The following is a 116,962-nucleotide window of genomic DNA, read 5'->3' as shown; positions in this document are numbered from 1 at the left end:
GAGGTAGAGTCTCCTGGAATTCAGGCTTTCAGTTAACAGCTGTGCTGAACTCATCAAGAGTTAATTACTTGAATTTCTTGTCTCTTAATAAAGTGTTTGAGAGCATCAGTTAAAGTAAAGTAGTGAAGAGGTAGAGTTACAGGTATACAGTGAATAATGAATATTTGAGTAATGTTCGAATCCAGATTATGAGAAGAAACAACTACTCGACTAAATAAAGAAAATTATAAATATATTTAAATATATTTAAAGAAGATTTTCAAGAATTTTAAAAGTACATTTGTAGTTGAATCCTAAAGCAATAAAATATTTATTGCATCATATATTTTGATTTATTTAACATTACTTTGTAAATGTTTTATTTAGTTTGCCATTAAAGCCATTTTTGTCTTATATTCTATTTCTAAAAGCATACAGGCCTCAGAAATCTTGTTCAGATCTTGTCGTGTCATAGTGAAAAGGAAGAAGATACCAAGGCTGATAAACTGAGAATAAGCATTCACTCACAAAATGTTCTCGTCTGTTTTTCCTGGTCAGTGTTGCTGTGGTTCCTGATTTAACCCTAAAATCATTAAGAATAAGGCAGAAGCAGAGCCTGTGAGCCAGTATTAAAGTAGGGTAAGTATAATTTATTGATCCCACAGCAAGGAAATGTGCAATATTTCATCAAAACAAAAGTGTCATTACTAAAAAATATTAAACTAAATATACTAAGATTAGAGGAAACATGATTACACAGAATGTATGTTTTGGAATATATTCACTGTATAGAGCTATTTACTGTATACCAGCTCTACCTCTTCACAACTTGTTACAACTGATAATAACTGTGATATATTCAAAAACATCAATTGAAACATAAAGATAAAAATAAAAAAATAAAACACAAACCAAAAAGGAAACATAAAAATGTAAATCAATACATAATCAAAACTATATTAAGCTTTTTTTATTTGTATGAATTATTATCATCATTATTATCATTATGCAGAAATCCCAATATCTCCAAAATTTCAACTTATCTCCTAACTCAGAATGGAATTCACTGTAATTTATTTAAAGATCAAAACCCACAATATTGTTTTATTCTTGAATTGACGTCTGATTCCAACTTAAGATGAGCATGAACTCTTTCCACAGTGTTTCCAACCTGATGTATAAACAGAACCGCGAGAACAGGGAGGAGCAGTTCCTCTGTTTTTGGCAGCAGTGTGGTTATCCACAGAGACTCTGCACAACAAACACTGAAGAGTTGATAAATAACTCAATAAACTTTCAGACCTCAAATAATGCAAAGAAAACAAGTTCAGAAATCAATATTTGGTGGAATAACCCATTTGTGGTTTTTAAGCACAGTTTTTTTTTTCATGCATCTTGGCATCATGTTCTCCTCCTCCACCAGTCTTACACACTGCTTTTGGATAACTTTATGCTGCTTTACTCCTGGTGCAAAAATTCAAGCAGTTCAGTTTGGTGGTTTGATGGTTTGTGATCATCCATCTTACTCTTGATTATATTCCAGAGGTTTTTAATTTGATAAAATCAAAGAAACTCATCATTTTTAAGTAATACCTTATTTTTTTCAGAGCTGCATTTAAAACAACATTTTGTACTTACTTCGTTATTGAATAAATACTACCTATATTGAATATATCTTATTATTGTCTCCCGACATAATTTGTTTGCATTATGGGTTTCCCACCAGCCCTAAATCACCATCAGTGTGTAGTCTTGGTCACCAGGAGTAACTTCTTTTGGTTATTGTGTTGTAGGCCATGAGAACAAGTTACAATTTCATTTACTGTGTACTAAGAGTAACTATGTGCTGGATTAGTTGGTCTTACAATAGGAAAATAGGCTGGCAAATGAGAAGCAGGTGGGATAAATATTGTTTTTATATTTGTATATGTTCTGTAAGTCGGTTCTTAAACAAAAAAGTCTAAAACATTTATTAGAACACAAGGTTAATGGTTTTAAAGACGATTATTTCAGTCGTTTATGCATTTTTTGCATATCTAAGATACAGGGACTAAAATAAAACTAAAACATGACACTTACAATTAACATTTACAAAAGATGTTTAAGGTAAAATACACTCAGCATTTTTATATGTTTTGTAAGTCATTGCCTTAACAAAAAAGTCTAAAGCATTGATTAGAAATTAAGGTTTTAATGGTTTTTGCATATTTTGCTTATTTGTCTCATCAAAGATACGGTGACTAAAATAAAACTAAAACACAATACTTAAAATTAACATTAACAAAAGATGTTTACGGTAAAAAACCACTGAGAATTCTCAGTAATGCTTGAATAGATGACCTGTTAAAGTGAAGTACTTGCGGTTTCACAGAGGTTTAACTGGTACAATAGGCGGTGTGTGCGGATGTGGGTGCAGCTCTGTAACTGTGTAACACCCTGTGTATATATGTGACAGGTTTTACCGGATATATGTGAGAGGATTTGCCAAGTGGAAGATAAAATATTTGCCATAGATCATTGTGTGCCACAACAACAAATCACTCTGCAGTCTATATTCACTCCTTCCTCCTGCCTGGTTTAAACAGCAGCAGAGCTTCTGAATATATCTACACTGATGGGCGTGGTGTTCTGGAAATGAGGTGTGTTCAGGTACATTTCTGGTGTATTGCTATCTGTATTGGTAACAGAAAACAAGGTGGACTTTTCCTGTCATTATGATAGCAAAGACACACTGACACCTTTGAAGGTGTCCTGAATATATCTGCTGCTACAGACTCTGTAGTCCAGAACTCGAACCTTTCTGATCCTGTCTTGTCCGAGACTACAGTCCCCAGCATGCCTCTGCCAGTGTCAACTAATCCCATCTCTCTTATGTTCATTATCCCCGGAGTTCTACATTGTTTTCAGCTGCTACTCTTTATCACCGTGTGTATAAACTTGTTTGTTATGTTTGTTGCAAAGTATTTTTCCCTGTTGTAGAGTGTTTTCCTTGTGTTTCTTTGCGTTTTTCCATGAATGACTCTCTTTAGACCTATCTGGACGGGATTATTTTCTCAGGGGGTTCTGGGTAATTTTCTCTTTTATGGGGGTTTTTATCCTCTGTGATTTTATTCTAATTATCTACTGTTTTTCTCTGAACTCCGTGCTCCTCCGGTAATTTTAGTCCCGTCCGGACGCACATCTCTGAGTTTTGTCTCCTCACCTTTATTAAATAAAAAAATAGATATTTGTCCACTGCTGCGCACCGTGATTACACTTTGGGCTTGCCAGGGTTTCCACGGAGATCCACGTAAAAAACACAACAGCGAGTGGAAATGGAGGAGCTACTGAACTCCGCGATGATGTCTTGTGACCGAGAAAAAAGCCTAAAAACTCACTGATCCTCCTGTTTTTTCAATTGCAGTCTGCGTGCAGGAGTTTTTCAGCGTTCATCAGTTTATTACATGATTACTGTAATAAAAAGCATAAGTGTTGATGTGATGTGATGTGCCAGACATTCAACATTCCCATTAACTGGTGCTGTAAGTGTATTTTTAACCCCTTAAAATGCATTGTCCTGTATACAAGCTACGGGTGTAGGTGATATAGAACCCATATATTTCTGCAGTAAAATAATTTATTTACACTGTATAAATTGGAGGGTTTGAAATCTCATATAATCTCATCTAATAATTCCAGATCAGTAACAATCAAAATCAGAAATCAAACCCAAAATCTCCAGGTTTGAAAATAAAGATGTAAAAACTAGATACACAAAACGAAACTAAAGGTTTGGAGGAGATAAACTGTTTGATTTGTATTCAGGAAAATACTGATTTTAAAATGAACTTTTAAGACAAAAGATTTAAGAAGATTTTATTAATTATATTTTGACATTAACCAATTTACTTGAAAAATTAAATATTTTTCAATATGTTCTATAACAATTACAAATATGGTTTTCAGTAGAAACGTTCCTTATCAAACATGAACGTTTTTTTGTGTAATGCTTAAATAAAAATCCTCAAGATTTAGTGCTGTAAAAAGTAAAGTTCAATTTTCATCTCAGATCATTTGAAAAGCAAATGCTGACACTAAACTTTGCTAATTGTCCATGATTTGGTCTGAAGCTCATTATGTGAGAATCAAATGGAAATAAAGGTATTTGTTCTTGGAAAGTATTTGAATTTCAAATATAACTTTAAGCTTTTGGGAAAATCTACATTTACCAGCTTGTCACTCTGATGCAAATATCTCACCTCTCTGTTTCTAACCACAGCTCTCCTGAGTATCCTGCTCACAAATAGAAACTATGAAATTGTGTTCTGAAAATTCAGTGATGCATAACTTTACTGGCTCTACATTTTCATTTGTGATGAGAACAGGGTTATACAGGTCAAAGCTATTTACTTATTTACTAAAATAAAATCTATTTTAAGTCTTAAAAGTTCAGATTACTTGTTTCCAAACTGAATCAGGCCTGTTTAGATTAGCTTTTGTGTTTTAAAGAAGCAGGAGAAAAGGGTACCAACACTAAATATTCTTGCAGGTTTTTTTGCAGTAAAACTGTTTTTTGTTTTTACCTTCGCTCAAAACTAACCCTCCTCCTTTTCACTACCAGAAATTAAGAAAGAGGCGACGTAAAAATATGAATTGTCATATTGCAATGCTGTTGGACAGGAATATAGAGCTACTGTTAACCCAGACGCTGTTTGAACTCAAATTATTTTTGAAGTCTGTTTTATATAAAATTAGATATTTCTAATCAATACTCAACTATTGTGAGTTAGTTGAACTCAGATTTGTGAGCACATATACTGTACTATTCAAACTGAGATCTGAACTGAGTTGAACCAACTTATATAATAACTGAGTTTAGTCTGTTTTGCCATTAACAGCTTCTTTTCTATTGGCTTCTGTCACAATCTATTTGCATACTGGGCGTGTCCAACTGTGTTTCGGACAAACACTCACCATCAGTGTGTAGTGATTCCCCCTGAGCTACCTTATAAATAAATCAACTTCCCCTTTAGTTGTAAAAACTTGATGTTCTAAGTTATGCTAACTTAAGTTTTCATCACGCATTACTTAACTTTTTTAAGGCAACCGGTTTCCTCAATTTTTTTTTATTTTAAAGTAAATCTAACAGTGAGGGTCTATAGAATAGCATGAGTTTTTTAAGGCAAGCTCTTCCAGGTATAGGTCTGCAGGATTTTAACCCTCCTGTTCTGTTCTGGGTCAAATTGACCTGTTTTAAATTTGAAGATCTAGAAAAAATAGTTAAAAGTTTTTTCAGTATGAAACTTCTTCTGCTTCTCTTAATTACTGTAATCAACATATAATATGAAAATGGTTTATCCCCTGCAAAACAAAAACTGAATATAAAACTATTTTTTTTTTAGTTTTATGTAAAACTATTGTGTTTTATATTTTGGTCTTTCAAAAGTAAAAAAAAGTAATAAAGTAGTGAAACATTAAAAAAGGTTGAACATGTGTTTTTTTATGAAAAACAAGTTAATTTAAACTAATTGAAGCATTACCTGTTAGAGATTAGGAAAACCACGACACTAAATATTGATAGAATAATTAGTAATGGAGTTATTAATGAAATATTAACACTGCTTGTTAGGATTTTTTTTTTTACATATTTTGGATAATTAAATAATATATTATATATTATATATAAAATAAAATATAAAATTATATATGCATATAATTTTTTATTTAATTTAATTAAATTCTATATATTTTTCATTCCTGAATAATCCCTTCATCCAGTGTACAGGCCTAAATTAAAAATATAAATATACAGTAAATATAATATAAATATAAATAATATAATTTTATATGGGCTGGTTTTGTAAAAAAAAAAAAAAGGTTCAGGGCTGAATTTGGTTCCCAGTCCAGCCCTGGATGTTTTTACGAGCAGCTTCCTGAGGAAACACTTCATGATGAATTGCAACCTGCCGTCCCGTCACTTCTGGTCTATCAGTGAACAAACATCTTCTGAATGTTTGATAGGGTTCACTTACACTGTTGACGTGCATATATATATCTGTTTGCGTGCTCATCAGGCCATCCAGCCCAGTCATGTGTGTCAGTGTGTGTGTGTGTGTGTGTGTGTGTGTGTGTGTGTGTGTGTAAACATAAAGCCTGTATTGTTTGTTTTTGAAGAGTCATGTCTTGTCATTAACAGTCAAACCGGTATCTTGTCTGTCTTGTCTTTGATCTGCTGAAGATAAAAGTCTTTGGTTTCTTTATTTCTTCCTTCTAGTTTTTCGGTCATGTGAGGTGAAAACAGGCCGCTATCAGAGAAAATCAGATCATTTAAACAAGTAAAATCTTAATTTAGCTCAGCCTTAAGGGCCAAGATAGGAAATTAAATACACTGAAAAAAATGATGCATAACATTTATTTAAAAAAAAAGTTTAGCATCTTTCTGCATTTGCATTTTTAAAGTAAATTTAATTTCAGATAAATTTAAGTTACTTTAACACTGTTTCAAGACTTAAATGTTACACAGAGTAAATAAGTGAACTGAACTTCAGTTAATCCTTTCTTTTAGTAAACTTTACTTCATTTCTGCATAAAATATTACCTAATTACAATTACCTAATTACTTAATAACTCCTTCCTCCTGCCTGGTTTAAACAGCAGCAGATCTTCTGAATATATCTACACTGATGGGCGTGGTGTTCTGGAAATGAGGTGTGTTCAGGTACATTTCTGGAGTTTTATCTTGTTTATCTTGGTAACAGAAAACACAGGAGCTCCACTGACTGAATACAACCTAGACAGACACCAAAAAAAGTCAGACGTTCATCGCTATCTCGGTAACACAGGCACTGTGCCGTGCCGAGCGTACACCCCCACTTATTACACACACATGAACACACAGCAGCACAAACCCAACTTTTACATCAACAATAAACAGAATAGTAAATAAAATAACATTGCTGTTCCCGTAAATGAGCTGCTGGAGCTCCTTCACAGCGTCAACCAGCAGCTCAGTTTGTTGGACACGTCCAGGTAGCTGCACTGTTAAAATAGCAAAAGCTCACCTGATCTACTCTTAAAGAGAATGATGAGTGACTGAGAGACACTCTGGTTTATTATTTCACGTTACGCCCAAAATTATAATTAACCACACCCATGATTAATTAAGAGAATTAGTACAAGCCTTGTGTACTTTTCCCGTTGTTACGATAGCAAAGACATACTGACCTATGTCTTAAATCCAGCTGCACAATGGCAATGGCTTTATTTTTTCCCCTTACATTACTTTTATATTATACTTATACTTATATGTCATTTTCGAACCAGTGATATTACCATTTTAATTCCACTGTACCTCAAACTGCATACTCAAAATGCTATTATATTATTAGTAGTAATCAGGACACACCCTGGTTGTGGTTGATGGATGTAATTTTTTAAATCCGGCCCCTGAAGCTGAAGAGTTCGTGTGTTTTAGTGTTTTAGTGACTCAGTGATGAGTAATGACTGAAATATTCACTCACATTTCCTACAACATCTTCAACTAGACCGGCTTAGACTGAGTTTTAGTGTTTGACTGTAGATTAGAGCCCAGTTTCACCTTAAATATTAAAGATTAATATTAGATTAAAGTGGTTTGCAAAACTATTCATACCTCTTGAACGTTTTCACATTTCGTCACCTTGCTTACCAATCGCAGACTTACTGAAAATGTATTTTATTGAGATTTTAAGTGAAAGAACCACAACATAAGTAATATGTTAGCACAACATAGTAGCACATAATTGTAAAGTGGAATAAAAAATATACATGGTTTTCAAAAAAATATATATAAAAACAGAGCGGTGTGCAAAAGTACTCAGCCCCCTTTACTCTAAAAAACCATAAATAAAATCCAGTGCAATCAATTGCCATCAGAATTCATTTAATTAAATAGGTAATAGAGTTAATCCAGCTGTTTTTAATTCAGTAACTCAGTATAACTGCAATACTACACCTCTTCTACAGCTGGTAAATAGTTTCGGAAATAAACTGAGCTTTTGGAAATGGATTTTAAAAAATCATCAGTTTGCAAACTTAATTGGTAGTAAAGCTGTAACTCTACTGCAACACATTTACACTCTTTCACACTTTCAACATCATCATAATAACTGAAAAAAGACCCAGATAAAACACAGAGAACTCTGTAACTGTTAAAAGTAGAAGTTCTTTCTTTTCTTTAGAGAAATTACAGATGAAGTCAGAGAGCGGTGAGTACTGTTTCCTACACCTTCAAATAAAGACTCTTAGAAACTGGAGAAAAAAAACTGCTACAGGAAGACGTCTGGCTGACCCACATGGAAACAGCAGCTTTAGCCTTTAGCTCAGATTAACATGATTAAGGATTAAACTGTGTCTCAGTTTCAGCAGAAGAAAAGTCAATCAGAATTAGAGTTAATCTGACAGGAGAAGGCATTAATAAGATAAAGATAAAGATAAAATTAAAGAACAGAAAGTGACTTGTTCGTGTGTCTGTTCTGCACCTCAATTTTATATTAAATAATTGTTTTAATCAGTGTGACTCCCTATAACTGAATGTGTATATTATATTACTCATTCTGTATGTTTATTAAAACTGTAGGTATAATATATGTAATATATATATATAGATGATCCAACGCTGCACCAGGATATATAACACAAATTTAACAAACTCCATAAGATGGAGAGCATGTTGGAGGAAGGTGTGTTAGTGATTGTGATGATTGTGATTGTGCCCTGTGATAAACAGAGCTCTGACTGGTTGATTTGCATTGTGTTTGAACGATGATAAAGTTGATGCGTGAAAAAGTATGTGAGCGTGTTGAGCCACAGCCGTCATGCATTCCTGCTCTATATTGAATTTCTCAAGTTTTACAACAATAAGTGATGATGGTGCAGCGGCTGACAGACTGGTGTACAGTCAACAACCTTCACCTGAATGTGGACAAGACAAAGGAAATGGTTGTTGACTTCAGGAGAGCACAACACACCCACTCTCCACTCAACATCGACGGGTCCTCTGTGGAGATTGTTAAGAGCACCAAGTTCCTTGGTGTCCACTTAGCAGATAACCTCACCTGGACCCTGAACACCAGCTCTACAGCCAAGAAAGCCCAGCAGCGTCTCTACTTCCTCCGGAAGCTGAGAAAGGCCCGTCTCCCTCCACCCATCCTCACACTCTTCTATAGAGGGACCATTGAGAGCATCCTGAGCAGCTGCATCACTGCCTGGTTTGGGACCTGCACCGTCTCTGACCGCAAGACCCTCCAGCGTATTGTGAGGACAGCTGAGAGGATCATCGGCGTCTCTCTCCCCTCCATCACGGACATTTACACCACCCGCAGCATCCGCAAAGCAACCAGCATTGTGAATGACCCCACCCATCCCTCACACGAACTGTTCTCCCTCCTGCCTTCGGGAAGAAGGTACCGCAGCATCCGGTCCAGCACGACCAGATTCTGCAACAGCTTCTACCCCCAAGCCATCAGACTCCTCAACTGCAGAGACTGAACTGATGGTTTTTCTGTACATGCACACACACTCTTACCCCACTTACCCCAGAAAATGGAAAGCACTAAAAACCCTACTACCTCACTGGACTCTATTGCACACTGTGTAATAGAGGTAATTACTACCTCACTGGTCTTTTTTGCACACTTTTTGCACACTGCATAATTTGCACACTGTCTTGTTATTTATTATTCTTTGTCTGTATTGTGTTGTATTGTCTGTCTGCACTTTTGTACTGTTGCACTATTGTTCTGTATATACTGTGTTTATGTGCACCATGGTCCTTGGAGGAACGTTGTTTCGTTTCACTGTGTACTCTGTGTATAGCTGAAATGACAATAAAAACCACTTTGACTTTGACTTTGACTTTGACATAAAACGCACAAAGGCATTTACTAATTCTCTCAATTAATCATGGGTGTGGTTCATTGATTTTGGGCGTAACGTGAAATAAACCAATCAGAGTGTCACTTGCTCATCATTCCCTTTAAGAGTCAGGTAATCTCTGACTTTTTGCAGGATTGCTATTTTAACAGTCAAATCAGTAAAATCACTGAATGAACTTGTTCTCTGGTTCTGCTCTAAAATATTATCTCTTAAAAAGCCTTCATGCATTAAGCAGATGTTCAGAAGATGTTCGATTGTAAGAAATTTATAAAGAAAGATTCTGTGGGGAAAAAGGGATAAAAACAAGTACAGCAGGTCAACGAGTGCAAACATCTAAACTCTGTACACAAGCCCAGACCCAGCACTGCGTTCTTATCTCGGGAAAATACCACATCTTCTGTGGGGCATGATGGAGGTAATGTTTCGGCACGGGCATGAACAGCTCCCAGCGGCGCTGCTGTTAACTGATGATGTAACTGTTGATATCTGTTGGTATGTTCACAGAAAAAATATGTTATTAAATAACATTTTAAAGACTTTTCTCTGTACCACTTTAAAATAAGGCTCCTTCATAAGATAGTTCATATAGACAAAGGTTTTAAAAGGAGTTTATTAATGGTTATTAATGAGGTTATAAACCATTAATAAGCAGTTATAACACATAAATAATTGGTAAGGGCAACAGACATGATACTGTAGTGAACCAAATAGTGAGATCACATTAGTTTATACTGTTAATCCTCTGATCTTACTACTAGATGCTTATTTTACTTTGTATTTGCAGTATCAGTCATCATCATCAACTTAATTTATATTAATATAAGAGATCACTTAAAAATGATGAGTTTCTTTAATTTTATTAGATTAAAAACCTCTGCAATATAATCAAGAGGAAGATGGATGATCACAAACCATCAAACCACCAAACTGAACTGCTTAAATTTTTGCACCAGGAGTAAAGCAGCATAAAGTTATCCAAAAGCAGTGTGTAAGACTGGTGGAAGAGAACATGCCAAAAAAACAAAATCAGTTTCTAAATCAGTTTCTCTGATTTTACTATTTATAGGTTTATGTTTGAGTAAAATGAACATTGTTGTTTTATAAACTACAGACAACATTTCTCCCAAATTCCAAATAAAAATATTCTCATTTAGAGCATTTATTTACAGAAAATGAGAAATGACTGAAATAACAAAAAAGATGCAGAACTTTCAGACCTCAAATAATACAAAGAAAACAAGTTCATATTCATAAAGTTTTAAGAGTTCAGAAATCAATATTTGGTGGAATAACCCTGGTTTTTAATCACAGTTTTTTTCATGCATCTTGTCATCATGTTCTCCTCCACCAGTCTTACACACTGCTTTTGGATAACTTTATGCTGCTTTACTCCTGGTGCCAAAATTCAAGCAGTTCAGTTTGGTGGTTTGATGGTTTGTGATCATCCATCTTCCTCTTGATTATATTCCAGAGGTTTTTAATTTAATAAAATCAAAGAAACTCATCATTTTTGTTTGTGTACGTTGTGTCATATTGTATTTATAAAGTCCTGAAACCGTAAACAAGCTGATGTAATCCTGGGAGTTCCCTGAATCTTTTTAATCTGATGCACTATAGAGCTGCAAATCCCTTCCAAGAACAAGCTTCAACATGTGCTGAAGAAAAGCTGTAAAACATGAAGATCAGGTATTTAATCCTGAGGGAAGACCCACCCACAGGTAGATCTACAGGTAGACCTGTGCTCAGATCACACTCTGACACCATACTGCCACCTACTGACTGTGTGCAGAATGTACAGCTGTTTAAACTGCAATAAACACAATTATAAGTCACATTAAATATCTGTATTATTGCATGGATGTGTTTTATTATGTTTTAATCACACTGATTTATCGTTTATTGGTTCGTTTAGGTACAGCAACGACCTCTGAAGGTCTGTTCATGGATATGTAGATACACCCGGGTAGCAACTCAAGCTCAAGTCCATTTCTTTCTCTGATGTCTGTAGAGAAAGTCCTGCAGCATCTCTTGAAGAGGAAGATATGAGCCACATGATACAGTCTGAAAAGAAAAGGGCGTGTGGAGTTTATTAGGGCCTGACTGATATACTGATTATATACTAGTGCATCTAAAAAAAAAAATAGAATATCATTGAAAAGTTGCTTTAGTTTAGTAATTCAATTTTAAAAATGTGAAACTCATATATATATATTATATAGATGTATTAAACACAGAGTGATCTATTTTAAGCCTTTATTTCTTTTATCGTTGATGATTATGGATTACAGCCAATGAAAAAAACATTGAATTGGTACTTTTGGTAAGCAGTGTGGGCAGTGTGCCAAGTCCTGCTGGAAAATGAAATCTGCATCTCTATAAAAGTTGTTATCAGCAGAGGGAAGCTGTAAGATATGAAGTGCTGTAAGATTTTGTGGGAAAACAAAACTGCACTGACTTTAGACTTGATAATAAAACACAGTGGATCAACACCAGCAGATGACAGACATGACTCTACAAACAAACCACCACTGCGGATTTCATTTTCCAGCAGGATTTTTGGGTTTTCATTGGCTGTAAGATTCATAATCATCAACAATAAAAGAAATAAACGCTTAAAATAGATCACTCTGTGTTTAATACATCTATATAATATATGAGTTTCACATTTTTAAAAACTGAATTACTGAAGATTTGAAGCTTAAAATAATTCAATAAATAAACATGTTTTTAACCTCTCGAGACCGTAGATGATGCTGATTTTTGTATCTATATGACCCTTTGGCCTCATATGGAGACACTGTCTGTACCATCTAGTGGTCACATGACCAAATTACAATCAATTGATTGAAAACAGTATGGTGGGAATCCCATTCAGAAGTTTCTACAGCCAGTCCAGATAAAAACAAGGGCCAGGGAGAAATTTTCATTCAAATTTATGATGGAATCTAGTTTATTTTTTGCACTATAACATATCTACTAATAATAGGAAGCTGTAATAATAATAAAAATATATATAAAATAATTAAATTAACTGCCTCGCCCATTTAAGGACATAGTTTTTTGCAAAAATGACTTCTTATGAAAAGATTTGTTTGTATTCATGTTGGTTCCTACTAGTCCCCTAAATAGGAGCTTAGAAATATTAAAAATGCACATTAAGCAAAATTCTGGGTCTCAGGAGGTTAAAACTTGTGTTAAAAGAGGTTTTTCCACTTACTTTACAGCTTCTATGCTCAATTATTTCTTTCTTTCTTTTCTTTCTTTTTGGTAAATCTTTATTATAGTGATGTATTTTAACTGGTTCCAGTAAAGCAATTTAATTTTAACCATAATAAAAACAATTTTATGCTTATATTATATTCTATAAATGTTTATATCAGTCAGGCCCCCGACGCCACAGCCGGTTACATTCAAACAGATTAAGCAACAGATTATTGCAGTATAATAATTATTATTATTTAAAAACAAAACACAAACAAACAAAACAAGAATAAACAAAAATAAACAGATAAACACGATCATTCCTCAAAACCTCAAAGTCACTGATGTTTTTTTAAGCTGGTGTTAAATAATCCAGGTTTCTGATCGTTCCGCTGAATCTTCAGCAGACGATTGGCTGTCCCGTCACCTCTATAAAACATCTTCTGACATCTGTATTCATCACATTTACACATATATACACACTTTCACACGCAAAATTATACAAAATAACAGAGAGGCCCTTCATTAAACACCCTAAAGATACGTGTATTTTACACACAATCATACAAAGTGTGCAACAGAAGTTTGGTCAAATGCATGAGGTCCTGTCTCCTGCTCTGCGCCACTGGAATGGATGGAAGATGTGGAGATACGTGCTTTTAGGCCTGTCACAATAAATCATTTTCCTTTCAGAAATGTAGTTGTAACTGATAAATTATGCTATTATATTATATTATCATTGAATCAGTAGAATAAAATTGATATTCTAGTCTTAAAATGACAATTATATAATATATATTGCAATAAATTCTGTATAGGGATGCAGCAATACCAATACCAATACTCCAACTGAGTATGAGTATATGTATTTTTATACTCACCTATAACGATATATACTCTCAATTAAGTAATCAAAAGCATTATGAAACAGTGTAATTGTTCATTGTAAATGTTTCCCTCTGCTGACGACTTTTATAGAGATGAGGATTTCATTTTCCAGCAGGATTTGTGGCACACTGCCCACACTGCCAAAAGTACCAATTGGTCTTATAATATAATATTCTAATTTTCTGAAACACTGATTTTTGGGTTTTCATTGGTTGTAAGCTTCATAATCATCAACAATAAAATAAATAAACGCTTAAAAAATAATATATTTAGTTTCACTTTTTAAACTGAATTATTGAAATTAAGTAAGTATTCAATTATATTATTTCTTCATTTTTTAATTTACAAAAAAGCATTTTTTTTTAAGAAACGAAGAAATTATGCTTAGCTAAAAATATTAATAAAATATTTTAGATTTAGTTTTACTCTATGGATGTATGTTAATTCCCCCAGTGTCATAATATGACATCAGGACCATGTAAGCCAATCAGATGAGACTTTCAGGTATTAAACATTAGAAACATAAATATAATGGAGAGGAGGGAAAGGTTTGTTCGAGCAGCTTTTAAAATTAAAATTATTATTATTTATTTATTTTTTTATCGGGAACTTTAACTCGATACAGATACCAGTATTGATATTCATGCATCCCTAATTCTGACACAATATATTTTATATATTTCAGTCTAAAATAGTGTAAATAATGAGTTATGGTGACAGACCTACTTCCTGTTCTGAATCCTGATTAGCAGCTCGTCTGTTTTTCGCTGCTTTAGCCCTTCGATTCTGTTCTGCTGCAGTAAAGGAATGATGTGAATGATATGTATTTATACACTTAAGACATTTCAGAAGTTCTTTAATAAAACTAATAATCTGATGCAGAGCCCAAATTATTATAGTTCATATAATAATAATAATAATATTGTGCACTTTCTGCACTTTAGTAAACGCATTAGAAGTAGTAGGCACTACTTTAATGCAAACTAAATATAGTAATAATAATAATATTAATATTAATAACACACTTGTGCATCTTATCTTAGAGACACCTGATGGATAAATGAATTAATGAATAAAGAGACTAAAAGTCAGGCTTAAGATGAAGGTACGAGTTAGATTAAGACGTAAATCAGACACAGATTGACGCATCCGTGCTCCGCCCACAAATGTGTTCTTTTATAGCCGCTGAACAAGCTTTATATAAAACCAAAAAATTAAAAATTAAAAATAAAATAAGCTAAATATATGCCATTCTAATGAACCTAATGTCGGTTTGTAAAAATATGCCAATTTAGAGAGCACTATTTATTTTAAATGATTATTATAACATGTTTATCTTCATATTTGTACATTTTTTAAAGCACATTTGCCAATAATCAATTTAAATAACCCTTTATTCAAATCATTTTTTAATCAGCCATTTATAGGACTCTTATTATGGCATTAATGCATTTTTCTCTATTTAAATATTGTGATATATCTTTCCTGTCCTGTAAAAATTTACAGTAGCTGTTTTTCACTTTTTGACATAATATAAATTGACCTTTATTTGAGTTATTTTTAACAAAAATGTGATATAATAATAAATCAACAAACAGAAATGCTCCAGAATGACTTGGATCTAAGTATTTTTACATGAACTTTCATAAATTAAGATAATGCATAATTATTCCCTACATAATTATAGTACTTTTTTATTTTCCTGTAAAGGTTAGTTACAGTCATACTGAACATAATTTAACATAAAATACTCTTAAAGTATCAAAATGTGGAATTTTTGCTGGTCAATAAACCTCATCATATATTTTTTCATCATCTATTATTTTTTTCCAGAGCAGTATATATCTGTATTCATTAAATAAATACTGCACAAGCTGCAATCCAGGTTTAAGTAGCTAAAATATATTGTTAATTATAAATATATATATTTATAATTAACATATATATATACCAGACTGCAGTAGAGCACTGATGCCCTCTACTGGTTATCTGCTGAACACACTTAGTTCCTAGAAAGTTTCTTTATGCTAAAGGAGATTTCTCTTAATCACTATAAAGATTTATCAGCTTCATGTAGAATCTCTTACTATAGAGGAACACATATGAGGTTTGAGCACGGATACGTCAACTGAACACAGTCCAGAGTCATATATATTTAATAGCATATAAACACAGCACAAGAAGTAAGGAAGTTGGTGTGTTTGGTAGATTTGTTTTTGTATTTCTTTGATGCTTCTCAGAAATAAATCTTATACACTTGAAAAGCTAATTTAATTTTTCTTTTTTTAATTAAAGTATGGAGTATGGAGTAACATGTATTTGTGGGAGGAGTGAGTGGCGATTAAAGTTTTTAGTTGATTCTAAAAGATAGTCAGAAAAACTTAAATCAGGCAAAGATAAGTTAATTTATAATACATATGAAAAAGTATTTATCTGGGCTAAATATTTCTAGTTTGCACAACTGGTGGTGGTTTCATTCAAAACTTAATACAATTAGTTGGACTCAAAATTCAAACATCTAGTGTAGTTAGCTGCTTGAAATTTTGGGTTTTCCCAACTTTTTCATTTTAAAAGTGCACGCTTTTCAACATTATAAGTTTTTTTTTATAAGAAATAATTTATTTTAAAAGAAATACCTAAACAAATATCTAACAAACACAAATTTCCTTATTTTGTGTGCTGTGTTTTTATATATATATATATATATATATATATATATATATATATATATATATATATATATATATATTATGGCAAGCCAAACAGGAAATATATAATAAAAGCTGATATATATATAATGAAAGCCGATATATATATAATGAAAGCCGATATATATATAATGAAAGCGATATATATATAATGAAAGCCGATATATATATAATGAAAGCCGATATATATATAATGAAAGCCGATATATATATAATGAAAGCGATATATATATAATGAAAGCCGATATATATATAATGAAAGCGATATATATATAATGAAAGCCGATATATATATAATGAAAGCTGATATATATATAATGAAAGCGATATATATATAATGAAAGCCGATATATATATAATGAAAGCCGATATATATATATATAATGAAAGCCGATATATATATAATGAAAGCGATATATATATAATGAAAGCCGATATATATATAATGAAAGCCGATATATATATAATGAAAGCGATATATATATAATGAAAGCCGATATATATATAATGAAAGCTGATATATATATAATGAAAGCGATATATATATAATGAAAGCCGATATATATATAATGAAAGCCGATATATATATATATAATGAAAGCCGATATATATATAATGAAAGCGATATATATATAATGAAAGCCGATATATATATAATGAAAGCCGATATATATATAATGAAAGCGATATATATATAATGAAAGCCGATATATATATAATGAAAGCTGATATATATATAATGAAAGCTGATATATATATAATGAAAGCTGATATATATATATATATATATATATATATATATATAACGAAAGCTGTTAAGACCCTTTAAGAGGTAAACGGGTGGTCCGCACAGTCAGCCTGAGAGACTGAAGGTGGCGTTGTGGTTCAGCCGGCCGCAGCTCCTCGCGCAGGGGAGGCCGACCACCGGCAGGCAGCGCGGCGCATTCTCTCCACGGAGGTGCAGCGCGACCGGCCTCGGACTGGCTTTAAAGTGTCAGGGGGCGAAGGTGGCAAAAAAGCACCGGCCCGCTAGCTGCTTTCACTTTCCCCGAGCCGGGGACGGTCTACCAGCGTTCATTATATATATATATATCAGCTTTCATTATATATATATCAGCTTTCATTATATATATATCGCTTTTATTATATATATATCAGCTTTCATTATATATATATCAGCTTTCATTATATATATATCAGCTTTCATTATATATATATCACTTTCATTATATATATATATCGCTTTTATTATATATATATCGCTTTCATTATATATATATATCAGCTTTCATTATATATATATCAGCTTTCATTATATATATATCGCTTTCATTATATATATATCAGAGTTTATTATATATATATCAGCGTTCATTATATATATATCAGAGTTCATTATATATATATCAGTGCTATCCTTACTTCCTTTTCCTGATGATTTAATTTCCTGTTCCTATTTTTCCCCCCAAGCTAGCTGCTGTTGTTAAAAAAAACTTATGGAGTGTTATTTGTAACAATATCATATAAATAAATGAATAAAGAAATAATTGCTTAAAATGTTAAATAAATATTTAAAATGAGATTTAATTAATTAAAAAATAATTAATAATTAGTTTCCCAAATCCCTATATTTCCCTATATATATACGGAAAAAATAATTAATAATTAGTTTCCCAAATCCCTATATTTCCCTATATATACATATATAGGGAAATATAGGGATTTGGGAAACTAATTATTAATTATTTTTTCCGTATATATATAGGGAATTATAGGGATTTGGGAAACTAATTATTAATTATTTTTTAATTCCTATATGTATATATAGGGAAATATAGGGATTTGGGAAACTAATTATTAATTATTTTTTCCGTATATATATATATATATATATATATATATATATATAGGGAAATATAGGGATTTGGGAAACTAATTATTAATTATTTTTAATTAATTAAATCTCATTTTAAATATTTATTTAACATTTTAAGCAATTATTTCTTTATTCATTTATTTATATGATATTGTTACAAATAACACTCCATAAGTTTTTTTAACAACAGCAGCTAGCTTGGGGGGAAAAATGGGAACAGGAAATTAAATCATCAGGAAAAGGAAGTAAGGATAGCACTGATATATATATAATGAACTCTGATATATATATAATGAACGCTGATATATATATATAATAAACTCTGATATATATATATAATGAAAGCGATATATATATATATAATAAAAGCGATATATATATAATGAAAGCTGATATATATATAATGAAAGCTGATATATATATAATGAAAGCGATATATATATAATAAAAGCGATATATATATAATGAAAGTGATATATATATATACACTGTAAAAAATGATTTTTTGACTTTGTAAATACAACAAGGACAATTAAAGTAATTTCTACATGAAAACATCAATTCTGAGAATTACTCAAAAATGTAATGTATAATTCAGTGTAATACTTGGAGTTTCTGCGTAATTGTGTGTCTTCCCATTTAGTTAAATACATTCAGTAAATTTAACTGTAGTAACTGTAGTAAAAATTACTGAAATGTTGTCATCATTACATTAACTAAAGAAATTCAAGTAAAATGTTGCCAAAAGAACGCTCGTGTGACGTCAGACGTTAGACACGCCCCAACTTAATGCGGGGCGCTAGAGTGTGGCTCTGGGATAACAGGTACTGCCTGTCAGATGATTGCTGAACGCGTCTTTCTTCATCCTTTTATCCAGGTGGGAAATAAGTAAATGTTGAAGTGTATAATGTGATATGGGTATAAGAGTGTTGATATGGGTATAAGTGTGTTGTGTGTAATATGAGCCGCCCCGGTATCGTGTTAGCGTTAGCTACCGCGGCTAATTAACTCGGCGCCTGGCCACCGCTATTGTTTGCTAATTTCTCCGGATAGCATTTAGCTAACCCCCCAGCTTTATGACAAAGTGCCCTAGTCTATTCTCCCGCTAGCATTAGCTACCTCCTCTCAGTTACCATGAGGCTAGCCATGTTTACTGTGTATTATATGACTCCCGTTAGCATTTGCTAACTCCTCAGTTACCACGAGGCTAGCCGAGCTTACTGTGTAGTCTATGGCCCTCACTAGCATTAACTGCTTGCCTCAGTTACCACGAGGCTAGCCGAGCTTACTGTGTAGTCTATGGCCCTCACTAGAATTAGCTACTTGGCTCAGTTACCACGAGGCTAGCCGAGCTAGTATATGGCCCTCACTAGCATTAGCTACTTGGCTCAGTTACCACGAGGCTAGCCGAGCTTACTGTGTAGTATATGGCCCTCACTAGCATTAACTGCTTGCCTCAGTTACCACGAGGCTAGCCGAGCTTACTGTGTAGTATATTGTTGTATATTGTTGAATATTGTCTCGTGAGATGTTTGAGTTCATTTTATATCATTCTGTGATCAATTGTTTCTGGATTACTTCTCTTAATTGTATAGAGCAAGAGCTAAGCTAAATTGGGATAGAAGATAAAACTAAGACAGGTCAAGTGGACATTTGTTAAGCAGTTAACCAGTTAAGCAGTACTCTTACAAAATGCCCATAATTTTTCTGTGTGTTTTGTTTAAAAATAAAATTATATTTTGTGGATATTGTGTGTCTTCATTTTTCAGGGAGGTGTTTTAAGCAGTGCCCATTATTAACAAAATACTTGGAGTTTTTAGTGTAATATGTGTACTAGTTTTTTACCAGAAATTTTAATCAAAATGTAACTAAGTAAAAAAATACTTGCTTTCAGTGGTAAATATTACTTTGGTATTACTAATAAAAACTGTAAGGAGATGCAAGTAAATTTTACTTAAAAAAATGCTATGTTAAATTTACTTAGTATTTCTGTGTGTAAAACGTGTACAAGGTTTTTACTAGTAATTTTTAATCAAAATATAACTAAGTAAAAAATACTTGCTTTCAGTAGTAAATTTTACTTTGGTATTACTAATAAAAACTGTAAGGAGATGCAAGTAAATTTTACTTAAAAAAATGCTATGTTAAATTTACTTAGTATTTCTGTGTGTAAAACGTGTACAAGGTTTTTACTAGTAATTTTTAATCAAAATATAACTAAGTAAAAAATACTTGCTTTCAGTAGTAAATTTTACTTTGGTATTACTAATAAAAACTGTAAGGAGATGCAAGTAAATTTTACTTAAAAAAATGCTATGTTAAATTTACTTAGTATTTCTGTGTGTAAAACGTGTACAAGGTTTTTTTAAGTAAATCCTACTCCACATTTTTTTCAGTGTAATGAAAGCTGATATATATATAATGAAAGCTGATATATATATAATAAAAGCGATATATATATAATGAAAGCTGATATATATATATGAAAGTGATATATATATAATGAAAGCTGATATATATATATAATGAAAGCTGATATATATATAATAAAAGCGATATATATATAATGAAAGCGATATATATATAATGAAAGCTGATATATATATAATGAAAGCTGATATATATATAATGAAAGCTGATATATATATAATGAAAGCCGATATATATATAATGAAAGCTGATATATATATATAATAAAAGCGATATATATATAATAAAAGCGATATATATATAATGAAAGCTGATATATATATAATGAAAGTGATATATATATAATGAAAGCTGATATATATATATATAATGAACGCTGGTAGACCGTCCCCGGCTCGGGGAAAGTGAAAGCAGCTAGCGGGCCGGTGCTTTTTTGCCACCTTCGCCCCCTGACACTTTAAAGCCAGTCCGAGGCCGGTCGCGCTGCACCTCCGTGGAGAGAATGCGCCGCGCTGCCTGCCGGTGGTCGGCCTCCCCTGCGCGAGGAGCTGCGGCCGGCTGAACCACAACGCCACCTTCAGTCTCTCAGGCTGACTGTGCGGACCACCCGTTTACCTCTTAAAGGGTCTTAACAGCTTTCGTTATATATATATATATATATCAGCTTTCATTATATATATATATCAGCTTTCATTATATATATATCAGCTTTCATTATATATATATATCGGCTTTCATTATATATATATCAGCTTTCATTATATATATATCAGCTTTTATTATATATATATCAGCTTTTATTATATATATATCAGAGTTCATTATATATATATCAGAGTTCATTATATATATATCGGCTTTCATTATATATATATCGCTTTTATTATATATATATCAGCTTTCATTATATATATATCAGCTTTCATTATATATATATCACTTTTATTATATATATATCAGCTTTCATTATATATATATCGGAGTTCATTATATATATATCGGCTTTCATTATATATATATCGCTTTTATTATATATATATCAGCTTTCATTATATATATATCAGCTTTCATTATATATATATCAGAGTTCATTATATATATATCGACTTTCATTATATATATATCAGCTTTTATTATATATTTCCTGTTTGGCTTGCCATAATATATATATATATATATATATATATATATATATATATATATTTTATATATATAAGCTACTAGTATTTTAATGTTGATTTGTCTTCTAACAATCCCAACCCAGATACAATAATAGCACACGGCATCCAGGAACAGAGCACCTTCATACAATGAAGCGTCCTTCATCATCAATCCTTCATCATCAATCCTTCATCATCAATCCTTCATCATCAACCCTTCATCATCAATCCTTCATCATCAACCCTTCATCATCAATCCTTCATCATCAATCCTTCATCATCAGCCTCCTGGCTGGAACGTCCTCGCTGCTGGATGATGTGGGATAAAGTGCGATCGTCTCATTAGCTGGAGTTAACGCTCAGTACAGGCCAAAAGTTTGGACACACCTTCTCTTTTTCAGTGCGTTTTCTTTATTTTCATGATTATTTACATTGTAGATTCTCACTGAAGCATCACAACTATGAATGAACACATGTGGAGTTTTATGTACTTAATAAAAAATGAGCTGAACCTCCACAGTCACCGGACCTGAACCCAATCCAGATCCAGGTTTGGGGTGAGCTGGAGCACAGAGTGAAGAAGACAAAGGAGCAACAAGTGCTAATAAACACCTCTGGGAACTCCTTCCTCCCTTCAAGACTGTTGGAAAACTTTTTTTTAATTTCAGGTGGCCACCTCTTGAAGAAGCTCATTGAGAGAATGATGCCAAGAGTGTGTGAAGCAGTAATCAGAGCAAAGGGGGCTATTTTCTATTTTGAAGAAGTTTTTTTTTTTGTTATTTCACCTTTTTTTTGTTAAGTACATAAAACTCTACATGTGTTCATTCATAGTTTTGATGCTTCAGTGAGAATCTACAATGTAAATAATCATGAAAATAAAGAAAACACATTGGATAAAAAAAAGAGAAGGTGTGTCCAAACTTTTGACCTGTACTGTACGTCTCTGTACACAACACTGATAATGAGCTGAAGTGCTGTAAATGTGCTTTATGCTCACTCCACTCCTAATGTTCCTGTAATGTTCCTGTAGGAGTGTTTCAGTGGAGTCTGTGATCTGTATCCAGCAAATTGAAGAAATGCAGAACGCTCACTGTCTGTGAAGAACGACGATATTCCTCCTCCAGCGCCACGTTCTGATTAAACGTCTCATCAAATGATGAATTTATCCATTTTAGCATTTATGCATGTAGTCCTGTAGTCCTGAATGCCGCCGGGGCTCTGCTCCTGCTGCTGAGAGCTCTGGAATGGCACGTAGTTTTAGAAAATTCACTTCTTTATCTGTAGATGCTGAAATGAGGTGATATATGAGCAGATTCTGCAGGGCTGGATGAGGAGAGCTGAGCTCAGGTATCACTGCTGAGCCAGCAGAGCACTCCGATTGGCCTTCATCTTCTCCAGCCTCTTGGAGAGGTGGCTGTTACTCGCCTCCAGCTCATCAATACGATCTAGAGCAGCTCTTAGCTGGAGAGAGAATAAGAGAGAGAGAGAGGGAGGGAGGGAGAGAGAGAGCATAGGTATCAATTTATTTAGATGATTTATTATAAATGCCTTATAAATGCTAAATTAACACTATCAATCAATCAACCTTTATTTAAACTCGGAGTACATTAAGAGTAGCCCTCATTTACAATGTAGCCGAGCAATTACATATATATATATGTATATATATATATATATATATATATATATATATATATATATATATATATATATATGTATCATAAGAATCGTAAAATCATAGGTGATAGAACTAATAAAAATTCTACAAAAAAACTACAGATGAATAAATAAAACTAAACACATAAAAGAGTAAAATATAAAAAAGAAAGAAACAAAAAATTGCCCAAGATGCACCAGGAAGACACAGTACTTAACACTTCCAGGAAGTAGATCACCTGAGTACTAGCACATGGTTTAGCTGTATAAAAGGGGCTCATTTGCTCTTAGTCTTCTCCTCGTTTCTATCCTCGTGCAACGCATAATTCCTATTGTCTGTGTTTATCTTTCTCGTTTTTGACCTTGTTTTGTTCACCGAACTCAATTTTTGCCTCCTCTTTGATATATTAAAACTGTTCTATTACAGACATATTTAAAATTCTGTCTCTTGATGTGTTTTCTATATTTTCTATATTAGGTACACAAAGAAGCGTGAAGGAACGTCTAAAAAAAAAAAAAGATTGTCAGTTAAATATGTTTTGAATTATTATTAAGATTAATTAAAGGTTAATTACTTACATTTTTATAGTCATTTTACTATAACTATTTTATGATGACAGTACTTAGATGCTTTGAAGCACAGTAGATATCACACACACACACACACTCACACACACTGTATTAAGCGTTGGCGGCCCTACTGCTTAGTTTACACAATTCTAATTGGTCTATTGATTATCATTGTGTTTCTCACACTGTAGCTGTTGTTTACCTCTCTCTGCAGTTTACGCTTCTCCACCTTCAGATCATCCTCCACTTTCTCCGCCGTTTCAGACGCTCCTTTATATCGGCTCACCTGACCCTCCAATCGAATAACCTGAAAAATATAAAACATCCATAAAAAAATCAGTAAAACAAACCAACAACTCACTCTGCAATCCTGCTATCAGTAAAAAAACATTACAGCAATGACAACCTCCAAATGAAAAATATTTATAATTATTAGATACGTACCACTTTAATATAAGGCTCATTTATAAAGGGTTTATAAATAGTTTATAAAGGAGTTTATTAATGGTTACAGATTAAGTTACTTTAAATATTTTAAAAACATTAATAAGCTCTTACAACACACGAAAAGAAACAACAACAGCAAAAATAACTTTAAAATATCTAATAAACTAATATAAAAAGTCGTTTAGTTTAGTCATGTAATAGGTTAATATTAACAGAAATGTGGTAATGATGACTGATGGAAAAGACAAAGTAAGATAAGTATCTTGTAAGATCTGAGGTTTTACAGTACAAATGTAAATTAATGTGGAATCACTGTTCGGTACATGACAGACCACAGTTGCCCTTCCTATTCATGTGTTATAAATGCTTATTAATGGTTTATAACCTAATTAATTACATTAATAACTCCTTTATAAACTATTTATAAACCCTTCATAAAGGAGCCTTATTTTAAAGTTATTTTCCATATTTTACCCGTAAAACAAGTAAAATACAATTAACTATATCATACATACCGGTGTATATATATATATATATATATATATATATATAATGAGAATTAAGGTTCTCTCATACTCTATATATCAATCAGCATCTTCTCTTTACTCACATTTTGCTCGAGAGCTGCGACTTCCTGCTCAGATTTCACCAGCTTAAACTTCAAATCACTGATTTGTCTGTTAGCATCTCCTGTATAACAAAAACACACAAATCAAGAAACAACTTTTTAACAGGAAAATTAAGTGGAACATGATTCTGAACATACAGAGATACAGAAGAATAAATTAGGTTCCCATTTCACCCCTTGTTTTGTGTGTTCAGTGTGTTTCCTTCTTTTTGTGATTTCTGAACTTGTCATTTTTCACCAGACTAACATAAATGCATTCATTATTTAGTATTTTCTTCTTCTTCTTCTTCTTCTTCTTCTTCTTCTTCTTCTTCTTCTTCTTCTTATTATTATTATTATTATTGACTGTTGTAAGGGTTCAACCTGCACCATAGGCTGCCAGCAGAAGGCGGCAGCAGCGAGGCACTCATCCCCTGGGTTCCAGGGGTAATTAGTGCCAATTAGCTTCACCTGCAGGTTCCTGTATTTAAGGCTGTGTTTCCTGCTTGCCTGTGTCACACCTTTTTTGAGAGGCGACCGGTAAGGTTGCACCAGCCAGCAAAGAAAAGCAAAGAAAAGCAAAGACAAGCAGAGAAAAGCAAAGAAAAGCAAAGAAAAGCTAAAGCTTGACTAAAGACAAATAAAAAGGAAGGCAAAGCAAAGCCAAGAAGAAAAGCAAGGCTTGTTAGATCCTAAAAGTTTCAGGGGCTGAATTGTTTAGCGCCCCTTTTATTTTGTATAAAAGAAAAAGAGAAGGAAACACTTATTTCAGTTGTCTGAGTTTCTGGGAAAAGCTTTTTTAGTTTGAGCCACACCACATGTGGTGTCTCCTTTGTTTGTTTTCCCGCCTTTTTTCCCTACTAGCACTCTTAAGGGTGCAATTTTCTGTTTTCAGCAGTTTCCCCCATGGTGTGGTGGAAGAGCACTGGGCTGCTAAACCATAGTTTGCTGGTTCAAATCCAACCACCAGCAGCTACACCACAAGTGCAAAATCACTTCAACAAATCCCCCTCTATCAGTTACATTTGATCATTTCCTTTACTAAAACAATAAACAGTTATTTTCAATTTAAACATATTTGTTTCTTTTGGCATACAGCCACTTCAATTTAAAGCCTGTTCTCACAGGTTTTTCCTCTGCGCTTGGGTCCGTTCCCTGAACGTCCCGTAACAACTGTAAGTAGGATCTGGATTTGGGTCTTACTCTGCAGGTCGAGTAAATGCGGGTCCAGGCCGTTCTGAAGGTCATTTTCATCCGGACTGAGCGTCTCCTCCGTTCCATTCCTCTGCTTCTGATCCACAACAGCTTTCAGCTTCCGGACCTACACACACACACACACACACACACACACACACCACTGATCAGCGAACAGCAGTGTGACGTAATATGATAAACTATACTGTAATTAGAGGAGGTGAAGAAATCTACCTGCTCCAGTAAACTCTCCCTCTCCTCCACCAGCTTCCTCAACCGCATCTCTGAAACACACACACACACACACACACCAGCTTCAGTTCTCCTAATATATGTGTGTGTGTGTGTTGATAAATAATAGCAGAATATAGATATATATTTACTAGGGAAATGTTTAAGAACACCCCTATTTTCTCCCTTTATTCTTTTGCCATTTAAGCTTTTCAGCTCCAGTCAACAAGCAGAAATGGTACAAAATCCAGCATACAAAATGTTGCACTAATCTTCCAGGGCCTTTAAGAAAAACATATTGGCCCACATTTATTTTTTAATCGGACCTCTGAATAACTCTTAATTACATTATTAGTGACCCACTGACACATTACAGTATTTCTATTCACCTGACTCTAGCAGCAGTACAGGAACGTTCAGTTCGCTGCATCAATGAGTATGAGCTGGGCAATATATTGTTTTTGTTTTTTTTTTCATAGCAGATGCAATATTACCCATTATATAGTAGATTTTATCATGGTTATAATATATTTAGCTATTTACATTATATATATATATAACCTGTACCACTGTAATAAATCTGTAACAATGGGTACTTCACCAGATATTAAGATGTTATTTATGGTAAACACCAGCTTGTTTTTATATGGATTGATAACATGTAGCTGCAGTTATTAAAGACACCTATTATAAAGTGGGACCACATTTATTTACATCATTTTGTATGAGATATTTATTATATCTGTTTGTATTAAGTATTTATTATATCGGTGTATGTAGTATGAAGTATGAAGTATATCGCACAAGGCATGTTGGGTAACGTAGTGAAACAACACTAGTGAACAAAAACTGAAGAAAACATAAGATGGTAATATACAGAATATTACACAACATGAATAATTACACATTAAAAACAATTAAACAAAATGCTTGTTTTAGGCCAGAGTGACTCTTTAACCATCTTCAACCTCAATTTAACTCAATAATTTTTCATAATTTTCACTAATAACATTATTCTACAAAGCTGCTGAACCACATATCTCAATATGGTCAAGCAAACAATGTCAATGGGCTGTTTATGCTATTTATTGTGAACTCAATTACTCAATATTAATTCAATCTATTGTTTATAATATATTCAGTATATCAAATACTTCTGCACATTTAATTTTTGAGACAAAAAAACAACATGGTACAATTCATTAATTCATATGTAATATTAGGACTATTTTACAACACATTTCAAAATACATGTTTTTGAAGTCATTTATTTGGTTGCATTTGGTTCTTCTTTAAGTTCTTTATTGTTTATACTTATAAGCTTTGGTTCTTGTGATTAATATTACATAAGCAATAACATGTGATAGGTATTAATGCAATGTGTTGTAATTGTATTTAGTGTTAGTACCTTTTAATGAGGTATGCAAATATCAATGCAAATATTAAACAAGTATCAAATTACACGTACACCCGTGTAATTGTATTTAGTACTAGTACCTTTTAATTAGGTATGCAGATATCAATGCCAGTAGCAAACAGTTTACTGCAAATAAATCATTTCTAAAGCATTTAATGCAACACTTTTTTTGTAAATTATGAAACACTGCAGTCATGTTTTCTCCTGGATTTCAGCCTTTTTTCTTGGGTTTCCGTCTCTTTCTGATGCACGTACGCCCGCTCCCGTACAAAAACCTCAAAGTCCACGTTTCCAGCTTCTTCACAGCTGTCTAAAAACACCGCGATGCCCGTCTCCTCCACCGGAACGGCCACTCTACAGCCCTGAATGTCCTCCAGCTCAAGTTCTGGCTCAGTTTCAGAGTCTTCTTCCTCACTGGTCCAGGAATAAATCTCTAACGAGGAGCTGCTGAGAGTCACGTCATCCAGTTTAAGGGGGTTAATGAGGTCTTGACATTGGCTGTGGCTGGTTCCTGGCATCTCAATTTCATTTCGCTCTTGTTTCCTTGGGTTTTGATTGGCTAAATTTGAGTGATCTTGGGTTGTGATGGTCTGGGGATCCTTTATGAGCTTTAAGACGTTTAGATCTTCATTTAGAAGACCTGTGGTCGTCTCTATTTGGTTATCTTCTTGTGTTTTATGTTCTAAAAGTGGTTCTTCATAATGTTCTTCTTCTATCATGATGAAATGCTTCTCCAGAGTTTGTTCTGCAGTTTTTGCTTCCTTTTCTTTAACAGCTTCTGCATTAATATCAACAGAAATGGACTTATGGTCAGGGTTCTCCTTGTCTTGGTACTTTATCTCATGTTTAAAGGCTTCTGGAACATATTTAGCTTCTAATGACTCTCCAACTTTGGGGTTCTTATGGTTTATTTGAGGAACTTCTTGGATTTTCTCAAAGATTCTCTTCTCTGTTGGTTTGATGTCATTTAAGCTCTTCATTGGCGTCGCCATCGATGTCCCTAATGATGCTACTGATTCTCTCGTCTCCACTCTAATTCTCCTTCTAGGAATTGATGAACAGGACTTTTGAGACGCCACGCTCTGTCTCAAAGTCTTCCCAGACGTCCTGCTGTCCACCTCAGAGCCTCGTCCGTCTGGAGATCTCTCTGGAACACCATTGGGAACATAATGATGCATCACATGAAACATGAAAACTCGTTTTTCAGAGAAGACAGATTTGGAGACTGACGAGACAAGAAGAGGACGGCGATGAAGAAGGAAAAGCAGGTCAAGAGTCACAAACCAACTGTTTTGTGTGAATTATCTTCCTGTCAATGATGATTCGTCGGTTAGGAAATAGGAAAAAACAAGGAAAAAACAAGGTAGTTTGATTCAAAATGATTGGAGATTCCAATGGAAGAAATGAAAGACTGTAAGAAAAGCTGAAAGAGACAGTGATTCGATTGATTCATTAATTTGCTGCAGAATTTGGACGCTGTAGGTAAAAAAATCATTGGGTTAAAATGTCCAAAATCAACATTAGCTTGCACACAAACACACATAAAAACACATATAAACACACATAAACACACACTAGATGATCAGAATATTAGAATACAGAATAATATATCAGAATACATACAGCTCTGGATAAAATATAAAAGAGAGCACTTCAGTTTCTGAATCAGTTTCTCTGATTTTGCTATTTTTGCCAATTCCAAATACAAATATGTATTCATTTAGGGCATTTATTTGCAGAAAATGAGAAATGACTGAAATAACAAAAAAAAAAAGATGCAGAGCTTTAATATTCATAAAGTTTTAAGAGTTCAGAAATCAATATTTGGTGGAATAAATTTGGTGGAGTTTTCATGCATCTTGTCATCATGTTCTCCTCCACCAGTCTTACACACTGCTTTTGGATAACTTTATGCTGCTTTACTCCTGGTGTAAAAATTCAAGCAGTTCAGTTTGGTGGTTTGATGTTTTGTGATCATCCATCTTCCTCTTGATTATATTCCAGAGGTTTTTAATTTGGTAAAATCAAAGAAACTCATCATTTTTAAGTGCTCTCTTATTTTTTCCACATAATCAGTAAAGGAAACTACAATGAAAATGCTATGAACACTTTTAAAGTGCTATAAAGTCTTACCCAGCATGCTGTCTCCACTCGTTACAGGTGTGTGAGCTTCCTGAGCCAATCTGGACGCAGATTCTTCGTTCTCAGGTCCGTCTATCCCGTTTCCTCCCGTCTCGCCGTTCGTCGTCACCTCAGATCCGATAACGATGCCATGTTTCTGTACAAGAGATCAGATTTAACTTTATTCCTCCTTCATTAACGATAAGACCGCTCTGACTCCTGCTCCTGAATTCTGAACTGCTCTACCTTCAGAGCATCTCTGAGCCGGAACACCTCATCCTTCAGCGCATCCCGCTCATCTCGGATAATATCTGAATAGTCCTTCTGCCTCTCTAAGGCCTTCAGAAGACCAGCGGCAGCAGGAGGAGAAAGAGAGAAGAAGGGAAAGATGAAGCAGAAAGACGAGAAACAATTCACGGAGTGATATAAAGGGTTCAAATAAAGGCATGCATGGATATTGGTGTGGATTTTATGATCTTTAAACAGTTAAAAGGTCAAGCCTCATTATTATAACCCCAATTCAATTTATTAAAACACCCCCTCTGAGACCCAGCGCACAATTTCTGCTGAAAAAAAAGAAAGTATAACCCTTTCCCTTAAAAGTTATAAAAGTTATAATAGTTATAAGGGTTATTAGAGTTATAAGAGTAAAGATATAAGTATAAGAGAAAGAGGTGAGATCATTCCTCTAAAAAATGGGAAACCCTTCTTTATGAACCCGATACAGAATAGATATAGCTTTTATTTGATTTTATTTTCCGTTCCACCTTAAATTCTGCAGCCTCTGCTGTGTGTTGCATCATTTAAGGTGGAATGGGAAATGTAGCCAGATTAACTAGTAGGGATTTCTTTTGTGTTTTGTTGCTTGTTATGTAAATAAAAGCCATAAAACATTGAAACTATACACTAAACTATGTTAATATAGTGGTTATCTTCATTTTAAAACAAAGGAAAATACTCAAATTTGTTGGTTTATTTGGTGGCTTCTGCTGCATCTTCTTATAGCCCTCTGTTTGAAGGACCATGTAGCCCCAACACTTCCCCCTAACCTTAACCCCCCCCCTCCACCCTAACAGGAATCAGCTAATTGGTTTATTGGTTAATTGTTAGAGCCCAGAAGTGAAATGGGACTGGGCCTAAAAAAATGATTAATACAAACTTTTCCACTACCACCACAACATATAATAGTTAAAGCTGCTCAGGTGAGCTCCTGTCCATCAGCAGAGGAAGCTCTATTTTATAAAAATCACCTTATATAAAAATAGTTTCTCAAAGGTTAAATTCAGTTTTTAAAATTTACATGAGCTTCTCACACCACTGGATTAAAGAAATCCCTGCTGGGCAGCTTTAACTCCAATCACAGCTCTGGAAACTCCACAGTTAGACGTGTTAACAGTCTGGGAGTACCCCGATCTTTTTCTCCTTCCACTCCAGCGTTTCCTGCAGGTCTGAAATCTCTCTAACATATCCGTCCTGCTTCATATGCAAGTGCTGAGCGTCCTGAGCAGCGGCCAGCAGAGGACAGAGGAGAAAGAGACAGATAATAAAGACAACAGATACAACAGAGAAACAATAGAGAAAAGAAAGACAGTAAAGACAAGAAAGCAGCAAAGTATAGAGCTGGAAGAAACATTTAAAAGGTCAGTATATACAGCACATCTTTCTTAATGTGCCTGCTCTGGATTCTGACTCACACATTAAAGACTCCAACTCCCAGCATGCACCCACACCTGAGCTTTCAGACAGCGTTCATGCTCTCCGAGCTTCTGATTGCTCACACCTGCTCTGTGTTTATTGAATGTAGCTTGCTAGCTCTTCTATTAAGCGTTTCTTTTGTTTGTTTACTGTTGCCGACCCTTAATCAACTGATTGAAATATGAATGGGAGTTCTTGTTGCGCTTAACGTGGCATCTGTTTACAGATAAGTCCCGCCCTTCAAATAAAGAGCCAATTGGTTAATCCATGAGTGGAGGAGGGGCAAATACAAATCATGTGTAACTAGTGAAAAACCCCTGCTGTAGATATGAGGAAGTCAGTGCCTCAAACTATTCATAAGGGTTAATCAGTGATTTTAAATATGCTTTTTGATTTAAAACAGTATTTTGACCTTCAGCTTTGAGTATTTTAGTCTGTCCCCTTGAATGGGGCAGTTATGGAAATAACTGGTATACAACTGGTATACCATTGGTATATCAAAAATATCTAACTTTAGGGACTTTTGCTCAACATTGTTGACTATCAAGCTTTTTTTTTTTAGCTCTTTTATGAAAAGCAGGACTTTATCCTATGAGTAACAGATAGCATAACTTACTATGAGTAATAAACAGTAGTTTCTGTGAATAAGAAAGGTTTTAAAAACATGCAAAATATCTTTAAAGACACAAAAGACAATAGAAGAAACCGTCCCCTTTAAAACAGTTTTCTAAGTTTGTCGCAGGTCCAGATTAGGTTAAGTTAAGGTTAAGAAGAAGCTCTTACCGTTAGTAGCTCCTCGCTCTGTTTTAACGTCTCCTTCATCTCGTTAAACTGGAACTGCAGGATGCTATGAGCATGTCGCTCTCGTTCATACTCCTGAACAAGGGCAGAAAATATTATACAAACACATTTTAGGCAAAGCAGCTGTTCAATAGGTAATGATATGATAAATGATAAATAATATTATTGTCATTTTAATACGAATTTTACCACTGATATAATGCATAATAGAATTATAAGGCTGTTATATATTTATAACACAGTTATAAATGCCTTTATTATAAAAAAAAAAACGATAATAGTATTTTTACACCTGTATTTAGTTTCTCTTGACCAAATCAGTTAATGAGTATTTAGTACTTTGAGAATTTATCACCTTGATTTGGTTTATTTTCACACAGGCACAAACCTAAACTCTTGCTATTTAAATGATGCAGGACTAAGGCGTGAAAATAGACTATTTACTGGCTGTTAGATAGTAAGCTAGTAGTAGGCAGATTTATTTAATTTGTTTTGGAAATTAATATTAAAATCTAGATTCAGTTCAGAGTTTCTCAGTCTCAGTCCTCACCCTGGACTTCTCCTCACACTCCCTGCGGGTCTCGTACAGGAGCTCCTCCAGCTCCATCAGTGTGTCCCTCAGCGTGTCCACCTGGTACATCAGGTTGGACTTCTCGTTGTCCAGCTGAGCGTTGGACACCATGGCCTTCCTGTACTTCTCCTCAACCTCGACCAGAGAGTCCTGAAACATCATCAGTGTTTTTAAAATGAAGGTATTTAAGCTTATTTTTTATTTAGACAGACACCTGTACACACACATTAACCCTTTTTGGTACAATTTAGTGTACTGTTCTCTTAACTTACAATCTCATGGTCACTGTTATAAAATAAACTAAATTAAAAGTACCTTTATTTCTCGTATGGAAGCTTCTGTATCAGCAGAGATTGATGTATCACAGCTGCCCCTCCGAGATAAACCCCCTCCCAGCGACGCTAGAGTAGCAGCAGAGAGAGTAGAAGCTGTTCTGGAGCCCTAAAAAAACAGATTTCTGACAGTATTAATATCTCATATTTACAGGATAAAACAGAATGATAGAATAAAAAAGGACCAAAGAATAGAATAGAACAGAATAGAATAGAACAGAACTATAGTACAAAATAGAATAGAACAGATCAATAGAATAGAACAGAATAGAAAAGAACAATTGAATAGAATAGAACAATAAAGTAGAATAGAATAGAACAGTAGAATAAAACAGAACAATAGAATAAAATAAAACAAAACAATAGAATAGAATAGAACAATATAATAGAACAAAACAACATAATAGAACATAATAGAATAGAACAATAAAATAAAATAGAATAGAATAGAACAATATAATAGAACAAAACAGCATAATAGAACATAATAGAATAGAACAATAAAATAAAATAGAAAAGAATAGAATAGAACAGTAGAATAAAACAGAACAATAAAATAGAACAGGTGAATGCAGGAGCACACAATACACTAACATGCCAAAACTCATGGGATAGAAGTACGTAAATTGATCCTGAGTTACATTAGGAAGCAGCTTGAGAATGCCCACACCTGTTTAAGTTGTGAGGTGCTATCCTGTAATTTAGCGTATTCAAGGTTTGCAAACATTCCACTGTCATGTGTGTACTGGGAATACATCATAAAAGGCATTACCATCCACAGTGGACAGCATAGTGGGTGCTAATGATCGTGACCAGCAGTGTCTGGCTAAAATTGTCCATGTGATCAGAAAAGATTTGCTTCAAGTATAAAGTATGTTACAAATAAAGGTTATTACAAACCTAGCAAACCTGGCAAAAATCATATTCATATTTAATATAATAAAATTACCCACACACATATCCCACAGCCCAGTCCAGAGATCTATAGCTTTTTGTTATTAGCTCCTGTCCCATGACATGTGGCATGTCAGTGTTTATTTAGATGTGAACACCCTAAAAATACTTTTACAAAAAATCACTGACCTTCTCCAGGAAGTCTGACCGCTCCTCCACCTAAAACAAGATACACATATAGAAAACCAGAGTTAAAACATTAATACAGTCATTAATATTAAAAATGATAGATATCTAAAGATACACATCACATCCTCATGGGGGAGCCATACCCCAGTCCCAGACTCTGCTGCACAGGTATTCACCGCACTGCAGGTAATTCAGATCTGACCTCTATAAAATACGCAGTTTATTCTCTTTTTTTAGAGGGAGGAGGGTCCGTATACGCATCCACTGCTTTACCTGCTCTGCTCATTTTCAGCCAATGAAAAACAAGTATCTCCAAAACAGCAGATTTACAGGAGATTCTTAACTTTGAATGGAAGTCAGTAACTTGAAATCTTGAGCTTTGTGATTTCTAATAGAGTCTATGGGCCTTTGTTTTAGTGATCTATATTTTTTAATTTTATATTTTTTTTCCTTTTTTTTTAGATTTTAGTTTTCAGTTTTGTACACAGGATTTTGTGACCATTTCCAGTTAATTTCCAATTTTCAAAAATAAAGGGAAATATGGGGGTGTTCTAAAACTTTTGACCATTTGCCTCATTACTGTATTTTTCTGACTATAAAGCACACATAAAATCCTTTATTTTCCCAAAAAATCAACAGAGCACCTTATAATCTGATGCGCTATACAGGAGTTTCAATGAAGTTTCTCCAGCACTAAGGCTGGGTGCAGCAGCATTAGCATTAGCCGCTAACAGCAGCGCTAGCTCTTTCGCCATTCAGAGGCGAATATATCGGCCTGTAGTCTGCGTGTTTAGCGCTGAGGTTAGCGGCTAATGCTAATGTTGGAGAAACTTTACTGAAAACTCACCTTTAAACAAAATACTGGGAATCGAAGCTTACTGTAAACAAACTGAAGCACTTTTCTCACCCAAATAAACCGTTTTCAAATTAAAAGAAATTAAAATTCAGCGCTTGTTTGACAAAGATATTTTTTTTTTTTTAGAATTACAGCTATTTTTTTATCTTGGCACTTCTCCTTCTCCATTAGAAAGGAAACATGGCGACACCCTTGCTGACTTCGATTTAGGCATCCTAACTAGTGTCGCTTAATAATAGCGCCTTATAATGCGCAAAATACACTACATTAACCTTCAGAAACAACTCTCATGTCTTTATTGAGGAACTACATGTAAAAAAAAGAGAATAGGTGTTAAACTGGGGTTAAAAGCTGCTCTGGACCTGAAGGCTCTGCTGCACACTGAGGAGAAAGAGCAGAGAGAGGAGCTCACCACCGGGCTGGCTCGGGCTGAGCTGGCCCTGGACGAGGCTCTGGAACCGGAGCCCAGAAAGCCGCTGTAGTCCGAGGGCTGGACCGAGCGTGGAGGAAACAGAGAGACGCAGAGAAGAAGAGAGATGTTAGCAGAAAGGAAGGAGGAAAGATTAGAACAGATTCATTACAGAGACGGGAGGAGTGTGGGAAACGTAGCAGATAAATAAGGGTTAATTACACCAGTGAACAGTCATGCTACAGACGACAGCTATTATAGACCTTATCTGCTGAAACATCATCAATAAAACGACCAACACATCACATCCAGATACTGGATTCATGCCTCATAAAGTCATGATAGAGAACGCCAACCAAGCGTCTGTTTTATACTCTCCAGATACACAGAAAATACTTAAAGAAACAGTTTGGTTTAAAAATACAGTGAAGATATGTTTGGTGTCTGGTTGTTGCTTCTTTAGCATTTCACTGGATCATTAAATAAATCAAATATCAGTTAGCATCAACACAGATAGCATTATGCAATTTCTACACCAATACTATACTATACTACACTATAACTTCTGTGTTTTGGGGTATTGCAATTATGTAGTGGTGTCTGAAAATATAGTGCAGTATATTTAGTGCACTATAAGGGCGTTTTCACACCTGTAGTTCGTTTCTCGTTTCCAACTGTTTGGTTTGTTTTCACACAGGCACAAACCTAAACGCACCAAAATCCACACAAAATTCGTTGTCTGTTATCTGATTGGTCAGAGTGTATATCTGTGCAGTGTGAAGCTGATTTAACACAGAACGCTGAAAATTTGCATTTTTAAACACAGTGTTTTTAAAGGCACAGGCAGCGCACATGTACACGTAGTAAATACAGTTGTGCAGCTGCAAGCAGCGAACGCAGCACAATCCATGCATGCATGTAAACAGCATGGAGCAGCAGCAGAGACAGTGTTTATTCATACCTGTGTTAATTATATAAGTGTTATCTGGCTAATATATCAGATTAAACTGCATCTTCTCAGCAGTTTAGCTCAAATAAAAGGAAAGTATATTTGATAGCTTGGTCAGATCGAGATGTGCTCTCTTAGGGCTCCGGCAGCTGATGGCGAGCTGCATGACCGGGATTCGAAACAGCAATCTTGGCAGGCTGATTTATTGACGGTTCTGTTTCATAAAAAGCTTTAATACACCTTTAAATCAAAGCTAATAACATAATGTTATTTAAAACTGAAAAAGAGAAAAAAGAAAATACTAAAAAGAAACAGTTTGGTTTAAAAACGCAGTCGAGATTTGTTTGTCTACTTTTTGCTTTTTTAGAATTGTGCTAATAAGTGCTAATAAGTGCTAATAAGTGCTAATAAGTGGTAGCGTTACGTAAATAAATGCTTTAATACACCTTTAAATCAAAACTGACAAAAGTACCTAGACATTGACTCAGTATATAATATTAAAACATGGAATTGTGAAAAGAATTATGGTAACACTTTCTATGAGTGTATAAACAGTTGGGCCTTGCTAGACATGGAATACCCAGAATTCATTGCACTGTATGCTTTGGAGATAACTTGATATTTGATGAGGACCAACATCCAAAAAGTAAGAATTCTGAAATCATTCTCTGAATCTGCTGAATTCTGATCTGTATCAGAGGAACACTGCTCTATAATATAATGTGAATTTCCATGTAGGGAGCATTTAATAGGGAACGGTTTCAGACACAGTTAAAGTCAGTACAGGACAGTCTGTTCGCTCAGTGTCCGTCTTGGCAGCACCGCAGGGCAGTTATTTCCAGTTGTAAAGGACAAGGCTCACAAGTGAGTGAGATCTATAGACCAAATAAGGCCATGCTGATTTTTTTCATCCATCACTTTCACTTATTTCCACTGATCAGCTGTTTTAGTTCATAATGTCTAAAAAGACTGTGAGCTGTGAGTCCTGAGACCATCGTAAGACCTGATTATGTTGTTTTAGAACCTAAAAAACATAATACAGATATGAATAAACTCATGAGCAGTGAAGAAAAAGACAAATTCAGAAAGTTTAGAACATTTCTCTCCCTGTAGGACTTTTTAGACTTATTTAGCAAGAAAACTCTAAAAAAAAGCTCTAGAATTGAGTTTCACTCATATATTAAAAGCCAAATATTAAGCCATACCCCCCCAAAAAACTCCTTTAAGACCCTGCACCAAATATAATTATATTATTATTATTATTATTATTATTATTAAAATTATTATAATCAATAAATATCACTCCACAACAGAGTCACAGAGCCAAATGTGCTTGGACTCTTTAATTTCCACTTAAAAAGCTAAATAGTCAATAGAAATCTAAATATTCCACATCAATTTTAGACTAAAGTGCAAAACCAAAGAAGCAAACTTCAGACAACAAAATATAAAAGTGTTAAACAAAATGAAACTATTGCCAAACTATTCCTTTAAATCAGGAGTCACCAATCTAATCCACAAAGGGTTGATGTGATTTAAATTCCAATCAAACACAACATGCACACCTCATTTCTCTCTGTTATAAACTGTTATAAAGCTTTAAGCCTGCTTTACATTGGTGAAAAAGGAGCTAAATGTGGGAACAAATAGTTTATTTTATTCTTTAAAGGGTGTAATTTCATAGTTATATGATATTATGTCATCATTATGGTCATTAATGACATCTAAGGGAGTTAAAATTTAATGCATTACTATTTCCAATCCATTAATCAGATTAAAGTTACTTATCCAAGCCACTGTGCATTACACTTTTTCGTCATTTTCTTTAGTAAAAAGGTTTTGTTGAAAGAATGACTACAGTCGTTGCTTAATTGCTGGAACTAACAACAAGCTAGCGAGTTAACAACAAGCTAACAGGCTAAAACTAACACTCGGGCTGAACATACAGACACTATTTTGAGTTTGTATCAGCTAAAGATGATCAGTATCAAGGTTGGTGGTTCTCATAATGCGCTACCTAGCTTCGCAGCAGCACAATTACAGAACAAGTCCCAAAGGTGGAGCAAAGCTTCCAATAAAGTGAGTTTAAACTGTTATGTTGAGGCGGTACTAACTTAAAATTAACTTAAAATCAAGTAATCCATAAAGTAACTATAAGTTACAGTACTTTTAAAGGGATAATTATGCCATTACTGATCGTGACACACCTAATAATGGGCGTAGAAACAAGAATGTGGTCATAATGTTATGCTTGGTATGTGTATATGAGGCTGATTGGAATTAAAACCCTCAGTTAAATCAGCTCAGAGTGGATAAAACTGTTGACCCTTGCTTCAAAAAACATTCAGTACCAGAACAAACAACATAAACAGTCAGTTCAGGCCGATACAGAGGAACCGGACACGGTCGGACAGTGGCTCCATGCAAGAACGATGCCACAGGAGGTGCTATAGCTACTCAGAGTCAGGCCATGCTCCTGAATAGAGGGGTTATAACAGGCCTTACGCCGCGAGTGCTGGAGCCACTGAACCGCCGAGCACCAGAGTGCACATTCTCTTCATATACAGAACCCTGTGAACAGAATACAACCTGTGTTCACTGTGTTCACTGTGCACTACTTACACAGCTTCACCACCACGCACAAACCTATCCTATACACATATATATATACACTGAAATATATAGAAATGTATTGATTAAAATACAATAAATGAAATGTATACAGTCAACATAGACATGAATATAATGGCACTAGGGGTGGGCGATATGGCCCTAAAATAATATCACAATATTTCATGGTATTTTCGCGATAACGATACTCTTGTCGATATGAGACAACACTGAATTAAAAAAAATATTTTAAAATACACTACTGCAACAAAACTTACATTTTATTTTATTATTTTATCAGATTCGTAACAGAAGTAAATGATCCAGAATGTCATGATACTAATAATATACCCCAAATATCTCCATATATACAGGATAAAAGCAAAAAAGTAGTACCCTGATGTGATAACTAGGGGTGGGTGATATGGCACCATATTTCAGGGTTTAATATCGTTCACGATATTCAAAAATGTTGGCGATATTACTGCGTACGATACGATATGGCACGCCCCTAAACGGCACTATTGGACTCAGTGATTAGTTTGAACTGTTCTTTTTCTGGGGCAGAATAAGTCTACGACATTATTATATTATATACGGCTCTGGAGATAAAAAAAAAAGCTTACAGTGAGCTTAGATTTACAGATTTCCACTAAAGCTGAAGCATTAGCATTAGCATTAGCGGCTAAATGCTAGCGGTTAGTGGCTAATGCCACCCAACAGCACTACACTGAGGAACTACTCTGAGTGTTCCGGTAATCCAGGGCGATATTAGCTAGCGGTTCGTCCTACAAAGCTTGTTTTAACACAGTAAACGCGCAGACTACAGTCCAATATACTCGCCTAAGTAATGCTAATGCTGCTCCAGCAGGGCTAGCCGGGGTAAGAAGCAGGGTTTTCTATTAAAGAGTTTGTTGCATATTTTGCTCCAGATTTTTAATCTTGGTTTGTTTTAGCTGTTTTTTTCACATTTCTTTTTTTGTTTCTTTCTTTTCTTTTATTGTTTTTAGTTATTGCTTATTTATATTTTACTTTTTTATGTGTTTAGTTTTATTTACTCACCTGTAGTTGAATTTTTATTAGTTATATTACCTTAGATTTTCTATATCTATGTTTTTATGATTCCTTTTTACCTTTTTTGTTTTATATCTTAGTCATATTTTTTTAAATATATATGTTTTAAATAATTGTCTTATATACCTTAATAAAATTCAGTTTTTTTACTTTTTTATTCTATTTACATTTTTTTTGTGTCAATCCCTTCCATGTGTAATTTCTGGGCTACATTGTAAATGAGGGCCACCCTCAATGTATTCCGAGTTTAAATAAAGGATGATTGAATGATTGATTGATTGATTGATAAACTCTATAGTACATATCTTTTATTGATCTTATTGCTTTTGGGAAACGCACACATGTAATAATGATGCTGTGATCTACATTACTCCAATAATTAAAGACAAACAGATTAATCTAGAATGAACCATCTACACAGCTCAGCATGCAGCCCAGTTATTCACTTATTTATTTATTCAGGTATTTAATTATTCATTTATACTCTTTGTTCTGGTGATCAGACAGTGATGGGAAATATCCCACTGATACAGTTAATGATCAGGCACACGTAAAACAGCGCATCCTGCAGGACGCAGGTCTAACATCATGCAAACACAGACAGACGCCCTGAACAGAAAAGCACAGACGCTGCAGACAGACAGGACGCATGCGGAAAACCCTGCCTGGGTCATGTGACACGGTTAAGAGTGTAAGAAACCAACCCTGTGGCTTCTCGAGCGAGGAGCATCACTAAAAAGTGCAGAGGGCTACGGACAGAAAAAGAGGGAGGGGCATACACGGACACTCTCAGTCGCCAGTTTATTAGGTACAGTAAATGAAGGCCTTGTGTACTCACAGGTACTGATCATTTTACTCTTTTGTAGTATTGAGTTTTTTGTTACAGAAGGCTGTTCAATGTTATACAGCAGATTAATTCAGCTTACATTTAAAAAGAAATTTAAAGGACGCAGCTGATGTATCCTTCCTCATGACTCGCAAATTTCTCTGAGCATGTACAGCGACGTGCTATTCCAGGGGTAATATATTTCGATGGCGCAAAAAATAAAATAAAATAATAATAATTGCAGGTTGCACCAGCCAACAAACCTGCTGTACTTTGTTGGTACCACACTAGTCTGAACTCAGGTGTTTTATAGAGATATTAATTCAGAATTTTCCCATTGGGAAATGAGTAAAAACTCACACTTTACAACTTAACCTGCTATTAATGTATTATTTAAGCTATTTGTATTATCATCATCAATAGTAGCCACAATAATGTTTTAAATAATAGAAAAATCTCAGTCTCTAGATGCTCAGAGCTGTAATTGGTCTATCACTTAAAATCTCAATAAAATACTTTTAAGTTTGGAGTTGTAAGGTGACAAAATGTGAAAAAGTTATGAATACTTTTGCAAGCCACTGTATACAAGGTATATCTAGAAAGTAGATAATAACGTTTCCAATAAAGTGGCCAGCAAGTGTGTGGGAACCCCAGTCTGTTCTGTCGTCTGCATTTAAAAATTTGCATACTGTATGGTTGTATAAGTAGCACCGAGAGCAAAAAGGAAGGATAGAGAAGCAGAAGAAAGGAAGAAAGCTGAAGGCAGTTAGTAAGAGATGCGTGAGTGTGTGTGTGTGTGTGTGTGTGTGTGTGGTAAAGCATTATTAAAGGCAGTGAGAGAAACACACCCGGCCATTTTGAAGTCTGGATGAGGGCAGGCTGCCGGTGCTGCTGCACAGGTCCGAGTAGTTTCCCTACGGCGAGCAAAGAGGGACAACACAAGCCGACGTGAAAAAGTGAAAATGTGAAATGAAAATGGCTGAAAACAGTGGGCTGTAATCTTTAGCAGAAGCGCAACTGTGTATAACGATCTTGTGAGAGAGAGAAAAATAAGAGAGCTCTTAAAAATGATGAGTATCTTTGATTTTACCAAATTGAAAACCTCTGGAATATAATCAAGAGGAAGATGGATGATCACAAACCATCAAACCACCAAACTGAACTGCTTGAATTTTTGTTCACTCCAGGAGTAAAGCAGCATAAAGTTATCCAAAAGCAGTGTGTAAGACTGGTGGAGGAGAACATGATGCCAAGATGCATGAAAAAAAATTGTTATTAAAAACTAACCAGGGTTATTCCACCAGATATTGGAATAGTTTCTGATCTATTAAAATCTATTAATGAATATGAACTTGTTTTCTTTGCATTATTTGAGGTCTGAAAGCTCTGCATCCGTTTTTGCTAATTTGATCATTTCTCATTTTCTGATAAATTTCAAATAAATGCTCTAAATGAGAATATTTTTATTTGTAATTTGGGAGAAATGTTGTCTGTAGTTTATAGAATAAAACAACAATGTTCATTTTACTCAAACATAAACCTATAAATAGCAAAATCAGAGAAACTGATTCAGAAACTGAAGTGCTCTCTTCATTTTTTCCAGAGTGTGAGATACTGTCGTGTAGACAGCAGTGGCTGTGCGGGAATTCAGTAAAACACAAAACACACTCACACACACACCATAGGATACATACTGCATGCCCAATGTGTATTAGGGATGTGTTTGAGTCCTTGTTTAGCTGTTGCGAGTGTTTAAATGCTAATATTTCTGTTTAGTATTCATGCAATCACAGTAGAACATGGCTGTGACCCAAATGGCTCCACATTTTAGAGCGTCTGAATCTTAAACTGGAATTTGAATGTGATTTCGAGGGCACTACAATCTCCATAATGCACTAGTAATTTGTAGAGAATAGTGTAGCTCAATACATCAGATGAATGTTAAAGAATGTTGAAATAAAACACATCGAGAACCTCATCGTACATCATCATACACCCTGCGCAAGGAGTTTCACGATGCTCATTGCTATCTTATACCCACTCAACGGCCTACACTGTTAAAATAGCATTTAAGTTTAGAAATATATAACTCTACACTGATGGGTGTGGTGGTCTGAAAATGAGGTGTGTTCAAGTCAATTTCTAGCATGTTTCTATTTTGGCAGTGGAAAATACAGGTGCGCCACTGACTAATTAAAACCCTGACAACAGTCAGCAGTCAATCATCAGAGCCTATCACTTAAAAAAAAAACATTTTAAACCACTAAAAGCCATGAATTTTAGCTATTTTCCACGTAAAGCTCCAGTCAAAAGTCTTGACACACCTTAATTGCGATCTTAAATGTGTAAAAACCCAAACTATAACATTTATAACAGCACTCGGCTCTAATGTGGGTCTTACTTCGGTATCTACATGGAACCGAATGTCATCTATACCCTTCTATGATAGTGTGAACTTTTACACTGCAGCTACAATACAAATATACTCACCCTTAAACTTCCTCGACTTCCAACAGACATCCGCTCCTCATCGTCTGATATCTGAGAGAGAGAGAGAGACAGAGAGACAGAGAGAGAGAGATATCAGTAATGGTATAGATGATTATGTACGGCATCTACACTGCTACAGACGACTACTGATCTGTGATCTACCAAGGGTTAAAATGGAGAGATAGTTGAAGAAAGGCAGCAAGAGGAGAAAAGAAAGTAGACTCTAATGATTTTTCCAAATGTATGGAGCGCTGACCTTAGTGACAAGCTGGCTAACACACTAACGTTACAGGGGATATAACCAAAGCTAGTGATGAGCTAGCTAACACACTAATGTAACCTGGGAGAGAACTAAAGCTAGTGATAAGCTAGCTAACCTTAGCAACAAGCTAGCTAACTTTAGTGACAAACTAGCTAAAATACAAATGTTACCGGGAGAGAACTAAAGTGATAGTGATGAGCTAGCTAACATTAGCTGTCAGCTAGCTAACCTTAGCGAGAAGCTGTTTAAGGGGAAAATTGTGCTTGTTTTTGTTACATTATATAATAAAATTAAGAGAAGAGAAATTAAGAGAATTTGATTCAGTTTACTTTCGATTAAGTTTTAGAAGAGATACAGATTCGGCATTATTTTAATAAATAGAAAAGATACATGCTTTAATGTTTTTTTCATTTTTAAATCTTAATCTGGTCTCGGTCTCATGACTACGACACTAACAGTTCCATTGCTGCTCTGTTTGTAGCTGTTCTATTTGGCTTGTAAGCGCTGCATCGTTGCTAGGTTACCTGTATGTGGCAAAGTAATACATTGAGAGAACTTCAGTTACAGTGCATTACTGGCTGATAATGGTACTTATAGAACGCCTCTCAGCCAATCACATTGCATAACTAACTGTTGTCATAACTAACTGTTGTATACTTAGTATTATATTACTGATGTTATCTGGTGTTTAACGTACTACAGTTTGAGAATCACTACTGTAAGAAAAAAGATCTAAACGATGAAATAAGCGTCTACTGCCTACAAACAGAAGCTGGTAGATGATCAGTAGTTGTATGTAGATTGTAGGTTGGAGGGATTAACTGGACAAAAGTGAAGGGATAAAGCAGAATGAGAGAATAGAGAGAATACAGACCGAGGCGTGTCTTCGTGAGTGGCGAGAGTACCGCTCACTGTCCTCCTGAAAACCAGCAGCGGAAAAAACAGAGGAAAAAGAGCAGGAGATTTTAGATCAGAGAGTGAGAGCGTGTTCAGTATTAACACTGAAAACCGATAACACACATCACACACACAACACACACACACACACAGCACATGGCAGCACCGCTACGCATGCTTCACGCCATGCCATTAACATATCACAGGCTGTTATATGAGGGTTTAGCGCGTGTTTAGGTCTGAGAGGAGGCTTAAGTGGAGCCGGAGAGTCTGGTGGGTTATAATGGCTATAAGCTGCGGGTCACGCCACATCTCCATAATCCTGCTGTACGTTATAAACATCTCCACTAAAACCCACTGCATCAGACGACCCACAACCCCCCACTGCTGCACAGTGAAGCTCAGTCTGGGAGGGGGCTGCACGATATGGGTAAAATACTAACAGTGCATAGATTAATACTGGTACATACTGTGACTGTGACTGCGATATGCCACTCATCTGCAACTGTGATTGGCTAACCCTTTCAGAAGTAAATTATCTCCAGTGATGGAAATAAAAATGTAAGAATGCTGTTTTCTGTCTGTAATACACAGAAAATGAGACTCTAATATTCTACTATTTTTTATTTCCATTGTATTGGAGGCCTGTGTTTAATAATTTATATTTAATTTTGACCTTTGTATTTCATAAACCGTCCCTAAACAGGGTACCACTTTAAAATAAGATTACCTTTATAAAGGGTTTATAAATGGTTTACAATTAGTTTATTAATGGTTACTACTTAGGTTGTAAATACCTTAAAAATTATTAATAATCAGTTATAACACATAAGTAGAAAGGGCAACAATGACCTGTTGTTTGCCAAATAGTGAACCAACAGCCATCTATATTGTTGCCCATTCTATGTATGTGTTATAACTGATTATTAATGATTTTAAGGCATTTACAACCTAAGTAGTAACCATTAATAAACTAATTGTAAACCATTTATAAACCCTTTATAAAGGTAGTCTTATTTTAAAGTGGTACCTTAAACATTAAATTAGTACAAATCTGCTGTTACTTTGCCTCAATGGCGTCCTCTAGTACTACTGTTTTTCCAGTGTTTTTGCAGTGCAGTGGGCGGGGCCAAGTCACTGTTTCAATGATTAATAAACTCAACTCTTTCATTGGCTGATTTATGGTCTATTCTGGTAGACAACAAACAGCTTTCAAATAGTGTTTTATAAATATATATTAAATGCTGCAGACTGCTGTCTGTTGCACCATTTAAGGTGGAACGGGAACCGCTTATAGAAACTACAAACTAGAACTAGAATCAGGACACAAACAAGGGGGGCGGGGTAAATGCGCCTATGATTGGTTGAGGACCAATTTGCATATTGCAGCCTTCTTCTACATTATCATTTTTGCAAAGCCAATAATCTATAAAAATAAACAATAAAAATACTGTACTGCAGCCCAAATTAATCCATAGCAAACTCTTCAACACTAAACACACATATGATGATATTTATGAAATCTACTGCACAGTTCACTTCATACAGAACACCCAGGATCTGCTCTATCTGCTTTTATCTGCTAAAACCAGCACAGGCTCTACTCATCACACAGCATCACACACTGCATGCAGCTCTGAGCTTTAACTTCCCGTACCATCCACTGCTCAATATGGCCCCATTTGCTGTCCAGCCCATAATATTTCTGAGGGGGGGGGGGGGGGGGGGAGAGGAAGAAGAAGAGAAATGAGGAAGAGTGAATAAATTTAAGAGAGAGAAAGAAAGAAAGGTAGTGAAAGACAGCAAAACTGCAGAAGCTTATTGAGGTGAAAGAGAGAAACAGTACAGACATACATATAAAGCATCCTACAGTTTCGGAAAATGTAATTTAAATTAATATTTCAAGATAATATTTATTTGCTACACAGTCATATTTAAAACTAGCCCTTTTTTATTTTTATTTTTAATATATATATATATATATATATATATATATATTTTTTTTTTTTTTAATATAACCTATAAACTGTACCATAACCCTAAACAAAGAAACATATTTACTTCTGTAATGCTAATACTGGTACTGTTGTGGTCAAAGGTTTGTCAATGATTTTACTGGTTGTACCTTCACCAGACAGATTAAACAGCCTTAAACAATCTTTTGGATAAATTCTGTTTAGATTTTTGACCACTATTTTGTGAAAATTACCAGTTCAATATTTTTTTTTATTTTACTTTCCTGGCACTTACATTTTTTATATAAGCCACAGCCCAAACATGTTGTACCTGATAGATTACAATTATGCTAGTTTATTTATGTATTATTCTATTAACTGATCTAAAGAACTGATGCTACCACCACCATGCTTAACAGTTGGTACAATGTTTTGGGCGTAGAATATCACAACCTTTCTATTTAAACATTTATATGATGTTATTAGAGGTGGGAATCACAAGGCAACTCACGATATGCGATTATCACAATACGTTGACCACTTTAAGATACTGTGATTCTGCAATACTCAGTATATGAAGGATAAAATACTTATGGATTTTTTTTGTGTCGGTTTCACAGAATTTAACAACCAAACAACCAATTATAGCGCCATCATGTGGAGCAATGAAGCAGTGGCTTTAGTAAGTCTACTTTTGGTGTCTTAGGGAGTTAAGAACATCTTTTATATATTTGACAGCATGTTTCAATACAATACGATCACAACAATAACAATTAACAGTATATTTTCCCAGCTCTGCCAATGCCAATACTTCGATATTCTGCTAATAACAGTATAATTACAGTTTACAGTTACAGACTACATCAACATTTTAACCTGGTTTAATGGGTTTACACTGCAGAGGGTGTAGATCAGGAGAGGAGAGGCAGACAGGAGTAGAAACAGGGGATTGTGGGAAATGTCTTACCTTCTGAGCCTGATAAATCTAACAGAGCAGCAGGAGGACCAGGATGGAGAAGCAGAAAGGGGGTTTCATGGAGAAAGTAAGAGAAGATGAGATGCAGTTTTATTAGTATGTGGAAGAAGAGGACAGTATAAAGCAGGGTTAATCAGAGGGAGACAACAGGATTAAAACAGTGATATCGAGGCCTGTCATGATCATTCAGATATTGATTTACTGTACGATAAATGAGTAATATCTAATGATTAATATCTTTACTTGTAGATTTGTTTAAGCTCACCTTTATTCATATAAAGTACCAGTCAAAAGTTAAAAGCTCTATTTTAGAAATCTGTAGATAGTGAGCTGTTAACCATGCACCGTGCAGCTTGATTTAGGGTGTCAGTGTATCTTTGCTATTGTAACGATGAGAAAAGTACACCTTGCACAACTCAAAACACGCACAAAAGTCATGTACTAATTCTCTTCATTAATCATGGGTGTGGTTAATTTTGGGCATAACGTGAAACTAACCAATCAGAGCATCTCTTGCTCATCATTCTCTTTAAGAGTAGAACCAGGTGAGCTCTGACTTTGGTGGATTGCTATTGTAACGGTGCAGCTACCTGGACGTGTCCAACAAACTCTTCTCAGCAGAGGAAACTGAGCTGCTGGTTGACGCTGTGAAGGAGCTCCAGCAGCTCATTTACGGGAACAGCAATGTTATTTTATTTACTATTCTGTTTATTGTTGATGTAAAAGTTGGGTTTGTGCTGCTGTGTGTTCATGTGTGTGTAATAAGTGGGGGTGTACGCTCGGCTCGGCACAGCGCCTGTGTTACCGAGATAGCGATGAACATCTGACTGTTGGCGTCTGTCTAGGTTGTATTCAGTCAGTGGAGCTCCTGTGTTTTTTGTTACCAAGATAAACAAGCAAAACTCCAGAAATGTACCTGAACACACCTCATTTCATAACCAGAACACCACGCCCATCAGTGTAGATATATTCAGAAGATCTGCTGCTGTTTAAATGATGCAGGCTAAACATGTGAAAATAAACTGTTGATGGGGTGTAAGATTATTAGAAAATTAGCACCGTGACATGCATTGTGTTGGCTTAAATGTATAAGCAGACATGAGGGCTCAATGAGCACTCCTGTCATCAACTATCAGCGAGTAATTCAGCTCAGAAAAATGTTTAAGATTGCAGTTACACTTCTGACACCCATCTTATACTTTATCTGTACATGCTAGATGTTAGAATTTGGTACATAGAAGAATCTAAAGTATAAAACATATTCTGGTTTGTTTAAAACCCTTTTACTACACTTTGTTTACTAAATAATTCAGCACATGTTCCTGTATAGCTTTAATAAAGTCTTCAATATAAAATACTGTACTGTAATGTAAAAAATCAATCAAAAATCACAAAGAAGAACGAGAACAAGACGTGTGTCCAAACTGTAGACTGTTTCTCTATACAAAACCACACAAATTGTTGTCTAAGCTGAATAATTGTATATAAAATGTTTAATTAAGCTCTAGAATATATATAAAACAGCAAAAGAAGCAGAGAAATTGCGTAACCCAGCCTCACAAGTAGACATAACTAAATCCTCAGCCTCCTTCACGAACTTTCCACCACTAAACTAGGTCAGGTTCGAGACCGCACGCCAGACGCTACATGCTACATCAAAGAGAACGCTACATATTACTTACAGACAGAAGAGATACACTGATTTAAATCTCAGAATCTCAGATTTTCAGGCGTTTCTCTATCTTACCTTCTGTATGAGCCGCGGAGCAGCACACATATCCTACAGCTACATCCAGCCCAGCGATCTCCAGCAGTTACCCTCCATCTCTAAACCCCACTTCACACTTACTGCTCCCAGCCCTGCCACACCGACACACTAATCCACTTTGGGGCCTTTAACAGGGCTTTAACTCCCCTAAGACTGGACCTGGATCAGTGGAGATGTAATCTGTAATCTGGGGGCACAGCAGGTTCACACGTCTATAGCTGCTCTTTGTTGGTTTTTGTTGTGAGAGAGAACAGTGGTCTCTAACACACACACCCTGTAGGGGTGAGACGATTACTCCAGTAATTCGAGTTACTCGATTTAAAACACTGATCGATTAATTTTTCTGTGCCCCGAGGAATCAAGCAGGAATTTAGAGGGGACTTTTAATGTGAAACAGCGCATTTATCAATGAGATTAAAATGAATGTATCTTAATAACATAACGGCGGCGCTGTGGAGCGCTGATTATTATTAATACTGTCTAATATGTGTGGTTAGTTTATTAAATATTAAATAAATATATGTTAAAGTTAGCTAAGCCATGAACTTACTGTATTGTCTACTGTATAAGCTAAGATGCACAACATAAAGCCAATGTTTATGCCTTAATATTTAATGATTAATGCCCCATATTTAATACTTACAAGATTTCCTAAATTGAAATAATTTAACTTTAACTTTAACTTTATTAAATTATTAAATTATTACTTGTGGTATTTATGTCTATTTTGTGTTTTATTTATCTTACACACACACACACATACTGCATATACCTGCATAAAAGCAAATTGGGGACGTATGACATACATGCCACTTTTGGGGACACAGCTTTCCAGAGGGTTTAGAAAGATAATTTAATTTTCTGCATTTAATTAAAAACAAATAAAAAGAAAACAACTGTCTGTTGTTAAAATATCTGCCTGTTAAAGTGTTGCGAGTGGTATTGATAGACAAGCAGTTTGAATTGGTAATATTATTATATATCTTCAAAAAAATGTATATATATATATAAAACATATCTTCAAAAATAGGAATTTTAACATTATATTATAACAATATATTATATTTTAACAATATATGAATTGGCTACTTGATTAAAATAAATCTATACATGAAATAATGTGAAATCATTGTCTGTCCTGTATTTGTTTTGCAATTTACTGTATTTACCTGTATTTGTATATTTGCAGGGTATTTGAATGCATTATATATGCAGTACACTGTAGTACATTTTTTATTTTGTCACGTTATTTTAGTTTACACTATATTATTTCATACAAAATCAGGGTCTTGAGACGCTACTATTAATGAAATAGACAAACATTTTACAAACATCTCAAATAAAACTCTACAAATGTTACCATATATATAATATATGTATATATAAAATATATATATATATATGGTAACATTGTAGAATATAAAGATTTGAGCTCTAATGAACAAAAATGGTACTCAAAAATGTTAAAAGATATATAAATTGCTAATATTGAGTTTTTTTTAAATAAGATGCCAAGTTCCCCAGCAGATATTAGAAACATTGGATCATTTTCTATTCGAACGTAATAACCTTCAGCTTATTAGACGATACCTTATCAAAAAGTAAAAAGAAGTATAATAACTACTATTTATGGTAAACATGATGTAAGATGAACATAGACCAAATTTTATCTGCAGTGTTTGTGTTATTAAACAAGTGTTGATGTAACTATAAAATAAATAGACGTAATTTATATTTTCTTTTTTTGTAAATGACTATAAAAGTTTGTAATTATATATATTGGGGGCTATACTGAGAATTCATTTGCTGCGTATTGCTTAAATAACTAAAAAAAGTTCATTTAAAAATAAAGTAAAGTGAATAAAAGTTAGATCCGAGTCTAAATTAAATGCATCAGTATCAAACAGAATTTTTGAGAGCTGTTATATTCATCTCTACTAAACCTCCTGTAGGTTTCTGATAGAGTGATAGTGAACGATGTTCTCACCTCCTTCTGCTGTCTCTCCAGCTCCTTCATACGGATCTCCCGAGCTTCAGCCCGAGCCGCTCGTTTAGCCGCCAGTCTCGCCTCCGCCTGCAGAACAAAAAAACACCACAAATAACGTGAGAAATCTCTTTAAATTAGAGTTAAATACAATAAAATTTACTGTCTGCACCAAACAGAGCTTCACCATTCAGATCAGAGACTCCAGAGCGAATCAGAACTCTCCTCTGCTCACAGGAAACTGTGATCTTTCCTGGAGGAGCAGCTTTTTATACAGTAATCTGATCAAACTCTCTGTGATTAATCACACCCTTACTCTCATCATTACTCACCTCATCATTCAGACTATTGTTTTATATCAAAGCCATGTTTATATAGAGGTTTAATATGGTAATGCTCATAATGGGCTGAGCACAGATCAATCAGATCCTAATCACAGTGAAACTGAGAGTAAACAAACCTTGTATCTCCAATTTTTGGTGTTTATATTTTTAATGTTTTAATGTTTTGACTGATGTTATGTGAATCTGGCAACATTTATGATAAATGGACCAATAGAAGTGATCTGACTTCTGTTAAAGTTAAAGAAGAGTTTTCCTTGACTGGTGGCTAAACGTGCTTTAAAGCTCACTTTAAAGATAACTTATTTAATTTATTTGCATAATAAGAATATTAATAACAACACAACTTTTTGACACAATAAAAATATCCATATATGGTAACAGCGATATTCTTAAAGTCACTGTCTGTTCTGTGTTTGTTTTGCTATTCTAGTATTTTTTTTTGTTGCATTATTTTAATTTACACTTTATTACTTCATACTAAATCAGGACCTTGAGAAGTTAATATTTATGAAATAGACAAACATTTATAGAATTTCTTTTTTGTTTATTCTAAACGTATGAAATTAAGTTTAATTTAATGTGTTGCTGTAATAAAATCTTGAAATGAATAAAACAAGGTTAAAACTGTCAAGAATATCGTAATACAGCAAAAAGTCCCTGAAATATTATGATATTATTTTAGACACATATTTCCCACCTATAATAAATTATATACTGTAACTTAAAAAACATAAAAAACTATGAAGAATACAAATTATATGGACTATATAGACTTAGGAAATGTTTTTTTGTTTTTTTTCCACAATGTGGCATCTCAAATTATTATTATTATTATTGGTTTGCATCAAATTCATAATTATCATTCTGATCAAAATCATTTTAAAGTTCTTATTTATGTGTAGCTTATTAAATATACTTTTATTCGTTACTCCTTTCATTCCTGTTCTCCTCTCCCAAAAGCACAGACACAATAAAGAATAGCACACAGCTACAAATACACACAAAGAGAGGAAACGCTGAGTCACAGCTTCCATCCCGTCACTTCCTCTCTAAAGCTGTAAAACTCAAAACACTGTGCTTCTCTTATTTACTGCTATTAAATATGAAATAAGAAGAGTTTATTAATATATTTTACTGTATAATTTACATCTACAGACACTAAAATGCTCCTTTATTTAAATAAACACAGTTAAACTGAGAGGATAACTGGGTTAATCCACTCTTAATATTTTAGCACTTTACTTTAAATCACAAAAATAATACTGATATTAATCTGTATATGTCATTTTCAGTGTCTGAATAGTCAAAAAGCAGCGGAGTAACCCACTGAGTAATTGTGGGCAACTATTCTCTAATTTTAACCAAAGAGACCCTAAAAAAACATAAAATTCTTTAAATAAAACTCAGATTTTTATCAACTTCAGCATCAGATCTGTCAGTAGAGGGCAGTAGTGTTTTCTATGTGTTTCTCTTTGGGAAAAGTATGAATGACCAAGCAGTTCTTCAGTCTGGACAAACAACAGCGGCCTCCAGTATAAACATCCTATAAATAACATCCTATTAACGCACATGAACATAAAATACACAGTAATAATATGGATTGCTCAGGTTTTCCCCATGTTTCTTTTAATTTAATGTATTTAAGGCATTATTTAAAATTATTATATACAACATCAGGGTCTTGGGAATCACTTATAGATTTTTCTGTTTCTACTAAATGTATAAATATAAAAGACTTCACTGATTCTTTTATAAAGTGATTTTCATGATGTTTGTTGCAAATATACATTATTATTACTGGTTTATTAATGTACTTTCAAGTGCACAAGTTCAGTGCTTAACTACAATTTTCAGACAGTTTCTATCATGTTGCTACTGTTGAGTCGATAAGTGGTTGCTAAGGTATTCCATGTGGTCACTTTGAGGTCGCAATGGTGATTATTAAGTGTTTGTACACCTGTAGTTTGTTTCTTTGGTCCAGATAAGTTAAAGAGTTTGTATATTTCGAGTGTTTGGTTTGTTTTCACACAGGCACAAACCTAAACGCACCAACATTCAGCAGCAGAGACTGTGTTCGCTCATAGCTGTGGTATTTATCTGAGTGATTAATCAGTTAAACTGCACCTGAACAGCCGTTAAGGCTGTTTAAACATGAGGTATATTTGATTGTGATCATCCATCTTCCTTTTGATTATTTTCCAGAGGTTTTTAATTTGATAAAATCAAAGAAACTTATCATTTTTAAGTGGTATTTTATATATTTAAAGGCTACTGAAGTTATAAAGCTTGCAGTATGAAGAACACACATGCTGTTTGAAAGCCACTCTGGTTCTTTTGTCTGGTTCAGTCACAGCTCATTCGTTAGAGGGCCGGAGACGAGTCCGTGGCCTAGATTCTCTCAGGGAGGCAGAAATACACTGACCAGCCTGTCGACAGCGCCGTGGCCGAGAGACGCTCATTTACAATCTCACCAAACAGCCGCTTTCCCACGCAGCAGCAGCAGCAGGAAAAAACGACTACAGAAGCAGGAAAACAGCCTATAAATCATAACACAAAAAACATGTGAACACCAGCACAGCCTATTTACGGCTTAAAGGCACAATCCCTTATTTTTACACTTATTTTTACCCAGCCTGCTCAACTGTGTGGTTGAAAATAGGGGAAAGCTGATTTTATTAACTGCACATAAACATGTGTAAAGGTTAGTCTTATTTGCTGTGGTACTATTCAAATATAATACTGTAATTACATGATTGCATTAACATTAACATGTATTTTTCATACAGCTCTGAAAAAAAAAATAAGAGAGCACTTAAAAATGATGATTTTCTTTGATTTTACCAAATTAAAAACCTCTGGAATATAATCAAGAGGAAGATGGATGATCACAAACCATCAAACCACCAAACTGAACTGCTTGAATCTTTGCACCAGGAGTAAAGCAGCATAAAGTTATCCAAAAGCAGTGTGTAAGACTGGTGGAGGAGAACATGATGCCAAGATGCATGAAGAAAACTGTGATTAAAAACCAACCAGAGTTATTCCACCAAATATTGATTATTTCTGAACTCTTAAAACTTTATGAATATGAACTTTTGTTTTTTTAGCCATTTCTCATTTTTTTCTGCAAATAAATGCTCTAAATTACGATATTTTTATTTGGAATTTGGGAGAAATTTTGTCAGTTACAAATCTGATGAAAATTCTTGTTTTTTTTTATATCTCAGTTTGTATTTTGCCATATCATATCATATCGTATGCAATAATAAAATAAATTTTTTCATATTTTCACTTTGTTGCAGTAGTGTATTCTTGAAAAAAAATGTTTAGTGTTTTATCATATTGCCAAGAGTATCGTTATCGTGAAAATACCATGAAATATTGTGATATTATTTCAGGGCCATATCGCCCACCAGCACATCTCACAGCTAAAACAGCCCTATTAGTCCCTTAGACGCTCACAGACGACACGAACAAAGAGCTAAACAAGGTCAGGACATAATTACCGAGTAGGAAAATGTGATAAGGACAAGAATCTCCAAGCAGAGCTGCTGAAAACCTGCATCACTGGAGGCCCATTACGCCTAAACGCAACCACATGAGTTCAGAGCGCTCCAGCCAGAGGCACAAAAAGTACCAGAGCAGAAACACAGCAAGACTTATTTACTTACAACTGTTTATTCTTAATTACTCCACAATCTGCTGATCACTGCAAAAAAACAAGACTTTCTAATTAAAATAGGTCTAGATAATTATACTTTTATACTATATTATTAATCCAGATGCAGGAGAGCAGCAGCGTATCATCAGCAGAGCAGCGCTGCATGGGGCAGGTCTTAAATTCCCTGCCTAAAGGCTGAACAGCACTATTAAACCAGCCAATCAGAGGACGTGTACCAACAACCTTCTGCTTAATTGCAAAAAAAGTGGAGTTTAGACAGATAATCAATCCCTTGACTCACAGAGACATGCTGACTGTGTCTAAAATAAATGCAAGAAATACTGATTTGTTGAAGATCTGAGGAAAACGAGAGATCCTCTCTTCGAAAAACGCTGAAAAGCTGAAGCTAAGGTGGACCATGCAACATGAAAATGACCCAATACATTTCAGTAAATCCAAAATAGAAACAGCTCTAAAGAAATAAATGCAGAGTTATCGAATGGCAGAGTCAAAGGCCAAATGTTAAATGTGATTTGACACACAGCTGAAAGAATTCTGCATGGAGGAGTCGGAAAAACTTTCCCAGTCGATGTGATGAATTGAAAGATGTTTATAGTGTTTTTTTTTTTTTCAGCAAAAGATTACAGCATAAAAGGTTAAGTGTTTCTTACATTTTGCAACATACAGTATGTTTAAAAATTCACAGTCCACAGTTTTTAGTTCTAAAAGCCCATATGATTAATGTGATGGTTTAAAAATAGAAATTGCATGATCTGACTGGCTTTTAGAATAGGCTTACACAAGACATTGGAATTGAAATAGTCTAAAAATGTGTAACTATCCTATCCTATCCTACATAAATAAAATATAAAGTCTATATATTTTAGCTTTTAAGAAACGTTGCTATTTTACATTAAAAGACTCAATGAAAATATAAAAATTATTATAGTCATGCTACATGTTTTATTTACTTTTATAGTTACAATTACATTATATTACATTATAAAGTGCCTTTTTGCCTTTTTAGGCACAAAGGAAGCTTACAATAACAATTGTTAAACACAATCATTGATACTCAGCACACCGGTGAAAAGCAGCAGCCAATCACACACAGCATACTCTCAACCGGAAACCACCGTCCACCTGGAGGACTGCTTTATAAAAATGATTCTGTGAACTGCGAAGGTGACACGTTTTTTTTTTTTGTTTGTTTTTCTAATGTAAATTAAAATGTAAAAAAATGTAAGATTTTTCAATGCCAACAAATCCAATACTTAATATTAATACATCATAAAATATGAATAGATAAAATTTTATTTGCAGACAAAACTCAAAGCTGTATAGCGAATGAAATAGTGGTATTGTGTCACGTCTAGCGAATACTTCATATTTGCTGAGATTTATTTCCACAGATGTTCCCAGTGGCCACGCAGGGAGCTGCTCAGTCCAGAGATACAGCCACGTAGAAAACGCTGCAGAAAAAGAGAGAAAGAAAAGGAAAAAGAGAAAGAAAAGGAAAAATGGAGCAGCGTCTGTGTGTTTAGCTCCATGGCTGGTTGCCTCGCAGGCAGAGCTACAGTATATTTTGGGCTTTTTGTTGCTTTTCTGGTTTTCCTAAAGACCGCCCTGTAAAAACAGGCTGCTGCTCGGTGCCGTTAGAGGGAAAGGAGATGTGCAGGTTTCTGGGAGATGATGAGATGATGAGATCAGAGGAACCTGGTGTACAGCAGGAATCAGCAGCTCCTGAGCACAGAGGAGACCCGGCCAACCAGGCAGATGTTCCTGTGCTGCTCTGGATCCAGCAGGGACTCAGTCTGAGCTACAGCCAGGAAACAAATCTCCAGAAAAGCTTCTGAGAGCCAGAGGTGCTGAGAGTAGAGAATATCAGCATTCCAAGATCATCAGTGGAGATAGAACGAGCGTTTTCTTATGACATTAGGTGGAAGGTGATAAATACAGTAGGTCTGTCATAATTGTGACAATCAAATATCGAGCTGTATATCATATATCACCTTTCAGTTAAAAAATATTGATGTATTTTAGCTCTTAGCTAAAAAATAATGAGATAGATATGGTATATAGCCTTTCAGCTAAAAACATATTGAGATATATAATGTATTTATCGCCTTTTAGCTAAAAAATATAGAGATATATATGGTATATATCACCTTTTAGCTAAAAAATAATGAGATAGATATGGTATATAGCCTTTCAGCTAAAAACATATTGAGATATATAATGTATTTATCGCCTTTTAGCTAAAAAATATAGAGATATATATCGTATATATCACCTTTTAGCTAAAAAAATAATGAGATATATATGGTATATAGCCTTTCAGCTAAAAACATATTGAGATATATAATGTATTTATCGCCTTTTAGCTAAAAAATATAGAGATATATATCGTATATATCACCTTTTAGCTGAAAAATAATGAGATATATATCGTATATAGCCTTTCAGCTAAAAACATATTGAGATATATATAATGTATTTATTGCCTTTTAGCTAAAAAATAATCAGATAGATATGGTATATAGCCTTTCAGCTAAAAACATATTCAGATATATAATGTATTTATCGCCTTTTAGCTAAAAAATATAGAGATATATATCGTATATATCACCTTTTAGCTAAAAAATAATGAGATAGGTATGGTATATAGCCTTTCAGCTAAAAACATATTGAGATATATATCTTATATATTGCTTTTCACCTAAAAATGATCTAGATATGTATCGTATATTGCCTTTCAGCTAAAAAGTATCGAGATATATATCTTACATTGCCAGTAAGCTAAATAAATATTGAGATATATCTTATTTTGCCGTTACGCTAAAAAATATTGAGATATGTATTGTATATCACTTTTTTTTAGCTAAATAAATATTGAGATAAATATTGCATATTGTCTTTCAGCTCAACAATGCCAATATACATATATATTGTATATCATTTTTCACCTAAAAATGATCAAGATGTATATCATATATCACCTTTTAGCTAAAACATATTGCGATAGATATTGTATATCGCCTTTCAATTAAAAAATATTGAGATATATGTCATATATCTCTTTTTTATCTAAGAAATATGAGGTTAAATATCGCATATCATCTTTCAGGTAAAAAATATGGAGAGCTAAATATATCAAGATATATCGTATATCACCTTTAAGCTAAAAAATATCAAGATATTAGTTTTGATCCATATCGCCAAGCCCTACTGGTGACACAAGCCTTTGAATTCAGAATAAACACGTCATATTTCCATGCACACATCTCCATTTTCTCTTCTCCTCACAGTCTTATTAATTTTTCTCCATGATGTAAAAGTTGCATGACTTCCTGTCTGGCTCTTTAGGCTGAGTCTTAATTCAGTGAATAAGATGAATATCAGTTTTAAATATCACTTATAAAACTGGATTTAAGAAAAAAGATTCAGAGTGTGTTTTTGCTGTTCACATGGCCACACTAAAAATAAAATAAAACATCTGTATCACACATGACAAAGTATAATAAACACAATAATCTTCACATTCCAATTTGTTCTTGTCAGACTTCACCACAGCTTAAAATACCCTCCTCTCAATAACCAGACCACAGCCGGGCCTGAGAACAGCCGAGCCGTCCACTCAGCAGGAAAACCCAGCCATGGAAACACTGCGTAAACCTCGCGCTCCTTTTTCTGCTCTGGGAGAAATGAAGGCAGGAGCTCTGAGTCAGGGATCTTATTTAGAAACGCTCTGCTCTCTGTTCTCTGCTCTGCTGTGGAGATTTTTAGCTGGAGTTAAAAACGGGATAAAGATCCAAAGAAAACACGGCTGCAGTCCACAGCCTCAGTTCAGAGAGTTCAGTGTGACTGGAAGCTGCTTTAGATGCTTTCTTAAAAAATGCTGAAGGCCTAGATTAACAAAAGATATGTTGATATGTATATATATATATATATATAGATTTTATATCATCTTTCAGCTAAAAAAAAATATATATATATATATATATATATATCATATATTGCCTTTTAGATTAAAAATATCAAGATATATCATGGCTGGAAACGGCTTTAGATGATTTCTTTAAAATGCTAAAGGCCAAGAAAATCAAAAGACACAGATATAGATGACTGATTATTATATTATAATATTTCAGTTAAAAAATAGCGATATATAGATTTTATATCACCTTTCAGCTAAAAAATATTGAGATATGTATCTTATATTTCCTTTCAGCTAAAAAAACAATTTTATGACATAAGATATATGTTGTATATGGCCTTTCTATATTGTATATCGCCTTTTTTTTAAAAGAAATAAATATTAAGATACATATCATATATTTCCTTTTAGCTAAAAAAAATAAATCAAAAAAATTCCTTCAAGATGCTGAGAAAACTATTCCAGGTGACTTTATCTCATGAAAACACTGAGATTAAAATACCAAGAGTCTGCAGAAGATAACTCGGTATCAGCTACTGGACTACTAAACAATAGGGCTGTTCTAAAGCGTTTGAACAATAGCGTAAATCCTCAGAAAATCCATAAAGAAAATCAAGAGGAAGATGGATGATCACAAACCATCAAACCACCAAACTGAACTGCTTGAATTTTTGCACCAGGAGTAAAGCAGCATAAAGTTATCCAAAAGCAGTGTGTAAGACTGGGGGAGGAGAACATGATGCCAAGATGCATTAAAAAAAAAAACTGTGATTAAAAACCAACCAGGATTATTCCACCAAATATTGATTATTTCTGAACTCTTAAAACTTTATGAATATGAACTTGTTTTCTTTGCATTATTTGAGGTCTGAAAGTTCTGCATCTTTTTTTGTTATTTTAGCCATTTCTCATTTTCTGTAAATAAATGCTCTAAATGAGAATATTTTTATTTGTAATTTGGGAGAAATGTTGTCTGTAGTTTATAGAATAAAACAACAATGTTCATTTTACTCAAACATAAACCTATAAATAGCAAAATCAGAGAAACTGATTCACAAACTGTATAAGGCAGATCTTTTATTCAGTAAAAACGTCTCTGATCATCATTTACAGTCAGGCTAAATGTAGCATACGCTAATACTACTGAAGGCTTCTACTGTCTGAGAGGAGGGGGGGGTGGATTAGGAATTCATGGGGAGCATGGCGTGGATACACACCCCCCTCCACACACACACACACACACACACACCAGACTAATCCGCTCTTAGAACTCACTCAAGTCCCATAATGCACCACTTCTTCCCTGCCCAGCACCTTAGTCTACCCAGCAACTTAATCATAAACAGCATACATGTACTAAAAGAGCAATAAAGGTTCACAAAAAAAAAACATTTAAATGTTTTTTTTAAACACTTTTTATTCCAGCAGACACATTAACCGAACACAATACGTTTACCTCAGCAGTGCTACTATTCTAATCATATTCTAATTATACATTTACCTCAGCAGTGCTACTATTCTAATCATATTCTAATTTGTACCTTTTACCTCATCAGTGCTCCTATTTTAATGTGTATGTTTACTTCAGCAGTTCTACTATTCTACTTATATTCTAATCATATGTTTACCTCAGCATTGCTACTATTCTAATCATATTCTAATTTGTACCTTTTACCTCAAAAGTGCTTCTATTCTAATTATATTCTAATCATACGTTTACCTCAGCAGTGCTACTATTCTAATCATCCGTTTTTCTTCTTCAGTGGTGATGCTATTCTAATTATATTCTAATCATAAACTTACCTCAGCAGTGCTGCAATTCTAATCATACGTTTACCTCAGCAGTGCTACTATTCTAATCATATCTCTATTAGGATGGTCCACTGTAGATGTCTCAGAGATGCACAAGTAACATTCAACTGACGTCAAACTGAATGTCTATTAAGCGCAGCTGAACTCTAAGCTTTTAATGCTTATGTTAACCTTTACTCTAACCTTAAATAAAACTTAAAACCTAACCCAAACCCAATCTAAAAACCCAAACATTAATAAAAAACAAGTTTTTAAAGGTTAAGTTAGGGTTACTTTTAATAAACAGTAATTTACATTTAACTTAAATGTTAGTTAAGCACCTATGAGGCATCTACATGCTGTTAATTCTCACTGTAAGGAGCATCTAAATCTGGGACTCTCCTGTGGAAACATCGACCGCGTCCAGGGATCTAAACAGAGAGAGACGACCTGCCAAAGAGACATTACTCTGTTTCCTGGACTGAAGATTAGCGCAGGATGTTGTTGACGCTGTCGAGAGGCTTAACAGATGCAGGTCAGTGGGTAGAGAGAGCGTCCAATCCTCCACAGTAACGCCACTCTCTCGCCTGATCTCTCCCTCCCTGATAACTGCCCCCCGAAACACAGCCCTCTGCACAGGGTCAGCCTAAACCCCTCCCCTCACCAGCCCAAACCACACCCCTTCCTGTGTACGCCTGTGTCTACGCCTGTGTCTATGCCTGTGTCTACGCCTTACTCTTAGTAAAGCAACACCGTAATAACACAGCCATTATACAGTACTAACACAGAATGAACACAGGAATAACACAGCGATATAACACAGCAATAACACAGCATTAACACAGCACTAACACAGGAATAACACAGCGATATAACACAGAAATAACACAGCATTAACACAGCACTAACACAGGAATAACACAGCGATATAACACAGAAATAACACAGCATTAACACAGCACTAACACAGGAATAACACAGTAATATAACACAGGAATAACACAGCAATAACACTGCTCTAACACAGCGCAAATAGTGCACTAATACAAGACTAACCCAGCACAAACACTGCATTTACACAGTCCTAACACAGCTCTAATACAGCACTAACACAGGACTAACACAGCACTAAAACAGGACTAACACAGTCCTAACACAACAATAACACAGTCTTAACACAGCACTAACATGGCACTAACACAGTACTAACAGCACTAACACAGCAATACCACACCATTTACACAGCAATAACACAGTCATTACATAGCACTAAAACATAATTACATAGAACTAACACAGCAATAACACAACACTAATACAGCAATAACACAGCACTAACACAGTCATTACATAGCATTAACACAGCCCTAACACAGTGCTAACAAAGCTTTAACACAGTCCTCACACAGCACTTACACAGTCCTAACACAGTCTTAACACAAAACTAACAAAGCTTTAAAACAGTTCTAAAGCAGCACTAACACAGAAATGGCACAGCACTAGCACATCACTAACACAAAACTAACACTGGGCTAATACAGCCATTACACTACACTAACACAATCCAAACACAGCACCAACACAGGACTAACGGCCGGCTGCTTCCTGCTCTGGGAGTCACCGGTCGGAAAACGAGAGGGGGAAGATGGGAAAGTGAATTTGGTCAAATGTTCCACTGAGTTTCACAAGCTGAACTAAAGCAAGCGTTAAATATAGATTACAGAGGAATGATGTAATTCCTGCTTCTGTATGAGAAATAAATCTGTGTTAAAGAAAGAGTTCCTACAGCTCCTGATTCGACTTCCTGTCGGCGGCGCGAGCAGTCGCAGCGGCCACTCCGGAAGCAAAACACGGTGCTTTTGTTTGTTTTTCTGTGTAAATAATCCGATCTGAACTCGCAATCATGCAAAAGTTTGCTATGGGAACAACTTACGACCGACAGACCCTGCTAGACCTGCAAAATCAACAAAAGTCTGTACTTACAGACGGTCTACGAGCGGAGCTACGCGCGCTAGGCCTGCTAAGATCCGCGGCGTTTCCTGAGCCTGCTAGCCGGAAGAGGTCTCTCCGCAAGCGTTGCGCGAGGAGCCGAAAGCGCGGTAAGAGAGCCGGTGTCCACGCTAAGCTAATGGCTAACTCCAGCCGGCCAGCGGTTCCATCCCTCCTTCGCTCCAACGTTTGCTCCCTGCCGAACAAGATTGACTATCTCCGGCTCCAGCGGACATCCCAGCTCGAGTTCAGAGACTGCTGTGTGTTCGTTTTCACGGAGACGTGGTTAACGGACTCCATCCCGGACTCCGCGATTGAGGTGAGCGGCATGCTAAGCTACCGCGCGGACCGCGACGCCGGCCTCTCGGGCAAAGTACGTGGAGGTGGGGTGTGTGTTTACATCAACACAGCATGGTGTAACAACGCTGCGCTGATCTCCAGCTACTGCTCGCCGCTGGTGGAGTTTGCTGTAGTCAGAGCCAGGCCATTCTACCTGCCCAGAGAGCTTAGCAGCGTCTACATAATAGCAGTGTATGTAGCACCCAGTGCTAATGCTAATGCTAACGGTGCTAATGCTAACGCTCTGCAAGAACTGTACACTGTTATCTCCAAACTCCAGAACTCACACCCCGACGGACTGTTTATTGTTGCTGGTGATTTCAATCACAGTAATCTGAAGGCTCTGCTGCCCAGCTTTCACCAACATGTGGATTTCCCAACCCGTGGAGCTAACCTGCTCGATTGTGTGTATACTAACATTCCCGGTTCGTACAGAGCAGAGCCCCGCCCCCACTACAGCTACTCTGATCATATTTCTGTCATGCTCATCCCAGCATACAGACAGCTCATCAGACGTGCCAAATCAGAGAAGAAGCAAGTTACAACCTGGCCTCCAGGAGCCATCTCTGCTCTTCAGGACTGTTTTGAGCACACTGACTGGGACATGTTCAGAGAAGCTGCTACTTCTGATGACTCCATCAACCTGGAGGAGTACACAGACTCAGTGACTGGCTACATCAGCAAGTGCATTGAGGATGTTACTGTCTCCAAAACCATCACAACCCGCCCCAACCAGAAGCCGTGGATGACTGCAGAGGTGCGTGCGCTGCTGAGATCCCGAGACAAGGCCTTTAAGTCAGGGGACAGGGCTGGCCTCCGAACAGCTAGAGCCAAGCTCTCCCGGGGGATCAGAGAGGCAAAGCGCACCTACGCAAAGAAAATCCACGCCCACTTCCAGGACACTACTGACACTCGGCGCATGTGGCAGGGCATCCAGACCATCACCAACTACAAGTCACCCTCCCCTGCTTGTAACAGTGATGCCTCCCTTCCAGATGCACTGAACTCCTTCTACGCAAGGTTCGAAGCACAGAACTACACGACAGCAAGGAAGACTACACCTCCTCCAAACGACCAGGTACTGTGCCTGTCCTCAGCTGATGTGCGGAAAACTCTACTCAGAGTCAACCCACGGAAAGCCCCAGGACCAGACAGCATACCTGGCAGAGTGCTCAGAGGATGTGCAGAACAACTCACGGATGTTCTCACGGACATTTTCAACATCTCTCTGAGTACTGCAATCGTGCCGACGTGCTTCAAGACGACCACCATCGTCCCTGTGCCGAAGAAGTCTCAAGTGTCCTGCCTTAATGACTACCGTCCCATTGCACTTACTCCCATCATCATGAAGTGCTTTGAGAAGCTGGTCATGAGGCACATCAAAAACCAGCTCCCGTCCTCACTGGACCCTCTGCAGTTTGCGTATCGTCCAAACAGATCAACAGACGATGCCATCTCTACTGCGCTCCACCTGGCTCTCACCCACCTGGACAACAAAGACTGCTATGTTCGAATGCTGTTCATCGACTTCAGTTCAGCATTCAACACCATCATCCCTCAGCATCTGATAGGAAAACTGAGCTTGCTGGGCCTGAACTCCTCCCTCTGCAACTGGGTTTTAGACTTCCTGACTGAGAGACCACAATCAGTCAGGATTGGAAACAACACCTCCAGCACCACCATACTGAGCACCGGCGCCCCCCAGGGCTGTGTGCTCAGCCCACTGCTGTTCACTCTGCTGACTCATGACTGTACTGCAAAGTACAGCTCAAACCACATCATCAAGTTCGCTGATGACACAACTGTAGTTGGCCTCATCAGCAAGAATGACGAGTCAGCATACAGAGAGGAGGTGCAGTGGCTGACGGACTGGTGCAGAACCAACAACCTATCTCTTAACGTGGATAAAACCAAGGAGATGGTTGTTGACTTCAGGAGAGCTCCAGGTGTCCACCACCCGCTAAACATCAACGGCTCTGCTGTGGAAATTGTGGATAACACCAAGTTCCTCTGTGTTCACATTGCAGAGAACCTCACCTGGTCCCTCAACACCAGCTCCATAACCAAGAAAGCCCAGCAGCGCCTCTACTTCCTGCGGAGACTGAGGAAAGCACATCTCCCACCCCCCATCCTCACCATGTTCTACAGAGGGACTGTAGAAAGCATCCTGAGCACCTGCATTACCGTCTGGTTTGGGAATTGCAACACCTCAGACCGCAAGACCCTACAACGGATAGTGCGGACAGCTGAGAAAATCATCGGAGTCTCTCTTCCCTCCATCACTGAGATCTACACCACAAGCTGCATCCGCAAAGCAACCAGCATTGTGGACGACCCCACCCATCCCTCACACGGACTCTTCGCTCTGATGCCGTCCGGCAGAAGATACAGGAGCATCCGAGCCTCCACTACTAGACTCTGCAACAGCTTCATCCACCAGGCAGTCAGACTTCTCAACGCACAGAGACAAAACTGAACCCCCACCCCACCCACCACTCACCCAACACACTCACACAAAACTAAACTGTACACCCCCCCCCTTTACACTCACAAAGAACTGAACTTCACCCACACACACACACAGTCAGCACACAGAGGCTGACATGACTTTATTTGCTGAACTCTTAAAAACTATAAACTCTCTACCTCAGTAACTGCTGTGATTATATATGTTCTATATGTTACAGTATGTCACACATCTCTGCACCTTATCCCCACTATACACTTTATTATACCGTATCGGTACTGCACTGTCCTGTCTTTAAATTGTCTCGTCTTTTGTATTTATTGTATTTATTGTTATTTAGTGTTATAATTTTATAATTTTATGTTGCACTGTCGTCACTCCTGCACTTTATGTTGTCTATTGCTTGTGGTTCTATGTTGCACCATGGTTCCGGAGGAACGTAATTTCATCACACTGTGTACCTGTACTCAGATGTAATGACAATAAAAGCCTCTTGACTTGACTTGACTTGACTTGATTAACACGTCAAACTACTCATCCCAGAATCACATACAGTTACAGATATCAGAGTTACACATTCCTTTCTCCAGTCCCTGAGAGATCATATCAATTAGCTTAAACAGAAATGTAGGTTATCTGTACTTTACTGAAGTAATTATTTTACATTTTCACGCAATAATCTGAACTTTCTCCTCCTTACATTTTAATAAAAACAGCCTCGTTACTCCTGTTTCATTTCAGCTGGTTTTCATTCCGGCTTCTCATCGTTCAATAAAACCCCTATCCAGATAAATCTCTCCATCCAGATAGAGTGAATCTGATTCTGATTGGATGTAGAGAAGTATAAACATATACCATTCCCACTCCCTATTGGTTTATACTGTGATACATGACACCTGCACACGTCCTACCTCATATTTAATCACTATGCATCATTTTTAGGCTACTGATCTAGAATCATTTGATCATATATGGTCAAATATCTAAATTCTGTTGTATTTGCATCTCATTTTTGAGCATTTTAAGCATTTTAAGCAGGACCTCTATATTTTATTATTATAGAGCAACATATTGCTGGTAGCCAAATGTTTTAAAGGTCACTCTTTCATGGGTGTGGTGCTGGCTTTCCAATGTTTCCTGAATTGGGGGTTTGTGGCACCAGCTTTCAGAAGCTCCTCAGTGCTGGAAAGCATGGAGGGGGGGTGTTACCCCACCCTGGTTGCCACTTGGGGGCGTGGGCACTGGCTTACAAAACCTCCTCAGAGCTTAGGGGCATTGGGCTACCTTTTAGGACAACATCAACTTCAACTTTGCAGGACTCATATTGAGGCAATACAAATGTTAAATACTGTTATCCCATGACTTTTGGCATGTCATTGTAGTGTAGCACATAAATATTGTGTGGATGGTTTAATGTACTTGTTTATTATTAGTGCCTGAAAACAACAAGGCCCATTTTAGCCTGTTTATATCAGAAATTACCCCAGTAATGTTCTTCTTCTACTAGCCTGAGGTTTTTTACATGCATCATTAGCATCAAGCTAACAGCCTCAGATAATCATGTTCATTATTACTCTACTGAGCCGCTGATCTGTATGCTGAGATAATCACACCCACTCCATTTATCCGTCTCTGTGTCTCTATTTACTGTAAAACCAGTCCTCACTATTTCATTACTTATAGTTTAAATTACTATAACTTTTTTGATCACTTCTGTTGAATCTTCAATATAATAAGACAAAGCAAAATCTCTGCAACTCTGAGAACTGCAACCCTTACTTGTTTCAGGTTGCTTCACTTGTTTCATACAGGTATAAACCTAAATGCACCAAAAATTGTCAACCAATAAACCACACGAACACATCGTCTCCTCTGATTGGTCAAAGCTGTCTGCCGCGAGAGCGAAAAAGTAAATATAGTGAGAAGATTCTGTGTTTCAGTGTGTATATCTGTAAATTCATTTATCTGTGCAGTGTGAAGCTACTTTAACACAGAATGCTAAAAGTTCGATGCTGCACTTAAAAAAAAAAAAAAATTATAGTAAATAGAGTCGCGTAGCTGCGAGCAGTGAACGCTGCACATACCGCTTAGTGTGTAAACAGCATGGAGCAGCAGAGACTGTGTGTTTGTTTATAGCAGTATATTGAGATAAGATCACGTTCTCACCACAAGCCATATACAGCTCTGGAAAAAAAATGAAGAGAGCACTTCAGTTTCTGAATCAGTTTCTCTGATTTTGCTATTTATAGGTTTATGTTTGAGTAAAATGAACATTGTTGTTTTATTCTATAAACTACAGACAACATTTCTCCCAATTTCCAAATAAAAATATTTAAGTCATTTAGAGCATTTATTTGGAGAAAGAGCTTTCAGACCTCAAATAATGCAATGTTCATAATATTTGATGGAATAACCCTGGTCTTGGCATCATGTTCTCCTCCACCAGTCTTACACACTGCTTTTGGATAACTTCATGCTGCTTTACTCCTGGTGCAAAATGGTTTGATGGTTTGTGATCATCCATCTTCCTCTTGATTATATTCCAGAGGTTTTTAATCTGATACAATTAAAGAAACTCATCATTTAAAAAAAAAATAAATGCTCTCTTATTTTTTTCCATCAGTAGCATGCATGTTTAGGTGAGTGTAAATTTGTGTTAATTTTCAGTTTTCCTCCTCTCTTCTCCTTCACTCAGAGGACAAACATTTGGAGGAAATCCTTCAGCCGGTCTCATCTGTCTGCAGTGCAGTAAACATGGCTGAAGGAGGAGGTTATAAACTACAGCAGAAAGCAGCTCCAGCCGCTCTCTCTCTCTTCGGTCCAGGCGCAGCTGCGTTCTGCACGGCTCTAACTGTGATATAAACACAGGCGAGGGACAGTCTCTGTGTTTACACTGCAGTCCGTTTCTGAAGGTTCTGACCACACTGCGGCGGAGAGACCTCACCACTCCGAGACAGAGGAGCAGGCTGGGAGTGAGAAGTGTCATTACAGAGTGTTTACCACAAGAAGATCTGCACCGAGCTCCAGCAGCTGTGAGATCCTAAACAAGTCGTGTGTCCAGGATCAGCGTCTGTAAATACTTTCATCTGAAGTGGATAAAAATGAACTGGATAAAAGAACCAAACATTAAAACGAACAAAACTAATGTACTGGAGGTCCACAGCAGCACAATCAGTCTATATACAGCTTAGTTACACTTCATTTCTGGCCAAATAATGTTGAAATATTGTTAAAATACAATATTTGCAACAACTTATGTATAAAAGAAACTTACTTTATATTAGCTAAATTAGCCCTATGATTTAATAGAATTGAAGAATAAAATATATAATCGCAGAAACACACAGAATTAACATGTTTTCACACCTGTATTTGGTTTCTAGGATCTGGATCAGTTGATGAATACATTTAATGGATCGTTTCTCCCTCTGTTTGGTTTGTTTTCACACAGGCATAAACCTAAACGCACTAATATGTGCACCAAAAAACACAGATGAGCACATCACAGTCTCCTCTGATTGGTCAGAGCTGTCTGGCGCAGGAGCAAGAAAAAGTAAATATAGTGAGAAAATTCCAGTGTGTATAAACGTATATCTGTATATATGTGCAGTGTGCTGTGCTGCACATTTTTTTAAACACAGTTTTTTTTTTTTTTGCAGCGTAGATGTACACGTAGTAAAAGGAGAGTTTGCACGTCTGCGAGCAGTGAACGCAGCACATACTGCGCTCAGTGTGTAAACAGCATGGAGCAGCAGCAGAGACAGTGTTTGTTCATAGCTGTGGTAATTAATAAGCATTATCTGGCCAAATTGGCCCATATATTTTAGAGTAAACTGCACCTTATTATAAATTTGTTCACATATATATATATAACAGTAAACAGTATTTTAGCCAGTCATGCTAAATGAAAAAGCAGTGCTTCATGAATGTGTATATAATGTATATATTTCACATACTATGATTAATTAAAAATGCTGTTTTCTTTAACAGGGTGTAATTGCTTTGTTATGCTATAACATTATCATTATATCCACTTAATTTTTTGGTCTTAAATGACAATAATATTGTTATTGATCATTTCTGGGACCATATACTGTTAAAATATAATCCTATAACCATACTAAAATACTAAGTACTTTATTTGCTCCAGTCTTGTTTGTACAGAATTGAGTAAAATGCTGCATTCTTACACTTTTTATTGTAAAAAAAATCAGTTTAACTTTAATTTTAGGTACTTTTTTTCTCACACATCCCATTGTAAACAACACAGTCTTTCAGAATATAGCTCGACTTATCAAAGCCTGGTCTACACAGACTTGAAAAGGGTGGGAAAAAAAAAAAAAAAACATTTTAAGGACATTCACATGACTGCCACCGTCAGGACAAGCTCCCGTCCATGCTAATGTCTTCCTGAAACTCAGAGTCTAAGGCCCAGAACTGCTGTAAACAAACTGAGGAAATAAAAGTGGTGGTGTTTCAGCGGAGTGAAGAGCTTCATAAAGCTCACGGTTTAGCCTCCACGGTTCTGGAGGAGCTCTGCTGGGCTCTGTCTGTTATTTAAATCACAGCAAATAGGCGATTAAAGCTGCAGCCTGAGGACAGGAAGATGAAGAACGTGACTGGGCTGGAGTAGCCTAGCGTAGCCTTGCTAAAATCACTTTTAATGGGAGTAGAGCAATGGAACCTAATAAATCTCAGTGTAATCTCTGGATCTGTCCATTTCTACACTACTTTATAACAGGCTTTCCAGCTCATATAATCCCTACAGTCACTGTATTATTAGCTACACAGCGCTAGCTGAGGAGTACAGCCATTAGCATAGCACTTTTTCATTTTTTTGATGTTTTTTTTAATGATATGGGATGTTGCTTATATACCATGGTGAAGAACAAATATACAGATATACTTAATTGTACTTAAAATTGTCTAACAGATGTATGTACTTACTTAAAATATATTAAAAGTACATTATTTTATGCTTTCATCAAATGTTTGAAAGTAAACTTTCAAAATTTTATCATACTTTGTAATAAAAAAAACAATAGACTACTATGAAGTACACTTTTAGTTTAATGTTTAATTCAATACACTTCTAAAATACTTGTTTCCAAATATACTAATGTTTGTTTTTTTTTTTTTATACCCAACTAAGTATACTAAAAGTGTGCTTCTTACAAGAGACAGGAACATAAAAGGATATCTGTACGCTAATGGAAATAGGTCACATATATTTAACATCAATGCTAAATACATTTCTAATATACTTTGTGTATAATAGTGATACAATACAGTAATACTCATTCAATGTAAGCATATATAAAATATGGGGTTACATACTGTACATAAAGTAGTATGTTTAAATGTATTAAATGTTACTTAAGTATATTTAAAATAGTCATATTTTAGTACAGTTAAGTACACTTTAAGTAAGACTTTTGTATAAGTATAATAAGTACAATAAGTGCACTAAAGCATTATAATGCTTAGTATACTTTAATCTACTTCTTTTTCACTATGGTAAAAAGCACTAAAACAGGTCTGTCATCAGAAATATTACCTGTTTTAAGTAACAAACCAGCTTAAAGAGCTTCTCTAAAAGATTTCCCTCCAATCCCGAGAGAGTGAGGCGGATGCAGAGTTTACGAGGACACTAAAGACCAGAGAGCACATGATCTACTACAACTGCAGTCACTGTAACCCTCTTCCTGCCTGTAATGAACTACACCAGTGCTCTCAAATGTCCATCATGCTCCTCAGACGTTTCTATACTGTAGGCCTACAATATACCAAAGAGCCCAGAAGCTAAGCAGCCCATTAGAGGGAGGTAAAGTCAGATAAGGGAGGATATGGGGGGATATCTTAGAGGCAGAATCTAAAGAGAGGAACCCGTGCCTGGATTTGGCGCTGAGGAAATGCCTTCCAGATGTGGTCAACAGACCTCAGAGGTCATGGAGTGTCAGGGACAAAGCTGACCATGTCAGCAAAACAGCTTTTCCCAGAGCCGGCAAGATACCACACAGTGCAGTATACACCTTCTAAAAGACCCGAATAAAGAAAATAACCAAACAAACAAATAGCCATGCTCTCTATAATAACTGACTGATGGTTGGATGAGTCTTGGTAGTGTGTGAATAGCTGTATCAGGCTGGAAAAGAGTTCAAAACCATCATTACCCTTCCCAGGAGTGGTCGACCAACAAAGATCACTCCAAGAGTGAGGCGTGTAATAGTCAGCAAGGTCACAACAAGACCCCATGGTAACTTCTAAGCAACTGAAGGCCTCTCTATGTGTTACATATAATGTTAATATTTGACAACGGTGTGCATGGCAGGGTTGCAAGAAGAAAGACACTGCTCTGCAGAAAGAATAAAGCATGTGGACAAGCCAAAAGACTATTGGAAGAAGGTCTTGTATCTTTAGAGAAAGGAAAACACGGCATTCCATCATAAAAACCTGCATTCCAGCATCCCATCTGTAAAACATGGTGTTGGTGGTAGTATCATAGCTTGGGCATGTTTTGCTGCATCTGGGCTATGACATCTTGCTTTCATGGAAGAAACTATGCATTCTGAATTATATCAGATAATAGAATTCTAAAGGAAAATGTCAGGACATCTGAACACCATGAACTTAATCTCAAATAAAAAGGTGGGTCATGCAGCAGGACAATGACCCTAATATACAAGTCATTCTACCAAAGACCTTAATCCAAAAGAAATGCTGTGAAAGGAGCTGAATTGATCAGTTCATGTGAGGAAACCCACCAACATCCCAGTGTTGAAGCTGTTCTGTACGGAGTAATGGGCCTAAGTTCCTTTAAAAAGGTGTTCAGAACTGATCTACAGTTACAGAAATGTTTAGTTATAGCAGTTACTGCAGCAAATTACACTAGATACTAAATGCAAGGGTTCACATACTTTTGCCACTTACAAATATGTAATATTGGATCTTTTTCCTCAATAAATAAATTAATAAGCATTATAGGTTTGTCTTATTTGTTTAACTGGGGTCTCTTTATCTATTTTTATGACTTATTTTTTTACTTATTTTAGGTCTAATTTAACATGTTTTAGGTCATATTTTCTAAAGGGTTCACAAGGGTTCACAAAAAGATAGAAAAATAGGCTTTTGAGCAAAAGAATGATGCATTAAAAAAAGCATGAACGCAAATATAAGTGCTTTTCTGAAGGTCAGAGGAGCATGTCCACGTTGCTAACAGCAGCAGTGTGTGTGTGTGTGAGCTGTGTGTGTGTGTGTGTGTGTGCGTAAGCTCTGCCTGCTGAAGTATTTGACTGGGTGTGATGTGGAGGATCTGACGTCAGCAGTCTGGGCAGCTTCTCTCTGGCATTTTTGTCTCTCTGCTCCACAAATACGTCACAGAGCTCTGAGGACCTCCTCTCAGCTCTCTGCCTACCTCCACCAGCCTGCACTGATCATTATTTCATGATCATGCAGCTAATGTTCCTCTTTATCCATTCATTCATTCATTCATTCACCCAGTGCAGCTCAGCGGCTCACTCTCCTCCAGTCCCTCAGCATGCTCTTGACGTGGCCACTGATGTAGGTCATCCTCGGCTAAATAACAATGTCCTTTGATTCACGCTGAGAATAATAATGTCTCTTTGTCATTGGTGTGTAGCTAAAGGTTCCCATAACACAGCTACTGTAGCATCCTTCTAATTATAAGCAATTTAGATTATTTAGGTTACTTACTAACTTATACAGCAACACTATACTATACTATATGTTGTTTTAAAAATGACAGATTTTCTACAGACTGTCCATTATTCCCATTCAAGCTCTATTGTTTCTGCCACTTATAAACTATAAAAAGACTAAAAAAAAAAAAAGACTGAAAACACAAGTCTGATGTTGTAGCTGAATTTTTTTTCCCCATTCCACCTTAAAAAGTGAAGCACATGTGTTAATGCTGCTATAGCTCTAGAGTGTACCCAATACAATGTTTTAAGGTGGATATTGTGATATTCTTGACAGTCTATTTTGTATTAGTTTTCTTTTAACTTACTTACTGTTTTTACTAATGATTTGTTTGCAGTTTATTTGATTTTGTGTTAGGCTTTATTTTGGCTACTTTTTTATTCTATTAAGAATTTGTATAAAATGATTTAAAAAAGTGATTATGTATAAAATAAAATAATATTGCTAAGTTACTGTTTACAAACTTGCATTTATATATTTTTTGTTTCTTCTAAATTTTTGGCAACTGTTATATTTATACAAAATTCAAAAAATAAACGTAGTAATATTTCTGTTGCTTTAGTAGTATATTCTTATAATAAAAAAACAATGTGTTGTCATATCAACAAGAATTGTGTCATTGTTATTATTAAATATACCCTGAAATATTGTGATATTGTTTTGCCATATTGGTCACACCTAGTGTAAACACTTTGTTATGCTATTCTATTATTATATTAATTGTATTCTATTATTATGTCAGCGACGTTTAAAGGTCTCATAATGACAATGATAATATATATTTGTTTCGTTTAATATCGTAATAATTTCTGATAGAATATATTGTGACAGGTCTATTACTTGTATTAATTACTCAACCAAATGTCAGCTAGCTAGATTTGAAGTGAAAACTGCATTAATGTATCTGTAATGCTGTTTTTTTTAGATGAATATTAATATTTTAGGCTTAAATGATTCTCCACACTTCCTGCTTACGATGTTTTTGCGCAGTATGACGCTGATGAACATCACAGATGATCACAGCAGACCATCCTGCCTTATCATTTCTAATATAACCACAGATTAAAGCAGATTTGTATCAGTCAGGTAATGAAACTAACTTACCTCGCGGGCTATCTGACTCAGAGCATCATCCTCCGCCGTCAGCTTCTCCCTGTTGGGAATCCTCTTCCTTCCCGTGACCTGAGCGCTCATTTTATCTAATAATAACAGCTGTATTCTCCCAGAGAGCGAAGAAACCAGACCCAGGCCAGTTTAGAGTCCAGAGAATGATCTAACCCGCTGTAGAAGCGCAGGAGGATGGAGATAAAGAGCTGAAGAAGAGGTCTAGATCAAAGCCTGATGACCCATTTAATAGTTATAATGTTTCCATGTTTCCATCTGGATGCCCCTTGAAGCCTCATATCTGCTGTATAGGGTTACTACTGTAAATACAGATCACTGTAAATTATAATAACAATAAAAACAATATTTATATTATTATAAGCGTCCCTCACTGAGAACAACTCCGATGACAGCTCGTTAATCCGCCATAATAACGGAAGGCTGTTGATACAGCGTTATTCCGTGAAGCGCAGGAGCGGATCATGCTGATAAAAAGCTCCGTTTTCAGGCCGGAATCCCGATTTTCTCCTGGTTCTGTCGGTCTGGAGCAGCAGCGGTTCGGGCTGGACCGGTTCTGAAGCAGGAGAAGCGCTCAGACTGCGGTAAAGTTGGGTTTCCAGGCCGGAACAGAAGCAGAGCAGGAGCGGATCAGGAGCGGATCAGGAGCTCCAGGCTGAGGGCGCGTTCCGGGCTCCAGCCCAATGGCCTCTCCGGCAGCGCTGCGTGTGGATGCGGCTGGGGCTGGGAGAGGAGGCGGGGCTCCGGCAGCCCATCCTGCGCCTTATAATAGCACTGCTGCTCCCCTACCTATCTGAGATCTCACCATCCAGCTCCTACTGCAGACAGCAGCACGTTAACAAGGTCAATGCGTCTCATTTAACTCACTCTATAAAAGATAATTAGAGTAGATTAATACCATTATATCAATAAATAGTGAAACAAAACGAGAGAAACCGAGACAGAGACAAGTTTAAGATAAAAAAAACAAACAAAAAACATTAAAGTAACTTATCTTCTCTATTTATCAAAATGACGCTTAATCTGTGTCGCTTCCAAAACCTAAACAGAAGTCACCACATGAAGTCAACTGAATCAAATTCTATTCATTTTTTTTATTATAAAATAAAAAAAAAAAAAAAAAAAAAAAAACAACAATCACAATTTGCCCTCAAACAGCTCATCACTAAGGTTAGCTAACTGGCTGCTAAGGTTAGCTAGCTTGTCGCTAAGTTTAACTAGCTCATCACTTAAATTAGCTAGCTTGTCGCTAGGTTTAGGCAGCTCATCGCTAAGTTTAACTAGCTTGTGGCTAAGGTTAGCTAGCTCATCACTGAGGTTAGCTAGCTCATCAAAAATAACATTAAAATAACTTCAATTCAGTTAAATTTTTGGCATACAAGAACTACTCAACTAAGCAAAGAGAAAAAATACTTTAAGAAATGAAGGTCAGTCAATGCAAAAAGAAGAATTTCAAGAACTTTGAAAGTATCCTCAAGTGCAATCACCACAAAAAAAAAACATTAAAAACATTATCATGATGAAACTGGCACTCATCAGGGCTGCCCCAGGAAAGAATAGAAGAGCAAGAGTTCCCTCTGTTGTACAGGATTAGTTAATCAGAGAGAGCCTTAGAAACCGCAAGTTAACAGCTCCCCAGATAAAAAGAACCTATTTTTTGGTTTATTTTTTAAGTTACTACATGATTCCTTATGTGTTCCTACATATACTAATAGATCACTTCACTACACATTTACCATGTAGGAAAAAAATAAAATTAATCATTAATCATTAAATTAAAAGGTGTGGTTTACAGAAAAAGGCCAGAAGTATCAATACACCCAACCCTGTACACCACCTCCCCTCCCCTTCAGTCCCTCAGTTTAGTCATGACCTGTTCCCACCCTGAATTTAGGTCTCCCATCACACACAATGCTGCTAACGCTAAGCGTGTATTGTGAGTGAAGGGTGGGAGGGTGCGGGCTACAATGTGCTTCCTCTGAGATACGCAAGCTTTCCAAACTGCTGTCGATTAAGTTTTTAATCATAATCAGAAAGCTGAGCACACCTGGAGCAGAGTGCCACTTTCAAAAATCAATAAAATGATGGAAAATAGATAAATAAAGACAGGAGGAAGAAAAACAGCAGTCTTACCTGCATATATGGTTCTAACTTCCTGGCAGTTGCAAGTCTGTTGCTATATGGCTCCTAGCAACTTCCAGGTGGTTGTTGTGGTGTTGCTAATCAAATGCTAGATGGGGATACAGTGTGGCAAGGTGATTGCTTTGCCTAAGGCCATGATGTTGCTTGATGGTTGCTAAGCATATAAACTACTTGTGGTGTGTATGGTATGGTGGTTGCTTAGGTGTTGTCAAGTGGTTGCACTGGTACTGGTGCTTTGTGGTTCAGAAAATAGCAATGGCTTTCCAGGCGGTTGCTAAGCTATTCAAGGCATAGTTAAGTGGTTGCCCAGTGGTTTCTTTGGTGTTCCTAAGTAGTTGCTGTGGTGTACCAGGTGGTTGCTATGGTGTTGTTAATTGGGAATTAGACTGCTTTGACATTATAGTGGGTTACCATGATGTTGCTTAGTGATTTCCAGGACAGGATGTTGCTTGATAGTTTCTAGAATGTTAAAAGGCGATAGATAAACAGTTGTAATTGTATCCCAAGTAGTTTCTATGCTGTTATGCTGTTGCTAAGTGGTTGCGATGGTACCCAATGGTGGTTGGTTGGGTGTTTCTAGTGTATTTTATCATTTCAACATTTGAAGGGGGAGCAAATTATTTAGAAATGTATGGAAATATGTAAAAAGATCCAGGAAAAGGATGAGGAAATGAGGTTGTAAATAGCGTGCGGAAAGAAGCTCCTCCTCATTCTCGCTGTTTTGGCCTGAGGTCCTTCCTGGTCTTCTTTCAGCACAATTTGCTATAAATTGACTGCAGGTCTGAGAGCTCAATCAGGGAAATCCATACAATCAGAGCAATTTAAAGTCCCTCGGGCTTCTGAGGACATGCTGACTGTTTTATTATGTCGTCTCTTCACAGCAGGTCCATTGATCCCTCTGTGGTGGGACCTCCTGTTTCTCTCAGTCGGCCTTCAGGGAGCAAAAGCTCTTCCCTCACCAATACAGAGAAAGGAGCCCATTGTTGGGATGTCTGAGGTTCTTCCTGGTCTTGCTCCAGCACAATTTGCTATATATGGACTGCAGGTCAAAGAGCTCAATCCAGATGATGCACTCAGCTGATGGTACCACTCTCAGGAGAGGGGGATTTTATTTACAAGGAAATAAAACTTTAGCTTTTTTTTTCTAAATAAAAATTTAGCTACTTTTTTCTGACAACCTATTCCAATCTATTGAGATTCTATATGTAAATATGTACAATATCGATTATCCCATTTTGAAAATCACATTAAAACAGTAATTCTATTAATCACATGAACTTCCACACTAACCTCCCAGCAGGTACCTTCCTAGTTGGATCTTCTCTCCTGCTCAGAGCACTTAGCAAGTTCCACAAATGAACAAACAGGGATCTGAGTTGTGGATTTGTTGTGGATGAACTCGCTTGGCCTCCATAAAGCCCTGACTGTCCTCAGCTCCACTGATTACCTACAGGCTGAACTGAAACTGTGATCCAGAAACCATCACCCAACATCAAGCCCTGACCCCACTAATGCTCCTTCATTCTCTTCAATGGAAGCAAATCTCCTCAGCAATGTTCAAAATCTTGTGGAGAGCAAGTAAATAAATACAGATACTTCTGGAAAATTATACTTCCCAAAAACGAAGTTTTGCAGTTACACATTATTTTGTTTGTATTTCATATAGGTTAATGCAAAACTTGAAAAAATATTTTCAAAACTGTGGCTAAAGAACTTCAAGTATTTTATGCTTGTTTAAATCAATTTATTTTACATTTTGTAGATATGTCACAGAATCGAAATGTTTACAGAATAAAACTATCTTCATTTTACATAAATATGTACGTATAAATAGTAAAATTATAGAAACTGATCAGAGCTGATCATTTTCAAAGCAAATATTTTTCACTACATTTTATTTGTACACAGTAAAGTCACGTGTCACTGGTATAAATGTAACACTGGCTCCCTCTTCAGTCTTTACTGTGTAACTACAGCTCTGTCATCAAATTCATATTTTGGCTTTTTAACACATTTTCATTTTCTTTGTAATTGCATATGCACTCCTTCACATTTTGATAGTTATTTCTTCACAGTATATAACATAATAAAACTAAACTAAAAAAAATTAAATGAGAAGGGATGTGTCCAAATTTTTGACTGGTACTTTTGGTACCTTTGAAACACTTATAATTAGTAATTATTGATTATTATTACTTTTTATTTGCAGATGTGCCAAAGTAGGAGCACACACAATTTAGAGCTATATGATTTCTAAACTTGTATGAAATCAATATAAAAACAAAGGTTTAATTCAAAGATAAAACAAGCAGCTTTTATACTGAACAAGGTGCAAAAATAATCTTATTCCAACAGTTAAAATATGAAAATTTATGAGATTAGGAGGACCTCCGGCACAAATTACTAACCTTTGCTGTTTCGCGCTTGATGAGACTGTTGTTTTTTGCATCGCAAATAATGAAAAAATTAATTGAAATCCATACAGATTGAGACACATCTGTACAAATCTGAGTATAATTTAATTTCCATCCACCTCCAAATGTGGCTTATATCTAATTTGCAGTAATAAAAATGCAGTAATTCTATGGCTTTGATAAGATGTTACTGGTAACAGCAGATGTTACAATTATGCAATAAAAATATGAAGCAGACAAAGTACGAAAAAAACTCCAGTGTTACATTATTTTATTTAATCAACGTTCACTTAAACAACCGCAATCAAAAAAGTGTTTATTTGTTTGCAGTGAAGACCAGAATAAAATTAAATTCACCTTAATACATAATTCATTTGCTGTTTGTCAGTACTTTTTTCTAGTTAACTCGTGATGAGTTCAGCACAGCTGTTAACTGAAAGCCTGAATTCCAGGTGACTCTACATCATAAATCATCTAACAAGCGGTGCTATTTTTTGAAGAATCTAAAATCTAAAACATATTCTGGTTTGTTTAATTTTGTTTAGTTTTTCTCGTGTTAACTAAATAATTCCATGTGTTCTTCTTCATTGTTTGAGTTTTAATCTACAATGCAGGACAATAATACAAATAAAAAAAACAGTGACAAGTGAAAAATAAAAATTTAAAACCCAATTAATATAAAGCATTTTAGCAAGGTGCCACCAGGTGGTGGTGGAGAGTTTGGTCAAATCTGTCAGTCTAACATCTCCCATAGGTGTTCAGATGGTTTGAGATCTGATTTAATGTGTTTTTTACACAGTTTTGACAGTTTTACACTGGTTAAAATGATAACGTTATCTTATGCAGCTATTGTATAACAGTAATAGGTGTGAACAGCGCTCTTGACATCATGTTTTACAGTTGAAGTCAACTCAATAGTCTCATCAATACTTTTTTACATACATTTTTGTCACATATCATAGTAGTAACATTCAATACATCATGGAATAATTATGATAATCACACAATATACCTGTCGGATATTTTTTTTTTTCTTCTCATTAGTTTAAGCCTGTCTGTAGGCAATTTAAAAAAAATGCATTGTTGAAAATGGGTCAAAAATCATGATATCTCTAGATTAAATTAGGGATAAGCAAAATGGTTAAAGCTGTGTATTTATATCGTGATATCCATATTTCATTTAGAAATGGGCTCTGCTTGCAGCAATGTCTTGAGAAAACTTTCTTCTTTGTTGGATACTCGATGCCTGCAAACCCCGAAAAACACAATCAGAACAAAACAAAGGAAAGAAGATTGTTATAAGAGGAAATTTGATTATATAATGTTGATAACTTAACTAGTACACCATACTAGTTCCTTAGTTTCTACCTTTTTCTTGGCCTTCTCTATTGACATTCCCGAAGCACTAAGGGCAGCAATCTTGGTCTCAATGTCTGATACCTGCAGATCAATCATAACTTTAGTAGAAATCCTTTGCGTTTCATAAGAAACCATGCAAACACATTCATAGGAGTTATTACGTTATTACACACACATTTAAACACACAGCAGCACAAACCAAACTTTTACATTGAACAACTTGTAACTTGAGTTGTAAATGAGCTGCTGGAGCTCAGCAACGAGCAGCTCAGTTTCCTGAAACACTTTGGACACGTCCAGGTAGCTGCACCGTTAAAATAGCAATCCACCAAAGTCAGAACTCACCTGACTGTTAAAGGGAACGAGCAAAAGACACTCTGATTAGTTTATTTCACGTTACGCCCAAAATTGTTATTAACCACACCCATGTTTAATGAACAGAGTTAATACATGACTTTTGCACGTTTTGAGTTGAGCAAGGAGTACTTTTCCCGTCGTTACGATAGCAAAGACACCTTGAAACACCCTAAATTAAACTGCTTAAATAGGGTCCGTATCATTTGCACTTTCTTTGCATTAAAATGCTTATTAATCAGAGCTGCTTAGGGCAAAAACAAAAAAAGTAAATACAATAAGAAGGTTCTGTGCTCTGGGTTAATTTGTATTATGTCTCTTACCTCACTCTCTGTGCTCTGAACCTGGGCGGCGGCTACTTTTAGCTGGTCCTCAAGTTCGGACAGATCAGAGTCAACGTAATGATTCCTAGCACTTTGCTCAATCTTCCTCAACTTCCTCTCCGTAGTATAGGACTTTCCTGCAGTTAGATACACCTGCAAGAGATTATAATCAGACATTGAGTTTGAACAGCAGAAATAGTGCAAAACACAGAATAGTGCACGTGCTTTGGCTCAACACTTTCTCCTTAGCAATTACATTCAATTTCAAGGAATTAATTTAAGAAAAATATCGGATTTAAATGTTTTTAAAAGTTGTAAGTTCATTTAATTGATGCGTTTGTGTTATATGAATTGCTTTGCACAATAATTCTACTGTACATATTATAATCAGTTTAATAAATTGAAAATTGACTAGTATTTAATTTTACTTAAAATATATATATATATATATAATATAATAGAGTGAGCAGTTCAGCACACAGCAAACACAAGTCAGCAGCTCAGAAGATGATGCTTGCTCTTTCAGCCTACAACATCACGGCCAAGTAGTTCATAATGAATGTGATTTAGAACTTTTTTTTTTTTTGCTGTTTAGGAATGGTTTATGAAATGAAAGGTCAATATAAAATAAAAATAAAAAAACTACACACAGGCTCCCAATGCAAATAATTGGAGTTAATTGCATTCATTTGCTATACAGATTTTATTGTAGAATATTAGAGTACAGTCTTATTGTTTGTGTATTACAGACAGAAAACAGCATTCTTACAGTTTTTATCAACATTTTGTATCACTGGAGAAAATAATTCAGGTCTGAAAGGGTTAAAGTAGTTGAGTTATGCATGGGAATGTCCAATTTTACATAAAACATGCTTTTTTATTTAACTTTTTTAACAGGCCAGCATGTTTGTCAACTTTCTGCCTGATATTACACACTTAAATCTTAAAGATTTATATTTAAGCAATACATAAAAAGATTAAATATGTTTTATTTTTTATTGTAATTGTTATAGAAATGATAAATTGTATAAAATCATAAAATTGGCTCTTTCCTAAACTTTTATTTTAAAATCCAAACCTTTAGTTTCCATTATGTTTGTCTGGATTTTACTTTTACATTTTTTATTATTTGTTTTATTAAGTGGAGTAGAGAGAAAAAATGCAGCTTTTCCAAGTGTTCAGTAGGAGATTTCAAACCCTCAGATTTTCAGAATGTAAATAACCAATTTTTCTGCAGAAAAAAAGGCTTTTGTATATGGTACAAGGCATTTTAAGGGGTTAAACTAATACTTTTTTTTACAATAAAGGAAAACAACAGTTGACCAAATATCTAGTAGATGCACATAATGCCATGACTTTATGCTTTAAATCAGAAGTATCTGCGATCTTACATTTTCCTCAAGTTCCCTGTAAGAATCATCAGCTTTCTTTACGTCAGCAGCCGCTAACTGAGGTCTGTCATTAGGGTTTGAGGGGTTCAGCTCGGTCAGAGCGCTTTCTGTGGCATTAAGGGTTCTTAAAACCTGGGTTGTGATGTCGCAGAGAGCCGCTGCGGTGGATCTCTGAAAGCCATGTAGAGGAACAGCAATTAGCTGGGAGGAGAGGAGGCTGAGCTACTTGACATAGCAGAGCTGAAGCGCTAAATCAGGGCTATATCTCAGACTTCCTGATGCTAAAGTTACAGTGCACGAGCTGCCAGTGCTGCAGGTGCGCACCAGATAATTAACGCTGCTGACTGAGAGAGATAGCAGTGAGCGCCCTGGCACTAAAACACTGGTTTTAGCTTTTAGCTGTCTTAATGAGGAGGTTTTATACAGTTTTATAAAAGATGAAAGTACTTAAATAGCTTTTAACATATAAAAAAGTGTGAAAACACATAAAAAACCTTGGCAATAGCTGTAAAAAGTGCAGCATTTTAGAAGCTAAGTTACTTATTGGTGCTTCCAAACAAGTACCCAAATACACATTTTCAATACCAGCCAATACCAAACACTTCATGATTAACAATAACTTACAACCAGGAGGTGGCAACCTTGTAATAATAGTGTCAATGTGACCCTGTGTTCACACAAGTGAGCAACAACAAACCAGATTTGTTTAAATTCAATTCAGTTTTAATGTTCATGTTTCCATATCAACTTTTAAAACAATGCTGATCTCTCGTCAGCTTTCTGACAAGCATATCTTCGCTGTCCAATGAGAAACAAGTATCTTCACTTTTGTAAACTTTTAGTTTACTGTCCCTTAAATTGTGCCAAAATTTCTTAGTTAACGGACCAATAGAAATGCTTAAAAATGACCTGAAATAAACGATATGTAAATATGCCCCATATCATCCATTCTAAAGCATGTTTTCTTGTTGCTCTGTCGTCTGCTTATGTGAACTAAAATCAGCCATACCATTAAATCCCCAGTTAACATAATTTAAAAGATTTAAAATATTTGTTTTCCTATGTTGGTTACCTCATTATTTGATTATAGGTTATTTATTATATTTAAAGTAAAAAAAATCATATTTGCTATATTTATAATAGTCAATGCAAATGTTTTATACCTTAAAAAGACAAAGCTCTCAAGTACTAAACAAACACTTGACATAATGCCAGTTCTATTCAACTAAATGAAAATGTAATTAATTACATAATCAAGTAATTATTAATTACATAAAAAATATCTCCAGGGTATAAGGGTAAAATATTAATCCAATAATATTACCAGAAATATATAGAAGTAAAGAAAGAACTTACCTCAGCAGACTCCAGGTTTGGCCTGCAGGTGTTGGGTTCTGAGTGTGTGTGTGTGAAGGTGTGTGTGTGTGTGTGTGTTAAGGTGTGTGTGTGTTAAGGTGTGTGTGTGTGTGTGTGTGTGTGTGTGTTAAGGTGTGTGTGTGTTAAGGTGTGTGTGTGTGTGTGTGTGTGTTAAGGTGTGTGTGTGTTAAGGTGTGTGTGTGTGTGTGTGTTAAGGTGTGTGTGTGTTAAGGTGTGTGTGTGTGTGTGTGTGTGTGTGTGTGTTAAGGTGTGTGTGTGTTAAGGTGTGTGTGTGTTAAGGTGTGTGTGTGTGTGTGTGTTAAGGTGTGTGTGTGTTAAGGTGTGTGTGTGTGTGTGTGTTAAGGTGTGTGTGTGTGTGTGTGTTAAGGTGTGTGTGTGTTAAGGTGTGTGTGTGTGTGTGTTAAGGTGTGTGTGTGTTAAGGTGTGTGTGTGTTAAGGTGTGTGTGTGTTAAGGTGTGTGTGTGTGTGTGTGTGTGTGTGTGTGTTAAGGTGTGTGTGTGTGTGTGTTAAGGTGTGTGTGTGTTAAGGTGTGTGTGTGTTAAGGTGTGTGTGTGTTAAGGTGTGTGTGTGTGTGTGTTAAGGTGTGTGTGTGTTAAGGTGTGTGTGTGTGTGTGTTAAGGTGTGTGTGTGTTAAGGTGTGTGTGTGTTAAGGTGTGTGTGTGTTAAGGTGTGTGTGTGTGTGTTAAGGTGTGTGTGTGTGTGTGTGTGTTAAGGTGTGTGTGTGTTAAGGTGTGTGTGTGTGTGTGTGTGTGTGTTAAGGTGTGTGTGTGTGTGTGTGTGTGTGTGTTAAGGTGTGTGTGTGTTAAGGTGTGTGTGTGTGTGTGTTAAGGTGTGTGTGTGTTAAGGTGTGTGTGTGTGTGTTAAGGTGTGTGTGTGTGTGTGTGTTAAGGTGTGTGTGTGTGTTAAGGTGTGTGTGTGTGTTAAGGTGTGTGTGTGTTAAGGTGTGTGTGTGTTAAGGTGTGTGTGTGTGTGTGTGTGTGTGTTAAGGTGTGTGTGTGTGTGTTAAGGTGTGTGTGTGTTAAGGTGTGTGTGTGTTAAGGTGTGTGTGTGTTAAGGTGTGTGTGTGTGTGTGTTAAGGTGTGTGTGTGTGTGTTAAGGTGTGTGTGTGTGTGTGTGTGTTAAGGTGTGTGTGTGTTAAGGTGTGTGTGTGTGTGTGTGTGTGTGTTAAGGTGTGTGTGTGTGTGTGTGTGTGTGTGTGTTAAGGTGTGTGTGTGTTAAGGTGTGTGTGTGTGTGTGTTAAGGTGTGTGTGTGTTAAGGTGTGTGTGTGTGTGTTAAGGTGTGTGTGTGTGTGTGTGTTAAGGTGTGTGTGTGTGTTAAGGTGTGTGTGTGTGTTAAGGTGTGTGTGTGTTAAGGTGTGTGTGTGTTAAGGTGTGTGTGTGTGTGTGTGTGTGTGTTAAGGTGTGTGTGTGTGTGTTAAGGTGTGTGTGTGTTAAGGTGTGTGTGTGTTAAGGTGTGTGTGTGTTAAGGTGTGTGTGTGTTAAGGTGTGTGTGTGTGTGTGTGTTAAGGTGTGTGTGTGTTAAGGTGTGTGTGTGTGTGTGTGTTAAGGTGTGTGTGTGTTAAGGTGTGTGTGTGTTAAGGTGTGTGTGTGTGTGTGTGTTAAGGTGTGTGTGTGTTAAGGTGTGTGTGTGTTAAGGTGTGTGTGTTTTAAGGTGTGTGTGTTAAGGTGTGTGTGTGTTAAGGTGTGTGTGTGTTAAGGTGTGTGTGTTAAGGTGTGTGTGTGTTAAGGTGTGTGTGTGTGTGTGTGTGTGTGTGTGTGTGTGTTAAGGTGTGTGTGTGTTAAGGTGTGTGTGTGTGTTAAGGTGTGTGTGTTTTAAGGTGTGTGTGTTAAGGTGTGTGTGTTTGTGTGTAAGATCTTACCTTCTGGGCCTCAGTGGGCATCTCATCACTGGAGGAGCTTAATTCTGCATCCTGTATCACAGGAGCCGTCAGTCCTGGGTCGCCGTGGAGACCGCCTCTCACTGCAGACCCTTTATACTGAGGTGGTTTCTTGAGTTCATCCTCATCAGAAGACAGAGCCCTGTCACTCATCAGCTCATCCAGCTTCCTCTTCAGCTTCTCCTCCTCCTGCAGCTGACTCGAGGAGGGCGGGGCGGGCTGCACCAAACAAGAACTAAAATATTCAGTTTTTACACTTAAATATATATACACACCGATCTGAACATATAGAAGCATTTTATAGATCTATAATTACACACTGAGGATAATAATAATAAAGTATACTGAGAAACAGATACAGGAGTAATCTAATGCATTACTAATAATCAGATTAAAGTTACTTATCCAAGTCACTGTGCATGACTTTTGTGCCACTTAATTACTTTTAAAATCAAGTAATCCATAAAGTAACTAAGTTACTTTTTTTAAGGAGTAATTGGTAATCAGTAATCAGATTACTTTTTCAAAGTAACTATGCCATCACTGCATATTTGAACTGGGATGTTGATATTTTTAAGTTCTGATTAAGAATTGGTCATTTAAACATCTAATATCCTGCTCGGAAACTTGTGAAAACTTCACCAACCCCAATTATAGAATCCAAAATGGCGGCACTGCACATTATCAGTAGTAAAAGCAGTAGTATTACACAGTTTACGATCATTTCTCTCTATTTGTACCTCATTAAATCAGTTGTATCTATCTATTTTGTACATATTGAATTCTTTTTTTTATCTATATATCTATTAATAACAGCTCTTTGGGTGTAAAAACTGGATCGTGAGATCACAATTTCGTTGCACCTCATGTACCACATGTGATGCGAATGACAATAAAATCTCCTTGAATCCTTGTACACATAGTACTGTCCAACTTCTATTTGCGGAAATGTTCCCATAGTGTTTGGAGATCAACTTGTATCACTAACAATGTTAATCTGGGACAATGTTAGACATATTTTGATTTAATTTGCAATAAAACACTGAAAAAATGGCTAATGGCTAATTGTTTTATGAAAATGTACAATGCACTACTGGTGTGAAGTCATGCCCAGCTCTGATACCCAACTTCTGAGTTAAATGAAGTGCACTATTAGTTCTTAGGCTTTAAGAAGAATTTTCTAATGGTATTTTTAGGATTTTTAGGACTAGTTTTTGTGTTATTATTGTATAATGACTCTACCTGATCATGAGGCACGGTCATCTTCTCCTCCAGACGGTTCAGGAGACTCTCGATGGCGTACATCCTCTTGTTCAGCTCATTAATCTGCATTCAAGCATTAGATACACAGAGTTTACAAAACAAAACAGCTCTTGTTAAAGAGCACAGTGGGGTTCAGAGAGCGGGAAGCCAATTAGCTTCATATTTAACACTTAAACCATCTGACAGATGTGAATTTAAAACATGCACGTCATTATTTAGTCCTGATTTTAAACTCTTTGTTAAAATCTTTGTTAAAGTCATAATCTTTACTCCCTGAGGTTCTAAAATCATGAATTTAACGCATGAATTTAATGCATGCTAAAGAACAGCGCCCCCTGTAGGCGTACCGGGGGAGCGTTCTGCTGGATGTTCTCCTGAGAGGAAGTGCGACTGCGGCGGCGCGAGGGGAGCTGATAGACGGGATAGCGAAACCCGTCCTCCTCCTCAGAGGTGTCCAGGTAGTGAGAGCGCTGAGGCAAAGAGGAGTTTATCTTCGACAGAGACCGAGCTCGAACCATCCTGTTCTCCAAGTGTCCATCATCTACACAAGAGGAGAAGTTTATCATACCATCGCGTTTCATTATAGACTTTTAGACTAGTGTTACTGAGCTCTACTAAAGCCTGAGTAGACTGATAAATCACTGTACTGATCAGTTATTTAATAATATCAGTGTTACTAAACTCTACTAAAGCATGAGTAGACTGATAAATGACTTCACGGATTAGTTATGTATTAATCTCAGTGATACTGAGCTCTACTAAAGACTGAGTAGACTGATAAATGAATGTGCTGAACCTGGTCGTGAAAACCGGTCCAGACTCTTCCTGCGGTTCATACGATGAGGAGGAGGATGATGATGATGATACATGTCAGGGGTATATTCAAAATCATTCCTCGACATTCCACGATCGTCTGGGTAATACTGAAAGAGACCAGATTTGTTAATTTAGTAAATTAAATATTGTCTGAAATGTTTAAGTGAATTAAAGAACTCTTGCCTGCATAGACTGCCGTCGCGAGTGGCTTCCGTATTCGTCCATTTCCAGATCCATGGGGTGAACAGAGAGCAGACGCTTCGTCTTTCTCATCTTAATAACATCAAAACACGATAAAATTTAGTGTTTAAAGCAGAGGATTCACTATATGAACTGAAAAAAGAGAGATTTTTACCTGCTTATAGCGCTGAGCTTCTGTTGCATCCATATGATCTTCATCATGGCCATTGTAATGATCTACACAGAAATACAGGAATCATTTAACCCTTTCAGACCAGATCATGTGTTTTCATATTATTTCAAAGGTTTTGTTGCACATAACTCTAATTGAGACCAGGTGTTATTTAGAATAGACTATAAACGAGCCAAAGACAAAGTGTATGAGCCAATGAAACTATAGCTTAGCCCCGCCCACTGTACTAGAAAAAAAAACATTAAAAAAGCTCAATTTCTACTAATTGTATGTAATTTAGAACACTTTTTTATATTTATATTATTTTAGTGTTCAAAAAGGTCAATATCAAATATAAAATAAAAAATATTTACTTATTTTAGTTAATTGGATTTAATGTTAATATGGATTTTATATTATAATATTAGAGTCTTCCTTTTATTATTATTATTATTATTATTATTATTATTATTATTATTAATTTATAAAATAAATGTAACACTGGCACATAATTCAAGACTAAAATGGTTAATATGTTTGAGTGGTAAAGCAATAATTCACTAATCTTTATTGTGATAAATTGACAAAATTCACTTTTTCCTGTAAAAAATACCTTGAAAGAATATGGATGAGTATTGTTTTATAGTATATTGTGTTAGTTCTGATTAAATAAATAATCAGTATATTTTTAATATGTTATCAAGTTTTACTTTATGATCTTTGTTAATATGTGTTTGTGTGATTTAAGTGATTTTATATATAACCATGGTTAAAAAATATATATGTGCTGTGTTATCTTACCTAAGATAGGGTTTAATGTCTTTATTTCTGAGTTGGTATAAAAACAGTACATTTATTTAATTGTCTGAGATATGTGAGATATAACTTCACAGTGCTGAAACCTATGGTGCCTGTTTTAAATGTAAAACATGCTGTATATCTGTATTCAGGGGCGTGTATAGAAAAATATTTATGGGGTGGAAGGAGGGGGGCAGGAATTTTTGAGGGGTGGCAACATACGTCAGTGTCAGTGTGTGTGTGTGTGTGTGTTCAGCCCGAGTGCTAGTTTTAGCCTGTTAGCTTATTATCTCTCGTTTGCAGCCGATAGCAACTATTGCAAATTTTCAGCCAAACGCTACAATATTTTTTATTAAGGAAAATTTTATTTTATATTTATTTCATAAAAATTTCCTGCAGTTACTGCTAGAGATTCGCTTTTGTAAATGTCAAATTGGCCATAATAACGTTTCTTTTCATTCTATGCCACCCTGGTAGATCTTCCCATGTTTGTATGGCATAGGATACTGTATATATGATTTAATATAATAATTCTATGTGTTGTTTATACTCCTGATCGGGATAGACCAACACTGACAGTAAACTGAGCAGTTTATTTTGAGAGAGCAGGTCAGGACTTGCCATGTTCACACATTGTGCAACCACTGCCTGTTATTTTCTCATTTGTGTTTGTGTCTTAAATAAAATATTAAAATGAAATATTCTGATATATATTTAAAAGTAGAAGTTCTTTCTTTTCTTTAGAGAAATTACAGATGAAGTCAGAGAGCGGTGAGTACTGTTTCTACACCCTCAAATAAAGACTCTTAGAAACTGGAGAAAGAAATACTGCTACAGGAAGACATCTGGCTGACCCACATGGAAACAGCAGCTTTAGCCTTTAGCTCAGATTAACATGATTAATAAGGACTGAGTCTCAGTTTTAGGTTTAAGAATCAGTATTTTTGCTATGTTGCTGAAAACACACTCTCCACAAAAGCTCAGCTGATGCCGTCTGGCAGCAGCGTCTCACTGTTACCCAACAACTGCTGTTAGATTTATATCTCAGGAACACAAGTCGTCTGTTTGTCAACTCACTGCGGACGTCTGGCATGCTTTGTGTGTCGTCGTCACGGCGACCTGCACAAACAAAGGAGAATAATGTGGACGTTAATCCGGAGTTATCCGGGATCAGCAGAGGCTGAAGAACCCTGACGTTAACATTTCATACCAGCAGGCCAGAGCTACACAACACTACACAACTACTACACACAGGTCCTGTTACTCAGCTGCTGGATACGACTATTATAATATAGCAGAGATTCTGTTTTATTGGGGTTATATGTTTTAATAATGACACAGATATCACACTTCAGTCATAGAATAAAAATACATATCTGTTTATCCCATTTTCTCCCCAGTGTACAAGGTCAGGTACCCAACCCACTCATTAGAACCCCCCCTATCACTAGTGATGCTCCAACACCAGGAGGTGGTAGTAAAGACCAGCACACACCTCCTCCGATACATGTGAAGCCAGACTCCGCCTCTTTTAGAACTGCTGCTGATGCTGTAGCATTGCCGAGTAGCATCACAGCGCTAAAATACAATATCTTAGCCCCACCCACTGCACTGAAAAAAGCAAGCACTAGAGCCAATTGTATGTCATTCAGAACATTATTTTGCATGTTTATTTTAGTGTTTAGGGATGGCTTTTTTAAAATAAAAGTGTTAAGCACAGGCTTTAATGTTAATATACATTTTATATTATAATATTAAAGTCTTTCTTTGTGTGCAGCTGAACGGGTTAATAATGTATTGTACTTTGTAACCTTTATTTTTTATTATTAAAAAAAAAATACAAGCCTTTTAGCCTTTTAGTCTTTTAAGCCTTTCTTACAGCCCCATCCTTCATTTTTCATTTCTCTACAACGCAGATCATTATAGCAGACACAGTCGTCACAAACAACCTTAACAAATCCTGTTCAGACCCCAGAACAGCATGTGATCTGCAGATACGTCCCTCCGGCTCTAACAGATCAACAGAGACTCTCTGACCCACAATCCTGCTTAAAGTGAAGAACAGCAGAAGCTCAGCATCGACTGGAAGCTCTTCATCTTCAGTGGTTAAAAGAGCTTCTAAAACTCTTCAGATTTACGTGACTTATGGCTGAAACTCTTTACTACATGTTGAACAAGTATGAAATCACACGTCTTCCAGAGCTTGTCGTCTGCAGGTAGAGTCAGATACTGATTCTCTCCTGAATAAAAGACGCTCCTCCTCAGCGTCCTCAGTTTTAAAGTGTGGTGTGTGTCTTGTTCCCATGGAACAGGATGATGATAACGCGTGTGATAAGGCGTGTTGAAGTAACAGGTCATTATAACACATCACAGGCTATCAGAGCAGCTTTAAATAGACGTACCCTCTTCGTTTAATCTCTTGTAGAGGGACCGCATCACCTTGGCGCTGCCAAAGCGTTTGAAGCGGGAGCGCATGTTGTCGTGGTACCACCCGAGAGTTCCGATTTTCAGGACCCTGTAAAAAAAAGAAGTAGTATAATCACAAATAAAGCTTAGAAAAAGTTGGGACAGTATGAAAAATGGTAATAAAAATAAAATACAGAGTTAAAAAGCCAAAAAAAATCATGTTTTGTCCAATCAGCTTAATTTTATTAGTGCTAAATTGTTCTAAAATGTGATACTTTGACCCATTTTTTTTATGCAAACACACCTTAAAGGAGAAATCTGGTGTGAAATGGATTGATGAAATGGGCATAGAGTTACCCATGCAAAGAAATTGCTGTTTTAACACAAAAAAACCAAGTTAAATGTAGTAGCTACACACTTCATTGGTAGAATTTCAATCAGGAGTACACAAAGGATACACCCTCATTTTCAATGCAGCCGAGCATTTTTACAGCTTTTTTACAGGAATTGAAGGAATTTAAATTCATAAAAAAATGCAATGCAAATTAAAATCAAGTATTTAATCAGATTAAGCCAAAATAAGAAACTTCATAAATAAAAAAATAACATTAAAATTTAAATATAACTAAAACACTACAAATAAACAAACAATTATGATTTAATTAGAAAGAAATAAAATTATCCAGATTTAAAGGATAAATCTACAGAGTAAAATATAAAGCAGTCAAGTAAAATAGTATACTGTAAAATACTATAAAAAACAACAAACGCAAATAAAAAAAATAAATGTAAAAAAATGAACAAAAAAATTATTTTAAAGAAAGTAAATGTTAGAGATAAAATTAAAACATTAAAAAAAGAGTAAAAAAAATCAATAAATGAGTGAAATAAATAATATAAAGTAAAACAAGAACACTGTTTAAAAGCAGTGTTTCAGGCACAGCAGGTTCACTGGGCTGAAAATAAACCAGCAACCAAAAATATCTCCCCTGCAAACCTTGTGTTCAAAACCTTGACCTCTGACCTAAAGGCTAAAGGCTAAAGGCTAAAGGACAACTAATAAAATGTGTAAAGGTTTGGACACACCTTCTCATTCAATGTTTTTTTAATTTTTTCTTACATAAATGACATAAACTAATAGTAAAGTGATCTATCAGATTATGAAGGAACACATAAGGAATCATGGAGTAACTTAAAAACAGTGTTAAACAAACCAAAATACTCTGTGAAGAAACATTTAGAAGCTTTTATCTGAGGCTGGTAACTTAACCTGTACAACAGAGGAAACTCTTGTTCTTCTAATATTTCCTGGGATGGTCCTGATGAGTGCCAGTTTCATCATCTTAACATTTTTGATGTTTTTTTTTTCCAATCTGAACTTGAGGATACTTTTAAAGTTTCGGATTGACTGACCTTCTTTTTTTCTTTATTTAGTTGAGTAGTTGTTTCTTCTCATAATCTGGATTCGAACATTACTCAAATATTCACTATTCACTGTATACCTGTAACTCTACCTCTTCACTACTTTACTTTAACTGATGCTCTCAAACTTTACATTAAGAGACAAGAAATTCAAGTAATTAACTCTTGATGAGTTCAGCACAGCTGTTAACTGAAAGCCTGAATTCTGTTAACTGTTAAAATGCCAAAATGTGTAAAGCTGATCACCTAAGCAAGAGGAGCTACTTTTTAAGAATGTAAAATATAAAACATAATCTGTTTTTTTTGTTTAATAAATAATTGCATATGATTTTCCTCATAGTTTAGATGTTGTTAATATTAGTCTAAAATGTAAAATATCCTGTAAACTCTCACCGGGACATTCGGCAGGGGTCACAGACCCAGCCCCGCTCTTTCTTGTTGTATTTGCTGCAGGTTTTGCAGGTGTACAGGTGGCAGTCCAGACACTGGCGTTTACTGTTCACCAGGAACTTGAAGGGCTGCAGGCAGTGGATGCAGTGAGAATCAGCCAGGTTAGACTGAGAGCCCAGCAGCTCTCGCTTAGTGTCCTCCTTTTCTATCTTAGTCCTCAGAGCACTGGAGAAAAATCAGCACAAATAACCCAAAAATAATCAGAGTGATCAGAGTTTATAAATATGATATGATCATTTTATACTGAAATATGTATATATGATGAATTTCCTCAACACTGAACAATATTACATTTTTCATTATAGGTTTTAAACTCCAGTTATAAACATCCAGCAACAGCTCACCAACCAATCAACACTCATTACTGTATAAAACACATTTTCTTTTAAAAAACTAAAATATATAGGTATGCTTTCTTTGCTGTTTTTGAAAAATACATTATTCTGCTTTCTTAAATAAAAGAAAAATTATTAACAAGCAGTTAGGAGCTTTTTTAAATTAAATTTTTGTTCATGTTTCCTCTAGAGCTCTCTCTAGTGGTTAACAGTAATTTCCTGATATTGTATAAAAGAGGAATATAAAGTGGTTAGACTTTTTATTAACATTTTGCTCTGGTCATTGCTGAAAATATGTGTTTTGGGCCTGTGGTTCAAACCTGGCTTTATTTCTCTTTCTAAGCGACCTTATTAGCTGTAGGTACACCCTACTGTTGACTCCCAGTCGACGACTGAGTCAGATATTAAATGCGCTAGATATCTGCCAGACTTCAGCAACTAATGGGCCAAAATCATGTAGTGTGAACCTGGATTTACAGATCTAGACTACATTTTGGAACAGTTTTCAGTCTCAGGATGCTTTACGTCATCTCTAAAACTCGATATTTATCCAGTTTTATAAAGCTGACACTGAAAAAGCTGCCGTACGGAGCCGTGTGGAAGGAGGAATCTCGTTCAGACATGAGCGAATGGAGAAGCGATATCTGAACAGAGGCGTCTTTGTGATGAAGGAGAGAATAGTTCTCACAGCGTCTTGTTTTCCCAGGCAGAGCGATGGAGTGATCTGGCCTTGTGACTTTACCATGATCATCATAATGGGACCTGCCTCACAACATGTGGCTCCTCACCCTCACATTCCTCCAACCCCAACACTTTCTATAGAAAGAACCTCACCAGACTGCTGCTCCTCAGGGGTCTAAAGACTCTAATTATAGAATTAACTGGTCAGTATGTGGATCAAGAGTTTGGTAAATGGAAACGACACACTGTGAACCTCAAACACTGTTGTATCTTGATTAAAATATATTTTAAACAAACAAAGCTGAGCTGTAAAATGAGTCTAACTTAACCAAAACTCTGAAACTTATATGATTTGTAACCCATTAGGCTAATTACTCAACCCACACATTAGGACTTCCCCTATCACTAGTGATGCTCCAACACACCAGGAGGGTGAAGAAGACTAGCACACGCCTCCTCCGATACATGTGAAGTCAGACTCCGCCTCTTTTTGAGCTGCTGCTGATGCTGTAGCATTGCTGAGTAGCATCACAGCGCTAATACTCGGAGGAAAGCGCAGCGACTCTGTGGGTTCTGATACATCAGCTCACAGATGCAGCCTTGTGCTGATCCACCTTCACCCTAGGAGTGATGAGAGGAAAGAGAGCCATCTACTGTACTGTACCCACCCAGAGAGAGCAAGGACAATGGTGCTCTCTCAGGGCTCCGGCAGCTGATGGCAAGCTGCACGACTGGGATTCGAACCAGCGATCTCCTGATCGTTGTGGCAGTGTTTTAGAAATATAACTGTGCTCCTGTGAGCTGCTGCAGTGACACAAATCAACCAATCAGAGCAGAGATTTTAATTTGCTTTACTTGCACCTTTAAGTGTAATGACTAGCACATTTTATAATTAGAAAGGGAGAAAAAAAAATATTTTTAGACAAAGTTAAAGTTTATTACTGAAACTATTTATTATTTATTCATATTTTATTCATTTTTCTCTATTAGTAAATATGTAGTTTAAAGACTGTTATGTAAAATAAATGAGTGAAACTAGACAATGTGCTTATTGCATATTAATGTGTTTATTTTAGGTTTATTGCCTATTAATACAGCTGGCAATGAAATTAAACTACACCTGACCTCCAGTCACACAAATACAACAATTTAAACATTTACATTTACATAAAACTACATAGAAAATATAGTATTTAGAATTATATAGAATATTTTATAATTTTTTTCTGTATTAGTAGACGGTTTAAGGACTGTTATGTAAAATAATGTTATGTTATAGTACTTTACATTAGCTGTAATATAATTTAAATAAACATTAAATCAGATATATTCAGTGATGTGTTTACGGCTCACCCCAGCCTCTCCTCCTCCTTCTTCCTCAGATCGAAATCTCTCTGGATCACCTCCCACACATGCTTCGCCTCCTCGTCCGTCAGTCTGGACAGGTCCAGTTTCTTATCCATGCTGGAGCTGCAGAGAGCCTGAGCTCCTCAGTGCAGGAGATCTGAATAAAACAGTAACAGTAACTTAAAAGCTATTTCTATTTTCCGCTTTCAGATTAAATCTAAAACGCATTCCCTTCAAACATATTGCATAACAGCCTTTTGAGGGCGGGGCACGACCTAATGTTGGGTAAAATTTAATATTTACTTAATATGTGACATATAAGAATCTACAACAGTCTGTTTTTTTAGTAATGTCCAAGTACAGAACTTATATATTAAAATTAATCACTTAAACTAGTTCTAGTTTTATTATCTTAACACTATTATTATCTTTTATTATCTTAACACTAGTTTACTTACTTAATGTAGAAAGACAAAATGTTGTTTTTTTAGACTAATTGACTAATTGACATATTAAAGCTTATTTTTATTACTTAAAATAGTCCTAATTTTATTATCTTTTAGTACATAGTTGCAGGTCTCTTATGTGGAAATCATAAATACTGAAAATCAGCCAATATGTTCAACAAACACTTTGTTACGACATTGTTATACAAATGAACAGGCATACTTTAACACTGTAAATGGGATTGTATTTATTGTTATGCTTTATGCAGCTTTAAGTGTTTTTCTAGTGTTTTCTGCTTATTGAAGTTTAGTAAAATTAAGAAGACTTATCCATGATATCTGTGTAAAAATGTGTTTAGAAACAAACAACCAAAAAATACATGTTAAATTTCAGTAAAAGTCAGTGTAAAACTCATTTCTAAGCATATATTACTATTTATCATGAAATAAAAAATAGGCAAAGAAAAACATTTTTGAATTAAAAATCAAATTAACAGCTTAATATAAGCGAGACTTTGAGAGCGGGGCACAAGCTAATGTGGAGTAAATATGCACTTTGCATTATATAATATGTATCGTAACACTTTTTATAGAGTTTGCGATGATCTTATCTTTTTTTGTCCAATAATGTCCAGATGAGACACTTTGGATTATTTATTTATTTTATATTGAGCTTTATTTATTCATATTTCCATAGTTATTCTCTGTTTGTACACAGTTATATCACTGTTATATCACTGTAAACCACTTTAAACAAACAACCTTTCATAAATTAATAAGTCAGATCAGAAATATATCTAAATTAAATAATGTAACGGTGTATAAATGATTAATGAATCCTCTGATTGCGCTTTAACTGCTTGCAGTAAATGGTTAAATCATTGTGCATGCATTACATTAAACATAAATAATAAAAACATAACAGCAAAAACACTGCGTCTGCAGATATGCTAATGATCTCTCTGATCAATATAGTATTGATTAGATGTTGATCTTTAGAGCTGCGCATATTTTAATATGATTTAATGATTACTGCAGAGTTCAGAACCTGAAACACGAAACATGAATCCATCCTGACAGCATCTATTAAAGCTCTGAAGCAGCCGTAAGCCAATCAGTGATCTGTGTGACTCTGAGCGTGCAAAATATTTAAAAAAAGCAAAATTCTAAATTTGGTAAATAAGTGAACTGAACTTCAGTCAATCCTTTCTTTTAGTAAACTTCACTTCATTTCTGCATATAATATTATCTAATTACAATTACTTAATTTATACAATATTACTCAATATAATTTATGATACATAATATATTATAATTTCTGAAATTAAAATATTTTTCGTTAAAACACACATATTACACTGTCTCAACACATGGATGCATTTAATACATTCTTTATACTAGTAAACTAAAATATAAGAATGTATTACATGCCGTCCATGTGAGACAGTGAGTCTTGGTCTGTTTATAAAATAAATCTTTGAGATTATGTACATTTTTGAATGTGTGTTTTAACTAAAAATATATAAATTTCTGTAATACTGTATAAATTGAGTAATTGTAATTAGGTAATATTGTATGCAGAAATGAAGTAAAGTTTATTAGAAGAAAGGATTGACTGAAGTTCAGTTCACTTATTTACTCTGTGTAACTCTATTTAAGTCTTGAAACTGAGTTGAAGTTACTTAAATTTATCTGAAATTAAATTTACTTTTAAAAAAATTAAATGCAGAAAGTTGCGAAACTTTTTTAAACGTTTTTTTTGCACCATTTTTTCAGTATATTACGCAGCAGGTGATGTTACCTGTGGAGATCCGTCCCGTGTGGAGAAGCGATGCTGCTGGAAGCTGTGGTGATGTGGTGGTGATGTGGTGGTGATGTATCTCAGGAGAAGCTGAAATGCTGCGTCTGGGTTCATCACATGCTTATATTTCTAAAGAAAAGGCGGAGAACAGCCTTCCTCCAGCCTCCCAGCCTCCAGTCAATGGAGCTCTTATTTATCACAGCCAGAGGATATTCTCATTCCTCCACCATCTACAGAAGAACAGACCATTGTGGAGAAAATCACACACTCCCACCACTCTCTACAGCACTGAGCCTTAAGTCTACAATAGTGAATTAAACATTTATACCATCTCTTCTTTCTTCTCCTTTAATTAGTAATAAATAACTAATATTTATAATGATATAAAAAAAAAACTTTTAAACAAATAATGCATTTACATCTAGGGTATAACTGTGACCGATTTAACATTGCATAACACTGATCAAACGTTATATGTTATAATTTTTATAAAAGTTTACTTTTAAAGTCAAAGTTTTCCCTTCCAGGAATGTAATATACAGTATTAGCATGTATCAAACTACTTTTATGGAGATGCACTACGGAGATTTCATTTTCCAGCAGGATTTGTGGCACACTGACCACACTACCAAAAGTAATAATTGGTTTCATTGGCTGTAAACCAAAATAATCATCAACAGTAAAAGAAATAAACGCTTAAAATAGATCAGTCTGTGTGTAATACATCTATATATATGTAATATATGAGTTTCACATTTTGAAACAACTTTGTTTTAGTGATATAATTATTTGTTTTAGATGCATCTGTATGTACATATGAGATTTTCATATATAAATATACATCCGAATGAACTAAAACATATACTGTATGTATATACTGTACATTGTGTATGCAAACTACTGTATATATATGAAACCTATTTAAAATTGGCATAAACAGTATACACTATCTGCCCCATAAAAGTAGTATGGTCCTGCAGGTGAAATACATGTTTTGGGATATATATCACATATACATGTATGTCTGTCCCATAAAAAAAAATATGTATGGTTATGTTTTTATAATAAGGTGGATACTCAGGTATCCTTGTTTTTTTTTTGCTATGTAATTCTATATGTGTATTTGGATTGTTGTCATGTCTTTTCTACAATGTCGAAAATATATTAAATAAAGGAAAACATTTGATGATTGAGAAAGTGTTTTCAAACTTTTGACTGGTACTGTGTTTCTAACTTTTTTTACATTTGGTTTAAACAAAATATCCATTTTGCACATAATGACTAAATTCTTTTTATAAGAGTATAGAGTATATGTGCAAACTATAACTAAAACCTATTTAAAATAGGAACACTTTCATATATTGGCACAAACAGTATAGCTGTGCCATTAAATATGTATGGTCATGTAGGTGAAATACATATTTTGAAATATATATCACATATATATGTATTTCTGTCCTATTAAAAAAAAAATGTATGGTTATCTTTCCATAATAAGGTGGATACTAAGGCCTCTTAGGTCTCTGACACATTTTTACTGTTTGCTATGTCATTCAATATGTGTATTTTGATGGTTTTCATGTCTTTAATATTAATGTACAATGTAAAAACTAAAAAAAAATGTAATACAATTAAATTAAATTAAGAAAAACATTTGATGATTAGTGGTACTCTTTTTTTTTTAGGTTTAAGTTACATAAATGTAACTTGTGGTCCCATATAGTCTTTATATATTTGACACACATAAGTAGATATATTTCCTAACTCTGTATTCTGTAGATATTCTAATGAACTCTACAGTCTGATTGTACTTTACTGTGGGTCAGTGAGGCACGTGGCAGCGTGACGGAGAGAGAGATTCTATTTACTGTACGACCATCTACAGGCAGCACACCCCGCGACTAAAAATGAACCGCAGATATTTTTACACACTCAGCCTCTGAAATGCAGCCGCTGCACATCTCAGGTCATGTTTTTGAGTCAGAGCCACCGACTTCCTGCAGCGTTAAGACTTTAGAGTAGAATGTAGGAAATACAGCTCTGGAGAAAAATAAGATACCACTGAAAAATGATGAGTTTCTTTGATTTTACCAAATGTAAAACCTCTGGAATATAATCAAGAGGAAGATGGATGATCACAAACCATCAAACCACCAAACTGAACTGCTTGAATTTTTACACCAGGAGTAAAGCAGCATAAAGTTATCCAAAAGCAGTGTGTAAGACTGGTGGAGGAGAACATGATGCCAGGATGCAGAAAAAGAAAACTGTGATTAAAAACCAGGGTTATTGACTCTTAAAACTTTATGAATATAAAAATAAATGCTCTAAATGAGAATATTTTTATTTGTAATTTGGGAGAAATGTTGTCTGTAGTTTATAGAATAAAACAACAATGTTCATTTTACTCAAACATAAACCTATAAATAGTAAAATCAGAGAAACTAATCCTATACAGCATGCATCCAGCTTAATGTTGCTTTACTAATACGGCTTTGGTTGGCTCAGTGACCCACATTAAGGTGTAGCAACTGTACATACAGTATGTGTGTATAATAGCGTAGGCAAACTAATCGATTATTAAATTAGTTGCCAACTATTTAAATAATTGATTTAAATAGATTTATTTAATAGAGTTGTTGCAGCCCTGATGTTAAGCTTGACTGGTTTAGATCAGTGCAGGTCTATAATGCTAAATTGCTAAGTGCTAAATAATATACAGGTGAATGTGTAGCAGTGTGATCTTTCACAGACTGTACTGCAGAGATTTTTATATCTCAGGTCACGGTTGGATGTAGATCTTTGGCCCAGTTCCTGATGAAGGTCCTGGATAGAGGTCGTCCTTCAGTCCGGCGTGGAGAGAGAGATAAGGACGGGCTGATTCACAGCTCTAAATATAACCTCACTTTACTGTCGACCCTGTTGGCCGGCCAGGGGAAGTCCTGCTCTTATTTAGAGAGACCAGACCTGCTGCTTCAGTGCTGTTCTGCTGAGAAATTAAGAATTCAGGGATTCAAGGAGATTTTATTGTTGTTTATTGTCATTCGCATCACATGTGGTACATGAAATATAGATAAAATAAGATAAAATAAAAGAACGCAATAAAAAAAGAATAGAACAAAATAGATATCAAATAAATACACAAAAATAAATAGGGAAAGTAGGCAGGTAGCAGAAACATATAGTCCAGAGTGTAAGTTTTGCTATAGCAGCATGATAATGTGAATTAAGATAAAGATAAGATAAAGTGTCTAGATAAAATGCGGAGTTTAAGAGCCTAACAGCTTTAGGAATGAAGCTGTTTCTAAGTCTGGTTGTTTTGCACTTGATGCAACAGTTAAAAAAATAATATATATTAAAAAGTTAGACTTAAGACTAAGTGGCTTATTGGGTCAATAATACATTTAAATGTGCTGTTCTGGGGTTAAACCAGGGATCAAAATATTATACACTATCATAGATTGAAATATTACACTATATATATATTATTGTCACGTCTGGTGCTGTTAGCTCCTCTGTCCCTTCCACACCCAGCTCTAACGGAGGTTCTCAGGTCAACAACTACACTACCCAGAATGCACCACCCGCTGACATCACGCACTCACCTGATCACGTGACACCTCACCTGCTTCCTCCAGGAAGTCCCGAATACTGATTACTGGCACTATAAAGGTGCACGCCAAACAGACTACCACGCCGCGTATTGTAGGTTCTCCTCATTACAAAGCGTTTCTTTATCTCTTGTCTCAGTTTATCTCGTGTATGACCTTGTTTTTGTTTTCTCGACGCCGATTATTGCCTTTGCCTCTGATATTGGATTACCTGTGTATTACCTGGACTGTGTTTTCACTACTGCCTCTTGGATTACCTCTGACATTGGATCTCTCGTGTATGAACTCTGGACTGTCTCTCGTTTATGGTATGGTTTTGCCTTCATTGCTCTGTTTACTGGTGATTACCCATTGTTTCTGTATCGACTACGTTTACATCTGTTTATTTTATAATAAACAAATATTTTTATCAGTATCTGCACGTGTCTGCAATTCTGTGCACACCATGACAATTATATAATGCCTATAACAAAAACTAAGTAGATTCACAGAGTCACACAGCCACAGACTAACTTTTATAAATAAAATAATTTATTAGAATTATTTGTGATGTGATTACTTTTTATAAAAAATAATATCTGCTTTTTCAAAGCGCAGATCCAGCTTTTTAAGGGGCACCAGCTGTTTTTAAGGTGGAACTGTGTAAAAATTCTCTTAGGTAACAAACGAACTTAACAACCACGTAACTTGAAAACAACATTTTTTTTCAGGAAACGCTTGTAATTTAAAAAATGCTCTTAATTTAAGGACAATGGTACACAGTTTAAAGCTTTAAGAATGTTTTTTTGGGGAAACGCACTCTTGTATTTTGCTCAGTACTGGGTAGTTCTTGCTCCACAGTTTCTCTGAGTGTTGTGGGATCAGGTGCAGGAGGATCCTCCGACTCTCTGGGAATATGAGAGCTGTGCTTCGAGCCGTACAGTAAATATATACAGTCTGAGAGCAGAACCGGATCCAGAGCAGCTGAGCTTCAGATAGGTGAGAAATTTCAGATCAGCAGGTCATTCAGCCGCACGGCAGCTGCTAAACAAAGACCCTAAAAACCCACTCGACCTGCTGAGACTGATCTGAGGTCAGGTTCTCTGTGGAGCTCTGGACTGGATTTCAGACTGTCTCAGATGTGAGATCTGTGATCCAGAATTCAGTTCTCAGGGCAGCGGGTTCAGGGATAGGCCTCAGTCCTCCACACGGTAACAGATGATGAGTAATCATCTGCTGCTATAAATAGGCCATAGAGCAAACAGTACACTGCAAAAAAAAATTATATTATCAAAATTTAAAACCATTTTAAGGCCATAACTTGAGTTTTTTTTTTTTAAAAAAGGGTAAATGTGAGATTATTTTGCTTATTTTAGGAATAATTGTATTTATTTTTGAATATTCTCCCCTTATTTTATGTAATGTGAGTCAAAATTAGTTATTCTGACACTTGTTTTCAAGTCTAAGCCAGAAAACCAGTCATTTTTCGACTTGAGATTGAGCTTATTTTATCTTATTGTTATAAATAAATTTATGCCATTGGCCGCATTTTTTTTTTGCTTAATACAATCATATACATCTCAATTTATATATATTATATTATTCTGTATATTATATATATACTATATATTATACTATAGATTTTGTCAATTGATTTTTTAGCAGTGTACAAACTTACCTACTGCACTCACACAAGTAAAGGGAATATTTATACAGTAAAAACAGTAAATAAATGTATAAATAAGACAATTATAGGACAATTATGGATATGAGACATTCATTTTTTATCTTAATTATTTAGAATAGTTGGATTTTTCTTTTTCTTATTTCTAATTCTATTTTTATTTATTAATCAATACAAAATATTGGGATAATTTATATTTTTCTATACAACGCAGTACATGTATGCCATATATAAATGTGCATAGTAATTTGTGCAATCTGTTATATCATGTCTAATGCTAGCCAAATTCTCTCCGATGTCTAAATTTAGGAATTGAAATTATCTAATTTCAAGGCAATACATCTAAACTATCTAACTGTGTCAGATTATTTTTATTACTTTAGGAATATATATATATATATATATATATATATATATATATATATATATATATATATAATGTTTATGTCTGTTTTGGGTGGGATAATTCTGTGGGAATCACTCTATAGACTTAAATTCTGCTCAAATTGTTCCAATTAATAATGAAGTGCATGTTGTTCTTAACTTTCCATGCTCTGTGAAACTCTGTGAGACAATATCAGACATTGTTTATTGTTTAGAAACAACAATTGTTTTATATAGAATCATGAGAACAGGCACTCTTTTTGCCTGACTGAATAATTCCTTAAACACAAGGGTCTTACAGTATTTATAGAACTATTTAAAAAGGAGGTTCAGAATTACATTAAAATACTATTTTTATATTTTGTGCCAAATATTTTCTATTTTCGATTTATATAGTAAAATGTTGCATAGAGTACACTCTTAAAGATAAAAAGGTGCTTCAAATGAGATCTTAACATCAATGTTCTCCATATTCAAAGCTCCTTTTTAAAATGGTTCTTGCTTTTCTATTGTATCACTAACAGTACCCTTAAAAGCACCTTTATTTTTAAGAGCATATATCAGCTCTAGCTCTACAAACCTGTGCTAGAATAAGGGTTGACCTCTGGCCTGAAGCTCTGGACTGCATATCTGCTGGCAGCTGTAATTGTCAAGGATGGAAACATGAGGTCTGTCGCACACTGAGGTCTATTCCTGGAGCTCCACGGCTTCTCTCATTCTCACCCTGCAAAAATAGTAAACCTCTTGAACAGCAGATTGACTGTAGAGAGGAACTGGATCCAGTCGGTTGAGGCTGCCTACAGTAGATAAAAGAAATATATATAAAAAAATGCCGAGATTGAGCATTTCTGAAGAGTTTATGAAGACATAAGGAGAAGTTTGGTTGTAAACTCTTTATTCCCACTGAATTTTCCAATGAAAACAAAATTTTACAGTAGTTAGCGAGTCAAGTGCGTAATAAAGAAACATTTCAAGTATTCAAACGTTTTGAGAGAGAGATGTAATGTAATCTATTGCGCCTGTATTCTACAGCAAGCAATTCTATTCTGCTCTGACTCAACTTACTCACATAAACATCTCAACCAAATCTAATACAGTAGACTCAAGTGTAAACCTTGTCACCTACAGAGAACACCATGATGAAGATATCAAAAATAGTACATCAACATTCATCAACATTCGTTAACATTCGTAATAATAATGATATAAAAAGTATAAAAGTCAAGTGGAAAAGTGGAAAGGGTGCATTTTTTTGTAAAAAACATTGCCGATATTGCACACACTTGTCACAGTTTTTAAAAGCAGCTAGACTGTGTTCCCGGTCGATTAAAAAAAACGCATCAACAGGGGAATTCGAATCACTTTCTTTCTCCAACCAGTTTCCCACCAAACATCACCAAACGTCTTTGTCTCAAACAAAGCCTCCTACTCCTCCTCCTCCTCGTCTTCCTCAACCGCCTCTTCAAAGTCCTCATCCTCCTCCTCGTTGTCGTTGCCGCCTTTAGCGAAGTCCATTTTAGCGAGCATGGCCTCTACGTCGTCTGTGAAGAGTGTGAAGTGGTCCATTTTCTCGAAGCCAGGTTCTGGCCTCTGTATCTGAGAGTTCTTGGCCGTGTCCTTGGCTTCGGCGATGAGCGACTTGGCGGAGACGAGGAACTCGGCGACGTTGCTTTTGTCCATACTCTGGGTTGCCTTGTCCATGAGGTTGGTGCTGGCCTGCAGCTGCTCTTTGTACTGCTGGATGAGGGACTGCAGCACCGCCACCTTCTCGTCCTGCTCCTGGCTTATGTTCTCCAGAAGTTGAGCTTTTCGCTCTTCCAGGATGGCGTAGAGAAGGTCGAACTTCTCGCCAAGCCTCTGCTTCTGCACCTGACTGTTTTCTTCTACCGCCTTGCAGCTATCATCCATCTGGGCTAGCATGGCTTGCAGGCAGCTGTTGCTCGCTGCGAGGAGGTCGATGGAGTTTTTGAGTTCAGACTTCTGCACTTCGTAGACGCTCTTCAGCGGGGACACTTCGCAGTCCTTGTGCTGGCCGAACACCTTGCACATGGAGCAGGTGGGCACCTGGCAGGTGACGCAGTAGATGTTGATGCGCTCGTCCTCGTGCTCCTGGCACATCAGCTCTTTGGTGTCTTTGGTTTTCAGCGGCAGCTCTAGACCGCCTTCGCTGCTGACGTTTTCGAGCTGTTGCTTGTAGATATCGATGATGTTCTCCACGAGGAGATTCCTCTGCAGCCCGTAGACGCCGTGGCGGTCCAGCACCACCTCGAATCGGCAGGTCGGGCATCGAAAGATGCCTCCTGAGAAGTGATAGGGGTTGCGGGAGTCATAGAGGTCATTGGCGCAACTGCGGCAAAGGTTGTGCTGGCAGGGCAGGATCACCACGGGCTTGGTGAACATGTCCAGGCAGATGGGGCAGCTTAGCTGCTTCTCCAGGCTCTCTAGAGTACTCGGGGTACTCACTATCTGTCCCGTCTGGATGTCCATGGCTTTCCTTGAAAGTGGACGTATCCTAGTCCGTCTCTTTTTGACGCTGCTTTGCTCCTTGAAGCTCCTTGTTGCTTCTAGTCCTTGGTTGAGCTTATACTAATCTAGCAGCCCAGCAGAAAGCCTCAGCTTATATACCGGCCTCCTGTTGCTTGTGACATTTGATCCAGGGGGGGACTGTGGCAAGATTCTGTCCTCTGCTTGTTTGTCAGGCTCGATTCGGAGAAAACATGCCGCCCCTAAACCCAGCCCACCGTGACTAGTCACATGCCAAACTTAGAAACAACCCCCCCTCCATCTATGCGCTCCATCTGTGGAACAGGAGGCAACTGGAGGATCGAGTGGACGAGCCAAACAAGCCCCTTGTGACCCGAGAGACTCTGATAGAGAGAGGAACGCCAGTTGTTGAACAACATTTCAGGTGAAGTTATGCATTACTCATTACTCAGTACTCACTACTGTCTAGGAGGTACTGCACCCACTGGTTCTTGGTAGAATACAGACTAAACAAATAGTACAAATACTTCATTACCTTACTTAAGTAGAAATTTGTTGATTATCTATACTTTACTGGAGTAATTAATATTATTTTTTATTTCAGCTTCAGTTTTTGTCCCAGCTTCTCATTGTAGATCAATAAAACCCTCCATCCAGATAGAGTGAATCTGATTGTGATTGGATGTAGAGAAGTAAACATATATCCATTCCCACTCCCTATTGGTTTATACTGTGATCCATCACACCTGCACTTCACATCCAGCCCCATCCCCCACCCCCCCACTCCAACAAGAACATAGAAGACCTCCAAATAGGCTTCTTTAATATATTTACATTGTAATGTATTTAAATACATACATTTTTAATAAGCATATATGCTGCTGAAACACTAGGGAGCAGCCTAGTGCAAAATCCCAAATTATATATTTTTAACATTAACATTTGAATATTTTAACATTATAATCATTATGGCTTTTAGAAAATTCACTTTTTTTATTAGTTTATCTTTTTATTATTATATTAATTAAAAAAAATAATTAATTTATAACTTTTTAATTTTTTTATTATAATGTTTTATATTTTGTTTCTTATGTCCTTAGTTCATTATTATTCATGGTATCATGTCTTATCCTTCTTTATTCATTTTACTTTAGTTTTAGTATTATCTTTTACTTTTTATGTGTCAATTAGTTTTTTTAGTTTTGGTTTTGTTTTTTTATGAAAATTTCTATTTTACATATATATTTCACTCATATATATTAAATGTTGATTAAAAATTAGTATTTTTTTATTTATTATTTTAAATAATTTTATTTCTTATTATTTCTTATTAAATGTTTTCAATCCCTTTGATGCTGTAAATATTTGACAACATTATATGGGTAAATGAGGGTTAACCTCAATGTTTCCCAAGTGAAAATAAAGGTTGATTGATTGATTGATTGATTGATCAATACTTCTACCTATAGAAAAATGAATGGAGATACTTTTCACACCATTACTCGGATCTGAAGTGAGTTATCTAATATGAAATGTTCTCTGATGTCCTGCAGAAGGTCACAGATGTTTCTCTCGTATTTTTTAATGTTGATCAACAAACTCACACAGAGAGGACCTGATCCAGAGCTCCGCCCCCTCAGTTCAGTTCTTCCTGTAGCCGAGCTGCTGTTGCTCAACTCCAGAGCAGCTGCTGGTGTAAACAGAGGGTCACGTGTTCAGAGCTCACGCTGCTCTGGAGCTGAAGCACTGATGGTGCAGAATGTAAAGAACTGCTGTGTTCCAGCATTCAAAAATAACCAGCACTGAACAGCAGGACTTCAGGATGATGGGTTGGAACATGAAGAAACTTATTATTTAATTTAGAAATTTTACAAGCTTTCGAAGCAACAACATGACCTGACTTCTGTGTTTTTATTATGATGTAGATGTTTCATCTCACATCAAATAATTACATCATCTAGTAATTGTAATCAATTAAATAAAAAGGAATCAGTTAACCCTTTCATACCTAGTCCTGGGCGATTATGGCCTAAAAAATCCAGTTTTGGATTATAATTTTTTCACACCTACTAAAAATGAAACTACAGATGACAAAGAAAAGGTTCAAAACTAGATTTTCCTGAAAAAACAATTGTATATATATATACATTATGTACATAATATAATATATATATATATATACATATATACTGTTTTTTAATGCAGTAGGCGGGGCTAAGCTATTATAGATTTTTTTACATTGGCTCGTTTAATGTTCTATTCTGATATTTTAATAGCCATTAATTAGCATTATTTGCAACAAAACATAAACAAGAAAACACATGCTGAAGTTACGGACTTATGATTTTTGGTTCAATAGAGCATAGTGTTTGTGTGCGCGCGTGTGTGTGTGTGTGTGTGTGTGTGTGAATTGTGTGTATAAGTATAATAAGTTGTGTATAAATTTCAGGCAGCTTTTGTATGGTATGTAATTAGTACTGTAATTACTTTTTGAATACTAAAAATCATTATTATTATGATTTTATTAAGGAAAGGTGGGCAAAATATATTCTGCTATATCTGAATGACACATTACACATTACATTATTACATAATATGTATCAGTGTATACTTCACCAGTAATTACACTGTTATTATATGGATTGTTAATGTGTAACTACACAGTTATTAGAGACATATATGATACCATATTCATAAAATAGAATCTTAGTTATCACTGCTTGAAGGTTATATTTTTTGGTCATAATTTTATTTTATTTTTATTGTATTGTAGAAGGAATAATTATTTCATCCAGCAACGTTTTTTTTTTAATAATATTTCCATATAGTCTTTTTTTATTTATATATGTGTTTATAGAGTGTATGACGTGTGTGTTGGATGGAGATGAAGTGAGAAAGCTCTGGCTCAGACTCGCCTCTTCTCCTAAAACTGACCTTTACTGAGTTACTGAGTGCACTGCAGGGTCGACTCTGTTACACAGTGGAAAAAAACTTCCAGACACTTTACAGTCTGTCCCCTTGTCCACCCGTCCCCCCGTCCCCTCACCCTTTTATATAAACAGGCGTGTGACTCAGTGCAGAACTGGCACTCGTAAACTCAGATTATGAAACCTGTTCTACAGCTGATCAGGAGCAGAGAGTCCGGTCAGCTGCACTGAACACAAACAACTTAAAGTTCAGTTCAGTTTCCTCACTCTATTACAACTTCTGATTTAATTATACTCAAACTAAACAGCAGTTCTTTTTAAAAACCAATGCAAAAAATACTTATATATATATATATAAATATATACAAATTATACATATATACAAATTCTGATATTAGCTTGTTATCAAAGTCAAAATCTAAATTAATGTTTGTTCTAATGTTAGTTCTACACTTTCAAAGATTTTATTCCTCCTCCCGAAAAATATAATCCATGCCATCAGAGCAACACACCTGCTGTTCTGTATATGTATACACCTTTACTTTGGAAGTTTAGAACATTTATAACTCGGTTCAGCATGAAATGATGATGCAATATACAACATAACAGATGTGTAAAACTGATCTAAGCAAGAGGTGATACTTTTTGAAAAATCTAAAATATAAAAAATAATTTAATATTTTGTTTTTTCATAGTTTGTATGAGTTCAGTATTAATCGATAATGCAGAGTATTTTAAAATAATGTCCAAAACTTTTGATTGTTACTGTGTATACTCTTTTTAATAGAGAAAATGCATTTCTGTAATGATTCAATTTCCCTTAAATGTATTATTGTTACAGTTTTGCTTGTTTTTCATGATTAGAATTCTAAAATGATACAAATTATATATTTGATGTAGGTAAGTTACTTTGTGCAACAAATGTTCAGGATCCGGATCATCCTTTTGGTGATAGATGGATGAGTTTGGGGTGTTTTACTGTACAGTGTTTACACTCTGTGACTCACTGATGAAAATATTTGGATTTTTTTAAGTGTAACTGTTAATAGTCACCACTAGGTGGCGTATCAGGCTAAATTTAGCAAGTTCTCTCTTCTCTCTTCTCAGATTAGAGTCTGTCCTGAATATCAGAACTCTTCTTTACACTGTAGTGACGCTATTGCAGGGGTGTTTAATTTTTTGTTAGTGTTATTTTAACGTTAATAAAGTAAAAAACAAAATGATTTAAATGTTCTTATTTTAAATAAAGTATTAAAAATAAAACAAAATGCTTTTAAAAAAATTAACCCCCTAGACCCTATAAGAACGTTTACATTTCCAATTTTGACACTGCTGTGATAAATACAGTATAATCCGTTTAATAGGCCCCAAAATAGAACTTTGTGGGACTCACCTGGCACTTGGCTCTTAAAGCAAATGATGAACAAGTGACATTATGATTTATTGACATTGGTTTATTTCACATTGCTCCCAAATGTAACCACACTCATGATTAATTAAGAGAATTAGTACATGTCTTTTGCATGTTTTGAGCTGCAGAAGGTGTACTTTTCCCGTCGTTACGATAGCAAAGACACACTGATACACCCTAAATCAAGCTACACTGTGCACACTGTTGATGTCTCATCTATTGACTACTAAATTAGAGCGGTCCCAGGAGTAATTAGTGTCTCATATCAGAATAAATAGAATAATATAGGTATAATACATAAGATAAGGTAAGATAAAACTGGGTCACAGTTTTACATACTTTTATATATTTTATCTATTTTTTTTTTTTTACCTTATTCTCTCACCTGAACTTGCTATTTATGATAATAATACACATCTTGTGCAGTTTTTAAGTTCTTAATGCCGTGTTTTAAATGTCAGGGCTCTCTGGATTCTACCAATGAGGTGTGGAGCTACTTTGAGCTGGATAACGGTGTAAAAAGTGATTTATCAGGTGCAAAATATGCCCCCCAAAGAGTGTTGGGCAAAAATCACAAAATTGATGGATTTTAGAAAGCTGCAGGAGAGCGGAGGTGAGCTATTCAACAAAGGTTATATACTTATTATCATGTTTTACTACAACAAAAGTCCATTTTAAACTAGAGTTCTCCTTTAATTCCTGTATATGAAGTTGCACTATAGTGTGTAACTCTAAGAGAAACAATCCCACAGTCTCTTTTTGTGCTTTTTTACCCAGATTTTATTGAATAGTTGAGCTTTTTCAGTGTTTCGTCTGTTTCCTGAGCCGGGCGATAAGTTGGAGTATTTGTCTCTTTGCCCAAATCAGAAGATAGTTCTTGAATATGTATTTCCTGACTGGTGCCAGTCAGACCGTTATCAGCGGAGGCATCTCCACGTCCGAGAGCGTCTACAGGACCGGTTCATTGTGCCTGAGCTGTGTGAGGCACAATGATGTGAGAGAAACGCTGCATAAGGAGCGTGAGGAGCTCTGAGGGTTTAAGGTGGCAGATTTTCCATTCCGTGCAGAACAGATTCCTGTTTCTGCCACTCAACTGAACCTCATTCACTCTCCAGATCCCATAAATACACTGGGTATTGTTCGGTGGCGCCCTGAGCCATGCTGTTTATTTAGAAATGTAATTTCCCACACTTCACCAGACAGAAATATCAGTGTGTTTATAAAGAAAAGAGAAAAGAGTAGTGTATTAAACTGTGTATTATTAGCCACTGAAATCAGAAGAATTAAAATCATCACTGGGAATAATATAAAAGTGTGACATCAGAGTCTAATACATCACAATTACTCAGAACAAAGAAGCGATAAGTGATAAAACAGATACAATGCATGTTTTTTTTTGTTTTATTTAAACCTATTCAATGCCACAATGACACATTTAAAATAATTAAAAACTTAAAAATTAACGTTCTTTTCTTATGTTAAATAAATCTAAAACCTAAAACAAAAGAACCTGGCTCACCTGGCACCTGACTCTTAAAGGAAATGATGAGCATTTAGATATACTGATTGGTTAATTTCACATTACGCCCAAAACACATGCATGATTAACGGAAGGTGTACTTATCCCATCATTATGATAGCAAAGACACCCTGACACGCCCTAAATCAAGCTGCATGGTGTGAGCCACTCTTCATCTACCCTTTTTGCTTCTTTTCATTAACCCCTCACTTCTACTCAAACATTTAACAGAGCACATTAGAGCACTGTGCAGCTTGATTTAGGATGTGTTAGTGTGTCTTTGCTGTCGTAACGTCGGGAAAAGTATACCTTGTGCAGCTTGAAACACACAAAAGGAATGTACTAATTCTCTTAATTAGTAATGGGTGTGGTTAATTTTGTGTGTAACGTAAAATAAACCAATCAGAGTGTCTTTTGCTCCTCATTCTCTTTAAGAGTCAGATGAGCTCTCATTTTGGTGGATTGCTATTTTAACGGGGCAGCGTTGTTTCTGGGCTCTGTTCTGTAATAAGCATTGTTATAAATACATTAAGTAAATTTTCTCTATCAATTCTGCTGCATTTATCAGTTCTGCTTGTTCTCTGCCCTGAGAGCAGGAAATGGTTAAGTTTTATCTCACTATAGTTCTGCCCAGTTCAACAAAGGTCAGCTTCCTACTGTTCCTGATCTATTCTCTGGGGTTTCTGTAGGGTGTGCTGTCTGAACACTACTGGACTTTCGTTTTTTTATGTTTAACTGTGCAAATGCAGCAACAAGGGATCACTGGAGAGGAACAGTGTGTTTTATTACGCTCAATTATCACAAATTAACTGGCACCAGACATCTGCCCTTACCCCAGAATTACTGCAAACATTAGTGAAATGAGAATATAAGAACTAGGCCTTTACCTCATACAAATCTAAACCCACTGCTTTTTCCTATTTCTAATAGCTAAATGAACCAGTTTATGCTTTAGTTTGTAGGGATATACATCTAGTAAGATTGTTTGTTTGTTTTTTTTTTGACTAACTGTTTCAACCCAGTGTAAAAAAAGAGGCATGCTGATTGGTTTACTGTATTTCATGTTACGCCCAAAATTAACCATGCCCATGATTAATTAAGACAATTAGTACATGCCTTTTGCACGTTTCAAGACATGCAAGGTGTACTTTTTCCGTTTACCACACAATTTAAGCACACAAACTCTACCTTACACTCTGTCAAAATTTCTTTAAGAAAGGAACACTATGATCGGTTGCTTTTTCGAATCCCAGTCATGCAGCTTGCCTCAGCTGCTGGAGCCCCGAGATGGCACAATTGGCCTTGCTCTCTCTGGGTGGGTACAGTACAGTAGATGGTGCTCTCTCTCTCCCCTTATCACTCCCCTTATCACAGGGTGATGCGGATCAGCACAAGGCTGCGTCTGTGAGCTGATGTATCAGAACCCAGTCGCTGTTTTTATGCGCTTTCCTCCGAGCGTTAGCGCTGTGATGCTACTCGGCAGTGCTACAGCATCAGCAGCAGCTCAAAAAGAGGCGGAGTCTGACTTCACATATATCAGAGGAGGCATTGTGGTATCACTAGTGATGGGATATACACAACTAACTAGCAGCTGAATGGTTGGGACAATACGTCCCAAAAAAGTATTGACCAATAGAAATTCTCCAAAATTTCTGCAGCGTTTTACAAAGCTTAAAGAAGCTATCGTAACAATTACTGAAATCATTTGCTGTGATGTTAAGGAGGGAGGGATTACTGGGCTTTTTACTGCAGGCTGTAATGGACAGTGTTGTCAAACTTTATGGTTGATTAAAGACTAAATAATCCAGCTGTTTCTCCATACTAAATATGACTTGAACTTTTGGAGAAGCCGTAAAAACATACTGACCGTGTTAAATTGCGGAGTTTGACATTGAGGTCAGTAAAAAACACATATTCTCAGAGATAAGAGTCCTTATGAAGGTCTCACGACTGCAAGGGGTTGACTGTGTGTTAAGTGGTGGTTAAATTACTCTGGTTGTCAGACTGTAGCTCTGTACCATTTGCCCCTATCTCCATACATCCCATTCCTTAGCAGCAATGAATAAGTCAAAGAGAGAAGTTAATGAAAGACTCAGTTCTATAGCGAGCCTGAGAGGAGATACGTCTAGTGGCTCAGAAGAATGTGGAGGAGGAGACTGAGTAACCAAAGCCCTGTGCTCTATAAATCTCTGCCTGGGTAAATCATTGTTCTTAAAGCCCTCTGAGCCAAACTCAAGATGTATGATCCACCTTCTGCTGGCCATAACATGATCATCGCTCCCAGTGGACCAATGAGGGCGAGCTGTCATTCTGTAGTCTGACATTATAGAGATTAAACCCTGAGATTAAGCCGTGTTTCTTGTGTTATGGCTCTGAACCAGTTTAAGGAATATAAACACAGAGAAACAAAGAGCATCTGGCTCAGAGCAAAAGATCAGCCAAGATCTACTCATCCTGAACTGTTCGGGAACTAAAACATCAATCTTGAATGGAAATAGTAATAATTAGGTACTGATATATAGAGTTCTATTTTAGCAACGTCTTAAAGTGATCCTTAAACTAAAGATTGCAAAGAATAAACAGCCCTGTCCAATGAATAACAAGTATCTTCATTTTTTATCAATTTTTGGTTTACTACACAATTTGACCACACAATCTCTCCTTTACACGATGTTGAAATTTCTTTAAGAATGGACCAATTGTTGCCAAATGGCTAGTTCGAATCCTGGCTATGCAGCTTGCCATCAGCTGCCGAGATTAAGACCAAAACATTAATAAATAAAGTGGTAATCCTAATGATTAGGTACTGATACATATCAAGCTCTAATTTAGTGATGTCTTTAGGTGAGAAGTCAACCATGCACTGTGCAGCTTGATTTAGGTCTGTGTGTCAGTGTGTCTTTGCTATCATAACGACAGGAAAAGTACACGAAACACAAAGAAAATGTCATGTACTAATTCTCTTAATTAATCATTAGTTAATTAATCATGTTTAATCATGGGCATAATAGGAAATAAACCAATCAGTGTGCTCATCACTTGCTCATCATTCCCGTTAAGAGTCAGGTCCCCTGAGAAACTAATCCCATACGGATAGAGCTTATGCTACACCAATAAGAGTCCTTGGACAAGACTCCTAACACTACACTTACAGTATAAATGACAGCCCTGGCAAGGAGAGCACTAATTACAGAGAAGCAGCCAAGAGACCCATGGTCACTCTGGAGGAGCTGCAGAGATCCACAGCTCAAGTGGATCAGAAGAGAATCTGTCCACAGGAGAACTATAAGTCGTGCACGCCACAAATTTGTTTTGGTTTTTTTATGGAAGAGTGGCAAACAAGCTATAGGACATCCTGTTTGCAGACCCAGTAAACAGAATGTATAAAAATGTATGTTTAAGAATGTATTTTCTTTAGATAAGGCCAAAGTAATACGTTTTGATCTTAATGCAAAATGTTATTTGTAGTGGAAAACACAGAACACCACCCTGATAAAGTCTATATATCTTGACTAGACATGCAATACTCAGATTTTACAAAGAAATATAAAATAAAAACAAAACAATACACTGCGTAGAAGAGAAACTAAACCCGTCCAGATAGAGCTATAGAGTCATGGCAAAACAAAACACATGGGAACAAAAATCCTTTAATCTTTTCTTCATTTCATAAAGAAACCAACTACCAAATAACGTCTGAGGTCCGTTTACCCACGATCCACAGCTTATTTACACATTTCCTTGTTTTAAAGACACAAGACTGAGATTTAGGAACGCGTAACAGAGCAGAAATTGAACAGGTGATGTCACTGAACTGTACCAGAACCTCATGGTTATGACAGTTGACTTATCTGGCACACAGTGTACTTAAAACATGTGGAGCTTGAAGGAAAACCTGTCATAACATCCTAAAATTAGCTAACGTTTGGAAACGTCACTTTTCTGAGTGTGTATTTCAACCAGTGAGACGTTTCTCGATACTGTCGACCGACCGAGACCGAGACTTTGATCTCTCTGAGCCGAACTCTCCGAGTTTTTGGTCTTTATTTATTATACTGGTTTATTTATCCCAGTTGATGGACAGGAACAATGAGATAGGAATTCTGGGAGGAGCGGTGGCTCATGTTTGGTCAGTTTGTGATGGACGATGTTGGGGAGGGGGTGCAGGAGCTTTATATAGTACCTGGCATGCTTACAGAAGATGCCAGTCTTCACAAAAACACCCTGCATGCCCTCAGAATACCCTGCTGACTGAGGTCAGGGAGTATTATGTGGTTATATTGTGGTTATATTGAACTGCCAGTCACTTTTTAATTACTTTAA

At 35.8% G+C, this 116,962-nt stretch overlaps 3 protein-coding genes across 21 annotated transcripts; all 3 read right to left on the bottom strand.

Moving 5' to 3' along the window:
* Window positions 1–22,927: 22,927 nt before the first annotated feature.
* lrrfip1b (leucine rich repeat (in FLII) interacting protein 1b) lies at window positions 22,928–76,035 on the bottom strand. 17 transcript variants are annotated; one of them, XM_022675330.2, is made up of 22 exons: window positions 75,269–76,013; window positions 51,921–52,007; window positions 48,157–48,174; window positions 46,892–46,939; window positions 45,212–45,256; window positions 44,076–44,126; window positions 42,434–42,499; window positions 41,464–41,508; window positions 39,581–39,646; window positions 36,130–36,207; window positions 34,862–34,891; window positions 33,762–33,887; window positions 33,426–33,596; window positions 32,858–32,950; window positions 31,787–31,879; window positions 30,626–30,718; window positions 30,392–30,536; window positions 26,845–26,894; window positions 26,620–26,737; window positions 25,420–25,499; window positions 24,565–24,669; window positions 22,928–23,597 (listed from the first exon to the last, which is right to left on the bottom strand). In XM_022675330.2, the coding sequence occupies exons 1-22, from the start codon at window positions 75,356–75,358 to the stop codon at window positions 23,487–23,489; spliced, it is 1,809 nt and encodes a 602-aa protein (XP_022531051.1). In that variant the 5' UTR covers window positions 75,359–76,013; the 3' UTR covers window positions 22,928–23,486. The 17 variants fall into 17 exon arrangements, with proteins under 17 accessions (XP_022531051.1, XP_022531035.2, XP_049335516.1 ...); XM_022675314.2 differs by lacking the exons at window positions 22,928–23,597; window positions 24,565–24,669; window positions 25,420–25,499; window positions 26,620–26,737; window positions 26,845–26,894 and adding an exon at window positions 26,906–29,405 and having other exon boundaries at window positions 75,269–76,030; XM_049479559.1 differs by lacking the exons at window positions 22,928–23,597; window positions 24,565–24,669; window positions 25,420–25,499; ... (1 more) ...; window positions 26,845–26,894; window positions 46,892–46,939 and adding an exon at window positions 26,906–29,405 and having other exon boundaries at window positions 75,269–76,030.
* Window positions 76,036–80,112: 4,077 nt separating this feature from the next.
* Window positions 80,113–98,717, bottom strand: mlpha (melanophilin a). Of its 3 annotated transcripts, XM_007258478.4 has the most exons (15): window positions 98,641–98,717; window positions 96,400–96,550; window positions 93,974–94,195; window positions 92,155–92,267; window positions 90,830–90,871; window positions 88,958–89,019; window positions 88,786–88,875; window positions 88,583–88,709; window positions 88,134–88,327; window positions 87,766–87,849; window positions 86,506–86,742; window positions 83,270–83,440; window positions 81,879–82,031; window positions 81,211–81,282; window positions 80,113–81,088 (listed from the first exon to the last, which is right to left on the bottom strand). In XM_007258478.4, the coding sequence occupies exons 2-15, from the start codon at window positions 96,507–96,509 to the stop codon at window positions 81,023–81,025; spliced, it is 1,743 nt and encodes a 580-aa protein (XP_007258540.3). In that variant the 5' UTR covers window positions 96,510–96,550; window positions 98,641–98,717; the 3' UTR covers window positions 80,113–81,022. The 3 variants fall into 3 exon arrangements, with proteins under 3 accessions (XP_007258540.3, XP_007258541.3, XP_049335786.1); XM_007258479.4 differs by lacking the exon at window positions 83,270–83,440; XM_049479829.1 differs by lacking the exons at window positions 92,155–92,267; window positions 93,974–94,195; window positions 96,400–96,550; window positions 98,641–98,717 and adding an exon at window positions 91,702–91,991.
* Window positions 98,718–105,176: 6,459 nt separating this feature from the next.
* Window positions 105,177–106,989, bottom strand: trim63a (tripartite motif containing 63a). The gene has a single exon (XM_049479679.1). The coding sequence runs from the start codon at window positions 106,783–106,785 to the stop codon at window positions 105,724–105,726; it is 1,062 nt and encodes a 353-aa protein (XP_049335636.1). The 5' UTR covers window positions 106,786–106,989; the 3' UTR covers window positions 105,177–105,723.
* Between the last annotated feature and the right edge of the window lie 9,973 nt (window positions 106,990–116,962).

The sequence above is a fragment of the Astyanax mexicanus genome, chromosome 5, assembly GCF_023375975.1.
Source record: "Astyanax mexicanus isolate ESR-SI-001 chromosome 5, AstMex3_surface, whole genome shotgun sequence".
In the NCBI taxonomy this organism is placed as follows: domain Eukaryota; kingdom Metazoa; phylum Chordata; class Actinopteri; order Characiformes; family Acestrorhamphidae; genus Astyanax; species Astyanax mexicanus.
This window is presented reverse-complemented; position numbering and strand designations above follow the sequence as displayed.

Coding starts and splice junctions, on each gene's coding strand:
- lrrfip1b (XM_022675314.2), bottom strand. CDS start 75,358: ATGAGCGCTCAGGTCACGGGAAGGAAGAGGATTCCCAACAGGGAGAAG. Junction 45,257..46,891: donor GCCATATTGAGCAGTGGATG/GTACGGGAAGTT, acceptor GCTGGTTTTCAG/GAGGACAGTGAGCGGTACTC. Junction 33,597..33,761: donor CTTCCATACGAGAAATAAAG/GTACTTTTAATT, acceptor ATGATGTTTCAG/GACTCTCTGGTCGAGGTTGA.
- mlpha (XM_007258478.4), bottom strand. CDS start 96,509: ATGGATAAGAAACTGGACCTGTCCAGACTGACGGACGAGGAGGCGAAG. Junction 94,196..96,399: donor AAGGAGGAGGAGAGGCTGGG/GTGAGCCGTAAA, acceptor ATTTTTCTCCAG/TGCTCTGAGGACTAAGATAG. Junction 83,441..86,505: donor TGCCCACTGAGGCCCAGAAG/GTAAGATCTTAC, acceptor CATGGCTTTCAG/AGATCCACCGCAGCGGCTCT.
- trim63a (XM_049479679.1), bottom strand. CDS start 106,785: ATGGACATCCAGACGGGACAGATAGTGAGTACCCCGAGTACTCTAGAG.